The sequence below is a fragment of the Erpetoichthys calabaricus genome, chromosome 8 (assembly GCF_900747795.2).
Source record: "Erpetoichthys calabaricus chromosome 8, fErpCal1.3, whole genome shotgun sequence".
Classification (NCBI taxonomy): Eukaryota; Metazoa; Chordata; class Cladistia; order Polypteriformes; family Polypteridae; genus Erpetoichthys; species Erpetoichthys calabaricus.
The window spans coordinates 144790080-144934258 of NC_041401.2; the positions used below are offsets into that span (position 1 = coordinate 144790080).

Below are 144179 nucleotides of genomic sequence, written 5' to 3' on the forward strand. Positions count from 1 at the left end.
GCACACAGCCTTGAGGGGCTCCAGTCCTCAGTGTGGTGGTTCTGGAGATGTTGTTTCCAATCCTGACTGACTGAGGTCTCTCAGTCAGGAAGTCCAGAATCCAGTTACAGAGATAGGTGTTCAGTCCCAGCAGGCTCAGCTTTTCCATCAGCTGCTGAGGAATGATCGTGTTGAATGCTGAGCTGAAGTCGATAAACAGCATCCGAACGTATGTGTCTTTATTGTCCAGATGAGCGAGAGCCAGATGGAGAGTGGTGGCTATTGTATCATCTGTTGAATGGTTCTGGTGGTAAGCAAACTGCAGGGGGTCCAGTGAGTGGGGCAGCAGGTTTTTGATGTGCCTCATGACAAGCTTCTCGAAGTACTTCATAATGATGGGTGTGAGTGCAACGGGATGGTAGTCGTTGAGGTTGGACACTTGTGACTTTTTTTGCACGGGAACTATGGTGATGGTTTTTGAAGCAGGTTGGGACGATGGCGGTGCTCAGGGAGATGTTGAAGATGTCAGTAAAAATGTCTGCCAGCTGGTCTGCACATTCCCTTAGTCCTCTGCCAGGAATATTGTCTGGTCCTGCAGCCTTCCGTGGGTTGACTCTTCGTAGAGTATTTCTCACATCGGCCACAGTCAGATTTAATGCCTGGTTGCTAGGAGGAAAGGGTGGTCTACCTCATCACCACGTTGTTCTGTGCTTCAAACTGTGCATATAAGTTATTCAGCACATCTGGAAGGGAGGCGTCACTGTCACAGGTGGGTGGTGTTGTCCTGTAATTAGTGATAGCCTGGATGACTTTCCACATGCTCCGTGCGTCTTTGTCATTTAGGAAAAGTCCATGGATTCTCTGGGTGTGTGTGCGTCTTGCTGCTCTGATGGTGTGGGATAGTTTGGCCCTTGCTGTTCTCAGGGTGATTTCGTCACCTTCCCTGAAGGTAGCACACGCACTTCCTCTGTAAGCTACGGTTTCTAATTGGGGCGTGCAGTGATGTACTTGGAGACAGTGACATCATCAATGCACTTCTTGATGTAGCTGGTCACTGATGACGTGTACTCCTCCAAGTTGATACAGTCGCTGTTGTTTGCAGCCTCTCTAAACATGTCCCAGTCAGTGCACTCAAAACAGTCTTGAAGAGTAGAGATGGCTTCTGCAGGCCAGGTTCTCACCTGCTTCAGAACCGGTTTGATACATCTGACGAGCGGTCTGTATGCTGGAATTAACATGACAGGAATGTGATCTGAGTTGTCGAAGTGGGGGCGGGGCTCTGCCCGGTACGTGACAGGGATGTATGTATAAATAAGATCCAGCATATTCATCCCTCTCATTGCAAAGTCCACAAACTGATGAAATTTAGGGAGCACTGACTTGAGATTTTCATGATTGAAATCTCCAGCGAAAATAACCAGTTCATCCGGGTGTGTGTTCTGTACGTCTGTGATGGCTCTGTACAATGCCCAGAGCGCTTCCTTAGCATTAGTGCTGGGAGGTATGTAAACTCTGATTATGTGGATGGTGGTGAATTCTCGAGGCAAATAAAAAGGTCTACATTTAACAATCACAACCTCCACTAGTGGTGAGCAGTAGCTAGAAACAAGCACAGAGTTACTTCACCATTCCATGTTGATATAAACACACAGTCCACCACCACAAGTCTTACCGCACAGAGTAGCATTTCTGTCGGCTCGAGCAGCTAAGTACCACAATCAACTTTGAAGCGGCATGTGCACCCGTCTGGAGACTGCACGCTTTGGGACTCCTGATTATTTATTTAACATGCATCACGTCACAAACCTCACTCGTCACAATAACACAAAAAGGAAAGAGGTAGAGCCTGGGATGAGGCCTCAACAAGACTATGACACAAGACTTTTTTGTAAAACGCAATGTTGATATTACAGACCTGCCGTAGTGCATTAGGAACGGGCAAAGCAGTAGTCAAGACTGGATAAGAATAAGGCAAATCTTAGTAAGCTAGGGGAAAAAAGCTATAAGAGTATAATAAACTATGGGATATTGTAAATGAGTATGTCACAAGTCTTCACAAGTATTTAATGTCTTCATCAGTATCGTCGTCAAATAAAAATGGTCTTCAAACATATTAATGTATATTTGGCTGATGTCTTTATCCAGCTCAACTTATAAGCTGAGGATGTAGCACAAAATAATTTTTCTTTCCCTTCCTAGTAATAAGTGTTTTTCATTCCTATGGAACTATATTTTGCAATTTCCTATATCATTCAAGAAATAGTTTTCTACACACAGGCCAGCAAGGTATTAAACGTGAGAGTGAAAGGCTCTGCATCTCGTTGGATAAGCAGCACTAGATAAAGTAAATGCTGTGTCAACATTGACATCAATCTAAAATGAAGAGAGCTGTAGTCAAATTTTTACGTATAAGCCAAAAAAAAAAGAAAACAAATCTTTGCTTTTAAAGTAATTGACTGCCATGGTAATGGTAATTGAAAGTAAAATATTGGAGCAGAAAATTAGCTAAGAGATGGCTAAGCCAAATAAAAGTTTACAAAACGATTGGATAAGTGAGTTTTGAAAGTTCTACTACAATTTAGAAGGCAAAATATCTTTAACAAATTACTCAGATGCATTTAAATTTAGGTACAAAACTCAAAATAGTTGTGCAGACACTGAAAAGCCCCAAACCCTACTTCTCCTGATGGCATGTTTTCTACAATAGTTGTAAAAGCCACTTTAAAAAAGAAAAACTGATTGATGTAATAATGCAGACATTTTCACCAGTAGGTCCTAATATTATTTGATGTTTATCATTCAGATTTGTTATAGTGTGTTGTATCTATCTACTACAGTATATAATAAAATACTAAGGTCTGTGTGTCCAGTCCCTCTGAGCAATCTGATTTATCAGTTTAGCTTTGTTGTGATTGGTCAGTTTGACTTTGTTGTGATTGGTCAGTTTAGCTTTGGTGATGTGACGAATGAGGAAGTGCAAGTGTGAAACACATAAGGAGGAGTAAAGTTACATGAGGCATGCTGGGAGAATCACCTTCAAAGACAGAAAGTATAAAACCAGACAGCACATAAGAAAGGTACCTTGAAAATAATGAGAGAGTCTAAGAAGAAGGCTTTACGGGAACAAACTTGGGGTCGGGAGGTGAATCAGGACGAACGAAAGTTAGTAAGGGTGAAGTGTGTTTTGGTGGTATTTTTAGATGTGCAAATATAAAAGACACCCCACCAAGGAGAAAGATCCTATATTCTGCCCAGGAGGGTAACCAGAAAATTTGTCTCTGTTGGGTTGATACATTAGTACTCCTCATTTTGTTCCATCCCTTTTGCTCATTATTCTAGTTACTAAACATCCTTTTCCATAACCTGGTGCCTCTTGACACTTATCACCTGAAATACTCTGGGGTTTATTCTGAGACAAAGTCTCAAAGTTCTAACAATAACACTACTGTATACCCCATAGCACGGGTGGGGGGCACTAAATGTGATATTTTAGGGGGTGTAGCCTGGTTAAATGACCCCCTGGAACCAGGCCTAGTGAGCACCCCATATTGTTTATATCTTACTCATAGATTTTCTGTGCACAGGGAATTTATGGCATACATGAATTGATCATAATTGAAGTGCAGGCAGTGGAGAATTTTGTCATATAAAGCAAGAGTAGCCACCTGCAACTGAACAGAATTTAGACAAAGGAACTGGAGGTGGATATTACGAGTATGTTAGAGAAGACATCAGTCTTTATCATTGAGGTGGTGGTGGGTGTTGCAGTTCTGTCAAAATCTTTGGGTTCATCCGAACAGCAAACTGGACTGGGCAGACAGCATGGACCTGGTGTACAAAAAATGGCAGAGTAGGCTCTGTCTGCTGAGGTTTAGATCCCTTACTGTTTGCAATTAGATGCTGAGGATGTTCTTCATCTGTACAGGGGATAAAATACTGTAGGGTAGCCACAAATGTTTATTTTGTGAACAATTAGTCTATAGACTGTTATATTGATTAATCAATTAATCTAATGACTAACTTTGTCCAAATAATTCAAGCAGGCATATAAATGTGTGATGTATTTGTATATTTATTAAATAATTTGATATACATGATTTGAAAACATCAGAATATAAAAAACACAGCTAAAATAACTCCAACAAGAACCCAAACAGCACATTACTGTTATCAATAAAATATTTAAGTGAAAAAAGCTTAAAAGTAAAATTTTATTCACAATACATTGGTGTCAGCAGTACAAATAATAAGGCCTTTGGATTTTTTTAGGCCTAAGTGTTACAATGGATCCACTCTGACTTATTTCACAAGTATTTTTTTAAAAAAAATCCATTTTAAATTGAGATAGAAGTTATGTAGCTGCTGGAACATAAGAATAACGTAAGAAGTTTGACAAACGGGAAGAGTCCATTCAGTCCATCCAACTTGTTTGATTATATGAAAGCAAAGTTGTACCAATATGTCATCCAGTTATCTTCTTAAAGGTTGTCAAAGTTTCTGCTTCAACTACATGTCTCAGTAGTTTGTTCCAGAGTCTCACAAATATTTCCATAATGAAGTGCTTCCTGGCTTCAGTTTTAAATGCACTTCCCCTTAATTTCCACTGATGTCCTTGAGTACCTGATCCACCCTTAAACTGAAAGAATTCGGCTAGATCTACTTTATCGATGCCTTTGAGAATTTTAAATACCTGGATTAGGTCCCCACGCAGTCTCCTCTGTTCGAGACTAAACAGGTTTAGTTCTCGGTGTCTGTCAGAGTAGGACATGTCCTTACCTCCCAGGATGCACCAGGCTGATCTCCACTGCACAAATGTTTCTATGACTTTTTTATAGTGTGGTCACCAGAACTGCCCACAACACTCCAGATGTGGTCTCACTAAGTCTAAGCATAACGCCCCTTGATTTATATTCAAATTTTTGTGATATAACCTAACTTTTCATGTGTCTTTTTAATCACTTCTGCGCATTGCTTAGATGATGAAAATGTTGCATCAACATAAACTCATAAGTCCTTTTTAGGAGTTTTTCCCATTAGGATATTGTCTCCCATCTTGTACTTATATTTTTAATAATGTTTGTAAAGAATAAGTAATACCAACTTAAATCATACTGCAGTAGATGGGCAACTCATATCTCTTGGAAGAGAAGACCGACGTACATCCATATTCCCTACTTTACAGCAACAGAGTATTAAAATTGTTATAAGTTAAACTTTTCAGTAGCAGTTCTTTTTGCTCTTCTTACTGTGGTACAGCTTCTAGCTTTGTTCTGAATAGGCTATAACTGCACATTCTCGTTGCTTGTTATCAGGATCATCATAGTTAAACATTTATTTATAATTTATAAAAACAGTGATGAGAAGGTCTGACAACAGACACATAGATCTATACATTCATTTTAAATTCTTGATGATAAGCGTGTTGAGCATGGGAAAGGTGCTATAATAAATAAAATGTATATTATGTCAATCTGCAATATTTTGCTTTTTTAAAAGCAACCTATTAGATTTCTTATTAAGCAGATTACCAAATAAGTGTGCATTAATAATCCAAAATATTGTGCAAATGGTTCTGCAAAACCCACAATTGAATTCACTTGGAACGTTTTGTTACTAAAAAAAATGTTCTTTGTTTCAGACATAGGAAGCGAAGTGAAGAAATGGGAGAAAATCTTTCCCTAGCACAACACATTTAGTATAAGTTGTATGTTGCTCCTCCAGAGCATTTATTTCTGGTGAGATTAGGGCAGTGGGACAGACATCAGCCTGTCCACAGTGACTTAAGAGAGAATGCTGGAAGAGCCCAGAACTTATTTTCGTAACATTTTAACATTAAAACCAGGATTTTGCTGAGCTGTATGGTCTGCTCATTTGGTAAACTGCAGCAGAAGTAGTGTTTCGTCTCAAAAAATGTACTTCACAGCAGCAGCGCAAGTGGACAGCTACGTGTTTCTGTGCTGCAAACTATCTTTCAGTATGTTTCAACTGTGTCAACTGTGCTGGATTAAAAAATTGATTTATGTACAATTTAATGATTGGAGAAAATATCTAAAAATAACTTTATAAAGCTGACCAATGTTTATACAGGATGTTATTGCTGCTCAGTTTTGACAACTGCTGATAAATAGTTTTATTTCTGATCTGCTCAAAGAGGGCTCAAGAATTACAAGTCGCCAGCCCTGGCATAAATATCTGTCAAAAGGTAAAAGTGCAACTCTGTTTGAAATAAAGCTAGCAAGTGCATTTAACAGACTAGTCTCTCATATTTATATAGGTATTCACTGAAACATTATTTTACCTATTTACCTATTATTTTACATTTATTTTAAAAAGTCATTAACAATGTTGGCATCTGGCAAGTGCAAATAGTTTATCTGTTGTGTCTGATATAAGACCGTGGCTCTAACTTTCATCCCAATTCTAGTCACTGACATAAATTTCTCAAGTTAACCAGCTCCTCAACACTAAGAAAACTAATGTTGATACAGCTACATACTGTAAGTGGAACTGGGTTACTTATGGTATTTTTGTCTTTGTCCTGTACTGTACTTATAGCGTGGTTCCTCTTCAGGTGATCATGTATTAAGCTATTAGGAAACATCCACTTTCTCAGATTTTTGAGTGAAATACTCCCACACAGATAATTTTGCCCAATATTTGGGGAGATCTTCTTCCGTTGAATGTGGTGTAGCTGCCACCATGATTAGCCAACTCCAGGACAGTACATAAAGAGGCAGAATGCGGTGCACAACATGGTTGAGAGGCAAGGACGATTCACCTCAGGGCATGCCATACAGCTGGTTAGAATGGCTTGAATCATTACAGGAATGCCTCTGGACTCATTAAGGGAGGATGATGATGGAGCATGTGAGTTTCCTCTCAAAGATCTAATGAAGTCTATCTATCTATCTATCTATCTATCTATCTATCTATCTATCTATCTATCTATCTATCTATCTATCTATCTATCTATCTATCTATCTATCTATCTATCTACACTTAAAAGTGGTACTCCTATATACCTGGAAGACATGTCAAGATATCAAAGTTATGACCAAAGTCATGTGCAACCACTTTTGCTGAGGCAAATAAACATAACCAAAATATTATACGGCTCCCTGACCTCATTTATTTTAAATGGCAGTACAGCATAAAAAGTAGAGGCTTCTCAGAGACTCAAACAGAGGAGATCAAAGGAGAACTTCAATATTTTTTAAACCCGACTAGCAGGGTGTAAGTTATTTTTTTATATCGTATCTGAAAGTGAGGAAAGGATTTCTTGGATATCTGTGTAAAGGTTCACACAGCAGTCCTGCTCTTTACTGCTTTCTGCTGCGACAGTCAGAGCCATGTTTAGCCATGTGGGATGACAGCCCACAAACGTTCATTATTATATTCCTTTACAATCAAGCTCTGAAGCAATTGGCCCTATTAAATACGTCTAATCTTAGCTGAGGTTTTTGAGTGACTAAGCTGCTGACTCATTTTTTTTTTCAACTCTGATGTAGAGCAGGCTCTTGTGAGTCATCTTTTCAAGATAAGGTATAAACTAAGTAGATATAGGGGAAGATAAGGTATAAACTAAGTAGATATGGGGATAACTTTGACTTCCAGCCTACCACCTGTATTGTCCCTTTATTCTCTTTATTTTATAAGTTTATCTGCCCGGCTATTGAAGGTCCACCTCTTGTGCTGGTTGCCCTAACTTCTCGGTAGCACCTGTATATCTAGACTGTTTGGCAGCAGTAGCTCATCTGTAATGTCCCCCTGCCTTTGAGCCAGTGGATGACAGCTTGCTGTAATCTTCATCTGACCACTAAATGTACTTTACTTCGCTCAGTATTTTCTAATGAATGCGATTCTATGACAAGTTCAGAACAGTTGACTACTTTTACAATCACAGTCTCAGACCTACAGGACATGAAGTTAAAAGATGGATGGATGGATGGATGGAATGGCATGACAGCAGATGACTTGTGCAAGATCTCACACTGATATTAGAATAGGAGAGTTCTTTATAGCCTGAAGCTTTGGCTATTAAGTCAGACCTAAGGTAGGAGTACATTTCAAACATACAAAGTGTTCTCTGGTTATACAAGTCCTCTGCCTGCACTGGTACCACAATTTGCAGTTTTTCCACCCTCTGTTTCCAACATGGGTACATCCAACCATTAGGCATGTCTGGCATCCTTGAGGTAATAACTGCCTGTCCTTACATTTAAGTCTAGGTAAGTAAACTCTCTTACCAAACCTTCTTCACTGTTTCCAGACATGTAACTCTGCCTATTGTCTCTCACTTACAGCTAGCTGTTCTGTGAAACAGTCCCCCTCTGCCATGCCCAGTCAAACCCTTGAGAATTCTGGAGCACATTGCTTTCCACAGGCAGAAGTACAACTTTACCGTCAGTCAGTTGAGGCATGCTGTCCACTTACCAGGCGGAAATGCAGCCTCATGTGCAATTTGCCCTCCTTCTCTGTAGTTGAACATGCCACTTCATTGTTTTTCACTTGTGGAATGTTGCCCTTTGGCCTTGCTAGAAGCACAGCTTCGAGCTCTGCTCACTCTTCTCTTTCCAGGAGTATGTTTTCTTGCTCAGCTACTTAAAGAGCTTTGATTGCTTCATCCTTATTGGCATTTGGCCTCTGACCATTAGAAATTCCCCAGTTCAATATACAACATCACTGCATATTTCTACTGGATACGACTTATTTCTTTTCAGAGGTGTATATGGCTTATTTGCTTCCTATGATGCATAGTTTCTTTAATGTGGACTTTTTCCAGATGATGACTGAAGGCAATTTAGTCTTCTTCAGGTCTGGAGTCAAGCTATAGAATTCCCTGGCAGAAAGTCAACTGAGACTGGCTATACTTTTGGCAATACTTGTGAAACTGGGCTTCCAATTTGGGTTTGATATGTATGATGCCATCTATAGAGTGATATGTTCTCCGTGAATGTTAGGAGGACATTGAACCTATTGAATAACCGGGTTGGCCTTTAATTAAAAATCCCAGAATATGCACATCAAGGTTAACCTAAGATGGAAAGATGATGCAGAGTGTGTCCTATAGGGCAGTAGTTTCCTCAGTCTTAAAAGGCGGTGGTAGGATAGTTCTGTGTGTTATATATGGCCACCTCCTACTCATTGAAATGATGAAGTGGCCAGAGGTTTGCTCAGCCCTTTATTTGAGATCTGGGGAGACCTAGAACCTCAACGGGGGAATGATAGAGAGACAACCTTAGGAGTTCCCAAAGGCATCCCTAGTTATCCAATTTATACTTAGAAATAGTTCCTGACATAGGTTTAAAAGTCCATGCTATAAGGAATACGTGCCAGGAAAACATTATGAATCATTGTGTAGTGCTCATGTTTGGGGTTTATTTAATATCTTATTTATTATTTCACCATTTTCTTTGTTTTCACCCAAATGTGGCCATATTGCTTATGGCAATGACACCTGCTGCTGGTCATGTGGCTGTGGTGTGTGACATCACAAGGTATGGTTTAAGATGTTATCTTGCCAGTCCCATAAAAGATGGTGGCACACATTGAGATTGAGAGTACAATAAAAAGGATCAGTAAATTATAGTGGAGTTGGAAAAGAATTTCTAGACTAGGTTCAGGACCTTTTTTTTTTTTTTTTTTGCTCTTTGGCTACAAATTTTCTCTCCCATTTTTATGATTACACAATTTCTCCCCAGACTTTTTCCTATTTGATTTGAGGCTGTTTTCTGATGCTTCACACAGATTGCCTACAGAGAAAGTCCTCTAATTCTGGATTTATTTTTTGTTTTACAAACAATATGACCCAATGGCCAGCCTCTTGATGTTATTTAGGTTTGACGCTACCTCCAGTGTGCACCCTACTAGCCTCAGTATTCTACCCTGAACAATGTCAAATGAAGTTCTCATAGCCTTCTGGAAAGCATATTAAGAGTATCATGATCATTTTTCCTCGGACTCCGGCCTTTGTGCAAGCAGCTGGCAGCACTGCATGACCATTTGTTGCTTGTATGAGGAATTTACATTGTAATGAAGACTGTCCTGTTTGTTTGTTAAATATTGCACAAACATTAGGACATTTTTCTTTATATAGAGAACTGCAGACACTTGGAATAAGTTACAAAGTAGCATGGTAGACAGTAGCACTTTAGGAACTTTCAAGACTAGACTTGATGTTTTTTAAGAAGAATTAAGTGGATAGGACTGGCAATCTTTGTTAGGCTGAATGGACTGTTCTCATCTAGATTGCTCTAATTCTTCTAATCCCATACAGAGAGTGCTCCCCTTTTCTGTCTTATCCAGATTCCATATATGGACCAAACAATGTCACACAAGGCCAAACTAAAGATGGAAATCAACCTAACATGCACATGTTTGGAGTGGGGAAAGGAACCACAGTGCCTGGAGTAAATTCACAGCCATATGGAGAGGTGGTGGCATTGTTGGATAAGGGAGTTCATGCAAACTCCACACAGGCAGTGATTAGGCAAAGAAGCAGCCTGAGCTCACTGGAGGTGTAAGGCATCAAAACTACAAACTTGTCACAGTTAAATAACAATTATTACATGAACTGAATATTTTATAGTTTTAAATGTAATGGCTTATGCATATTATACAAAAAAAATCATAGGGAGAATTATTAGGTGATCCCTTAGGGTACCAAAATTGAGTAGGGGGGCCCATTTTACAAATCATTATAAACCCTAACCTATAAATACTATGACTCACTATAACTGCCCAACTCCCATTAACCCTATTGTATTGTTTTAGATTATTTTTGGTCTTATCATATGATGACATAGACAGGCCCGGTCTCCTGAATCCCTAGATGCCACTTCACAGAGGCTCTCATGAATTTGAATGTCATTATTTGTTTATTTTCTTCAGGTGTTCACAATTCTACTTTTGTTTTACTATTGTTTCCCTTTCAGTTGGTGTGCTCTCTATTTTATTTTCAGTCCTATTTTGACATTTGGTTGATGCAGATTCCGGATATACAGTATGCTGTCACACATGTGTGCCTGAGGGTCACTTTGCTGGTTCTGATTGGGTGTGCGATACCAACCCCGGGCAAGAGGTGGCACTATTGCTAACTATCTTGTTTCTTTACTCAGTAGCACAGAAAAGGCAACACAGTAAACCGACTGACTATACCTCCATCACATCCTCAAATCATGCCCCTTCTGTTCTGAAACATGTTAAAGGAGCCAGTCCCTGGAAAGCGGCGTTTCACCTCAACCCAAACTCACAGCAGGACGGAGCTCCCAGTTAGACAAAGCAGAAGGATATTTTGTATTCTAGTCCCCCTGTTTCACCTATTTATTTAAGTGCAGCTTTTTGATTTTGAAAGAAATATTAAATGGGGTGGCCCAGTTGGCACCCTAACTGTTTTTGTGACTTGGCAATTTCACTCGTTCACCACAACATATGTATCTTTCTTTCAGTTTCTTTCTTTATTTTGCAAGTACAGTGCATTGCTATTCCAAGAAGTTTTAGATGTTATTGTACCTGATATGAATCTTGACACTATTACTCTTACCAGGTGTCTCATTTTGCATGGATGTCAGTGTGAAATTATGTGTAATACAAAAAAAATAACTTAATACGCACATTTGTGTGCAATTTACCCTTTATAAATCACAATCGTCTTGTAAATGTGCATACATGAACACACCTTGAACGTCACCCAGTTGCCACCCTGAAGCAACCCTATATGGACTATGCTGATCAACCTCATACACAGGCAATTACGATGCTGCAGGCCTTCATTGGCTGGCATCCAGTAGTGTGAAATAGAAGTTCTCAGCTCTAAATTAGAGCCACACAAAGAACCTTTATTTGGTGGCCTAAGCGTGGGTATCACCAACAAGTGCAAATATGGAAATGGCAACATGTTACTGCTGCTGTGAATGTCTTGAGCTCTACTGGATACACCATATCTGAAATAAAAAAGGTCCAACCTCAGGCAACGAAGTGGATTACTCATCACAGGCAGAGTGTGCATCAAAACGCCAGAATCAAAAACCACATCTAATGTACGATCTCTGATTTTGATCTGCAGACGTCATCTGTAATTGGAGATGCCTTATTATGTGGCATTATGCCAGAGTAGTGCTGACGTTTACAGTTAACAAAGGCAGATTTGTTCTTGCTAGGTGTACTTATCTCAATATGTAATACTACTTTAGGAGAACACTGCTGCAAATTGCCTTTTTATGTTGGCCTGTACACCCACACCATGCCGAAAAAGAACATAGCAGCATGATGGAGCTGAAGCTTGGCTGAAATATTCTTTACCGGTTTGCTAGTTCCCTCTGGTAGGTACCTATTGCCAGAAAACCAACTACTGTTTAAACCTACATATGAAGGGTAGAGCCTGAGGCAGTCTACCTTTCTAATACCATAGCCAACTTAGTAGACAGTTCTAAGAGAATGGCTCTAGAAGGTCAAAATCAGCTCATAAGCCAGTCATCATCATGGGCAAAATATCCTGTCATTCTGTGCAAGCTTGTTCCCTTCATATATGACAATTTGCATAGTCTTCAAGTAGCACCAAACAGGTTATGATTTTCAAACCATTAGGCTATAAAAAGGCTATAGTGCATGAGATTTAGAGCTCTCTATGCACAGGGAAGTGAGTCATATGTGTGTGTTTTACTTAATGCAATTTTTCACAAAAAGTGATTGCTTTGGTTTCTAATCCTGAGAAGAGACAAGTATATAAGCTGACAAAAATCCCAAGTACGAAGGGTGAATCAAAGAGTAAAGGGAATTTGAAAATTAGATGGCAACCACAATGGATATAAGCTGAAGCAATACACCCCTTTGGCTTATGGGTAGTTAGAACATGTACAGCACAGTGCCCTACTGTTAGTCTAGCTGAAGCCAAGGTCATAAGAACATGGACATTCGGCTGTGGGCTTGCACTAAAGGAAGGAAGTTGCCTCTCCAGCCAACTTCACTCTGGTTAACTGCACGGTCTCTTCACATCCACTAGTCAAACAACGATATTGATTGACATTCTCAAATGACGTAATTAGTGTGCGACGATGTAAGCAGCCCGGCTCTTGTGACCGGCGAAAGGCGGATCGTTCAGGTGCTGATGTCCAATCCCTGATGAGGATACTGCTGCTGCCAGTGTGGTTAATGAGCCACCTGCAGAGACTGTTTCCTTCATGGACGTGCTGAAGTTCCTACGCACGCTGCATTGTTATCCGGAGATAAACAGCTGTCAGGACAATGGACAGTTTTACAGCCGCAGTAATCAGACACAGCCTGAATCGTTCGAACAGCGTGCAGAAAACAATGACTGATTATTTTCGTAAAATGTAGGCCCGATTGATTGATACTTGGACACCAGCAACTACATGTATTATGAATTGCCAGTACAGTACAGTACAGGTACAGTACATGTATATCTGAACAGTTAATGTGTATGTATGTATTATACATGTATCCACTATGTTCTTCACCGTAGTCTGTTTTAATGAATGTTTTATTGCGTTTGACTAGGCTAGTAGGTCTGCGGTGGGTTGGCACCCTGCCCGGGATTGGTTCCTGCCTTGTGCCCTGTGTTGGCTGGGATTGGCTCCAGCAGACCCCCGTGACCCTGTGTTCGGATTCAGCGGGTTGGAAAATGGATGGATGGATGGATAGGCTAGTAGGTGGGGTAACTGAATGATCAACCTTTAGGACTGACATGTTGCACTCCTATTAATAGCAGCTCCACTGAAGCACAGCATGGTGATCTCGTTCGGAGGCTGTGCACTTAAATGGAGTTGACTGTACTACAATTATCATCATTGTGGCAGCCAGCAGACTCAAACACTTCTCAATCACGTGAGGCCTTGTCCCACAGGGAGGAATGGTTGGACTGAAGCATCCTGTTGTTCCATCACTTTTATGATATGAGTTATATAATGGGAGGATCATGAGGGTCAAAGGGTTCAGCATTTCCAGCAACTGGAGGTTATGGCAAGGGGGACCACCTAGTGGATGATAGGATTTGGCTGGAGGAAACAAGGTACTTGCATATAGCAGTGTAAATAAGGAGGTAGGAGCCAGCAGCCATGATGATTTATGTACAGCAAAGGGATGGCAAAGAGTTAGTGACTGGAGCACGATGGTCAACAGTTAGTAATCATCCCGAGTGAGTGTTCATGGAGTGAAGACAATTCCAGGTGATGCACGACCTCTCCCTGGGTATAGCAGCATGTTTTTTGTTTCATTATGAAGTGGAAAGAGTATGATATAGCTGTAAATCTTACTAGAGTACATCAATAAAAACTGAGTGATCATGCAAGAAGAAGACCAGCAAGAGGCCTATGACATCACTGAAGGAGTTTCAAGCTACAATGGATAAGACTGGAGCGACTGTGCATACAGTAACTGTTGCTTGCATGCTTCACCAGTTACAGCTTTATGGAAGAGTAGCAAAGAGAAAGTCACTGAATGCATATGACATCTCAGCTACTGCTTGCCACAACACATATTGGAGACTCTGAAGTCAGCTGAAGGAAGATCATGTGGTCTGATGGGACCAAAAATTGAGCTTTTGACCATCAAACTAAATGTTTTATTTGTCAGCCAAACACTGCATATTATCAAGATGGAGGTCTAGCTCTCTATGTCAATACATGGTGGTGTAACTCTGGACATGTTAACGTCAAAGTCTCCACTTGCTGCAGGGACATCGAACTGTTGGCCGTAAGTTTGCGTCCCTATTACTTGCCCAGAGAGTTTGGACACGTCATTGTTGTTATTGTTTACATCCCTCCTCAGGCGGACGTGGAGACAGCGAGTGACATCATCCATTCTGCTGTTGCTAAGTTACAAACACAGCACCCTGAGGCGTTTGTGGTACTCGCTGGAGATTTTAACCATGTGACGCTGGACAAAACATTACCTGCCTTCTCCCAGTATGTGGACTGTAACACTGACTTACTGTATGCAAACGTTAAAGACGCATACAGTGCCACCCTGCTGCCTGCGCTTGAGAAAGCAGATCATAACCTGGTTCTGCTTCAGCCTCACTACAAACCAAGAGTGAGGGTCCTACCTACAACCACACGCTCATTCAGGAAGTGGTCCCCTGAGGCAGAGAAGGCTCTGAGAGAATGCTTTGGAACTACAGACTGGGATATCCTGCAGGGATCACATAGTGAGAACATTGAGGAAGTTGTTGACTGCACTACTGACTACATCAACTTCTGTATGGACATTGTAGTTCCAGTAAGAACTGTACGCTGCTATGCTAACAACAAGCCATGGATTACAAGTGACATCAAGGGCCTTTTGAACCAGAAGAAAAGGGCTTTTAAAGGCGGTGATCAGCATGAGCTCAAGCGCATGCAGAAGGAACTTAGAATCCAGCTCAGGGCGGAGAAGGAGCAGTACAGGAGAAAGTTGGAGCAGAAGTTGAAGAATAACAGCATGAAGGAAGTGTGGGATGGGATGAAGATCATCACTGGCTGCAGCTCAAAGCGCGTGTGCCACTATCGAGAGAGAAATGAAGAGAACAAACCAAATGAACAACTTCTTTAACAGGTTTGACCACCCTAACCCACTCTCACTCTCACCTCGGAGTACTGCACCCTCCACACATCCTTTTGCTGATACCAGCATAGGAGAGACATCCCCACCCACAATTACAACAGCGCAGTTGAGCAGAGAGCTGAGGAGACTTCGTGCCAGCAAAGCAGCGGGTCCAGATGGAGTATCGCCACGACTGCTGAAGGTCTGTGCATCGGAGCTGGGGGGTCCTCTACAGCACATCTTCAACCTGAGCCTGGAACAGGGGAGAGTCCCAAGGCTTTGGAAAACATCTTGCATCACCCCAGTCCCAAAGGTATCACGTCCTAGTGAGTTGAATGACTTCCAGCCTGTTGCTCTGACGTCACATGTGATGAAGACCATGGAGAGGCTGCTGCTTCACTACCTGAGGCCACAGGTTCAACACGCCCTCGACCCTTTGCAGTTCGCATATCAGAAGAAGGTGGGAGCGGAGGATGCCATCATTTATAGATAGATAGATAGATAGATAGATAGATAGATAGATAGATAGATAGATAGATAGATAGATAGATAGATACTTTATTAATCCCAAGGGGAAATTCACATACTCCAGTAGCAAAAAATATTAAATTAAAGAGTAATAAAAAATGCAGGTAAAAAACAGACAATAACTTGAATAATGTTCAACGTTTACCCCCTCTGGTGGAATTGAAGAGTCGCATAGTTTGGGGGAGGAATGATCTTCTCAGTCTGTCAGTGGAGCAGGACAGTGACAGCAGTCTTATATTATATGCTACACTGATCCCTCTCCCACTTGGACAGAGGCAGTGGTGCTGTAAGAATTATGTTTCTAGACTTCTCTAGCGCCTTCAGCACAATCCAACCTCTGCTCCTTAGGAACAAGCTGACAGAGATGGGAGTAGATTCATACTTGGTGGCTTGGATCGTGGACTATCTTACAGACAGACCTCAGTATGTGTGTCTCGGGAACTGCACGTCTGACATTGTGGTCAGCAACACAGGAGCGCCACAGGGGACTGTACTTTCTCCGGTCCTGTTCAGCCTATATACATCGGACTTCCAATACAACTCGGAGTCCTGCCACGTGCAAAAGTTCGCTGACGACACTGCTATCATGGGCTGCATCAGGAGTGGGCAGGAGGAGGAGTATAGGAACCTAATCAAGGACTTTGTTAAATGGTGTGACTCAAACCACCTACACCTGAACACCAGCAAAACCAAGGAGCTGGTGGTAGATTTTAGGAGGCCCAAACCCCTCATGGACCCTGTGATCATCAGAGGTGACTGTGTACAGAGGGTGCAGACCTATAAATACCTGGGAGTGCAACTGGATGATACAGTAAATTAGACTGGACTGCCAATACTGATGCTCTGTGTAAGAAAGGACAGAGCCGGTTATACTTCCTTAGAAGGCTGGCGTCCTTCAACATCTGCAATAAGATGCTGCAGGTGTTCTATCAGACGGTTGTGGCGAGCGCCCTCTTCTACGCAGTGGTGTGCTGGGGAGGCAGCATAAAGAAGAAGGATGCTTCACGCCTGGACAAACTGGTGAGGAAGGCAGGCTCTATTGTTGGCATGGAGCTGGACAGCTTCACATCTGTGGCAGAGTGACGGGCACTGAGCAGGCTCCTGTCAATAATGGAGAATCCACTGCATCCACTAAACAATGCCATCTCCAGACAGAGGAGCAGCTTCAGCGACAGATTGCTGTCACTGTCCTGCTCCACTGACAGACTGAGGAGATCGTTCCTCCCCCAAACTATGCGACTCTTCAATTCTACCCGTGGTCGGGGGGGGGGGGGGGGGGGGGGTCGGGGGGGGGTGTAAACGTTAACATTATTCAAAGTTATTGTCTGTTTTTACTTGCATTTTTATTACTCTTTAATTTAATTTTTTTTTTTGTATCAGTATGCTGCTGCTGGAGTATGTGAATTTCCCCTTGGGATTAATAAAGTATCTATCTATCTATCTATCTATCTATCTATCTATCTATCTATCTATCTATCTGTCTGTCTGTCTGTCTGTCTGTCTGTCTGTCTGTCTGTCTGTCTGTCTGTCTGTCTCTCTCTTATCAAAAACTCACCATTCCCATTGTAAAACATGTTGGTGGTGACATCTTGTTGTGGAGGAGCTTCTCTGTAGAAGGCCCTGGAAAACTTGTGAGATTAGAGGGTAAAATGAATGCAGGATAATACACAGAAATCCTGGAGGAAAACCTGAGGCATCTGCAAGAAATGTTTGCCTTGGAAAAAGACTTGTTTTTTAGCAAGACAACTCTGATGACTGCACAAGGCAGCAGCACATTTATGTAGGATGGAATGAGAAGGAATGTAATAATAATAATAGCCATAATGAGCCAAAGTCAAAACAGGGAGCATGTAATTAAAACAAACAATGGCCAGGATGTGAGACAAAATCATAAATCAAGATGTAGTCCAGCGGTTCTCAAACTGTGGGGTGCACCCCCTAACAAAAAAGGGGGCGTGAATATTGCCATACGTCGTGTAATTTCGCTATTCATAGGGAAATTTTAAACTTGCAGCGGTGTATTGGCAGCAAAAAATATAGGAATAAATTTTATTAAGGTTTCAAAAAAACGTTAGGGGGGCACGATTAAAACTGTTATGAAAACTTGGGTCGCAAATACTTAAAGGTTGAGAAACGCTGATGTAGTGAGAGTAAAAGAACAGAATATTTCACGTAGAATAAGCCAAAATACAAGAAGTAAAACAAGTCAAGGAACAGGAAGCAATTCATAGCTGGGGATACCTTTGATAACAATGACACTAGAATTTTGAATTAGTCACAAATTTGGATGATTAAAGAGTGTATAACCCTGACCTTTATACATTTATTACGCCATGCGTTGCACACTCCAGGACATTTTGCCTAGCAACCACCTGGCAACCCTGCTTTAGATTAAGACCCTAAAGTTTCATTGTACCCTGACAATTTTAAGCAATAATGGACCCAATCTTATTTATTCTGATTAGTTCTTCAATTTTGATTTTATGCAAGTCTTATACCCCCCTCTTCCTCATTCAGTGTGACAGATATGAGGTGCCACTGAGCCCCAAACCCTGGACACAACCAACACAAATATAGTTACACATTCAAAAAGAGATTTTAAGTATAAAAATACCTCACAAAGGTTTTTACAATGTGTGAACAAGCACACTTATAAGCAGTGTCTTCTTCCTCCTCTTCTTTCTCCATCTACCTCCCTCCACGGAGTTTTGCCATCCTTCCTTTGTTCCTTCCTACTAACTCTGACTCTACTGGACTTTTACGTTGGGAGTACTTCTGGTGGCCAATGGAAGCAGTCAAATGGATGCCCAAAAAACAGGGAACATGAATCCTCCCAGCACACCCTGGCAGCATCCATGGGATGCAGCCGAGTTGACTCATTGAGCTACAACTCCCATCATGCCCTGTAGGTATCCACATGGTTACCGAGGTCCTGGGATGCTGCCATCTATTGGATTGGGGGTAAACATATTCCGAAACTGGAGCCATCCCCCACTGCGCCTTTGTTTTGTTCTCCCATCCAGGTAAGGGCATCCTAATGGGATGCCACTCTGTTGCTGTCCTTCTTACTCCTGCTTCCCTTCTCGACAAGGGTGCCCCTTTTGTCTTGCGCAGGATGTCAGATAATCCTGCCTGGCACTTACAATGTGTTTAATCCACTTTTCCCATAGAAACAGAATTTTTGATCAATGTGTTTACATCAAAAATCCTGATGAGCAGCTCTTGTTGCATAACCTTGATTTGTTACGTTTATCAGTGTGATTCATTTCTGTTTTACTGAGTTTTTACATTAATGTGCATAAATGTTTTATCATTTACTATTAGCTTTGTAAATATTTTTAAGTGCTCTTTCAATAAAGAACAAAATTAATGAAATATGATTGCGAGTGTGGGTGTGTTCATAAGGGGTGCCTGCAGTGGGCTGGCGCTCTGTTCCTGCGTTTTCAATGAATGAAGTACCATTGACTTTGACCCCAAGCACCCCTGATTTCAGTTAAGTGGGTTTGAGAATGTTATGTTTTGGATGTCTTTTAACATTAAAAGCAACATTGTATTTCAAGTGGTCCAGTAATAAGTTTGATGTACCAATGAATTAAACTGGTGAATGACTTTATATTGCTGTTCTGTTTTTATTTTCCTATGTTCTTACTTATCAGCAACAATTAGTTTGCTTTTCTGTAACTTAGTAATTTGTCCCCAGAGTCTAAATTAGAAATGTGTCCTTGTTAATTGTCTAATTTTGGCACAGCTCAGGACACTTCAACAGAAGTGCAGCTTCACAACCCACTGATCTCAGAAATCAAAAAATTAGGTGGCCTCTCACTATACCTCATATTTAAGTGTAGTCACAATAATTTGCTGTAGCTCATTAAGTACAGTAATTAAAATTTCCTCATTTTGCTTCAGTGCATGGTGTCACATACGTGCGAGTAGGAGGCAGCTAAAGGGCTTAAGTAACAGTAATACCACATCCGACCAGGGTGTGGCGGGGTGCACCGACTGTCTTTCAGTTCAGTTCCCTGCAGACCTTCTCCAAGAAATCCTGCCAGTTTCCGGCACCTCAGAAGATGTCACTTACAGTTCTGGGGCCTTCGATGATGTCACTTTCCGGTGCAGAAGATGTCACTTCTGGGTCCGGACTCTTCAATGACACCACTTCTGGGTCTGGGCCCTTTGATGATGTCACTTCTCGTACAGATGACGTCACTTCCAGTTCCGGCCCCTTCAATGACGTTACTTCCCATATGGACCTTTAAAGCCGCCATCTTAACCTCAATGAGTCAGTTCTATCTTGGACTCAGTCGAAGGAATAACTCTGTTCTACTCTTAAAGCCTTTTGAAGCCAGGGAAATTATACGGTGGCTGCCCCAAACCTTTTTCACAATGTCTGGTCTCAGTTATTATCACAGTGGCATAGCCGACAGGATTTCATCCCAGAAGAAACCGGGAAGGGACCAAAACATGAACAAGGTAGGAAAGTATCGGGGCCGAGTTTCTGGGTGGGAAGTTCATCCAGTGGTCAGGAAAGACACGGTGCAGGCTCTGCTCCTTAAGTATAACCCCGGGCTAAAATCTTACCAGAAGGAGAGTGTAGAGGAGACATACAGACGTAGGATGGTTTCTGGGGGAGAAACGAAAAGGGCTTATTATGTTTTCTCGGAAGAGAGAGCTGAGCCACCCATTGGGACTAAGGACCCAGATAAAATGGGTTATCCCCAGACCAGCAGGCAAGGGGAATAAAAACCTGGAGGTTCAATCCTAAGGAATCCATTTGGGACCAAGATATGGCCCTCTGGGAGCAGGTGGCATTATGGTTACAACCATTTGAATTAACTCCCTGCCAGATAGTGCAGCAAGTAGCTTGCTTTTTTTTTTTTTTGTAACGGCTTCCGCAACACTTTGCCCAGCCGGTCTGGGGAGATTTCCATTCCATGGAAGAGCTATTACAGCGTGAGAAAAGACCTAAGCCAGCCTCAAAATCTGGGAGAGCAAAATGGTCCTCTAGTGGATTCCCTAGAGATTATGTCCTACACCATAAGTCTCTTCCGTATAAACTGGAGCCTGTTCCAAAATCCCCGGGCCGCTTGGCAGATAACCTATCCGGCAGGTGGAAGGGGGAGGACGGTTTGTGTGCCCTTACTAATCCCCTGTCGGTTTCTCATAAGGGAAAGGTGGTCATAAATGGTTACAAACTCGAAGCGTTGTTTGTCTCCGGCAGCAACATTTCCATTGTTTATGGCTAATATTTCTTATTGCGACAGTGGATGAAAGTAAAGTCCAGCATTAAATGTATTCACGGAGAAGTCCGTAAATATAAATCCACCCTAGTTTTCATTTCTCAGGGTGGATCTCTAAAAAAATTCCCCATGGTGGTCCTCCCTAATCCACCTTTTCCAGTGATTCTGGGGTGGGACTGGTCTGATAATAAATGTGGTGAGCTATTGACTACCCCGATCCACACTTGGGCCTAGTTATAGAGGAGGAAGACTCATCTCAAGCTGTCTCCACGCCATGTATTCAGCCAGCAGGAAGAGGTATGGAAGCCCAAGAAGAGGACGGAGAGACTCCGGGACCTTCACAGATTTAACAAAGAAAAGAGATCCTAACAATGTGGTATGGAATGATAAGACGAAAGCTGCATTCTGTGACTTAAAACAGGCTCTAACTTCTGCATCGGTATTAATAGCTCCTAATTTTTCTCTCCATTTCATTCTCTAAACAAATGCTTCGGACACAGGCCTGGGTGCCGTGTTGAGCCAAAGCGTCAATGGTGATGAACACCCCATCGTGTACCTGAACTGGAAACTGCTGGATCGGGAGACCAGGTATGCGGCAGTGGAAAGGGAAGCCCTGGTGATTAAATGGGCGATTACGCAGTTTAGGTACTACCTCTTGGGCTGACAGTTCACTCTAGTTCATGCTCCTTTACAGTGGATGGCCCTTCACAAAGAGTCGAATTCACGGGTCACTAGGTGGTTTCTTGACCTTCAACCTTATAAGTTTTCACTCATCGTAAGGGCTCTCTCTATGCCAATGCCAATGGACTCTCTCGTGCCCATGACCTCTCGGTTCAAGTCGCCTAACCCAGTGGGTCTGGGCTAAGGGTGGGGGCCTTGTCACACATGTGCGAGTAGGAGGCAGCTAAAGGGCTTAAGTAACAGGTGCACTGACTGTCTTTTTCAGTTCCCTGCAGACCTTCCCTGAGAAATCCTGCCTGTTTCCGGTGCCTCAGAAGATCTCACGTGTGGGTCCGGGTGCTTCAATGACATCTATCTATCTATCTCTTCCGGGTCCGGGCCCTTCAATGACGTCACTTCCCATACAGGCCTTTAAAGCCGCCATCTTAACATCAATGAGTCAGTTCTATCTTGGACTCAGTCGAAGGAATAACTCTGTTCTACTGTAAAAGCCTTTTGCAGCCAGGGAGATTATATGGGTGGCTGCCCCAAACCTTTTTCACAATATCTGGTTTCAATTATTATCACAATGGTATCACAGTTATGTACTTTTCTTTGCATATACTACATGCTACCTAATGCAAAGAGAAACTGCACATAAATTTGACGCATGCCATAAGCCTTCTGTGTTCTCTTTCAGTAGCCTTAAACAGACATGAACTCTAATGTGTGCACACACATTTTAACCCTACATGTGCACTCAAAGTGCTGGAGTCAACCATCTTTACTGTGAGAGTTGGACTGGCATCCTGGCTGGGATGGAGGATGATTTCTTACCAGGCCAGGAAGACATACTAGAAGGACGGCAGGAATGGAGACTTAAAACGGCTGGAACACCTAACAGTCGTCATCCCAAATGGGTCAAAAGAATAATGGATGGACTGAGTGCACATGGGTGCCAGGAGCAGTTCATTACCCCACAGGGCATGTAGGGTTGAACCCAGTTAGGACATGTAGGTTGCCATGGGAATTGTAGTCCAGAATCGCATCCCTGTCAGAGTCCTTGGGTGCTGCCAGAGGGAAGACTGTCGCTGGTTTCCACATGACTCAGAAGTGCTTTGAACAACCTATGTTGTGACACCAGAAGCAGTCCCAGGTCCAGTTTAAAAGAAGCCTGCAGCCTAACCTTAGGGATTCAGAGTCAGGAGGCGGGTGGGTGACACTAACTTGGAGGAAGGATGGAGGGAAGAAATTGCTTGTTTAATTCTAGTGTTAATTGTGTCTGGTGATTATTTGGAATGTGTTGGTAACAAATAAATACCCTTGATTTAAACCAGAAATTGTGATGGGTGACATTGTGTCTGTGGTTTGGGGTTCAGTGGCACCACCTTGAGTTTACAGGGTTCATAGAATTTTAATTAAATGTTTTAATCCATGCACAGTAGCTTTTACAATTTAATACAAGTGTATATTTAACACTAGAATTACCAAAGCCTACGAATAAACGTATAAATCCAGCCCACCTTAAATCCCTTTGCACCTCTCCATTAGCGTCTTTTGTCTTGTAAATGTGCCAATCAAGACAAGCAGCAAGCAGCCTACTATTCCATCCTCTCACCACCTGCTGAAGGGGAACAAAGTTCTTCCAGTTCCAGCCTTGATTATCTGGGAGTGAAGTGCTGGAGTTTTAGAATGGAAATAGATTGTTATTTGGAACACATGCATTTCATGTGTGTTCCATTTCTACAATAATCTGTGTAAACACATCGTTAAAACAGAAACATTTTCATATTTTAGTAATAAATGACAAAATGTAGACATAAACTATGTAATATGTGTAGCTGGAAGTCCAAAGATCAAATAAACACTTTCACAAAAAGTGGTGCAGTGATAAGAATTGCTGATTTGTAATCAAGAGTCCCCCGGTTCGATCCTGACTGCCTTGTATATTTACCGTTTTGAGTAGTGAGCTGCTCTTATTATTAACATTATACAATAAAAACATACATTTGATTGCATCTGTAACAGCCGCTGTAAATTTACAGTACTTGTAAAAGTTCACGTTTTTTTTTCACTTTTATTCTCTCACTCACGATCACGATACATACTACCCATGCCCCCTCACCCATGGGATCTGACGCTGTTAGTTTTTATTTGAAACTGGGAATAACTGTAGATGTGAGTGGTGTTTTGAGACAATGGAACTGGAAATTCTCTGATCTGGATGGATAACAGCTGACACACAAACGCTGGTCTGCCTTCTTCCTATCTCATTGTCACCTGAATTTTTGTATTCAATTTTATTGAGTGTTCCTGCTCATGCTGAATTAGTATGCACCTTATGGTCCATATGTCAAAGCCGCACTGACAAAAAACAGAGACATTGGTATATATGATATTTGGAATTATTCATTTTATGACCTGTATAGTACATTTCGGAAAACATTGTGGCACTGATGCAACATTATTCATATTATTCATATTCATTTACATGCCTTCTTGTGGTTGTAATCAGTGACAGCGTGTTTTTGTATTTTTTGTTCTGATCTTGCCCAGTCTCCACATGTTGCTGTATGGTGGTTTTCTTTTGTACTCCGGGACATGCAGAGGAAAGAATAGTACAGAGAGGTCAGTTCCGCACTATATACAATCATCAAATTCAAATGTTAACAGTTCCCACACACCCAAGCACCGTCCTTCCTACATTTATGACATGTGTTACCTGTTGCAATGTACACACTTCTCTCTATCTATGCTGTCATTCCTATTACTGACACTGACTGAGTTTGCTTTCCTGTGGGAAGGAAAAAAAAAACAAGACAGAGACAGTTGAAGAAGGCTTTACCCGACATTACTCAGTCGGATGGCATTGTATCATACCTTAGACTAATTGTAGCTCATCAAATGTGACATCCCCTAACTCATTCTGCCTTTGTAATACTGTGGAAAATTGAATAACTACCTGGCCTTGTGCCATTTTGAAAGTACCTAAGATACAATTCTGCATGGTGGGTCACTACATGAATGAAAAATCTCACAATTCTGTTTTCTTATCCTTAGTTCAATTGTTCTGAGTATTTTATGGCTTGATATATTTTGGTCCTTTGATTTTTGAAAATTACCCATCCATCCACTTTTGAATGTGCTTCTTCTATAAAAGATTTGTTATGAAATGGAGGCTATCTTGATAGTACCATCACAATGTTCAGTCATCTCATTTGACGGATTTAGAATTTGTCCTGCCTGATTTATTTGATTTTTTGTCTTAATAGATTTTTTTATAATCATATTCTCTTTTTTTAATGTGTCTTTGGTGGCCTAATTGTTTATATTTTATCAATGGTGATATCTTAATTTAATTTATTGTCTTTATTTTGTTTTTTTTTATGAACACCTTTTTATTATAATAGTAATGTCTATTCATTTTTTTAAATTTTTTTTTGGCTCACAAGTGCTTTTCTTTTTCCTAATTGTAATTCATTCAAAACATTAAAGTACATGGCAGCATCCAGCAATTATACCTATTATCCCCTGTGTATTGTATTCTGAAATAAGTGCCAGGGTACTATTGTCTATATCCTTCTTTTTCCATAATTTTTGTTTTATTTCATTATTGTCTCCTGATCACTTTGTTGATTTCTATGCCTTGTCTTTTTTATTAATTAAGTACTGTCATTCAGGGTGGACTCACTTGAACTAAAAAGTCTTTTTGAATCAGAAATCAACAGAATAGTTTCCAGCAATGAGATTAAATTGGAATTCTTTAGATTTTTCTGACTTCACTCTTTGCCTCATTTGTCAATTAAGTATTTGTATGGTTAAACTTCTTTTTATCAGCGCATCTCCCCATCATATTTCTTTGCCATGCAGAATTCATTTCAGAACTGGCCTTACAGTGTCAAGACATACTCATTCATTCATCAATAGTCTTTTTCTTTTAACCATACTTAATTCTAATTTATGGGTATGTGGGGGTCTGTCCCAAGAGCCTCTGAAAGGGGAGCAAATGCATTTTACAGCATCAAGGGTACTGCCTACATTAAACGTACGTGTGCAGTAAATGTAAAGTTCCTGTCATTATGCTGGGTCTTTCTTATGAGTAATAATAATTAAAGGAGCAGATTATTGTTTCACAAAAGATCTATTTCAATCAAAAAATGGTGATAATGTTAATTAGCCCAGAAATATAAAAACATATTGTATATACAATAAATGTGAGAATGTACAAAGATGTAAATCAAAATGTTACAAATAATAAATTCTTGTGGGTTAAAGGCCCACCCGCATCCTAGGAGAGGTGATTCCAATAATTGATTATTATGACGTGAACATTTTTGGATTTAAACTTGACTCGTATAATGGTTCCGAAGTGAATGAGTTAAATGATTTGGGGTGCTTTCTTTAAATGCACACCCTAGTGAAGCCAGCAGTTTGCCCAATCCATCTGTCATTTGTATTTATCAGGGTTGATGTAGGATGCTCTCTAAGTTGTGCTTTAGGTCATTTTTATTATCATCTTTTTCTATCCATTCCTGATTCTTATTTTCCTTGCATGATTAATTGCTTCCCCCCCTTCTTTCACAGTGCCCTTTATTGACTGCTGTATACTTCTTGTATATTTCTTTGTGTACCGTGTGCCTCAACAAGGTGGTCCTTTGTTTACCCTTTTTGCCCTTGTTTTCATTATAATCATGGCTTACTGGTGATCAACGTTAGATGGCATCTTTATTAACTTTAATAGTCTTCAAGATGTTGTTAGCTTTTCATTTTGTGCTAATCAGTGATGTACTGTACATCTTTACACAAGGTAATTATCCTTTTTATCTGTTATTCTTTTGTTTGAATATGTTTATGCTGTATCTATTAGCTTTGATCATTGCCATTATATGCATTATCTTTTTCATCCATCCATCCATCCATTTTCCAACCCGCTGAATCCGAACACAGGGTCACGGGGGTCTGCTGGAGCCAATCCCAGCCAACACAGGGCACAAGGCAGGAAACAATCCTGGGCAGGGTGCCAACCCACCGCAGGACACACACAAACACACCCACACACCAAGCACACACTAGGGCCAATTTAGAATCGCCAATCCACCTAACCTGCATGTCTTTGGACTGTGGGAGGAAACCGGAGCGCCCGGAGGAAACCCACGCAGACACGGGGAGAACATGCAAACTCCACGCAGGGAGGACCCGGGAATCGAACCCAGGTCCCCAGATCTCCCAACTGCGAGGCAGCAGCGCTACCCACTGCGCCACCGTGCCGCCCGCATTATCTTTTTTGTATACGTTATTCAGCAAATATCGGTGGGTTGTATATGTTTTATTCCCAGCTGCTGGACTTGGCTTTGAAGAAAGGATGATTTCCCAAAATGCATCAGCCAGATTGCTCAGTATTGCTAATTAGATGGAGCTCATTTTACTGTCTGGATACCACATTTCAATCTTGAGACACATGGATATTGGCTTATTGGGCCTTTAGCCCGGAGAATTTATTATTTGTAACATTTTGATTTACATCTATCACTACCAATTTACATTTACATCAAACTACCAATGTTCTCACATTTGGTGTTTGTGCATATTATTATATTTCTGAGCTAATTAACACTATCACCATTTTTTGGTTGAAATACATAGATCTTTTGTGAAATATTAACATGCTCCTTTAATTATTATTATTAAGTCACACCGCAGGTTACATATTATATGAAAGGGAAGCGATTCCTTTGTCTTTCTTATGAGTGTCTTGAAAGCCTTTAGAACATTTATCTGGTTTACCAAACTGAGACTAATGTTGTGCTAAAGTTACAAGTAGAAAAGCATTTCCATGAAATCCTGACCACTGTCTGAACATATTCATCAAAGGACCTTCAGCATACACTGGCAATATGGAAAGATATGGGACAGGAACATTGTACTGATATCTTTGTTTTTCCATTTTATTTGTATTACAGCTTTGCTGGGCACAGATAGGATTCAGGCAACCCAGACAGCTGCGTCACAAGCAGTGTGGGCAGCACCCAAATATCTTCAAAACGTTGGACAGCATTGTTCAGATAAGGAACCATTTGTATTGATAATAAACCAAATGTTTTTAAGACATCCCAAATCATCATGATAGAAAACCACATCAAACTTCTGGGGTCACTGACGTCTGTGAAGTTGGAGCTCAGATTACCAAAGCCTTGAAACAAAGCAGTGATTGGTAAACTGTGAGTAAGTAAAAATCTGACAAAATATACTGTAGATTAGAAGCACAGTTAATTTTAAAAAAGCAAGCAAATGAATTAGGATTCAACAAAGAGGGTCTTAATTTGGATATCAGAGGTATTCTGGCTAACACTTTAATCATTTGGAAAGCTTTGCTGCAAAAGCGTATTCGAAACACACAATTTTTTTTCATGATGTGGTTTACTGCAACTCTTCTGCTTGTTACTGTTCAGAGCCCACTGAGAACCAATGCTTGTGAGGATACAGACTTGTCTAGGAATGCAGTCCTTCATTTCTTCAAGGAGGAAGTGCTGGATAGCCTGGGGTTGACGGAGCCACCCATTAAACAACCCAGTCAAAGAGAATATCCAGGGCACCCGGCTTATAAACGAGTGCGACGGGATACCAAGGCAGAAGAGAGAAGCCTGCAGATGGACACCTCGCAAGTCATTCTGCTCCCCAGCACAGGTGAGGAGGAATTTAAAAATTCAAGCAAAACCAAAGGCCTTACACTCTTGCTTGTAGAGAGTCTTTGAACCTGGCATGTGAAATTAAAAAAAAATATTATTATTATATAGCGTGAGGTTTGCACATTGTTTTCTTTGTCTTTGTTCTTGTGGGCTTTCCTCCCACATCCCCATAAAGTTTAATAGGAGCCTCTAAATATGTCCTTTGTGGCGGTGTGTGAGTAGAAACTGTGATGGACTGGGCCTCCAGCCTTGTGCCAACTGCTGCTGGGATTGGCTAATCATGCATAAGAATGGTAAAAGATAGATAGATAGATAGATAGATAGATAGATAGATAGATAGATAGATAGATAGATAGATAGATAGATAGATAGATAGATAGATAGATAGATAGATACTTTATTAATCCTAAGGGGAAATTCACATACTCCAGCAGCAATATAATATAATATAATATAATATAATATAATATAATATAATATAATATAATATAATATAATATAATATAATATAATATAATATAGGGGGGAACAGTGGAGCTTCACTGCTCCATGGAAATAATTTCAATGTTGAATAAATTTTGATAATTATTTAATTATATAATGCTTATAAAAAGTATTCACCAAATGGAAGTTTACAAATGTTATTGCTATACAACATTGAATCACAGTGGACTTAATTTGTTTTCTTTTGATATTGATTAATAAAAAAAGACTATTGTCAAAAGGGAAAACAGATTTCTGCAAAGTAGTGTAAATTAATTACAAATACAAAATACAAAATAATTCACATATATATATTGTGATGGACGACCGGCTATGGACTCCGGTCGCCACCCCCAGGCCGCTAGGAGGAGCCCTCTGGGCAGCATATTCGTGCCCCGAGTTCCAGCAGGGCCTCATGGACTTTGTAGTGTTGTGACACAGCCCTCCTGGATACCTTGGGGGCCTCCAGGAGTCGCTGTAGGGGGGCTAGTGGGCTCTTGCATGCCCTATAACCTGGGAGTGCGTGTCAGTCATGTGACTGGAGGAAGCGACGTGCTCCCGGGATGAAGAAGAGGACTGTTTGCCCTGACCCGGAAGGAAATGGACTTGTGGGTTGTGCTTAGAACCACTTCCGGGTCATGAGCTATAAAAGGACTATGGGTAAGCCCAGACATTTGAGCTGAGCTGGGAGGTAGGAGGGCGAAGTGTCTGGGAATGGAGGATTGTGTTTATAGAGAGAGAATTATTGTAGTATATGAGTGGGGTGTGTGGAGTGCTTTGTGCACTGTATAATAATAAAAATAATAGTTATTGTACTTTCACCTGGTCTCAAGAGTGGTACCTGAGGGTTCAAGAGGTGGACAAACGCTACATCTGCTACTATATATATATATATATATATATATATATATATATATATATATATATATATATATATATATATATATATATACACATATATCTAAATACATCTATATATATATAAAATCCCTATGTGCGTCCAGGTGTCCGTGTGTGGGTGTCTTCTGGTGAAGTGCGCATGTGCGGGGCATGGTGCTATGCACGATATTACTGTCAGAGAAAGTTAGAGGCGTTTTACGGAAATACAAACCAGTATTACTGCAAGAGGAAATTAAAGGTACACAATACAGTGACACATATTACAGCCACATACAAGCCAGTATTACTGTCAGAGGAGATTAAAGGCATATTACCGACGCACACGCCTGTATTACCGCCAGAGAAAATTAAAGGTATATTATGGACGTACGGACGTATATTACGGACGTACAAGCCAGCGGATGTACAAGACGGTATCCTTCAATAAGGGTGCACACAAAAAGGCAAGCCTCAAAAGGACGACCTCAATTGGGCGCAGTGAATAAAGACGCACGTAAATAAAGATCTGCGCCTGTTGCTCTTCACATATTCCAGAGCCATTTGAACTAAATTATCTACGTGCCCTTATTGAATAGAGCCGTACAAGACAGTATTACTGTCACAGAAAATTAAAGACACATAATACACGGCGGCAGCCCACGAAGAACGGTCAGCTCAGCAAGTAAACATCAACAAAAGAAAGGCTGAAAGAAAGAAAAATACGACCGACAAAAAGAATGAGGTCAAAGTCCCTTGCCATTTAATATAGACTGTTCCTACTAATGTTTAAGCACTACTGTTCTAGCGGCCGTTATTGTAACGGGCTAAATGACTAGTTTATATATAAATACCTTAATAAAAGGATAAGTGTCCGTGTTTCTGTCTATGTGTCTGTCCAAGCACTAATAAAAGACATTACATTTGTCATTTCAGCAGATGGTACAGCACAAATATTAGCACTGCTTTTACAAATTCCATACCAAACAGCACTGCAAATGTTAACACTGAGGTCCATATTGATATCTTATATTTCCACCTGTCCTAGATGGGTAGTAGTCTTATATATGTATAATATGTATGTAAAATATGTAATACAGTATATAATATCTATCTATCTATCTATCTATCTATCTATCTATCTATCTATCTATCTATCTATCTATCTATCTATCTATCTATCTCAAGAAAATCTTGAGACAAGACCATTGCCAAGAGATTTTTTCAAGTCCCGCCCTCCTCTCAACCATTTTCAACCACGCCCACGTTCCTCTCACCTCTCATTTGTGTGAATGCTTTTGTCTTACACAGTTCCTGCGCTCTCAGTTCTTATAAATTTTTACGTTTTCCTCACTTTAAGTTCCTAATAAAAGAAGACTTATTATGTACAAATCTTATTGAAGAATTTCATCCCGAAGGTTTATCAACAGAAGAAATGAGTACACAGGCAATCCTAGCACCAAGAAATTATGAAGTCAAACGAATTAAATTGTTGAAACAGTTGGTGGTGATGTTATGGAAGATGAAAACATCAACTTTCAATATCCTGTAGAATATCTATGACTGTTAACACTGTCCGGTCTTCCACTGGCAGAATTACTGTTGAAAGAAGAATGTATCGTAATGTTATTGCGTAATTTATGTATGAGTGATGGTCTTTGCCATAGGACAAGATTAGTTGTATTCAAAATTGGTCGAACAATTCTGACATGTAAAATTTAACAGTCGACAAAAAAGGTAATGTATACATCTTCTGCAGATAACATTAGACACCAAAGGAGATCTTGATATGGCATTCGTATTAAAACTTTTACAGTTTCCCGTTAGAATAGCTTTTGCTATGACAATTAACAAATCACAAGGACAAACATTTGAAAAAGTCGGTTTATTTATTAGAGAGAAAGAAACAATATTCACTCACGGGTAGTTATACGTTGCGTTGTCACAATGTAAGTCCAAACATGGAATCAAAATTCAATGCGATATTGATGAAAAGTTAATTTAAAAAAATTTTTTTCCTGACGTTTTACAGTAAAAGTGTAAGTTTAAAAAGTATTTGAGTGTTAATTTCAAAGCCAAACAGAAAGAAAATGTATAACGCAATGAATACCTCTAACGCAACAAGAAACATAATTTTCTTTCAATTTATTACGTTTTACTATTTTTTACTATGGTTAATTACTCGCTGTAATGTAAAACAGTTAGTTCTATTATGAATATGTAACAATTCCCATGAAAATAACAATCTGTTTAAATTGTACATCCGCTTCCCCATACGCGAGTGGCAGAGCCGCAAAGTGGCTAGCGCAGGTCTGGGGGCTGGCGAGCAAAGCGAGCAGGAGACAGAGCCCACTAGTGTATATATGTTTATAGATAGATAGATAGATAGATAGTGACAGACATAAACACATAGAGACCAACAGCAACAAAAGAGGAATGATTGGGCAGCAACTGGGACACCTCTTTTAATAAGTTCATAAAATAAATCAAAACAAAAGAGCTCTTCTAACATTGCTCTCTTCAATAATAATAATTATTATTATAATAATTATTATTATTACTATTATTATTATTATTTACATTTATATAGCACTTTTCATAAACAAGGCTTCATTGGGAACTGACACATCACATCTCCCAGGTTCAAATGAACATTTTATATCTTTATAAATACCTTTAAACAGGTTGCTTCTCCAAAATTTTACAAATCCATAAGGCTCTTTCTCGTCCTTCTCTTCTCTCTCTTTTTCATCCTCCACTTCTCCTAAGTCAGTTTTGTCCTTCCTCCACACCTGACTCCAGCTTGCCTTGGTGAGGTGGAGCAGCTTCTTTAATGCCAGACCCAGGAGTACTTCAGGTGCAACCACAGTGCATGCAGAAAGCATATCTGGGCCAGGCAGATCCTCTCTAAAACAAGGAGTGTTCCTTCCTGCAGCTCCTCCTGGAGGCTCCCAAGGAAGCCAGCAGGGTTGGTCATTAGGAATATAATTCCCATGCAGCCCTGCAGGTGTACAGACAGGAGATCCACTAGAAGATATGCTGTCACCTACTGTATCACACTGAGGGAGCACCAAGGGCACTACTTCCCTCCAACCATCCATTATAAAAGCTTCCCAGCCAGGCAAAGAGCAACACATCTTAGCAAGGATGCCATCCAACCTGTGCCTCTATGACAGTATACAGTAATCCCTCCTCCATCGCGGGGGTTGCGTTCCAGAGCCACCCGCGAAATAAGAAAATCCGCGAAGTAGAAACCATATGTTTATATGGTTATTTTTATATTGTCATGCTTGGGTCACAGATTTGCGCAGAAACACAGGAGGTTGTAGAGAGACAGGAACGTTATTCAAACACTGCAAACAAACATTTGTCTCTTTTTCAAAAGTTTAAACTGTGCTCCATGACAAGACAGAGATGACAGTTCTGTCTCACAATTAAAAGAATGCAAACATATCTTCCTCTTCAAAGCAAACAAATCAATAGGGCTGTTTGGCTTTTAAGTATGCGAAGCACCGCGGCACAAAGCTGTTGAAGGCAGCAGCTCACACCCCCTCCGTCAGGAGCAGGGAGAGAGAGAGAGAGAGAGAGAGGGAGAGAGAGAGACAGAGAAAAACAAAGTCAAAAATCAATACGTGCCCTTCGAGCTTTTAAGTATGCGAAGCACCGTGCAGCATGTCGCTTCACTAAGCAGCTGCACAGAAGGTAGCAACGTGAAGATAATCTTTCAGCATTTTTAGATGAGCGTCCTTATCGTCTAGGTGTGCGAACAGCCCCCCTGCTCACACCCCCTACGTCAGGATCAGAGAAAGGCAGCGCGAGAGAGAGAGAGAGAAAGTAAGTTGGGTTTCTTCTCAGCCATCTGCCAATAGCGTCCCTTGTATGAAATCAACTGGGCAAACCAACTGAGGAAGCATGTACCAGAAATTAAAAGACCCATTGTCCTCAGAAATCCGCTAACCAGCAAAAAATCCACGATATATATTTAAATATGCTTACATATTAAATCCGCGATAGAGTGAAGCCGCGAAAGGCGAAGCGCGATATAGCGAGGGATCACTGTATATACTATATATATATATATATATTATAAAAAATAAGATTTTGTCTGTATAATAATATCAAAGAAAAAAATCAGAATGCTTCTATTGTAAAGTAAAATGAAGGTGGGAAATAATAATTTGGCTGTTTAACCTTAATGTTTCGCTTAGATAAACCTGATTTAAAAAACCAGTGTTGTTTGGTTTGTTTGTTTTGTTTTTGTAGTGTGGAATTCAATTGCAGCAATGTTTCTTATTTGTAGATGTGTGCTGACACAGCCCTACCCTGCAAAATTAATATTTGACTTTCATTTGAGAATCTCAGATACAGGGTTTTATATCAAAAAATTGATTATTCTATGCATTTTCACATGGAACCTGAACTTCTTTAGTTTAACCCCATATGTTTTTCTGAGTCAAACAAAATAACTATTCAGTTTAAAAATTATCAATATTGTTGACTGTTGTTACTTTTATTTATATGATATGTGGATATTAGCAAGAGCAGAGTGGTTAAACACGCATTATACGAGAAGGCAAACCATTTCAAGATTCTGCATGTTGTGTCACATATGAACATCTAGATCATTGCTCATCAGCTCAGGCCATGGAAAGCTGCAGTAGTCTAAGGTTTCCTTTCTCACTTGTCTCTTAGAAAGCACATATTGTTAGTGGGACGTTTGCTTTTCTAATTCTACCCCTCACCTGTATATCAGGTGCATTAACCCCTTTAAAGGTCCACAAAACATTTTGTTGCTCTTACTATTTATATACTGTTTTCAGTTTGCAGAACAGGCCCAGGTGCGAGTGACCATAAATCTGTGACTTCTTTTCAGGGTTACCACAATAACAAAAGAATTCAAGAACAAATTTCATCAGGCTGCGGTGGGTTGGCACCCTGCCCAGGATTGGTTCCTGCCTTGTGCCCTGTGTTGGCTGGGATTGGCTCCAGCAGACCCCCGTGACCCTGTAGTTAGGAATATAGTGGGTTGGAAAATGGATGGATGGAAATTTCATCAGGTCAGCCCAGTCTGCCCAAAATAGCCTGTCACCATGTTCCATGAATCTGAATCTAATTTCCATCAGAATTCTGAACACGTCTATTATGTTTCCTCTTAATCTCTTTTTGCTTAAACTGAAGATTCAACACATTATATTTCTCCACTTAGCTCATACATTGCTGGAATCAGAAACATTGCTTTTCTCTAAATTTTCTTCTTCACTTTTAGATTGTTTTATTTGTCAATACAGAGACCAAAACTAGTCCTGCATCTCCAGGTAACATAAGTCTGTTGTATAGCTTAAAGGATGACTTCAATATCTTGTTGCTGATAAATCATAATTCCTATTATTAGACAACTAATTGTTGATAATATCTGCTATTTTTAAGTTATTTAGAGCATAACTCATATATACATGTATATCATATAGAATACTTCTTCTTCTTCTTTCGGCTGCTCCCGTTAGCGGATCATCTTCTTCCATATCCTTGTGTCCTCTGCATCTTGTTCTGTTACACCCATCACCTGCATGTCCTTTCTTACCACATTCATAAACCTTCGCTTAGGCCTTCCTCTTTTTCTTTTGCCTGGCAGCTCTATCCTTAGCATCCTTCTCCCAATATACCCAGCATCTCTCCTCTGCACATGTCCAAACCAACGCAATTTCGCCTCTCTGACTTTGTCTCCCAACTGTCCAACTTGAGCTGACCCTCTAATGTACTCATTTCTAATCCTATCCATCCTCATCACACTCAATGCAAATCTGAACATCTTTAACTCTTCTACCTCCAACTCTATCGCCTGCTTTCTGGTCAGCCGTCTCCAACCCATATAACATAGCTGGTCTCACTATCGTCCTATAGACCTTCGCTTTCACTCTTGCTCATATCCGTCTGTCACAAATCACTCCTGACACTCTTCTCTACCCATTCCACTCTGCCTGCACTCTCTTTTTCACCTCTCTTCCACAATACCCGTTACTCTGTACTGTTGATCCCAAGTATCATATAAAATACATAGTATATAATACACAGTATTAGTATACACTATATAATATATAGCATTATACATACTATATAAAACATAATATATAACACAGGGTACATAGTACACAATATACTATCCTTTTAAACAAATTTGGGTTTGTGGGAGTTGGACTGGCCACAATGCCAAAAACAACTCCAGATGGGAGGTCAATTCAGAGCATAACTGTTAAATCAAAAAGACAGAATATAATTCTTCAAAAGAACTTCAGACTCATGAAACAACAAGTTTAATAAGCCCAATAAAGGAGACTTTCATTTAGAGGATACCTTCAATTAAACCTGGCACCCACAGTGGCCCCCCAAGAGCCAAAAGGGAGGCATAGCAAATGAGCAGTCAAGTTGTGATCCTCACCAATAACATCAATAAGAGGAGGGACATGCATATCGCTTTTTATGCCTGAAAGATTTTGCCATGAACAGCTAATCTTGTTTAATTCACTGAAAGACATATACTTATACTGCAAACCGAGAACTACTATTGCTTTTCTCACTTAACACCACTTGGTTAATGGTAAAAGCGTTGATTAAAGAAAAAAGGAGGGAATATTAAATAGATGCAGGTACCAAGAAAAGGACGTTTGGAAAAAACGCAAAACAGCAACTGTATTTTCTGCTTAGTTGTATTATTAAGTCTGCACTTTTTGGGGAAATTACTTAGTAGTCAATGTCTAAAAATAAATGCAATCTGAAGCGTTCAACTGTTGCTGCTTCTTGCTCTTTGAACTCTGGCACTTTATATAGAGCTTTGAATGACAGGCTTGTTGTAAAGCAAACAATAAAGGCTTTATAGGTAACAGCTAGACCATGTTTTGATATCTGTTCAAAGCAATCATGATTAAGTATACTTAACAATTTTAAATTAAATACTAAGGAAAGAATATAAATAAATATGAAGATTTCCTCATTCTTTAATGCCAACTGAGATACCCATTCATTAGCACGCTTGCTGAATCCAGCTTAGTGTCACAGGAGCTGGAGGACTGTCCCAGTAGCATTAGCTAGGAACAACCCATGCCAGGGTACTAGTCCATCTCAGGAGGAGGGCTAATTTAGAGACATGAGGAAATTATATAAATTCCACGTAGGCCCTGTCCAGGCACAAGGACTCAAGAGGTTTCAAGCAGCAGTGCCAGCCACTGTGCTATCTCTTATCAAGATATCCTTTACTAATACAAACTGATAGTTGGGGTTTAGCAAAAACTGATAACTACTAATATTAAACGGCAAAAGTTTTCCCAGTACTTTGGTTCATTCTTCATCCCAAAGGCATTTAGATTAGGTTTGTTTGTAGCTCTGCATTAGTCCAGCGTGCATACTGTATGTCTGATCTATCTATCTATCTATCTATCTATCTATCTATCTATCTATCTATCTATCTATCTATCTATCTATCTATCTATCTATCTATCTATCTATCTATCTATCTATCTATCTATCTATCTATCTATCTATCTATCTATCTGTGTTTGCATGTTTATGAAATAATGGCTTGTACCTTAATTATTTAAAAGGTGAAAATTCTGGGCCAGTAAAGATTTGGATTTATGTGCACTGGCAGAAAAGTCAAAACACTTCTTCCTGCTGTTCTTTTAACTATTTTGTGCAATGGAGGGAATGTAGCAGAAGCCTTAGAACAGCAGTTTTAAACCCTTGGATTATTTAAGGCCAACCCCTCCAGGGTTGCTAACTAAAACCCCACCACCACCCATTGTTTCCTTAGTCATTCTTTTCTATTCATCGAATACTTTTATAAATTGAAGTCATTTTGACATGTTGCACAAAATTAAATTCATATATAAAGAGGACAGGAAGAATCCTCATGCTAAAATACTTATCAATAAATAGAATCACAACTGTACAATAATGACACAAGTAAATCAAAGTAAGTTTGGTTATTATAAAACAAGTGAAGGAGAAATTTAAAACAACAGATAAAAGAGAGACACTACAGCAGAATCCAATCCACTGTGTTCACCATGTTTGTGTGTCCGCTTTCATTCTGAAGTTATCTTTGAGAGATTTCAAATTTCTAGAACATCTGTGTAATCCTGTGACAGTAGAACCAAATGCACTCCCCTATGTCTATGCTCACATAACTATTTGTTCAAAGTTAAGATGGAATCCCCTGCTGATGACTTCTTGGCAGTGCCACAGTTTGGTGGCTATGATTTTTTTTAGCTCTAGAAGAAGGCTTTTGTACATTGTCAAGCATGTGCGCCCTAGGTAAACACTATACCACTCCAGGACACCAGGGGGTGTGATTGCTAACTTTTGTATTTCTGTTATCACCCATAGCTCAGAGGAGACACCCACCGAGGGCAACTGACCACAGCCCTTCGAGCCTGAGAGCTATTAAAGCGAGGTGCTCCCAAAAGGTAGCTGCTCATTCAGGAGATGAGTGTGCCACCTTACAGAGCTCCAACCATGTGACTGGGCCATTTTGAAGCCAAAAGCTAAACTTTGCTTTTGTTATCATGCACCTGTTATTTTCAGCTCCCTTTTTGTTTAAAGTAAACAGGGTGGTCCAGTTGGCACCCGATATTCCTTACGAGTCTTGTCCTTCCATTGACTGATGACAACATAAACCTCCAAACACGCTGTACAAAAAAAGCCACAACAAGTTTGTCTTGCTCTGGAAGCTGAACAGTGTTTTACCTGTCCATTTTAATTGGTGTACCGTTAAATAGATGCAGAATGAAAGATGAAGGCAAAATTAAGGGTCAGCATAAATAATTCTGCCTATTGTCTTGATAGAGCACTTTTACTCTGTGAGTTTTGGGACGCCCGGGGAGACAGGAGGAGGTCTCATGCCTCCTCCAGACCACGAGGGGACGACCGCCCTGGTTGTATTGGGGGCCACGGGTACAGGGCTTAGAAGCTCAACCCTGTAGGGGCCCGTGCCTGATGGACACTGGAACCCAGCACTTCCGCCACACCAGGAAGTGCAGGGGGGAAGAAGAGAGGGAACACCCGGAGTGCCTCCGGGGCGACAGCCGGCACTTCCGCCACACTGGGGCGTGTCGGGTGGAAGATTGCCGGTGCACACCTGGAGCACATCCGGGTATGGATAAAAGGGGCCGCCTCCCTTCATTCGAGGCTGGAGTCGGGTGGAAGCAGGACGAGGTTGGAGAAAGAGAGAAGGAGGTGGTCCGAAGAAGGCAAAGTGTGGTTGGCCTGGACTTTGGGGGAGATTGGGGTTTGTGTGGCACAAGACTTTGTAAATAGTAGTGTAAATAAACGTGTGGTGGTGCAAATTAACATGTCTGCCTGTCTGTGTCCAGGGCTAGTTCCACAGCAATTATATTATTGCGACTTGGCTTGCACTTTGTGGTTATTGTTTTGGACTATTTCTGTGAATGAGTGAGGCTTTCTGTAAATATTCATTTGTCAAATGGTCCTATACTAAAAAGAAATGTGACAATCTTATGAGGCACTCCATTTTGTCTGATTGTGCTTTTAAGATGGAGCTTGTTATAGATAGATAGATAGATAGATAGATAGATAGATAGATAGATAGATAGATAGATAGATAGATAGATAGATAGATAGATAGATAGATAGATAGATAGATAGATAGATAGATAGATAGATAGATAGATAGATAGATAGATAGATAGATAGATACTTTATTAATCCCCAAGGGGAAATTCACACACTCCAGCAGCAGCATACTGATAAAAACAATACTAATTAAAGAGCAATAAAAGCGCAGTGCAAGTTAAAAAATGCAAGGTGGAGAGTGCAAGGCAGGTATAATAGACAATAATCTTGTATAGTGTTAACGTTTACCCCCCCCCCCCCCCGGATGGGATTGAAGAGTCGCATAGTGTGGGGGAGGAACGATCTCCTCAGTCTGTCAGTGGAGCAGGACAGTGACAGCAGTCTCTCGCTGAAGCTGCTCCATTGTCTGGAGATGACACTGTTTAGTGGATGCAGTGGATTGTGGATGCAGCCTGCTCAGTGCCCGTCGCTCCGCCACAGATGTCAAACTGTCCAGCTCCGTGCTTACAATAGAGCCTGCCTTCCTCACCAGTTTGTCCAGGCATGAGGCATCCCTCTTCTTTATGCCGCCACCCCAGCACACCACCACGTAGAAGAGGGCGCTTGCCACAACTGTCTGACAGAACATCTGCAGCATCTTATTGCAGATGTTGAAGGATGCCAGCCTTCTAAGTAAGTGGTGATGGATAATTGGATTAAAATATAATTATAATTGGATCCTACGGTATTTTGTGCTACTGCTCAAAGCTATCTATCTATCTATCTATCTATCTATCTATCTATCTATCTATCTATCTATCTATCTATCTATCTATCTATCTATCTATCTATCATACACGTTGAATACTTGCATGAATACATAGGCTTGTAAAGTATATTTATATATGTACATACAATATACCGATGTTAAAAAGAATACAGTTCTCACTGCTGGACTGAAGGTTTGACCATCATTGCTGAAATACCAATAAACCAATAAAAATAAAACAGCACAACAACAAAAACAATGGGAAATCATTAATAACTATGAATACTAACAACAGTCATCTTCGGCACTTCTTCAATATCTTGTGTGACCTTTTGCAGCCAACACTTCTGGTGCATTGAGAGCTTCTGAATCTGCAGTTCTCAGAAGTTATCCCCTTTGTTCCAAACTGGCCTGATGAAGTTGCCGGCCATTAGAAGGGGGAGGGCCATCTCAGGATGTTCTCCCACAGGTTATTCCAGCAGGGCTCTATGGGGCTAACGCTAGGAGAGAAAAAAGGCCAAGGCGGTACCTGCACACATTCTTAAGGACAGTTGGGGCCATTTGGCCTAAAATTATCCTGCCATAGTGGCAGGCATTTAGCTGTGAATGAAAGACCTCTAACAGGTTGCCTTGCTCAAAAACCAGCAGCATGGAGTTTATCCCTACCTATTCTGTCCTTGATGTGGACATTAATCTGTCGCTGTTATAGTAGAAGTGTAGATAACAGATCCAAAATGACTACACAAATGAACCAATCTGATGTGTCAGTCCTACTCTGGTCTGGTCACTCAAAAGTGAATAGATCTTGGATGGTCAGCTGTCCTGTTAGTCTGCTGAAACTTTCAGCACAATTGGGACACAGTAAAGCAGGTGAAGATGAAAAGGTCGGGCAGTAAATGCGCACACCTGAGCAAAGGTGTGGGGAGAACACAGTCTGATCTAAAGGGCCTGCTCAAGCAGCCTAGAAACAGGCCAGTAGTGCCAGACACAAAGAAAATTCCACATACTCCAAAAAAGACAATTGTTTTCTAGAGAAGAAATTACATTGAGTGTATCATGGAAAATTGGAAATAGAATAGGGCACAAGACAGAAACAAACCCTGGACAGAGTGCCAGTCCATGACAAGGTAAAAACACACAAATACACACCCCAGCCACACACTAGTGCCAATTCAGTATCACCAATCCACCTAACCTGTAAGTCTTTGGAGTGTGGGAGGAAACCAGAAACCCATGCAGACACAGGGAGAACATGCAGAGAGGACCTGAGACGAGAACCCTGGTCTTCTTACTGTGAGGCAGCAGTGCTACCACTGCACCACCTGTGACAACTAAATTGAGTTTGCTATAAACATTTTAACAATACAGTATGTTAAAATGTTTAGGCAAGTATACTACTTATTTAATTTTTACACAACAGCACCATCTGCTGAGGAGTTGGAGGGCAGATACCACTGCTTATACCATATTATAGTATCACTGTATCATTCAGCTGACCTTTAGTCTACTGGCTTTAAAAAAATTTCAGGCCTCAAAATTGGAGGACAGCTATCCATAATGGTTTTATTATTTCATCCAGTCATTTGATTAACTAATCTGCCCATCTTTTAATCCACTTTTGGACAAAGCTGGTGCCTATCCCAAGATAGCAGGCACAAGGTAAAAGCTATTCTTGGGTCGTCTCAAGGCAAATTCAGTTACAGTATACCAGGAAAACCAGAAGGAAAACAGACATGGCCATAAGAAAAACAAGCAAACTCCACAGGCAATAAATAGGTCAGGATTCAAACCCAAAAATAAATTATCTGAACAAGAATGTAATCAATAAGCTGATTAGGTTTGCATGATATCAAAATTCAGAGGACCACATACAGGCTTAGGTAAATTTGTGGCAGGTGAAATTTAATGTAAGTGTAAAGTATTACACATAGGAAGTACAAATGTTAGATGTGAATACATAATATGACGTCTGAAACATAAGAGTACTAGGGGGCTCCGCCCCCTGCTCGCTTCGCTCGCCAACCCCTGGCGTTGGGGCATGACAAAGAGTGAGATGTATGAATTAGATATAGAATAGTGAGCAGGTGTGGATGATGCATATAGAAAGCCAAAAATACAGTGTTTGGCACAGAGTAATGGTTTATTGGAATATTTCTTTGTACACAACATTAGTAGTAAAGATGGTGTCCTGTCCTTGAATGAGTCTTCCTTGTGATTTGTTGATGGTCATGGCAAATGCAGGTTTAATGGGGAACTGTCGGCGTTTCAATGTAAAAGGTAATTCTAGGTCAGAACTCGTAAGGTCAATTCTAGGAATGAGAACAGTATTGTTAGAATGTGATCCTGTAAGAACTGTTGCTTGAATAACATTGTGTGTCATGGTGTTGACGACTAAACGTGTGCCATTGCATAAACCCTGTTTAGTGTTAAGGTTTCTTAATAGCATGATTATTGTTCCGTTTTTAAGGCTAAGATTGTGTTGTGTTAATCCGGCTGGGTTAATAGTGTTCAAATATTCTAAGGGGAAATTCAGATGTTCATTGTCGTCATCAGAGTCAACTTTGTCAGAGCTTTTTGGACATAATATAGTGCGTTGTGTTAAAAGGGGCATTTGGTCTAATGAGACCGCTGTTCCAAATATCTCCGTAAGTAAGTCGTCGCAGATGAAGGGTTGAGGAATTGTAATAATATCTGGGTGAAGTCCATCTGTATTGGTGAGTGTACAATGTTCTAGTTGTAATAACCAATTGTTATATTCGGGATCTGGAAATCGCATGTTTTGTACCAAGTGTATCTTTAGAAAGCAAAGCCAATTGTTCGCGTAACATTTTTTGTTCCGCGGTTTTAGAAGCGCGCCGAGGTGAATTTTTTTGTTTGATGCGGGTTCGTGTTTGTGGTCCCGTTACTCGAGCCGTATAGTTTTGTATCCGTGATCGTGAATTGATGACTTGTTTGATCTTTATCGTGAGGAATATGGATAAGTAATAAGTAGGATCGAACTCACTGTTAATATGCGGACTGTTCGTTTCTTCGTATTATCACCAATCAGGTCTCGCGCCTGTATATGTATTGTAGTTCGGTCTCGTGTTGTTTATATGACGTCGTCGCGTATTTTAAGGTTGACTGAATAATAGCTGAGCGCATGGTATGTGGAGCAATAGGCACTGTCTTAAATCTACTCCTAATAAAAGTACCTTTACTCCAAAGGGAATATTATTATTCATCAACGCAATGCCAATTGTCCGCGTATTTTAAGGTGGACTGAACAATAGCTGAGCGCATTGTAAGTGGAGTAATAGTTAAGCACTGTCTAAAATCTCCTCCTAATAAAAGTACCTTTCCCGCAAAGGGAATATTCTTATTCATCAACGTTTGTAGAAGTTTATCAATGGTGTTGAGTAAGTGACTGGATGCCATTGTACATTCATCTATAATTAATAGTGTGGTAAGACGGATGTCACGTGCATTGTTACTGTGAATTGTCATAGTGGATACCGATGTTTCTGTGATTGGGACCGGTATTTGGAATAAGGAGTGACATGTGTTTTTGGAGCCGAGACATTTTTTCTTCCGCGGTTTCAGAATCGCTTTGTAGGTGCCGACGTGATTTGTGCATATTTGCGTTCTTGATTTGTTTCAGGGTGCACTGTTCCAATGCGATGTAATATTTGTCCACATACGCGAAAGCAGTATGGGTCATTGCCTTTTGGTGACATGATATTTACTCCGGTAGATGCAAAATCAAATGAACTATTGTAGGATGTAATGCAGATGCGCCGCCGTGTATTTTGTTGTTTCATGCGGGTTCGTGTGTTTGGTCCCGTTATCCTTGCCGAATCGTTTTGTACCCGTGAGCGTGTATTCATGACTTGTTTGTTCCTCAGCATGCGAAATATGGATAAGTAATAAGGAGGATCGCACTCACTGTTAATATGGAGCCTTTTCTGCAGTTGAACGGTTAATAGTGCTTTATTGTAAGGAGATCCACCAATGCTGACACCTATGCTGCCTAGTGTGAAGGTGTTGAGATGACGTATGTTTAATATGGACGGTTCCTTTAGAAATGGGGCTTTGGGTGTCACTTCTTATTGATGTTAGTGTGTTTGTGTGTCTGATTCATCGTTGTTGTGAACGTTTCGTGTGCCATGTCTCGTCTCTAATGGGCCTGGCGTGGCGGTCACAGCTTCTTTTTTTTGTTGTGTTAGGAGCTTGTTAAATCCTCCTGTTTGTGTGGGTCCCGTTTCGTGTGCAATGGGATTCGCGCTTCGCCGTGAGCTTTTTCGGTGTGTTAGCAGGGGGCGGGGGGGGGGGGGGGGTGTTTGGGGGATTGGTGGTGCGCGAGCGTCTTCTTTCTTTTTGTGTGCCAGGGGCTTGTTGAATCCTCCTCTTTGTGTGTGTCCCGTCCGTTGCTTGTAGGGTGGGTGGGGTGGTTTTGGGTTTCTTTTTTTTTTTGTGTGCCAGGGGCTTGTTGAATCGTCCTCTTTGTGTGTGTCCTGTCCGGTGCCTGTGTTTGCAGGTGGGCGCGAGTGGCTTCTTTTTTTTTGTGTGCTAGTTTCGTGTGCAATGGGTTTTGTGCGGCGCCTGCGTTTGACTCCTTTTTTCTGTGCTGACTCCTTTTTTCTGTGGTCGCGGGGCCTCATTTCTTTGACTCCTTTTTTCTGTGCTCACTCCTTTTTTTTGTGGTCGCGTCCGCCTCTTGCGGAGCCTCATTTCTTGGGGCGCCTGCGCAGTACGTCTTTTTGCGGCTACGGCCCATGGCCGGATGTCCCTGCGTCCATCCGGTTTAGCATTCCTTTTTCTGTGCTCACTCCTTTTTTCTGTGGTCGCGTCCGCCTCTCGCGGAGCCTCATTTCTTGGGGCGCCTGCGCAGTACGTCTTTTTGCGGCTACGGCCCATGGCCGGATGTCCCTGCGTCCATCCGGTTTAGCATTCTCTGTTAGTAATATGGATACATTATGAGTTGAACCTAGCAGTTCATAGTGGAATCGCTGCTTTCTACATCATGTCAGTGAAGAGAAACAAGAGTGCAAATCGAATGTTAGGTTATATATCACAATGTATGGTGTGCAAGTCAAGGGAGGTTATAGTTATGTTATATAACACACTAGTGAGGCCACATCTGAAGTACGGTGTTCAGTTTTGGTCTCCATATTACAAAAGACATAAGAGCACTAGAGAAAGTCCTGGGGAGAGCTACTAGGATGATTCTGGGATTGAGAGGTATGAGCTATGAGGAGAGATTTAAGGAGGTTAGCCTTTTCAGTTTAAGTGGAGTTTAAGAGGTGATATGATCAAAATGTTGAAAATTAGTACAGTGGAAGCAGGCTGCTTCTTTAAGATGAGGTCAACAAGAACACAGGGACACGGTGGGAAACATCTTAAGGTCAGATTTCACACAATTGTTGGACATTTTTTTTTCAGCCAAAGAACTACAGACGCATTGAAAAAAATGATCAAATAGTGTGGTAAAATCTCAACTTGATGTTATTTTGGACAATTAAATCATTCAAAAAGTTTCTGCACTTTCGTATTTTCGTTGAAAACAGTGAAGGCGGGAGTAGTAGTAATTGGTCGTGTCTGAGAGTGTCATGTGACTAGTTCTGTTGGGTAAGCTGGCTGCCTTTGCGGTTTTGTATAAGAGTTGTCACCCTGTGGTGAAGATGGCTGCGAAACTTATAAATTCCACCAAAGAGGAACAGCGTTCTCTCATACGCTTTTTGAGGGCAGACGGTGTATTGGGAGCACAAATTCATCTTTGCATGTGTGCTCAGTATGGGGATAAAGTTCTCTCTCATAGAGTCGTCTATGAGTGGATTGAAATGTTCAAAAATGGTTGTACTATTGTGACGGATGCAGAGCGCTCCGGACGTCCAGCTACAGCCATGAACATGAGGAATGAAGAAAGAACCCTGATGTGAAGGCAGTGGTGCATCACTCAACCAAAAACTTTTTTTGCTGATGACATTAAAAAGTTGGTACAACGCTGGGAAAATTGTATCGCAAAGGAAGGTGAGTATGTAGAAAAGTGATGTAATTTGTTTTTGAAATTCTTAATAAATAGGGTTAAAAAAAGTGTGAAAACTTTTTGAGTGTCCCTTGTAGGATTAACAACCTTGTTAGGCTGAGTGGTCTATTCTGGTCACAATTGTTCAAATTGAAGCAGTAAGGAAGCAGTGCTATTTGCTGATCCACAAGGAGTCCCCAGATTTGATTATATGGTGTATTTTTACATTAGATGTAGTCTGTGTTGATGTTAGGTGCTGTATATCATTATCACCAAAGACAGAATTGGCATTTTGTTATTTTTGTATGTGCTATGAATGACCCACAACATAACGTAGTATACATGTACAAGCCTTTAAATTGTCATCAGTAATTTCTTCTCAGACTGTTTTGGTCTTTTGTTTTCACATCTACTACACATCCTATGATTAAGAAAAATGAAAATATCTCAAAAAATAGTGAAATCTTCATCAGTGGCACACAGGAATTGTATAATATTTAGAAAGTTTGGCTGATAGGATTTTTTGTATTTGTAGAAAATATTGTAAGGTAATACAGATGATTAGTGAACGTGACAATGGCCAGATGTGCTGCTAAGATTGCTCAGTGCTGCTCTCTGCTACAAAGAACTATATATACTATATCCAGGGACAGGCTCCTACGTAACAGTAGGAACACCTAGACACTTAGTTTTACATTTGTACTAGTCTTCATATTCTGGATTGTAAACTGACCAACGTCTACAATGCAGAAGGGATGAAAGGAATCATGGGCTCTCTCTCTGCACTAATGTTTGAAAAATATACAGTATATTTGACACTTCATAGGATCTGGTGACAGGTGGGACGATTCTTGCACCACATCTTCTGCCTTAAGGTATAGAACCTAAGGAATTCTCAAATGATGACACATCTGCCTTCTTATTATTAACAATTAATATTCTGGTCACTTCATTTGTTTAGTATTCTCTAAAGTATTTTGCAATAGTGGTTAGCATGAAAGGTAAGAAAACAAATTCATTTTAATCTTAAATAGTTTTGTACATAATTCTCCTAAGCTGGCCAATGACCATCAGCAACTCATCTGATGAGTTTTTCCAAATAGGCTGGCATCACACTACAGGATTCAGCACGTCTTCTAACTGGACAACATGTCATATTTAATGATTGCAGTTGACTCAGAGGGCGTCAAATCATATAAAATGGAATTGCAGGAGTGCCTGATTACGGTTCCAAATCTCAAATTGTACCTCTAGGTCTCTTTATCTTGACAGTGAATCAACTTGCCGAAACCGCAAGGAGAAAACAAGCACTGCACAAAAGTAAATAGAAAAGGTCAAACAGGCATATGTGCCAAATCTTAATTTCTCAAAGAAACAAGAGCCCAACCCTACACCTTACAGCTCGCTTTGAGAAAATCAAATTGGCTTGATTTGCCGTAGTCAGTTGCAGAGAGTTGTAAGACCTGTTAAGAGGGCTATGACTGAGTCTTTGGGGAAGGGGTTTCATTACACCACTGATAGCAAGTTGATGTAACTTTTGTAAAGTAATGTACGTGAAGGCTATGGGTGAAAAATCATGAAAAAATGCATGTGGTTTGAAGCCGGCTTTAGGGGTTGGCACACTGTTGTCTTACAGCTCCATGGACCAGAGTTTAACTCCTAGCAGAGTTTGCATCTTTTCAGAATTTTCTTCCACAACAAATTAAGAATTACATTTATTAGGTTTATTGACTACTCGATGTGCTACCCATCTAAGATGGGTTGAAATTTAATTAATCAATGTAGAGCGTGGAGTTAACGCTTGCTATGCACTGTATATTGAATGGAATAACAGTAACAGAGCACCTAGGTAGACACACAGACACTTATTCTTTTACTAGCCATGGTACCTGTCAAAGACAGTAATAGAATAATTTTAAAAAAAAAGTTATCGCTTTCTTTCACTACATGTACCTTCAGTGCCTTTCCTCTGTATTTGTGTGTGAACGCCTCTTAACTTACACTCTCTCTCTCAAACCAGTTCCCATAAAGCCTGCTTCTCTGACTCTGTAATTGTTTTCAAGGCGCCTTTCTCACCTCCTGTCTGGTTTTATAGTTGCAGTCTTTGAAAATAAATCTCAGCGTGCCTCCTACACCTTTGCTCCTCCTCAAACATTTCACACTTGCACGTCCTCTTTCTTCACATCACAAAAGCCAAAGTGACCAATCACACCAAATCCAAACTGACCAATCAGATTGCTCTGAGGGACTGGACACACAGACTTAAGTGTTTTAGTACAGGGGTTTTCAAACTGGGCTCCACTCTGGCTACAAGTTTTTGTTCCAGTCAGATTCATAATCAGTCACAACTGATAACACTGATCTCATTTAATTAGCTGGTATTTTTCCCTCTTCTTTTAATCTACATTCAGAAAAGCACTGCAGCATGATTTTTACATTTACAAGACATTTACAAATATTTTCATTTCTGCTATATATTTAAATGCTTAACATTCTTTTGTTAATTTTTTTATATTTTGCTCTTTCTCTGTGCAGTTTGCTCCCTTCGTTGTGTCTTAATAATGACAATTAAAAACTAGCAGAGCAGACACCTGCAGTCAGACAACACTGAATCGTGAAAGGCTGCAACTACTTTAGCACCAGACTTACTAATTAGTAAATAATGGATTAATTAAACAATTACAACACCCAGAAAAGTAGAATGAAAATCAAGAAGAAAATATTGTTGAAAAGAAAAAAAAAATTATTCCCATATAACTGCTTAGTACATTTTAATTTTTTTTTTTTTTTTTTACAAAACTTATTTTTCTAATTCCTCTATTGATCCCAATAACAGTCCACCTAATTAGCCCAGGATTCCAATTAAAAACAGAAACTGGCTGGAACAAAATCCTGCATCCGCAGTGGGTCCTCAGGACTGAGTTTGAAAACCTCTGTTTTAGTATATAGTAGATTTAAAAAGACAACTGTAACAGCATTGCAGTTGTTTTACCATTAGATCAAAAAATAACTTCTAATCTATATTTATTTGAATATTTAACTGCCTCTGTCAGCATCAATATATTGTACATTAAGGTGAAGGCTAAAATTATGAATGAGTGTGGGTGTTCTCTGCAAAGGGTTGGTTGCTGTTTTTCTCTCACTGCTGCCGAGATAGGCTCTTACTCATCAGGTCCATTTAATGAAGAAATTAGGCAGACAAAATGGATGGATTTTTTTTAATATAAATTTGGAATTGGCATGTAGTATTGACATCCTTAAAACCATATCTAAGATGAATTATAATGTCTCACACTAATGTACAAGAAAGATTTTTTTTTTTCTTTTAAGCTGGCTTTGAAACTTTCTGAGAAGGCAAAAATGAATAGCAGAACCGTTCTCTGATGCGAATTAGAAGGTCTCTAGCACACTCAAGTGGTGAGTCTAAATACTGAGCCATGGTTTGCTGATTGATGAGATTATAGGCTTCTGCAGACTGGAAGTGAAACTTTACTTTACACCCGTTGTGACAAGAATGGCATACAATACACCAAATAATCGTACAACACCAGCAGGAGAACATTTGAAAGTTTGGAAATCTGTGATTTGCTCCAAAATGAATGTATTGAATTAAATTGGAAAATATAAAGCACAGAGACATATAGAAGGGATGTTACACTCAGCTTCTGATGACTTTTGGTGACTCTAAATGCACTTGATGAACAAGACTCGACTCGTCTGCCTTTGTTCACATTAGCTTGCAAAAGTTGATTTACCAGATGAGTATGTTAGCTATTTTATATTCACAGTAGTGCTGTACAATATGCAAATTTCCTTACAATTTTTATGTCATAATAAATATCATTACTTTTATTGCACTAAATGTTATGGTCTAAGGACTGGAAACTGGGAGAATCTCTTACAAATGACAGCACATCTGCCTTTTTATTATTAACCATTAACATTTTATTTTTATAGCATATACTGTATTTTTTTACCTCTGTAATGCGTGTGCCAAAAATGGTTTGGGAGAGGCTATAAATATATTTATTGTTGTTTTCATTGTGCTACAGCCAGGGTTTTTCATTTATTCCCTGCAATATACTTATTCTCCATTTTATTGCTGCTTTTGTTAATTTTTGAGTTGTTACTTTTCATATTTGATATTATTTTTGTCATTTACGTTTATCATTTATTCTTTTAGTTTTATTTTTTTTTTAACGTGCTGCCATTTCGTGCGATTTGTGGGCGTCACTGCTGCTGAGTCATCCATCTGGTTCGTTGAGTTAGTATTAGAGCCTTTTTTTGTGAGTGTTATTATTTCTTGTTTTGCTGGAATTTCGTACCCTTTTTATTGGATTTACTTATGGAATTTGTGTTGGGATCTGAGTGTTGGATTGCCCTTTAGGCAAATTCTCTTTAGGCAAATTTTTGCCTTGTTTTCTCTTTTATGTTAGTTAAATTCTTCATTTATAAAATGCTACATCACCCTTTAAATTAAAAGCCATCCCCTGTAAGAAGTTTCTGTGCAATGTGGGAATGTATTGCATTTTTTTTACTTTTAAAGACAGCTTATAGGCCCATTTATAGGCCTGTCTATGCCTAAGACTTGCAGGTAGCAGTTGGGGGACTTGCTGGCTTATATAAGCCTCTTCTGGGCTGGCCACTGAAGACCACAGCCTGTTTATGGTTATTTTGGAGGTCTCAGACCCCCTTTTGCCATGTTTATGACTCAGGATCACAACAGCTTTACTCCAAATATACTTAAGACATTAAAGAAATTAAAGGTGTGGAGGTATGTGGATCATTAAACATGGCCAAACTCTATATAATAGATATATTTATTTTATTAGTTTTGATCAGATTATTTCAAAAGTGTTTATAAAGTGATGCAAATAGATGCAATATAGAGGAACATTTGGCAGTTTTCAGAGCTTTGAGCAACCTTTGGTTGTACATTACCATCCATTTTTAAAATATTAAACAGTGCTCTGATCAAGTAATATGCTATTTTTGACTCGCTTCTAAAATTTAATTAGTTTTTGCATTTTAAAAGTTGACACATACTGCATTCTATATCAACAACTACAGAAGTCAGTCAATTTAGCCAGTGAATAAAAAATGAGGCCACTTTATGCTGGACAATATCCTACAGTGATGTACATATCCACATTTAGGTTATTATCAAAATAAAAAAGTCCAAGAAGTTTGCAGTCAGGTAGGCTATGTAGTCAGATGTGCTTATAACATTTTGGAATGCAGCCGGGCTTACTGTAGTGTGTCTGCTTGTCATGTATTACTGCAGTATGGAGCAGAAACTGCACCTTTGGTGGTCTTGTTAAAGTAGGAGTAAGTGACTAATAGATGCACTGTAGGTCGGCCATATTCAAATGTATTATCATCGGTGTTTCTAAGTCTTGTTAAAAGCAGATGAAGCACTTGCTAAGATCTTCTTACGGGGCACCTATAGGTAGCTCCTATTTGAAAGTATTGCCAACATATAGTATTTAGTGAAGAGAAGATTTGTCAGTGAGTCACACATTGTAACCGCTAGTAAGCTGAAATTAACATGGACCGTGTACTTCACTAAACAACTGGAATGATTTCAGTCAGTAGTAATTTGTTTCATGTTGCAAATTATTTGTATGTTTGATCCTGTTTTGTAATCATGTTTGCTTTGTGCAGCACCTTATTACAAAAATACTTTATTTACTTTATTAACTGTAATGGACGACCGGCAGTTCAACCCGGCTGGGATGCCCAAAGAATGGAAGGATGGGGGAAGGCAGCTACTTTGGGACACTGCACCTTCTCCATGTGAAATTTTAGAATGGTTCTAATCTTAGCAAATCTATCGTGTAATTGTGTGATATATTAAAGTATATTTATAGAGGGTAGGGCCTCCTCCTAACCGCACGTATGTGACATAATGGAAGTGCATAAAAATACACATTAAGTATTGGTTGTTTTTTCTTTAATAAAATGTGTGCATTTTTTCAAAACTCTCTTTAAGGTGTGTTTGCATATAAGGTTGTCAGCAGTAGCTGTTTGTAATGTGGGCACTTGGGCGCTGCCCCCCCAAATATTTGAAAAACATACATACTTAAATTAATTAGGAAATGTGAAATAATAATGAAGTAAATGATTTGCACAATTAAAAATTGGTTCAGACTTGCATTTGTTTAATTTCTGTGTCACTAAAAAAACGGAATCTTTTTGAATACCTGTATTTCCGGAATGAAGCGCGTCAGCCAAATGAAAGTCCATGTAAGTCCTTGATCTGTTTGGCAAGCAGGTGACCTGAGGCTGCCCTTTAATTGGTTGCTTTCAGATTTTTTTCTCTGTGCCCCAGACACTCCCACATTTATTGGCAGTGAATTAGTATTGTTTTAGATTTTTGGACAACCATCAACACACTATGTCATGTTGACTTCAATGTTTCACTGTTTACACCCACATTTAATGTTACGTAACTACAGATGAGCGAGCACGACTTTAGAGATGACAACTAAAAGCAGAACTTCAGAAATGAAAGAAAATTCAGTTATTTCTTTAATGAAACACCCCTTCATAAATTGTTCACTGGAAGAAAAAAAGAAGATAAAGGAGCGTGGCCAGCACCCACCTTACTTAAGAATTCAAGGATGAGCTTACACACTGACTTTTTCAAGCTCTTGTTATGACTAATGGAGTTGGCTAACTGGGTGTGGTGGAAGTAATGTCTTTTTTTTTGCTTTCCCTGTTTGCTATTTCAAAGTGCTGGAACCAAAGCATTGAGGACAACGGCAGGGTTACAGTATCTTAAACATCTTACGAAAATGCAAGCAGCCTGAAAGTAACCACAGTCATCTAGACAACAGCATAAGGCTAAATATTTTGGCAGGCTTAGTATTGCTGAACAGCTAGATGAAGGCTACAGGATTGGCATTAGAAGACACAGTGAAGAGGTGACCAAAAATCGACAAATTCTGTCAAAAATAATATATGAGCTAGTAGAAAAGTGGTGTGCCTTGGGATAGTTTTGGTTACAAAAAGTGTGCCATTAAAGGAAAAAAGGTTGGGAAACACTGCTCTAGACAATAGTATGCCCGAATGAAAGGAGGGCAAAATGTATGTTCAAAGTAGAATAAGATTTAGGTTGGACTTGTCCTGTGGTTATAGTACAAGACAGGTCGAGTTATGTTTTAAGATGTGGGGGTCTGTGGATCATACAATGTGAATTTGTCCCAGGTGAGGTAAGCATGGTAAGTGTAGAATAAAATTATTGTGGGAATGACTTTGTGGGTGTGGTAAATGATAAACTGGGATTAAGGATTATATATACAAGACGTATATATACAAAACTAAACCTGAAGATAAACTCAGGTAACTAGAAGGATAGCCAAACAAACATAGGTATAAACCAATTCCTCAAATTTAACACCAAGGCTTTCACAGGCTTATAAGGCCTATGGGTGTTTTCATATACGCAGCATCAGGGGACCCTGCCTTCTTAGGCTCAAAGTACAAAGTATAAGAAACATAAGATTATACAAAGAAATACATAATTTACATATTAAAGTAATTAAAGTAAGAAATAAATTAAACAATATTTATTGAGAAGTAATCAAATAGAAATAGGAACAACACAAGAATAGTTTGTAATGTAAAATTTAAAAGCCAAATAAAGAGCAAATTAAAAAAGACACTTAAGGCAGGGATGAAACCCTGATCATTGCATAACACTGCCGTTCCTATGTGGCTATTCCCTGGCTACTTTAACTTTATGCCAAAGACATTCATGTGCCAGCTCTAAATTTGCCTGGGATGGTGGACTGATGTGTGGTCCAGGTTTGGTTTTCATCCAGTACTTGCTGTGATATGAGCTTTTAATGGAAAAAGCAGGAAAAGGTTTGCCAACAATTCCCATCCTGTGCTGCTGTCCCCAGTTACCCCCCCACCCCACACACACACACACACCAAGCCCATATTGTGTCAAGATCTCTGTTTCCTGGTTATCCTTGCTTATGCTTTTCTTGCAGGAAAGGTTAAGGTTAGGACCCAGGTCTGTCTTGCAATGTTGGTGCTTGACTTTCTCGGGGTATGACCAAACCACCTCCACGTTCACCTTTGGATCTGTTCTTCTATGGGGTATTGCTGAGTTCTCTGCCACAGCTCCAGATTATGATGGTCTCTAATCAGTGAATCTGCAGAATGCAGCATAAGGCAGTATTAGATGAAAGTCTGGATTTACCTCAGGGTGGCTTTTGTTATTCTCCACGTCTCTGCTCCATATAACAGCACAGACTTGATGTTTGTACTAAATTAACATAGCTTGGTGGCTTGGTCAAACTCCTTAAAATTCCAGATGTTGCTGAGTTGGAAAAAACTGCTGATCCATGTCTTTACATTTATTTGCATCTGTTACTCCTTGTTTGTCCACTATACTGCCCAGGTAAATGAAGGAGTCCACTTCTTCTAGGGATTCTCCCTAAAGGCAGATTGGCTCTTCATAGTAAATGTTGATATTGTGGATGGTGAGCTCTGCTTTAGCTGGGACAGTAAATAGATCTGTCAATAGCTACATGAAAGGATTTCAATATCATTAATAAAGTCCAGGTTGTCAAGTTGACTCCACAGTATCCACTGGATACCATGTCTTTTTTCATGTGCCTTCATCTTCATGATCCAGTCAATAGCAAACAAATATATAAGCAGTGTTAGAAAGCAGCTCTGTCTCACTCCTGTCTTAACCTCAAAAATTTCTGTCAAAAGTTTCCTTCATGCACAACTTGGCATATCCATCCATTACAGTACAACCAACTGTAGCATATTAACTTTGTGTTATAAGCACATCTCATAATACTCACCCCTGTGAACCTCAACAGTGATAGGCTGCAGGCTTTTGTGGCTACAGCTTACAGTCATTCACCTTTTCTTTGGCTTCGCTCAATTTTCCACTACTGTGAGGACTACACAAAGGTGTCTGTTATGTCCCTGAAGAACCAAGACCCCTAACTCCATGGCAACTGATAATGGCAGTGAACACGAGGTCGTTTCACAGAGGTGAAAACAAACTTTATTTCATCTTAACCTGTCCATTTATCAGAGAGATTTTTACAGATGTGTAAACACTTGGAGTGAAGTGAATGAAATTAGGTAACCTGAATCATTTAAATCACATTAGCAAGCCTTGTGGTAGGTGGTTTGCCTCGAATAGTTACATGATTTTATAGCCTTTTCTTCTTAAGCCAACTGAGCCATTCATTATTGTTGGGACAGTTGTAAGTGGCAAGCTCAGAAACAATATCAAAAGATTTATACAGTGCCTGGATAAGGCAATTCTGTATGAAATTCTATTGGGTTGACACAGCAAGTCACATTGCTTATACTGTATAAAGCAAGAGTTATATCATGTTAAAATATGAAAAATGATAATCTGTCAATGGACATGTTACTTGTGAGTGAGACCAAGCTGATCACTACCACGTAGTTAAATACAATGTAGGTTATAGTCATACTAACAAGAAAAAATCCCAGTCATTTATCTCCTTACAAGCACACAATGGTTATTTTATCTGTAAAATCTATAGGAACAGCACTATATAAGCTTTTGCTTTTGCATTTGCATAACTCCCATCAGCCTTCAGACTGCTCCTTAGCAGAGTAATATGAACACTGCTAACATTGTGCCTAAAAACTCAGTCATGTCAAACTCTGGTCAAACAAAACATCAATCACAAAGTTAGTCTTTCCATTATGAGCTCTACATTCTTGCTTACATATTGCATTCACTAAAAGGCTGCATTTCATCTTAATAATCCTATCCCTATATTACCACACTGCACAAATTCAATAAGTCTTATTGCCACAGAACACAAAGAACATTTTTAACCCCTTTACAGTGCTGCAGCAATTCTCTTCTCCAGGAGCCACTGGAATGTGCAGAGATTTGGAGGATGAAGGGGTATGAATGGCCTGGGTTGAGTAAGTCAGTGGTTCTGGTATCCCAGTGATTGAAGGATTTTCAAGTGCCAGGGTGTGGTAACACTTTTTTTGAATTTAAGCTTTAAGATAATATCATTTTGGTAAAGTAAACCAGTGTCTTAACTATGAGCCTCACTGACATTCACTGACTGACATTTGCTAGAAATACCTGGAAACAAAGAACCTAATCAGCGTTTTTCCTGGCAGCCCAAGAAATACATTCTCAGACTAATATGGCACAATGAAAACATCATAGGCAAACGTTTGTGGATACCTGACCATCACACCTTGTAGCGGTGCTTGAAACTTCAACTCCCAGCAGTCCTTGCAGTGGCTCTGATTGGTCACCTGCTGAGGGTGCAGGGGCTGTTGGGTACAAAGAGGCCAGCACGACATTTAAAAGGGGGCTAGTGTTACCAACAGAAAAAGAAGTATTTTGTGTTTCGTGCCTAAAGTTCTTGTCTGTCTACCTTCTGTTGTGATACCTGTGCCTTCTCATTTTGTCCTGGATCATTTTTGGTTGGGGTCTGGATTGTCTGCTGTCTGCCTTGTATGTAAGGACTGTATGTGGATTCATGGCCATCCTGTGAAGAAAGGAGCGCTCCTGAACCCATTCACCTGTCTTCACCATTTCAGAAAATACCGGTAGGACTATCTTTACATTCCCCTTCAACGTACAGATCTCTGGACTATTTACCTTCATCTTTACATTACACCAATTGCCATTTTTCATGGACTGTGATTATTGTTGTGGTTTGTTTTCGTGTTGATTGTATATCGTCGTAAGGGGAACTGGGGTGGGATCGTTGTTTTCATTATTATTGTTGCTTTATTTGCTGTTTTATTTCTGTTGGCTTTTTGTCTCTGTTTGTGAGTGCGTGAGGGTTGGACCAAGGCTGGGTGCATCCCTGGAATCTCCACTAAAAAATAAATAAATCGCTGTCTCTTCGACGGTGTGAATCTTAGTGGCACCGGAACGTTACAACCTATTTGATCTTGTTTGATATCTCAATTAATATGGCGATATTAAAGGGATTGGGTGATTAATATGGATTTGCCCATTCCCTTGTGGCTATGACAGCTTCTACTCTTCTGGGAAGATTTTTTGGAGGGGAATTTGTGCCCATAAAGCAAAAAGAGTATTTGTGAGATCAGGGACTAATGTTGGACAAGAAGACTTCATTCACAATCAGCATTCCAATTCATCCCAGAAGTGTTGAGTAGGGTTGGGGTCAGGGTTCTGTCTAGGCCACTCAAGTTCCTCCATGTCTTTATGGAACTAGCTTTGTTTACTGGTACGGAAAAGGGCTTTCCCCAAACTGTTGCTATGTCTTTGTATGCTGTAGTGTCAACAGTACCCATCAGTGGAACTAAGGGGCCTAGCCCATATCTTGAAAAACTTCCCAAGACCATTATCTCTCTCATTGGCAATATGCAGTTCACAGGGTATTGTTGGCATCTGCCAAACCCAGATTCATCCATCATACTGCTAGATAGTGAAGTGTGATTCATCACTTCAAAGAACACATTTCCACAACTCATGAAGCTCTCAGTGCACAGTTTATGTGTTGATGTTGATTGCAGAGGCAGACTGGAACTCTGTTGTGAGTGATGCAACAGGCGATAGGTGATTTTTAGCCGCTATGCTGTTCAGCACTCTGTGAGTTTGCGTGATCTATCACATTGTAGCTGAGCTGTTGGTGCTCCTAGACACTTCCACCTCACACTAATAGCACTTACAGCTGGCCAGGGCAGATCTAGCAGAGCAGAAATTTCATGTACTGACTTGTGGTAAATGCGCCATCCTATGACATGTCAAAAGTCACTGAGCCTGTCGTTATGACCCACTCTACTCTGCTGCCAGTGTTTGTCAATGGAGATTCGCATGGCTATGTGCTCAAATATTATACACCTGTTTACAATAAAACACCTGAACTCAATAAAATGGAGCGGTGTCCACAAACATTTGGACATGTAGTGTACAGTGATGTGAAAAAGAAAGTACACTCTATTTCAATTCTAAGGTTTTACGTATCAGGACATGATAAAAAAATCATCTGGGTCCTCATGCATAATGTCATGCATAGAATTCGCACTATAACATGACGTAAGCACAAAAGCAGAAATGTGCTTACGCACAAAAAAAATCCAGATGCATAAATCTGTGCGAACGCCAGCTTCCACGTTCTTTCGCTACATAAATCCCGGTCAGCATGAAAATTAACGCACGTGCATGCGCCTGCTGTCCCACCCCAACTCCTCCCAGAATTACGCCTCTTTGAATATGCAAATCAATATAAACAGCCCTTAAGATCAGCCTCATGTGAAAAGACAATGGCAAAAGTACAAGGGAAAATAGAAGAATTTCAGCAAATACCAAGTGGAGGCAAGGAAAAACGTACTATTTGTTGATTTAAACAGTGATATAAACAACAAAAGGAAGTTGATCGAGTGACATAGCGTGTCGGAGAAACTCGAAAGCTCAAGTTCACAAAGTCGCACAGTGCCCGAAATAAAAAGTTGTCAGATATCAAAGTCGCTATGAAAAGGCAAGTCGTAGCCCACTGTCTGAGTGTCATTTGAAAGCTTATTAGGGTACAGAGAAACAAAAAAGGCACACAGTGTGAAAAAAGCACAAAATGTCAACTTTAATCTCGAAATTTTTCCACTTTAATCACGTAGTTTATTTTGTCATTAAAGTAGTACATCATAAACTTCATCTTAAAATCGTTTAATTTACTAGTTTCTCAAATCCCATCGTAACTAAAGTAGCACGTTAAATGTTTTGTATTATATTTGATCTTCTATGTGGGTGAATTACTACGTGCTTCCGGGCTTTCTCTTCTCCGACAGGACACAGAATCCATTTACATTTGTAATATTACAGCTCTCTAAATAATTAAAATACTGACAAGTATACATGATATCATTTTCATGATGATAGGAGTTAAAGCATGTTATTAAACATGGGAACACGGTGGCGCAGTGATTGTTCATCTCTCACGCAAGATGCTTGCTGCGCCATGCGCGACCTTCGATGAAATACTTTATTACAGAAGTACTGTCTCTTTCAAACGTATTAACCCCCAATTCCTGTCCTTACTTTTCTTCCTCCAAATACCCAATCGCCACACAATCAGCTCTGTAATAGACATTAAGCCATCTGTAAGCTTAGAACGCAGATTCTTCAAAACCTTTAAGGAACATTGAAATATCTTGATAATGCTTAATTATTCTATCCATCTATCCTTCCAGTGTCGCGCCAGTCACAGCAAGAATACAGCGCAAGGCAGGAACAATCCGTGAACGAAGCTCCAGCTCCTCACTAAGTGCTGCGGTACAGTGTAGTTAAAGTTAAAGTTTTATCTGTATAATATAATAAACATTTTTTGCTGCATTTCATGTTAAAAATGATATCGTCATCATATGTAAATACGTGCTTTATAAAGTGGCTCAGGTTGTGCAATATTATAACTGTATCGCAAGTTTACAGTGAGGTAATTGTACTTATAGGTACAAACAGTTCTACAAGGAGCACTTGATGGACTGATTGAGTGCGTTTAGAGTTCTTGGGATGAAACTGTTTGTGAACTGCGAGGTCCGAACAGGAAAGATTCTGAAGCATTTGTCGGATGAGAGCAGTTCAAATAGCGAATGGCTGAGGCAGCGTGTGCTAGATGCTGTATACCGATAATTCTCTTTCTGATCAGCTGCTGTACAGCTGTGATTCACACTCAGATACAGTGATATAAATACTCCGAGTGATGAAGTGAGAGTAATATGGAAAATGATGATCCAATGTGGCAACCCCTAACGGGAGCAGCTGAAAGAAGAAGAAGGTGCAGTGAGAGTAACAACGCTAAAGCAGTTATGGTATTTAGAACAGTTTGACCATTCTGTGGACCATTATATTGTTACAGGGTAATTACAATCAGATGCATTAAACTAATAAACGATATGCGGTTAATTTCAGTGTACAGTAATCCCTCGCTACTTCGCGGTTCACTTTTCGCGGATTCACGACTTCGCGGGTTTTTAAATACAAGTGATTGCCCGCCTATCGCGGGAGTTATGTTCCAGACCCATCAGCAACAGGAGAAAATCCGCGATATAGAAAGACCATATAAATAAACATTTTTATAGTTTAAGCCTTAAAATACCCATCCCACATGCTTTAAACACATGTAAACTTATAAAACACACTTTGTTAACACATATGATATGTGGATGTCGGGCTAAGGATATGAGTAACATCTCACTATTATAAAACATTTTAACTTCACGCAAGACAAGACAGTGAGACAGGAAAATTGGTGATGTACAGGCTTTTAAATTATTGACAGGTAGAGCGACAAGCAGCACAAAGCCAGCACAAAGTCCACTTCTCCTTAGCGTTCATTCAGCTCCCCACCCCCTTGACAATGCGAACTGCGCCTCTGGGGGGGTGGGGGGGGGGTTGGGGGAAATGGGGGTCTTGAGCGAATGTGTCTTCACACGCAGAGTGACAAGCAGGCATTTTGGCAGAAGCAGCACAAAGTCCATTTCTGCTCAGCGTGAGTTCAGCTGCCCCCCTTCACAAAGCGAGTGCAGACACATTGACGTCTGATCGCTGCGTGCAGTGTGCAGTGTTGGTCTGCGGTGTTTAAGAATGTACAAAGTGTTTAAGAGCATAGTAAGTGTTTATAGGAGTGTGGGAAAGGTTAACAAGAGAGTGAGAAAGGTTTATAAGAGTGTGGGAAGGGTTTATAAAGCCTTAAAATATGTATAAATAATAAAATAAATATAGGTCGCTACTTCGCGGATTTTCACCTATCGCGGGGGGCTCTGGAACGTAACCCCCACGATAGGTGAGGGATTACTGTATTTATAAAGCCACATCAGGGATGTGGATCTGAAAAAGAAAGGATAACCACACAGGAACAGTAGCACTGCTTTGACGCTGGGTGCTGCCAGTCTGCAAAACCGAGCAGAGAACTTGCGTACGACAGGGTATGAGCTACCATGGAAATGTGCATGGCTTTACGCCATGTTTAGGTTTTATACATCGCGATTTGAACGTGGAAACTTTCTTACGCAACATTTTTGTGTGTACACACCGTTTATACATGAGGCCCCTGGTCCTTAGCAGGTATTAAAATTAGATACATACAACGTCAAGATGAATAATAACAAATTATGCTGTGACATTATTTACTTAAAATCATCTAAACCAAAATGCAGAAGTTTTATGTAAAAAATTAAGTACACTCTTACAGCTTCCATAGGAATTAAGAGGGTACATAGCAGCCGGTTGGGCTAATCAAATGTGCTTGATTGATTATCAGCAAATGTGACCACCTCAATAAAAGCAGAATTTTTGGTATTTTGCTGGTCTGGAGCATTCAGATCTGTGTTAATACAATGTCAAGGAGGAATTACATCAGCAACAATCCTAGAGAATCAATTGTTGTTGACCATAAGTCTGGGAAGGGTTATAAGACCATTTCCAAACAACTTGAAGTCCATCATTCTACAGTGAGAAAGATTATTCACAAGTGGAAAACATTCAAGACAGTTGGTAATCCTCCTAGGAGTGGATGTCCCAGAAAATTCACCCAAAGGTCAGATTGTGCAGTGTTCAGAGAAATTGGAAAAAATCCCATGAACTCTCGGACTCTACAGGCTCAGTTAGCATTTTAAATGTTAAAGTTCATGACAGTACAATTAGAAAAAGACTGAACAAGTATGGCTTGTTTGGAAGGGTTGCCAGGAGTAAGCCTGTCCTCTCTAAAAAGAACATAGCAGCACAGCTTTGGTTTGCTGAGTTGAATCTGAACAAACCACAAGACTTCTGGAACAACATCCTATAGACCAGGGGTCGGGAACCTATGGCTCGCGAGCCAGATGTGGCTCTTTTGATGGCTGCATCTGGCTCGCAGACAAATCTTTAATAAAAAAATAATAATGTTAAAAATATAAAACATTCTCATGTATTTCAATCCATTCATTTCCTACCGCTCATATTCATGGTTGCGGGTGGCTGGAGCCAATCACAGCTGTCCTCCGGGACAACACCAAATTTTTATTGGATAATGCGTAACGTACACGGGTCGTTGTGAGGTCAGGAAGTAAACTTCCCTCCTTTTAATCAAGTAGTCAGCTAGCTAATTGCAGAAACCCTTTTATCGAAGAAGATGGCTAAAAGAAAAAAAGATGAGGAGTTTCGTACTTTTCAGCAGGAATGGACAGAGGAATTCGCCTTTGTGGAGAGAGCAGGTTCTGCAGTGTGTCTAATATGCAATGATAAAATTGCATCGATGAAACGGTCAAATATAAAGCGACACTTCGACACACGCTATACTACATTTGCATCGAAATATCCTGCGGGGGACAGCAGGAAGAAAGCATGTCAAGAGCCACTGTGCAGAGTGCAAGCTAGTCAGCAGCAACTCCGGGTTTGGACCCAACAAGGCGACTGGAATTCGGCTAGCTTTGCTGGTGCTTTAGCAATTGTGAGAAATGGAAAGCCATTCACAGATGGGGAGTATGCCAAAACATTCATGCTTGATGTTGCCAATGAACTTTTTGACGACTTTTCGGATAAAGACGGGATAATCAAACGAATAAAAGACATGCCTCTGTCACAGGTGTCTGGTCACACTTATAAGTAATCTAACTTAGACACCATTAAAATATCCGACTACGCCCCCCAGTTTTATTAAGAGACTGGGAACTCCTGAAATTTACCAATAATAGCACACAGGTTTCTTTAAATTGGGCGGTGAGTAAACACACAATGAACGACACAACAGTAATTTCTGGAAAGGCAACAGTAAGTTCTATTGTACAAGACAATATAAGGTACATTAAAAAGATAAACGAACATAACAGAACCTAAACATATCAGGAATTATTTTCCTTTTTTGTAAAAGGACAATACACAGTCCACACTCTAAAAGTCCGAAAAAACAAGAATTGGTGGATATAACCTTTAGTGGTGCAGAGTCAGTTTGGGCACTGTGTTACCCCAACACTAAATTGTTCATGGATGCACTCTGTTCCCCGGCAGAAGTTGTGTCAAATGGTTGACTCCCTGTCAGCGTCTCTTCGTTGTTCCTTTTTCTTCCACTCTGGGCTCCTTGTGTTGCTGGGACCTAGGCACGCCTCATTCCTCGTCTGTCAGCTTCGCGTGGTCCTCTCATGCGGCTTCCCTCTTTCGCTGGACCCACAACTGGCATCTCTTTGTGGAGCTGTCTCTTCCTCCCTGGAAGTGTTGCCGTCCTTGTGCCTCACGTTGTGCCAGCCAGATACCCTTGTCTGCCTGCGAGCCCCTGTGCCCTGTCCGAGTGTCTTGGCAGTGTTTCCTGTGGGTTCTCCCTCCTGCCTTTTGCTGGCCAGCAGTTTATATTTACTTCACCCCTCTGTTGTCAGTCCTGGACAACAGTTAATCAATTGCACATCTAAATTGCCTGGGTTTAACAATTAATAAAAACACAAACAAAATGTATGGTTACCAAACATTAATAAGTACAGATATGCTGATTCGGCACCAATATTTCCAAGCCAGGTAAATACAGACATTCTACCAAGGCCAGACTTCAAAGCAGTGATTCTCTTGCAGGACAGCAAATACCATTAATAAGTACAGATAGCCTTTTAACTTCTCACCCCCCAGTCCCAACAGTGGGTGCCTAATGGAGCCACCCAGTGCACAAAAAAAAAATGTAAAAGTATCCCCCTCTGACACCTCTGTTGGCAAGAACTGTTCACGATCGTACCATCATGATGGCAAATCAAATCGAGGCAACACAAGTGAAGGACATAAATGCAGCACAATTCTTTTCTCTCGCTTTGGATGAGTCAAGAGACGTAAACCATTTATCCCAGTTCAGCGTGATTGCAAGGTATGCTGTCGGTGACACACTACGTGAGGAAAGTCTTGCTGTTTTGCCTATGAAAGTGACAACAAGAGGGGAGGATTTATTCAAGTCTTTCACTGAGCTCGCTAAAGAAAAAAATCTACCGATGGATAAACTTATTTCGGTGTGTACTGATGGTGCTCCGTGCATGGTGGGGAAAAACAGAGGATTCGTAGGGCTTCTTCGTGAACATGAAAAGAGACCCATCCTACGTTTTCACTGCATCCTACATCAGGAGGCGCTTTGTGCTCAGATGTGTGGCGAGCAGCTTGGTGAGGTGATGTCGCTTTATTGTTGCCCGAGTTTTAAATGATCACCAGTTTAAAACACTGCTGGATGAAGTTGGGAATAATTATCCTGGTCTGCTTTTGCACAGCAATGTGCGTTGGTTGTCAAGAGGGAAGGTGTTCAGCCGTTTCGCGGCTTGTCTGAGCGAAATCCGGACTTTTCTTGAAATGAAAAACGTCGAGCATCCTGAGTTAGCTAACACTGAGTGTCTCCTGAAGTTCTACTATCTCGTGGACATGACTGAACATCTGAACCAGCTCAATGTGAAAATGCAAGGCGTTGGAAATACAGTCTTATTCCTTCAACAAGCAGTGTTTGCATTTGAAAACAAGCTAGAACTCTTCATCGCCGACATTGACACAGGTCATTTACTACACTTTGAAAAACTGGGAGAGTTTAAAGATGCATGCACAGCAAGTGACCCTGCTCAACATCTTGATCTTCAGCAGCTAGCGGGCTTCACATCTAATCTCCTGAAGTCATTCAAAGCGCGCTTTGGAGAATTTCGTGAGCGCACTCGTCTTTTTAAGTTCATCACCCATCCACACGAGTGTGCAGTGGACAGCGCCGACCTGAGTTACATCCCCGGTGTCTCCGTCAGAGATTTTGAGCTACAAGCTGCTGACCTGAAGGCCTCAGACATGTGGGTGAATAAGTTCAAGTCACTGAATTAAGATTTGGAAATACTTGCACGACAGCAAGCAGAGTTGGCGAGCAAACACAAGTGGGGAGAAATGAAAAAACTTCAACCCGCGGACCAGCTGATTGTCAAAACTTGGAACGCGCTTCCCGTCACATACCACACACTGCAGCGTGTGAGTATTGCTGTACTGACAATGTTTGGCTCTACGTATGCATGTGAGCAGTCTTTCTCACATCTAAAGAACATTAAGACCAACCTACGATCACGTTTAACGGATGGAAGTCTCAACGCCTGCATGAAGCTTAACCTCACCACGTATCAACCAGACTACAAAGCATCAGCAAAACCATGCAGCACGCTCTGCATGCTCTGAAATTCTTCTTTATTCCATGTGCTTTTGCCATTGTCTTTTAACAAAACACAGCACGGAAAGTGATATTTATATTGATCTGCATATTGAAATACGCAAAATTATGTGAGGAATTAGGGAGTGTCTGTAAGCACGTGCATGTGTGTTAAATTTCACGTTCATAGGAATTTATAAAGGGGAAGTGCATGGAACTTGGCGTGTGCACAGTTATATGCATCAGGATTGTTTTGTGTGTACACAATTTCCAGTTTTGTCCGTACACCATGTTTCATTGTGAATTCTACGCCCAGTGTTATACATGAGGCCGCAGATGTTTTTTATGTCCTGATACATACAAGCATAGAACTGTAAGAGTGTACTTTCTTTTAAATACATGACTGTCTTTTAAAAAACAAAAGCAAGACATTTAATGCAATAATAATATAAAGTAGAAGTATATATCTTATATGAAATAATATTTCATAACCAGGTGATTAATAATATGAAGATGAAGCTTACTAATACACAGACCACAGTGATGTACTGATTGAATTTTACTGCAGCCTACAGACTCAAATGGGCAGAGTGGTGGCTCTGAGGCTATGAATCTCTGCTAGCAATAGGAGGGATGCCAGTTCGAGGCCTGGAAATAGCAGAAGTGACTCTACTCTTTTGAGCCTCCGAGCAAGGCCCTTAACGTCCAATTGCTTCATCCTGGGTAATGATGTTAATCTGCAAGCAGGTCCTCCAATTTACAGGGAAAACTCGGGGGTTGGTGGCAGGATTGGCACTCCAGCCACTGTCATAAACCTCACACTGTTCCAGTGTGGTGCTGAGGTGTCACCTGCTATACTTGGGTCTCAATCCAGGGGGTTCGTGGTGTGGTGGGTGTGGCAACACACTTATCAGTGCATGCTTCCAACCCCTCTCTTTACAGAATCATATTGAAGAAGTTAAATTGAAGTCCTTTAGTTTCTATCATGTTTATTATCTGTTCTCTGGTGATGCACCGACACTACATACAGTATTGGTCCTACCCTTTGACCCAGTGCTCCCAGGATAGGTTTCAGAATCCTGTGACATACAAACCGCATAGTAAGGATCAGTAAGAAATGAAGGTCTGTCTGTGTTGTGAAACTAATTATGTTTTCTTTTCTCAACTGACAGATTGTTCCTGTGCATCCTCTGAAGGTCATGGGGCACCAAAGGACTCCCGTCACTTGACCTACTCTTTCCATCCTTCTGAAAACACAGTGAAACAAGCAGTAATATCAGCCCACTTCTGGTTTTTCAAAGGGAAGGACTTAGCCGATCAGCAGACAACAAATGGATCTGATGTGATCTTTATAATCAGTGGTGATCAGCAACCGCTTGAAGCAGCAGAAAGACCAGAATGGTGGTCAGATGATGGGTGGGCAGTGTATCAGTTTAACAAACATATCCAACATCAGCTGACACGAGGGCCCTTCATTGTTGACATACATTGCCAGAGCTGCAGTTGCCACTCCAACCCTGACAAAATCCCATTTCTCCAGTTACAAACACGAGCAAAACGCTCAGACCGATCCCGAAGATCGATGATTCCTTGGTCACCCACTGCCATTGATCTACTTCAGCGACCATCTCCGGACAAAGTCTTAAACAATTGCCACCTGACAGAAGTGAACATCTCGTTTCAAGAGCTTGGCTGGGATAATTGGATTGTCCATCCAAAATCTTTTACATTCCAGTATTGTCATGGTAACTGTTCCACCTTGGACCAAATGGCCACCATTCTAGGCCTCAAACAGTGTTGCGTTCCTGTTCCGGGGACCATGAAATCACTCCGATTTCGAACAACATCGGACGGTGGCTATTCTTTCAAATATGAAACACTACCTAACATCATTGCAGAAGAGTGCACTTGTTTGTAGAGAGGGACGAGTGTTCTGATATCAATTGATGGTGCTCAATAAAGCCAATATCACAGATATAGTGAGAAATCATACAACTCTTAGATCTAATTAGGCAATAAGCTTGAGCAACATTAAAACTTCAAGTTGAGCATATTTCCTTTCCAGCTTTGCTATGATTTTAACTCAGTTTATAGCTAATTATTTACTTTAAAACTAAAATATGTTTAAAATGTTTAAATCAAATAAAGTGTGTGTTTTGTACTAATAGAAATTGAAATATAGTTCATTCATGTTATTTCTGATTTAGTGCTGTTCTCAGAACCCGAGTAAATGTATTGATCTGCAACTTTAAACCAGTAACAGAAGAACACACCACACAGCATACACAGACATAGGCACCAGGCTAAGAAAGAGCTGCACCGAAGGTTGGGATTGGAGGTCAGCATGGAAAAATAACAACCGCTCAGATGTGGTGCTTCTTACAAGATGTATGAAAGGGTATTCTACACACGTGAAAAGTTACCCACCCAATTAGATTAATTCAGTTAAGCAGATAATTGAAATAATTTTCTGTACTTATTAGACAGGTATATTTAAAGCTCAACCATACAATTTCAGAGTGATATTGTCCAAATAGTGAAAGTATAGCAAAATAGTCTTTTAGCAGTAGCAGTTTAGTCAGCGCTTCTGTCCATAAAGCATACAAATATCTGTATTTACAAAGCACCTTGAAGCTACAAAATCTGCAGTCCTCTCATTTCCTGCAACACATCAGTTACAATGGTCTTTCATGGCAGAGTAGCAAGATGGACATCAGTGCTCACAAATATGAGCACAAGTACCCATCTCAGGTTTATCTAAATAGATCTGGTTGATCCTTAAGAATTCTGAAATTCCATTCTCTGGCTAGATTAGTCAAATGTGAAACTTTTCAGCCATGCATTTCACAGGGATGGTTTACTTGACAAGGACTGGGGTATGATGTCAGTGAAGGGACCATAAACTTTTTTTTTTTTTTTAGTCAGAGGAAATGCGATGTTATTTGCAAATTCACCAAATTACACTTGTGTGAAATACTGAAGCGAGTTTACTCAGAATTGATTTGGAAAATACTTTAGTCATATACTAAAATGCGACTGCTACATTATGGCAGGCACTGTAAAGAGCACTTTATTCTCCAAATCCAACTATTGTTAAGTTGAATCATTCACACTAAGATAGTTGAGCCAGAATTGCTGTTGACAGATCAATCAAAATATTTAACTGCAATTATTGGTGCCAAGAGTGGCATAACCAGTCACTGACTCTCATCCAAGTGCATGAAGAAGTCATTTCAGTGGGAAAAGTCATTTATAAATTATTCAACTTGTGCAGCATAAAAACCAACTCTCAAGATGCTGCAACAATCTCAGCAGACACTCAATGAAGGAAATACATAGGAAATGGAGACCTAAGGTAATAAGGAGCACATTAAAAAACAAAAGTTTTTGGCCATCTGTATACTATTAACACAATTGATTTTTATGTATTATAAAAAGGTCCAAACCCTTTTTAGAGCCTAAATGTAAGCGTGGACACCAGACAAGATTCTCTGTCTAGCTGTCTGCTTAAGCTTTATTTAAAGTTCAAAAATGGCACAAGTGTATAACAGCTACAGTAGTTACAAACTAATGCATTCTTTATTGCCTTTCATTGCACAAATCCACCCTTTCAACCTGGATATAAAGAGAGACAAGAACACTATCTGGTGGTATAGAAGTAAATATAAATTTTGGTAAGAAAGAGGTAAAGCCAGCACAGCCTCAAGCTACACCAGCTCCTTGATGTAAGTTTTGATATAAAAGGAATCCTTCATTTACACAGATGCAGCATAATTGTGGTTTTGCTACCACAAGCACATGACCTCAAAACCCTGTCTAAATTAAATAGCTCCTTAGTTAACGTAGTAACATTCCTTTGAGAAGCTGAAATTGTTTTGCTTTACTCTTACAGCTAAAAACTAGAAAACAAACATTTTACAGTAAATCAGTGTCAAAGTGACAATAGCTAAGTGATGAAAAAAGTGACAAAATATTTAAGTTTAAACATTAGCATTCAAAACAGAAAAAAATAAAACCGCTATACAGGTTAGGTTTAGTGAGACATCAAGTACTTGGAATATATATGTATTTTACACATACACTGGTCACTTTATTAGGTACTGTTCAACTGCTTGTTAACACAACTATCTCATCAGCAAATCAATGGAGTTTAGGCCTGCAGGCATTGTCAAAATGACCTGCTGCTGTTCAAACCGAGCATCAGAATGGGGAAGGAAGGTAATTCAAGTGATTTTTCATGTGGCATGGTTGTTGGTGACCAGACGGGCTGGTCTGAGTATTTCAGAAACTGCTGATCTGCTGGAATTTTCACAACTATCTCCATCTAGAGGATTTACAGAGAATGGTCCAAAAAAAAAGGGGAAAGTATCCAGTGCGCATCAGTTCTCTGGGCGAAATTGCTTTGCTGATTCCAGAGGAGAAAAGCCAGACTGGTTTGAGCTTATAGAACAGTAACTCAAACCACCCATTATAACCAAGGTATGCAGAAGAGCATCTCTGAACACACAACACGTTGCTCCTTGATGCAGATGGGCTACAGCAGCAGGTGACCATGTTGGGTACCACTCCTGTCAACGGAGGTTACAATTCACGCAGGCTCACCAAAATTGGACAATAGAAGATTGGAAAAAATGTTGCTTAGTCTGAGGAGTCTCTATTTCTGCCGCAACATTTAGATAGTAGTGTCAAAAACTGGCAACAACATGAAAGCATGGATTCATCCTGCCTTATATGAACGGTTCTGGCTGGTGGTGGTGATGGGAGGGATATTTTCTTGGAACTCTGTTGGTGCTAAGGGCTCAAAGTATATCATTTAAATGCCACAGCCTACCTGAGTATTGTTGCTGAACAGGTCCATCCCTATATGACCACAGCGTACCCATCTTCTCATAGCTACTTCCAGCAGGATCATGCAACACATCACAAAGCTCAGATCATCGCACACTGGTTTCTTGAACATGACAAGGAGTTCACTGCATTCAAATTGGCCTCCACATTCACCAGATCTCAATCCAATACAGCACCTTTAGGATGTGGTGCAACGGAAGATTTGCATCATGGCTGTGCAGTCAACAATCAGCAACAGTGTGATGCTATCATGTCTATATGGACCAAAAACCCAGAGGAATGTTTACAGCACCTTGTTGAATCTATGCCAACATCAAGCTAAATAATCAAATAGACAATATAGAATAGTTATGAAAACAAAGTTTAATTGACTACAAAAATCCAGTAATATAAAAACTACTGTATAAATCTAATCTATTGGAATGCTATCTTGAAAATATTTCTAAGTACAAAAATATTAGCAAGAATACACTATAAACAAAAACTTAAATGTGGAAATCACTATTTTCAGACAACTTGTAGAGTACCATACAACCTTTTGAAATTTGAACTTGATTGTTTCAGCATATTAAAAAAAAAAAAAAGACCACCATACAGAATGTTCACAGTCAGGCCACAAACATTCAAAACGAATTCTGTACTGTTGACAGAAATGAAATTCATAGTCATCCATCAATATTTACTGTAAATAACCCTCTTCACATTCCATAAAGAATGGAGGAGAAGGTGGTTCCACTGCCCAGACTTTTATTCTAACCTTTTCACATTAAAGGTTTATCTTGAACTTTTAACTTTATTCCTTTCTTTTCTGATAGGTATAACATTGCTTGAAACAGTTTTCAAAGATCCTGCTCTTACAGTTCAGCAGCTCACTTCTAAAATCAGACAAGAGTTCAAATTCCTATTAAATGTTGACACATTCTCCCCCAGTTATGTTAGAGGTACAGGGAGCAATTTAACTGCAGGCAGGAGGAACTTAAGACAAAAGTGCAAGCAGCAGTAGCTGTTTGTGTAAGTCTTCATTACACACTGGAGAAGTGAGAGAATCCAATGGCAGAACTGATTATAATCCGTTTAACCTGGCTTCTCCTACATCTGCAGTTCACACAAATATATTATTTAGCATTATTAGCTACCTAACTTCATTCATGTACCAATGGTGTGTTGGTATTGCTTTTACAGCTACTATGAACTGCATATTCTCAGTGTAAAAATGCTTTCCGCATCAACTAAATGGATTCCATCCACATGCACAAAACTGTGTTCTTGTCAAAATGTGTCAACATACGATTAACATTTCTTAATACAAAACATACAAAATATAGAAAGCTCAAAGAACAGCTTTTCCAGCTTATATCTTTTATGAAGTTACAAAAATACACCATTGTAAATGTAAAGTGATCATACTACTACAACCCCCACCCCCAGTAAGATGGAAGACTTCAAGTAGTAAAAAATAAAAAAGCTCAACAACACACACACAAAAGAACAAATGCTAAGAATGAAACCTATGAAATTGTTCAAGCATTTTCCAGTTTTGAAATATTCAACAAGGCACAATAACATTTGTGCTGACCTTTTATATTTCAGAGGTACAGCAAAAAAAAAAAAAAAAAAAGCTTATGTTTCTCAAGTAACAACTTCAATTTCTTGACTTGAATTTATTGGGGAGTAGGGTGTTATTGAACTCATATTCAAAGGACATCCTTGCACAGATAATACCTCACTTGAACACCTCTGTAATTACCTAGTAAGTGTATAAGCATAAAACAAACAAAAATACACAAAAAGAGGTGCATATGAACTACAAATATTTTTACCTCAAGTAAATCCATTCATTCCATTTTTATTTTGGTAAACTTCAATGTCCAGTTTATATGAGCTACTTAAGATGGTTTGTGATCTTATCAATTCAAAACTCATATAGCTACATTATTGTACCATTTTACAAGCCTACACAATATTAGGCTCTAAGCATATTGATCCAAGGATAGAAAACTAGCCATTTCAGGTGGTTTCTCTTGTCTAGTAAAGCCCAGGTGTCATTTTAGATTGCAAATCTCCCCTTTTCAAATACATTTTAAGGCAGAAAATTGTACAAATATATACAAAAATGTAACCTAGATTAACAGTTGCTTTTATCTTAGGCATGACAACCACATTTTTTGGAATGGAGAAAAAAAATGTAAACAGAAACACAGTGCCTTAAACTAAGGAATATATAAATTGAACAGCACTTCAGGCAACCCTGAGTTGAAACAGTCAGAACTTTCCTGTTAAACTCTGGACAAATCTTTGCACAGATGGCTCAGAAAGCATTCAGTCCAAGTTGCATGGTCCATGACAGACCCTTCAGTGTGCAGGCCACTTCAAACTTTGACTTCACCTCAGATCTTCAAGATGGTGCTGCCAAACATTTTACTTCTTGTGCACATTTGAGGTTTTACTCCAGAAATACAAGCAGCATTTCACTTAATATTCTGGTTAAAAAATATGCACATTATTCTCTTTAAAAAGTTTAAACATAATGTTTCCAGCGACTTAAAAGTTCTGCTTCCTTGACGATGGTCATGCAAGTATTCTATTGCCCAAGAAGAATTATGCTCTGATTCCTAAAAAGTAATAAAACACATGTCACTACTGTGAATTTAACTCTTCTTTTCCAGTTTAAACAAATAGTGCACCAATACCATCATGCTTTAAAATAAATATTAAAATGAACAATCCAAATGCAAAGCTACTTTTGACAGATTCAGATTTAAGGGAACAAGGAGATCATGTAAAGTTACCAAACTGGACAGATACACTTATTAAATGAGAGCTACAAAACCAATATTACTCTCACCTTCTTTCTCATATAGAAATTTTATGAATTAACTTCAAAATATTATAGAAGCATTGTATTTCAATATATTGGTAAAGTGATAAATCAAGAATACAATTCAAATGATTCTCATGTTGAAAGTAAAATAACTTGAGGGCTACAAAATTGTTCCCCTATCAGTACTGTGCATTTCACTTTTCATGTTGGGTTACAATCATCTGGTTTTATTACAGGAAATTAATACCTTATGTAATCTTAACTAATCCTATCAAATACAGTTATATGAAAGTTTGGGAAACCCTCTCAGCCTGCATAATAATTTGCTCTACTTTCAACAAAAGGATAACAGTGATATGCCTTTCATTTCCTAGGAACATTGGAGTAGTGGAGTGTTTTCTGAACAAAGATTTTTAGTGAAGCAGTATTTAGTTGTATGAAATTAAATCAAATGTGAAAAACTGGCTGTGCAAAAATGTGGGTCCCCTGGTAATTTTGCTGATTTGAATGCATGTAACTGCTCAATACAGATTACTTGCAACACCAAATTGGTTGGATTAGCTCATTAAGCCTTGAACTTCATACTGTAGGTGTGTCCAATCACGAGAAAAGGTATTTAAGGTGGTCATTTGCAAATTGTGCTTCCCTTTGACTCTCCTCTGAAGAGTGACAGCATGGGATCCTCAAAGCAACTCTCAAAAGATCTGAAAACAAAGATTGTTCAGTATCATGGTTTAGGGGAAGGCTACAAAAAGCTCTCTCAGGAGGTTTAAAGTGTCAGTTTCGACTGTAAGGAACGTAATCAGGAAATGGAAAGCCACAGGCACAGTTGGTGTTAAACTCAGGTCTGACAGACCAAGAAAAATACAGGAGCGGCATATGCGCAGGATTGTGAGAATGGTTACAGACAACCCACAGATCACTTCCAAAGACCTGCAAGAACACGTTGCTGCAGATGGTGTATCTGAACATCGTTCTACAATTCTGCGCGCAATTTGCACAAAGAACATCTGTATGGCAGGGTGATGAGAAAGAAGCCCTTTCTGCGCTCACACCACAAACAGAGTCGCTTGTTGTATGCAAATGCTCATTTAGACAAGCCAGATTAATTTTGGAACAACGTGCTTTGGACTGAGGAGACAAAAATTGAGTTATTTGGTCATAACAAAAAGCACTTTGCATGGCGGAAGAAGAAGAACAGCGCATTCCAAGAAAAACACCTGCTACCTACTGTCAAATTTGGTGGGAGGTTCCATCATGCTGTGGGGCTGTGTGGCTAGTTCAGAGACTGGGGCCCTTGTTAAAGTCGAGGGTCGGATGAATTCAACCCAATATCAACAAATTCTTCAGGATAATGTTCAAGCATCAGTCACAAAGTTGAAGTTACGCAGGGGTTGGATATTCCAACAAGGTAATGACCCAAAACACAGTTCGAAATCTACAAAGGCATTCATGCAGAGGGAGAAGTACAATGTTCTGGAATGGCCGTCACAATCCTGACTTGGATGATATTGAAAATCAATGGGATGATTTGAAGCAGGCTGCTCTGCAGCCATCAAAGTTAACTGAAGTAATAAGTAGTAATGGGTTCACCTGTTTTGTAGTAATGGGTTCACCTGTTCTGACACTTTAATGCTCAAAGACGCATCAATTTTTCCTTTTAATTCTACTGCATTAACCACATTATGATTTACCACATAAAAACAAAGTGAATACTATCTTACACTGCAATGTAGACTCAAAACTTCTATAAAAAAGGTACCTCAAAGCATATTGTTCCCCAATTATCAGATCTTTCTGAGCTTCAAATCAGAAATTGTGTCACTATAATCCTGTTTCATGTTCTAGATTGATTAAATTGGCTGTATTCTACTGGTGAGACAGAATGTAAAGTAGGGGTAACAATTTTAACAAATACAACAAAATCATGAAAATTGAAGTAAAAACCTTACCAGAATACCATATTTCATTGATTCACACCCACCTTTTTCACAAGATGCTCCCTCTTTCTCCTGAGCAAAGTTTAAACGATTCTGTTCTACTGCAGTACCATTTGACTCTGGACTGCTGCTACGAGATGGACTGCTAATTTCCAGCTGGAAAGCCATATCCAAGTGTTCCTGGGCCATTTTTAGGTGTTTGCGTAACCTGTCCAGCTCTCTTGAAGCAGTTTCATCCGCAAATGATTCACGACCAGAATCCCCAAGATTATCAGCAAACTCGGACTTGCGTCCACCTGATAATTTAGCCTTGGGCATCTTTTTGAGAGTTGTGTGGTAACCTGGAGGTGCAGATGGTAGCTGTCTAGACACAGATGATCGCATATTAGTCCCAGGTGGAGGTCTTCTAGATTTGCTATGAAGTGCATCACGAATGCCACCGATTCCTAGGTGAATCATTTCACAGATATCCATCAGTAGACAAAGTCCACTCACAACATACATAATAAGAAGAAATATAGTTTTCTCTGTTGGCCTTGAGACAAAGCAATCAATAATATGAGGACAGGGGCTGCGGCTACAGATATAAGATGGAGGTACTTCAAATCCATACAATATATATTGGCCAAAAAGGAAAGCCACCTCAAATACTGAACGAGACAAAAGCTGTAGGACATAAATTTTCATTAGCCCATCTTGCTTTATCCTGCGACGCCCATCATGCTTTTTTTCAGTTGCTTTTGAAGTTTTATCATCTTTTTCAGGCTCAATTTCTTCAAATATCATTGGATCTTCTTCATCATTGTCCTCTGCTTCCTCATAATCTCTACTTGCTCCTCGCTGGATCACTGGCATCCGCTTCTTGACTTTGCTCTGTTCTACATCTCCTGTTCTGGCAATTTTGTGCATTGCAAAGCCAAGGTACATGATTGATGGTGTGGATACCATAATTATTTGGAATACCCAAAAACGCACATGAGAAAGGGGTGCAAAGGCATCATAACAGACATTCTCGCAACCAGGTTGATGCGTGTTACAAACAAACTTGCTCTGTTCATCATAGTAGATAGACTCTCCTCCAACGGCTGTCAATACAATGCGAAAAACAATAAGTATGGTTAGCCATAGCTTCCCCACAAAAGTGGAATGGTTATGAATTTCTTCCAATAAGCGGGTTAAGAAGCTCCAGCTCATTGTTTTGCTATAGCATCAGGTGCTAAAACAGAAGGGAAACAAAAATATAAAAAAAATACCACATAAGTAGTCATATAGCACATCAGATTTAGGAGCTTCACCTATAAGTTCTACAAACACATGCAGAGAAATTTACATGTAGACATTCATTCTTACAACCTGGAATCCTAATCATTGGTTATAATCTAATCATGCTCTTTTATACAGAGGTCTAACAGAGCAATGCATCAACCAACTTGAAAATACAGTATGCAGTCTTCAGACTCCCAACATCTTTAGAAGTAAAACAGCTTCTAAAATAAAACATAAACCCAACAAAACACCCTTAAGTAGTGATGCTTTAATCAATGGGCTGCTGATCTAAAAATCAGCAGTTTCATTAGAAAATACTAGATCTGTCTTATTCAAACAGCAGCCCGTTGTGCTCTCTATGAGGTTTGCCTTTTCTTTTAAACGAGAACTAACTGCATATCGAGATCATTTTACTTCTGAAAGAGACAGGTTTGTTTGAAGTGTTTGAATAAAGTTCCTGTCTCTACAATCTCCTGTGTTTCTGTGTAATTCTGTGACCCAAGCATGACAATATGCAATTTTGTTTTTTGTGACGGTACATGCTGGTACCTTGTACTGGGCACCACTGCCGAAACAGCTGGTCACGGTATTGACTATGTATTAAAGGATTCAAAAAATCAACTGAGGAGTCATAGGTGTATTCCAGTTTAATCAAGTGAATGTAAACGTGGGTTTTCACAACTGAATCTGTTAGTCCAATGAGAACCTCGTTCCCAACAAGCACAGATTCTTCAATTTCAGAAATTCTGTATTTGGAATTTTAAACTATCAAGCACATTATTATGCAGTACAGTACACATACAGTGCATCCGGAAAGTATTCACAGTGCATCACTTTTACCACATTTTGTTATGTTACAGCCTTATTCCAAAATGGATTAAATTCATTTTTTTCCTCAGAATACTACACACAACACCCCATAATGACAACCTGAAAAAAGTTTACTTGAGGTTTTTGCAAATTTATTAAAAATAAAAAAATTGAGAAATCACATGTAATTAAGTATTCACAGCCTTTGCCATGAAGCTCAAAATTGAGCTCAGGTGCATCCTGTTTCCCCTGATCATCCTCGAGACATTTCTGCAGCTTAATTGGAGTCCACCTGTGGTAAATTCAGTTGATTGGACATGATTTGGAAAGGCACACACCTGTCTATATAAGGTCTCACAGGTGACAGTTCATGTCAGAGCACAAACTGAGCATGAAGTCAAAGGAATTGTCTGTAGACCTCCAAGACAGGATTGTCTCGAGGCACAAATCTGGGGAAGGTTACAGAAAAATTTCTGCTGCTTTGAAGGTCCCAATGAGCACAGTGGCCTCCATCATCCGTAAGTGGAAGAAGTTCTAAACCACCAGGACTCTTCCTAGAGCTGGCCGGCCATCTAAACTGAGCGAACGGGGGAGAAGGGCCTTAGTCAGGAAGGTGACCAAGAACCCGATGGTCACTCTGTCAGAGCTCCAGAGGTCCTCTGTGGAGAGAGGAGAACCTTCCAGAAGGACAACCATCTCTGCAGCAATCCACCAATCAGGCCTGTATGGTAGAGTGGCCAGACGGAAGCCACTCCTTAGTAAAAGGCACATGGCAGCCCGCCTGGAGTTTGCCAAAAGGCACCTGAAGGACTCTCAGACCATGAGAAAAAAAAAATCTCTGGTCTGATGAGACAAAGATCGAACTCTTTGGTGTGAATGCCAGGCGTCACGTTTGGAGGAAACCAGGCACCGCTCATCACCAGGCCAATACCTACAGTGAAGCATGGTGGTGGCAGCCTCATGCTGTGGGGATGTTTTTCAGCGGCAGGGACTGAGAGACTAGTCAGGATAAATGGAAAGATGACTGCAGCAATGTACACAGACATCCTGGATGAAAACCTGCTCCAGAGCGCTCTTGACCTCAGACTGGGGCGACGGTTCATCTTTCAGCAGGACAACGACCCTAAGCACACAGCCAAGATATCAAAGGAGTGGCTTCAGGACAACTCTGTGAATGTCCTTGAGTGGCCCAGCCAGAGCCCAGACTTGAATCCGATTGAACATCTCTGGAGAGATCTTAAAATGGCTGTGCACCGACGCTTCCCATCCAACCTGATGTTGCTTGAGAGGTGCTGCAAAGAGGAATGGGCGAAACTGGCCAAGGATAGGTGTGCCAAGCTTGTGGCATCATATTCAAAAAGACTTGAGGCTGTAATTGCTGCCATTGTTGCATCGACAAAGTATTGAGCAAAGGTTGTGAATACTTATGTACATGTGATTTCTCAGTTTTTTTATTTTTAATAAATTTGCAAAAATCTCAACTAAACTTTTTTCATGTTGTCATTATGGGGTGTTGTGTGTAGAATTCTAAGGAAAAAAATTAATTTAATTTAATCCATTTTGGAATAAGGCTGTAATGTAACAAAATGTGGAAAAAGTGATGCGCTGTGAATACTTTCCGAATGCACTGTACTTAGGTGGTGTGATAGTAGCACCCTGCCTTGCAATAAGGAGATTATGGGCTTGCTTCCTGGGTTCTCCCAGCATGGAGTTCACAAAGCACCGAGTAGTGAGTAAAGCGCTAAATAAATGTAAACTATTATACTTGACAATTTTTAAATTTCAAATTTTAAAATGTAGCATTTTTTTCACCAAATAAACAAAGCAGCATTAGGACTCTCTAGCTCTATATATTTTCACAGGACCTCAAATCTGATTCAAATGTAACCTATGTGTATCGCCACTTTGTTTACAAAAAAGGCACCACGAGTCACATATGTGGGAACTTAAAATAAACCGGTTTCCTCAGTGCGCAGTAGACATCGTATTCATGTTTGATAGCGGATAGTTCTATACAGTGGAACCTCGGTTCACGAACGTCTCAGTACACGTACAACTCTGTTTACGACCAAAAAGTTCACCAAACTTTTGCCTCGGCTCACGACCACACACTCGGTATACGAACAAGCCAGTTTCCCTTTCAGTTTGTACATGTTCAGTCTCTCCCTGTGCAGAGAGCGAGCGAGAGAGAGAGCGCGTGACACACACACACACACTCACACTCACAGAGGCAGCACGGCAAGAGAGACACACAGACACACAGAGGCAGCGCGAGAGAGAGAGCTGGACGCACACACACAGGCAACTCGAGAGAGAGAGCTGGACGCATTAAGGTAGGAAGGCAGTTGAAGAATGCACTGGGCTTGATTTTGTTTTCACTTCTGTTTCCAGCGATCGGTTCGTAGCGTGCATTGTTGCAATGTTACTTTTCTTGGTGGTTTATTAAAATTACAGATTTTTCAAATGTTCCTTTTTTCCCCCTGTGCTTAAAACTCATTAAAAAAAGTGTTTATACAGCGATCGGGTTGCAAGGCTATAGCGCAAACTGCTGCAATATTACTTTCTTGGTTGCTTGTGGTTGTTTTTTAAAAAAAGTTCGGATTTGTTCAAATGTTCCTTTTTTTCCCCACTGTGCTTAAAACTCATTTCAAAAAAAGTGTTTATACAGCGATCCGGTTGTAAGGCTATAGCGCGAACTGCTGCAATGTTACACAGAGAGAGAGAGAGAGAGAGAGAGAGAGAGAGAGAGAGAGAGAGAGAGAGAGAGAGAGAGAGAGAGAGAGAGAGCGCGCGCGCGGGCAGCTGAGCAGTGAGCCTGGGTGTTTGTGTCAGTGTTATTCAATGTTTTTACATTAGTTTACTATTACACTGTGCATTCTATGGTGTAATTAACTATATTTGTGCTTAAAAATCTTTAAAAAAATATTTATTTACATACAGATCGTACGGTCTGGAACGGATTAATTGTATTTACATACAATCCTATGGGGGAAATTGCTTCGGTTCACGACCACAGGTTTGGAACGAATTATGGTCGTGAACCGAGGTTCCACTGTATTCTGTTAAATGCACTTTGTGATGCGACTGGATGATACGACCAAAATATTTACTTTAATTCAAAAGGAAAACAAATTTTATAGGTAATACGGTGCATTATTTTGTTTTTATGCACTTTTGGGATGTACCTAGGTCAGATATAACCAAAATTTTTTTTTTTTTTTTTTTATATATTTCAAAAGTGAAAAAAGATATTGCTTCTACCTCAGATTATGTTCATTTATATAATTTTTATTACTTTTTATGCACTTTTGAAGTGCCTTTGTCGGATGTGACCACATTTAAAAGGGAAACAATGAATAAGCATCGTTTTTCAATACATACATGTTGGTTTAAAATTCATTACCACCTGCTGCTTACCGGTCCCTGAAAGTGACTGGCCCAGCTAAATTTCTTAGTCTGAAAATCTAGCCCAACTGAATTTGTAACTGAATATCCCTGGACTAGATCAATGATCGCTAAGTTGGCACGGAACATGCGCCAATACAGCACGTTGCCACACCCACCACAGGATCCCAAATTAGGACCCAAGGGTAGCCATGCAATGGATGACACCTTGGCACCACACTAGTTCAGATGGAATGAAACAGTGTGAGGTTTATGGTGGATGGAGTGCCAATTCTGCCACCAACCCCCAGGTGTTTCCCTGCCAGTTGGAGGGCCTACATACAGGGGTGAATGCCAGGACAGAGCAGCTGCAGGTTAAGGGCCTTGCTCAAGGGCCCAACGAAGTCACTTTGGAGTTTACGGGATTTGAACCAGCAGCCTTCTGATTGATTACCAGTGCAGATCCCTAGCCTCAAAGCCACCACTCTGCCCAAGTTGGCAGATCATAAAACAGATTTTTCAGCATATGGTTTTGTAAGCTTTACAGTAATTTGTTTTTACTGCTCCTTTATGCAAGGTACGTATTAAGTATTTCAGCCAGCACGTCTTTTTTTGCAGAAAACTTCCTGAAACCAGAGTAGACATTGCCAGAGAGAGAGAGAGAGAGAGAGAGAGAGAGAGAGAGAGAGAGAGAGAGAGAGAGAGAGAGAGAGAGAGAGAGAGAGAGAGAGAGAGAGAGAGAGAGAGAGAGAGAGAGAGAGAGAGAGAGAGAGAGAGAGAGAGAGAGAGAGAGAGAGAGAGAGAGAGAGAGAGAGAGAGAGAGAGAGAGAGAGAGAGAGAGAGAGAGAGAGAGAGAGAGAGAGAGAGAGAGACCAGATTAGCCTTTATATTATAGTAAACTGTTACTTTAGATGGTGTAACAAACTAAAACAAATGAATGAGTCGTTACCATTTGTCTATTTGCACAGAATAAGAAAAGCTAATTTATTGAATTCTGTTCTTTTTATTTTGTCCTTTAATAAAGCAGACTCTACTTTGTCTAGTTTACCTGATAACCTGTTAAGTGTGTTAGCCTAACATCTTCCCTAAAAGACTGTATGAACATCGGATAGATTTTCAGATTATGGGGTTGAAATGTGTTTATTTGCTTGTGTGTTTCACACAGAAGTAGCTTTAGTAAGAAAATAGTACAATTACAGTAAAATGGTAATCCACTTATAATTACACCTCAAGAATTAGAAATGTCAAGTTGCTACACTTAATAAAAAAAAACCCCGTGTAAATGTACATTAACAGCAACAACAGCTAAAGTACATTATTAAAAAGGATTCAAAACTGTAAGTGCATGTATTTTTACATTTAAGCAGTTTTTAACTGCAAATATCAATTAATTGAATCAATGTGTGATAATATATATTTGTGTAGACAAATGGTGAAACCTACCTTTTTTTAAATAAAACTTTGGTTCAGTAAATACAGTACATTACAGGAGAAATGCAACAATAGAACAGCTTGTTATTCTGAGAAACACTGTTTTATGTCATATGTATTATTGATAATTATTTTCTTTATTATAAAATGTATTTTAAGAGAATTGTGTTTACCTTAGTATTCTTATGGTTACTGAACAATATGCCTACAGAATTACGTTGTCAAAATTGAACAAGTAACACCCGTGAGTCTATAATCAAAAATATCAAAGTTAACACATTTATATAGAACGCAAGTCTTCTATGCATCTGGTTATGCAGGAGCTTCATGTAAGAAGTTTTTAAAGGGAATAATAAGAACAGAAAAAAAAAACCCTATCAGAGCAACCCTAAGCTTAAATATTGTAATAAATATAACCATTACAGAAAGGTTTATCAAATGTATGTCTCAATTGCATAAACACTGTACACATATTAAAGCTTTTCAAATGTGACAAGGTTATCAAACACTGGCAATACAATGTTGTGTTACTTGTAAAATTCCTTTCCAAGCATTTTTTTAGGACCCTCAAAATGCAGATCTTGTGTCAATCAGCACTATGGCACCAAACATGTATAATCAAGATCTAAATTTCAACAAACTGGGAGGGGACTCATTCTTGCTTGCCATGATCAATAGGAATTTTGACACCAAAATCCGTATTGCTGTCACAACACTGCTTTGTCGTGTGTCAGTTCCTAGATGTAGGCTTATTCTTGACAATCCCAATTTGGTGGCTTCAAATACATTTTAAAGAGTTCTGGCAAAAGCATTTTGAATGATTAGTTTGTACTGTATGGTCATTAGCAAAATGGACAGCATTTTGCTTCTTAAACATTCAACCCAATGCATTTAGGGCTGAAGGTTCTCTCTTTATTACTGTTCTTTACCTTGTAGATACACGGTTGTACTAAGAACAGATTTTGAACTCTTCTCCTGTACCTTTAATGTATACTTTTTCTTCCGATTCCATTCCATTTCACTTTAAAATCCGAGACTTTGCTTGCCGCAATTCATAAATAACAGTACTAGCATAAAATAGTAAGCAGAAAAATGTTTTCCATACTAATTAATCACAATGAAAAGAAACTGCAAATTGTATTTTCCTACTACATAATAGCTTAAAAAAAAAAATTAATTCACCATTTAAAAGCACCTTTTCAGTGTCAGCAATGCTCATTTACTACCTCAGCTAACAAATGGCTTCATAAGTAGCCTGCATATTAGTTAGCTGTTGACTTGACACACAATCAAAGACAATGATCAATAATTTAAAAAAATATATTTCTCTCTCAGGTCTTCTATATTACATTTTTGCTACAACTGTAAAGGGAAGAGGAAAAAGAAAACAATTGGTGCCTTATGTTATTTCTTGTTCACCTGCACAAATCAACTGATGTCACACGCACCAAGAACACTGAACTGTTAATCAAAACAGAGTAAAATGCCTCATGTTCTTAAGTTCAGTCTTTCAGGTTGAAACTATTTTTTACAACAATGATGTATTTACCATAAGTTGAGTTCAGTGAAGAATCTTTAAATATCATGATTTAAAATATACCAAATACATTCAAGTCTAGAATGTTCACCAGTTTTGACCCACATCATGAGAATTAACCATGTAATTTAAAATAAGGTATTCATGTCATTTTTAGGAGAACACAATTTGTGAGATTAAGACATTAAAAGGAAAAAAAAAAAAAAAACACTTTGCTTTTGCCTCAGTGCTCCCCTACCTTCATGGCAACCTCTCGCCTACAAGACTGTTTCCATGATCTAATTTTGTTAAAACTGCTGCTGCTGTTTTGGGAAAGATTCAGGCACTTTGGGCAAGATCAGGATTTGACAAGCTTTGGTTTCATACCAACGATATGTCCAACTAAGTTTATAAGGATACAACCTAGCTTCATTGCTGAACCATATGGTTATAATCAGAGATCTTAATTTTGCACTTTTTGTGAATTTATTGAATGTATACAGGTATGTACTCCACGAACTACTATAGTCATGACAGTGATGTCAATAAAGTGCTGTCTTTTTGTTTCTTTTACTTGTGGTCACTTGTATTTTGTGCTAGTTTTGCATGAAACTTTCCACGTTGTTTAATGCCGATGACATTAGTTGCTTCTCTTATGATTGGGCATGTAATGTTGTAATATAATGTTTTGAGTTTGTTTAGCACTCCATATTTTAAAAAAGGCATGGCAAGAACTTCACTTATGTTTTGGATTCATATAGAAAGCAAAAACATCTTTTGGAGTTTAGTTACAAGAAAATTAATCTAGACAGTATAAGGACTTCTTTGTTTGCTCTCTTTACACATTGACCTCTCTCTGGTATTTTGACCTTTTTGCTTGTTCCTGAACTTATCTTTGCCATTCTGCCTTTTGACACTACCTTTATTCTTAGGACTCCTGCCTCTTTCATTCAGTATAGCTTAAATGCATGTTTCTAGATAGTTAGGTCTTGTTCTCCAGGCTCCCAGGATAGGACAACTGTCTGTCTCTCTGACTTAGGCTACTGTCTGACCCATTTGGTCCCATCTTTTTTTTTTTTTTTTTTTTTGTTCTTTATTTCGCCTTATACAATATCTTGTATTACGAATTTGTTAGTTTTTGCATACCCTTTGGGGTCAGAACGCAGGGTCAGTCATTGTACAGCGCCCCTGGAGAAATTACTGGTTAAGGGTCTTGCTCAAGGGCCCAGCAGAGTAGGATCTCTTTTGGCAGTGACAGGGATTCGAACTGGCAACCTTCGGGATACCAGCACAGATCCTTAGCCTCAGAGCCACCACTCCGCCCCTAAATTGCTGTGAGGAAACAAGTAAACAAGAATGTATCCTTTACTCAGGGGAAAAAAATGGGACCTTTGACAAAATTATTACTTCCTGCATTTCTTTTGTAGTTCTCAAAAATTAAGATGTTTTCTGAAATCAAAAACGTCGCTGGAAGTTATAAGGTACTTATTTTTACGTTTAGACTGATGTTGCATAGACATTTTAAACCAGTATAAAAATATTTCAATTAAAAACACAAATTTTCTATGACAAAATAATGGGGGGGGGGGGGTTAAATCAGACAGAGAACTAGGAAAAGATTCTAAATCAAAACTGATTTGTCAAATCCCCGAAACACTCAAGTAGTTGTATCAAATTTATCAATACAAAATGTGGACTTGTACTGCTGTCAAATTAGCCAAAAAAAGGGAATATATATGAAAATTTAAACTTGGGTTAAACTTAGGTTAGCAGTTCTGGGTGTTATACATGTACTTTTTAAAAAAAAAAAAAAAAACTTCTTGCTGTGTGGTCATTACTATAATAAACACCAGCAGAAATAAAAAAACACCTGCAGTACTTGGGCAACTGTTATTTAAATACATGTCACAGTACATCTGCAGCACACAGCTCAGTGCTACAAGACCCATGAAACATTGTCATATGAATTTAGTAATTTGCTCAGTTGCACCACAAGTAAATAAATAATAATGTAGCAGATCGCAGTGCCTGCACATATGGCTAGCAAGGGTTTAAGCTCCCTTTTCGTGCCTGCTTTTATGGTTTGTTGTCCTAACAATGATCACGAAGAATACAGGTCAGTTAGGAAGACTGTGACAGGGTGAAAATAACAAGCTAAGTAAAACAGCAAGCAAGAGGCAAGCAGGTTGAAGGTGGGCTTGTTTTATTATTTTGGAGGGGTCCGATTGGCAGTAGCAGGATATAGTTAATGTCAGTATCAAGACAGAGTCTGCGCAATCTACAATTTTTTCTTCTTTACAGATGCAACAATATTTAAATAAATTAATATTTTAAAATGGGTGGCCTGAAAATGTTAATTTCACTTCATTTTTACGAATTATGTTTCAAACTGGCAGCCATGTAAGAAGGAGACTAATTGTAGGACACAGCGTGTTGGCTCTTTAAAGCCAGGATTTTAAAGTATTGTAATAAAAGGTAAAAATCAGAATAATGAAAGCTATTTTCCATTTGCTTTAATGAGAAGGTCTTAGCATTACAGTCAGGGATCTACATCAGGGTGCTGTGTGAGCAACAGCCTTTTTACAGAAGCACCTTCTTTCTCCCACTGTTTTTCTTTCTTTCTGATCTTACTTATTAGTTTCAGTTAAAATTAGAACTGATCTGGTTTCAGGCTTGTCACATATAGTTGCAACTAGAAATTGGATAAATGTATCTTAAAATTTACCAATAAACTGCAATGCCCGCAAACCCAGGTGTCAGCTTATCAAGACTACTTCAAACAGGCTGCGAACTGCGATGGAGTCATGAAAAGCACCTGAAGGCTGCCTTATGTCTGAAACACCTGAAATAGCAAGAGACATTGAGAAAATGAAAGCAGGATATATTAAATACTCCTGTAATCTGCTACTTGGACTGCACTCACAGGCCAATAAGCTGCCGAGTTACACTTTACCACAGGAGCTGTTTGTCCACAGATGGAGAGAGAGATGTGCAGGCGCAAGAGTAAAAGCCAAGCGTAAAGGTTTTAGAACTGGTTTACCATCTATTGTAATGGGCAATGATTGATAACTGTCAATAAAATGGATGATCTATCTGTGCTTAGCAGACCATTGAGCATACAAGTATAGTGGTACTTTGTGCTTTACAGAGAGCTGGCTTCAACCTGATATATCGGACACTGTTTTAATGCTGCATGGATTTCATCTTATAAAAGCAGACAGAGACCCAGCGCAGGTTAGAAAAAAAGGCAGAAGGGGGACAGGTGATTTATGTGAATGCGCAATTATGTAAAACGGAGCATTACAGTTAAAACTACAGTTTGCAATTCAGTCATTAAAATTCTTGCTATCAGAATTCACATTTGCCCAGAGAGATAAATTGCATCATCCTTAACGTTTATATTTCTCTCTCCACAAATAGGGAACCTAGCAACAGAAATGATTAATACTGCCACCAACACTTTAATGATGACACACTCAGACCCTGCAGATATATAGTATGTGGCGACTTCAATCATGTGATTTTGGAACAAATAATGACAAATTTCTATTAGTTCGTGACCTGTTCCACTCAAAGAAATAACAAGCTGGAGTCAGTCCTCAAGTTCTTAAGGCTAATGCTGACCAACTTTGTGGTGCCTCACTGTGATTCTGTGTCAGAACTTCTTTATTTTTTTAATTTTCTTGTTTTATAGTAATTCCTGTGTGTGTTCAGACCAAAGTATGCATGTATATGTATTTATCAACGTACTTCTCTACCTATTTAAAGAGTTTATGTAAAAAGCCAAATTTCCTCTTGGGGACAAATTTCATTCTATCTATTTCAGGTTAAGCGAGACAGAATCAAATCCAAAAAATTATACTTTTAGGGCACTAAATATGTTCAGAAATTCTGCTTCAAGTACATGTGTGTGATCAAAAAGAAAGAAACAAACACTGAAGCTCTGGCTGTAAGTTTCACAAATAAACATGGGCTAACATTTTGTAAAATTACAAAATGGTGCACCATTACAAAAAGTAGTGTAATTAAAGCATGAGGTTCATTTATTGAAATAACATTCTGAAGGCCTTTCATGAGTTAGTGTGAGCCTGCTATACATAAATACAGTGTACAAACAAAATTATTTAATGTCTGTTTGCAAAAACTTTAAAATACTTATTTTAAACTACAGTACACTTAAAATATACACAATGAAAAGTCAGAACATAATACTAGAATAGGCAACATTGATTTTATTATAAAGAAACAGAAGCATTGGATAACCAAACCACTTTTGTAAACATGACTATTCATAGATCAAATACTAAGACTTCAGATTAAGTCAAACATGAATAATACAATCCTAAAGAAGTCATGAGGTAGTAATTAGCTTCCCAAGAAAAGCTTTTGTATTGCCTGCTAATCCATCCCTAAACAGTAAGTCCAAATCGTTTGCTTTTCCAAAAAAAATAAAATAAAATAAACTAAGCCTCAGGAATTTAAAAAAAAAAAAAAAAAAAAAAAACTAATTCTATTTAAGAATTAGTCTCAAAATCCCCTGATTTTCACTAAATTAGATTGCTAATAAAAAAAGTTGAATTCTTTGTTGCACAACTAGCTTGAGTTTGGCTCTAAAATGATTGCTAATCCTAACACTAAATAGAGAGTAATGCATCCTCAATTTAGTAATGAGTGTTTGAAGGTATACTGAAATATTTAATAGCCAAAAAAAAAAGTTTGGAAGTCTAACTGAAATCTACTGTTAAAAGCACCTCCTTGAGTAAATATCACAAAGCAAAGTTCATGGTGCAATGTATTGAAGTTCTAGACAAATACAAAAGACTGATTATAAACTTTAACTCAAAGGTTTATAATTTGCAGCATTATTTAAGGAAGACAGCACCATATACAGCATTGAGTATTAAACATTTGAACTACACTGTGTACGAGCCAAACTATTTTCATTTACGTTTAAAACTTCATAAACATGAATTCTGATGCTTTCTACCAACACATTATTTAGATGTAGAAGAATCAAACCTTCTTGACAGTTGTGAAAGGAAAACTGAAATATTAGAAACATGCCCTCTTTTTTTTTAATATATAAAAACAGCCAAAGAGTATACATTTGCCTATTCTGAAGTTACCACCAACATCACTAAATTCTCTTTTGCAATGCAATGAATTCTATGAACATTACAGAAGAATTATGCTGCCAATACCCTTAACAAAGGCGTAATTCAACAATGCGAGTCGGAGGGAAGAAAAAAAAAAAATTACGCTCTAGTTGAGAAATAAGATACGGTTGAAGACAATGTTTTTCAAGTTATGGCAAGACTGAAGGAAAAGAATAATTTCCTTTAAATAAAAACCATGAAGGATTTTAAGATGGTATTAAAAATTTGGAAATGAAGAACAAGGTGACTCAAGCAGAGAAAAGCAACTTGTTTCAAACTCCTATGTGCAATTCCAGAACCTTTTTTTTTTTTTTTTTTTATAAATAAGATATACCTATGTGTTGTAACATCACCCCAACACAACAGTGATCAGGCTATCAAGTTTATAATGTCCTTGAAATCTCACCTGTAAAAATGTGAAGATATAAAGTGGATTTGAGAAAGCAAAACTCAATATTGAAAAGAATTCCTTTACATTAATAAAGAAGCCCCCACAGTCACAATTTCTGTCTCCTGCATTTCATGTTCTGTCGTCATTTCTTTTCGAATTGACTGCATTTCATACAAGTGTTGGCTACCGAGCCTTTAAGAGAGTTTGGAATGCGTTGTGGTAATTCACCTCTAACATACAAGGGTTTAAAATCAACCCCAGTAAATGGCATGACTAGGATTAAGCATAACATACATATACACACACCCCTATATACCTTTCTAGATCATTTAAATACGATAATTTCTGTTTTCATAGTATGTATACACACAAACGCACACATTAAATACAGTGTTAAATGGCTGCCTTGCAGCTAGAGGGCCTTGAGCGATTTATTATCAGGCAGACTGTGAGAAGTTTGCATTTCTCTCTGTGAGCCTGTAGGATCAAAGATAAACATGTAAATTGTCAAGTAACAGTTGTAATATGAGCAAGCTTCATGTCCAGGGTTCGTTTCAGCCTTTCACATGCTGCTGCAGGGTTAGGTTCCTTCATTCAGTAATCGTATAATTGAGAACATACGTTTTATGAACCCGATTATTCCAACTCGGGGAGGTCCAGAAACGTTGGCGGAAGAAAAACTTGACAAACAAAATAAAAAGTATATCAGGATGGGGTGCCAATCCATTTCCAAATACACTCAGTCATCCAAAATCGACAAATTTAGAGCACGTTTTACTAAAATACACCTCTTTGGGATGGGATGAAAACCCTCACAAATCCTGGAAGAATGTCCAACTCACTACAAATGAGAAGTGCCTGCGTTACGGATGCCATGCAAAACACGTTGTAACAGAGTTAAAACAACATTAATACGAAGTTCCATGTGCTCGCTGTTGTATGAAAAGCCAGACGTATCAAAGAAGGGAGTTTGACTCCAATATGAAAAGTTACAATGCTAAGCTAACTGAATTTCCCATCGGGATTAATAAAGTATCTATCTATCTATCTATCTAACTGAGGCAATACGACTTGAGCAAAAAGGGGAACGGTACACAGATACTTCCGCTTTTGTGTAACAGTATACTTGGGCATTTATGACAAAAAATTACACACTATTTAAACTGACAGCGAGTGTTATTAAATTAGAGCCGTAAGTGAACAAAACCACCATTCAAACTGGTGCGTCCATGTAACGACAGAGACAGACCGATCAATCCGTCCACGTGTGAAGAAGGCGCGTAAAAGCCTGAGGATTCAAAAGAAAACGAATATCCGGAGTTAACGGGGCTCCTTACTTGTGACCGACCGTAACCTGAAGTGAGTACTGAGGGGCAGCTTGAACAGCAAACACACGCCAGCTAACACCACAAATACCCACGCCGCCCCGTGAGCACGCGCGCGCTACTCGCATTATTTTACATTGTTTTCAAAGTGGCCGTTGGTTTTTTTGGGTAAACAGGCTTACACGTGCTAAACAGTATTTCACTACGCTTAGACCATTAAACCTAAAACTAAGTTGCCACTGTGAAAGGGCTGCAAACTCGACAATTTAATAAACAACTGAGGCTGCATCCTGACAGATTAGACAGGGGATGCTCGGCGTTTATCGTCCCCGTTCGCGGCTACGTTTACTCACCGTTTTTATCTTCTCTTCAAACTAGATCATGTTTTCATTTATTTTTTTCCCCTTTCCCTTTCGCCACGGGTGCTTTATTCCGCCTGAAACTCAACTCCTCTCAAGAGTTTACCGTTTTCTACGGGAAGCTGACATTGCCCAACTGACACATCCAGACAGACGCAAATGCGAGGAAAATATCAAAGAGAGTAGTGTGACGTGTCTTACCTTTCAGACTGACTCAACACGACTCACGTCTTCTGGCAATATGCCTGGCGCCCAAAGACCCCGCGTACCAAAATGTTCCGAACCCGCCAACCTTACTCCTGTTTTCCTAATAACAAAAGAGCCCTCCTGAGGATTTTATGCCGCCCATGTGACCTCTCCAATCCCACTCTGGTATCCAGAAGAGACAAAGAAATCTCCCAAAATCCCTCTCCCTCCTCCCCTTTCTCACTGCCCACACCGCTCCCCATTAAAGGGGCCCAGAAGCTGAAATCTGAGACCTACCCGCACCCCTCTTGCTTTTCGCCTTAGGCTTCCTCTTAAATTCCAATTTCAACTAGCGCACCAATTTTCTACTACTAAAGAAATGTAGATATGGTGATCATCAATTATTAATATTTGATGCGGGCACATTGTTCTCCCTGCCTAGCCCATTATAAGATCCGTTTTATTAATTTGTAGGATGTGTAAATAAGGAAAGTTAAAACACAGAATTCTCGCAATTTAACATGTGTTACAAAATAACTGATGTGTTTGCAAGCACATAGGCAAAGGTGATCGATTGAAATAATTATTTATGGAAATAAATATTTATAGATCCACCGATAAATACTTTTTAATACATGGTATTGCTGTAAATGGGGAATAAGTTATTTCTCTTTTATAGTGATAACAATACAGCCCAGATGATCTTACCCAGTGTTTTCAGTCTTAAAGAGTTTTATTTTGTAAGTGTGTAACCCAAAACTCTAATGAGCTACCTTTCAGTATTAGAGATCCCTGCTGAGTTATTAAATCTGCATGAACACTGATGGCTTATTATTTTAACATAGCACACTCTTTAATTAGAGTTGCTGCCAAGGCTGTTCATGTTGCTTTTATCATTATAGTAATAGTTTTGAATGACACTTACTATAGCTTTCTCACTGTCTTTCGTTTTTTGGTATCCTGTGATGGCACTTGGTGTTAGTGCCATTTTTAATTTTTTTTTTTGTTACTCATCTTGATTTGGGACTGTGTAGTGACTGTGTTATGGCCAATGACGGATCCATTGTTAGAACCGTGTGGTGCTCTTTCAGAAGTGTAGTAATTGGTCTGCGTGGGGGTACATTGCAGAATGCCTGTAGTACAGATGGATGGCCAGTTAATACCAGTAGTCTGGAATTTGATTTTCTGATGTTTTAATAAGTATTAAAAAAATCAGTAGACATACTGTGTATTTATGTGTAGGTCATTACATGGTTAATTTTTGTTCAGGGTTATGTAATTTTGTGTTTTAATAAAACGGAACATTGTCAAGTGAACCTAATACAATTTAGGATTTGGCATCCACTTATGTACACACCCACACTCACCATATTTTTAAAGAAACATTAAGCCCCATTGTGGGTGCAGACATTATTCATTTCCTGAACTTGCTTTTCCTTGTCAGGTTTGATGGAGTAAGTAGCTGGTAACTCATTAGCATTGAGCACAAGACATGACTTCACCCTGAAAAGGATGCTGGTCAATTGCAAAGCTCACACTAGAACAACTTAAAAGTGCATAATAAATTAACACATGTCTTTGTAATGTGGGTGGAAGCCAGAGTATGCTAGGGAAACTCAGATGGATAAGGGGATGAAAGAAAAACTGTGCAAGACAGTGACAGCCTATAGGTATAGAACCCAAGTTCCTTAGAAGGGTGAGACAGTAGTATTAGCCACAGTGCCATCCTTAGTGTAGAAAATAAAACTGGAAATACACTTGATCAAAACTCAGTAGTAGAACCTAGCACTCTCATCCTCTGCTGCCTTTGTTCATTACACCTTTAGTTGCAGTCGCCTGCTGGGTGTGCATTCTTTCTTTGATGAAGTGATATTGTTTTCAAGTAGATAGCCCCTAAGAAGTCAATACCTCAGGGCAGCATTTGTGCTTGTGACTTATTTTCCCATACTGTCCATGGTACAATGTCTGTTAAACCTATGCAATATACACCCTCAGTATCCCAGTGAGCATGAAGATGAGTGAAAAAATCTCAAATGATGGAGCATTAGAATATAAATAAGTAGTTTGTATTAGATTTGTTTTGCTTTCCAAGCAAATAGTAAAAATGTACATAGGGTCATACCTTTAATATCCAAATATAAAGTAAAAAAATCTAGGAGGTGCAATAAATTAACATGTGAACATTGCATGCATCTAGCATTTGTTGTCATATTGCATTTAATTCTATCATTAAATTTTAATTAAAAATTAATTTAATTTTAATGGTTTTAATGCTGTAAATGTATTGCTTCATGCATGTTTGACCTTAATTAGGGGTAAGCCAAATTGAAAATTATATAAACTCAGAAGTTATTCAGACATAAATATAGAAGAAGAATGGGTTCCACAGTTACAGAATAAACCAAAACATGTTTTGCAATAGAGGGGAATGGGAAAAACAGTGAAAAGAGTGCAGTTATTTAACATTATATGACATGCAATATTATTTTTGAGAAGGCCATTAACTATAAATGCAGACACAATTTTAGTAGTGTGTTGTTTTTATTTACCTGTTTTCCATTCCACCAATTAGTAGCTTAATAAAGTTTAGGTCTATTTCATTAAGTAGTTCACACCTGTGAGTTTTGATTGCCATGAAAAATGTTAAGAAATTTATTAAGATGAAAGTTTCTCAGTGATATACATTTCCTGTTGAGTTTATCATTGATTAATGAGCAGAAAATATTTTTTTAATTCTAAAAGAACTACACTTTACACAACATTCTTTCTGTGTCATGTACCAAACCAAAAACTGTACCAGTTCCTACAATGAGACTGAGTATTATATGTTTTGTTTAGTAAAAATGAGCAACCTTTCAATATATTTTTCACACATAATATGTCACAAAAAATCATTTTAAAGTGTGTATTCTTTATATTATAGTTTAGTTGATGGCCCTTAGACTATGAATAATGTGATCAAAATCGTGCAAGAAAAGAACGGTGCACTCAAAACAAGACAGTATAACATGCCACAAATCAGTCAGTCAGCCAGTCACGTCACAAATTACATGTACATATCAAAATATTATTAATATAGATTTTGGGGTACATGAGACAAGAGCCTCTCATAGTGGTCTAAAATCAGAAGGGTTCACAAAATCACAAGTGAGTTTTAATCTTTTTAAGTGTGTTTATATAGAATGTAAAAGAACCTAATGCCATGTCTGTCTTTCCTCATGAATCAACTTGTCTCCTATTTTGTTGAAATTTGAAACACTTACTCTTCTACAAAATGTGAGGAAAGTTCAGTTTATGCAAAGTCATTTAAAATACAGCCCACTGTCCAAATTTTTGAAATTTCAAAACCTCCCATTGAAAAAAAATTGGTGAATGTTCAAACTTGTTTACCTTAAAATAGATAAACATTCAGTTTAGCTTAAATTACAGATTAGTTTACTGTTTAAAATTTACCTTGATAGAGGTCAGTTGAAATTGCATATTTTCCTCTTTTACTCATCAAACAGTACGGCAAAATGGATTTGTTTCCTACAACTTTAGAAATAATAAAGTAAAAAGCTCAAAAATGGGTCTGGACTAATACTTGCTGTGCAAGGCATTTAAAAATAGTTAATTTGCATTCAGCATCATATTCAAACAATCTAAATGACAGCAGGTAATTCAGCCCAGCAAAGCTCGCCAGTCCTATCCACTTAATTCTTCCAAAATAACATCAAGTCTAGTTTTGAAAGTCCTACTTGGTAAATTATTCCAGGTGTCTATAGTTCTCTGTGTAAAGAAAAACATCCTAATGTTTTGCAAAATTTTACCCTTATCAAGATTCCAACTGTTTCCCCATGTTCTTAATGAACTCATTTTAAAGTAATAGTCTCAATCCACTGTACTAATTCCCTTCATAATTTTAAACACCTGTCATGTCTCCTCTTAATCTTCTTTTGCTTAAACTGAAAGGGCTCAGCTCTTTTAATCTTTCCTCATCCTTGTAGACCTAGAACCGGGCTAGTCACTCTTCTCTGGACATTTTCACTGCAGTTATGTCCTTTTTACAGCCTGGAGACCAAACATACACAGTACTCCAGATGAGGTCTACCAAGTGCATTTTAAAACTGTAATATATTCCACTATGATGCTGAGGTTAAGTTGATGATTATTCCTCGCAGCATCAACTGCAGGTCACAGATTTGATACTTGGAGAGTACTAACTAGAAGCAGGAGACATTCTGTTTTGAAAGAAATAATTTGTTATTGTCATGCCCAGTTCTCTTTCTGAGTGTGTTCTGTTTTGTTTATGGGCATATTATTAACACACTAAGTTCAATCTCCCACACCTTCTTGTTGATCTGCTGAAATAACTGGCTGATTCAGTGGTCAATATATGCTTACAATCAAAAAATTTGAATTAGTGATTTTTGCTTTTATTATACATAGAGATGATAATCTTTAACCAGCATGTATTAACTCAACAAAATGCATTATAAATGCATAATATCATAATTGCACTAATTCATTAAAAATGTTATCATGCCCATTTCAATTATTAAAAAGATGTTGTCATGATCCTGCTATATCCATGCGTATGTGATTGCTTCACTGTCATCTGAGGTCTTTGTGAATTTTATCATTAGTGTATTAAAGATGAATCCTTTAACTCAGCAAAATCATTGTTATTGAGTTGTTTAATTGGTTTCTAACATTTTTTGTCTTACCCTGTCATTGTATGTTTTATATTTAATTATTATTATATCATTTTTTAATTTCTAAAGTGATTTTTCTGTGCCTCAATTTTTTTATAAAATTGTTTCTGTATTTTAATTATGTCACCCATTATGAAGGTTTAGTTATGTCCATTTGCGTTTGTTTACATCTGCTTGGATAGCTTACATTATTTTTTTGATCATGTTTTCTTATAATCCCAAATATATCCCTAAATAACATTGCCAAATGAGAACCTGGGACAAGAACTTCGTTCTCCTAATTTCAAGGCAGCAGCACTACCACTGTGCCACCATGCTGCCCCAGAACGCATATATTACTTTCTAAATACAGTAAGTGAAAATTCAATTTGGTGCAGAGACTGTGTGAAATGCAATGTTAAAAAGTATGTGCGTTAATATATACGGCAGCTTTAAGGGACCAAATTGATTGATGCCGCTGCTTCACTGTCACAGAGACCTAAGTTTACTTTCCATCCTTTTTACTCTATACAGTTAGCATGTTCTCTCTTTGACTATATAAATTTTCTCCAAGTAATCCTCCTTGCTCCCACATCCATCAAAATTGTGTGTTAAATTATGTGACATCTCTAAATTTGCTCAGTATGAGTGCATTTGAGTTTGTATGCAATTTTACATAGAATTATATTCAGGTAATATTTAGTACTAGGTTCACAGCCAAAGGACAGGGAAAACTCTTTTTTCTTAGGAGACTGCATTCCATTAATGTGGGTACTGACATCCTTTACAAATTGTATAACTCTATAATAGCCAGTATGATTTCCTACTCTGGGCTAGTAACATATATTCAACTGAATTAAAAAGCTAATTAAGAAGACATGCTTGAAACACTAAATGCTGCAGTGCAGGAGTAACTGAAGGTAAAAGTGATGTCAATTATGAATAACGAATAATGTTTATTAAAGTGTTATAGTTTTCAGTATGTTTGTGCACTTTGAGCTTGTCAATTGAACAAGTGCTATGTAAAATAAATTAAGTTAAATATATAGACATTCTTTACTTAAAGTAATCAAAAATCCTAAAAATAAAAACTTTCTTCAATGGTGGATTGTAAATATTTTTGGAAAATGAGCTAAATCACTTGCTTTAATAAAAATATGTGTGAAGGGTTAAACCTATAGGGTTACCAGATGTCTTCATTGTTTATTTTTTTTGAAGAAATTCTGTTTTTTAAGTTTAAAAGGACATACTGACAGTCAACAGTCACCATGTGTGTGGCAGGATACTGAATTGACCTCTTTATTATTTTTTCTGCAGATGGAAGAAGGAAAATATTACTCATAAAACTTTCTTCAGATGTTGTTCTGAATGGAGTACACAATATTGGCCTAGTGCCACTAATGATCCTGGCAGCAGGTCTGTACTAAATAATATGTCTGTTTTGTAGTGTTCTTAAATCATTGCCACACTGAATCCTTAATAATTCAGTAATAATTGAAGCAGGCCTGTGCTGATGAATTTTCAAAGCCACCCTGTTTCATGTTAGCTTTTAAAGGGTTCTCTAATAAAAGAGGCACCACTGAATTCTCATTTACAAGAATTTATTATGGTTGCAAATGCTGTGCTAAGTAGCAACACTTATTTTATTAAACCAAGTGTTGTGTATTATTTTATACCTCCCTTTCCATTTTCTAACTTTAAGCCAACAAGCACAGCAAACTGTACATATGTACATATACTTATAAATGAAAACATGTTTTCAGAAACATTTGCCAATTTATTAAAAGCAAAAAACTGAAAATTCTCATTTATGTAAGTATTCAGTCCCTTTGGTGTGCACTCCAAATGGTGGTCTGTGCCACTTGTTTACTGTAATTATTATTTAACACTGCATGTCATGTCAAAAACCAAGCCACAAGGTCCAACTCTGTATAGACTTTCACGATCAATATGTGTGCAGAAATACACACAATAAACTACTGCAAAGTAAGTAAAGTACTGTATATATACAGTAATTCCTCAGATATTGAGATGTAAAACAAACGCCCACGTCGAATATTTAGCTATATTTGCAGTGTTCCTAGTTCACCTTATTTGTATGGTAATACAATAACGTGATTAACTTTAAGCCATTACCCTCCTATTCTACTATTTCTTATGATAGCTGTAATAATAACAGTGTTTTCTTCAGGTAAAATAACAAAAAATATAAAGATGTGCTGAAGGAATAAGCATTAACAATGATGATAGAGACCATGTTTTTATACAGTGAGTTCATTCATTTACAAAAATGCCTTATACATGTTCAAGGTTAGAGGGGAGCTGACTATAACAAATTCAAGGCAGGAACCCAGCTGGTAATCATCATGCCCTTGGAGTATAATAAGAAATCAGTGCACTCAGATAGTGTAAAAATATAAATATGCTTAAAGAGTAATGCATTCAATTAAATTTCCTGTTAAAACAAGCATGTTTTCCCATTTTTGCCTGCCCTCCAAAATTTGTCAGTAATAATGTCATTTATAATTAAAAATTTACTGACAAAGTTATGTCAAATTAATATTGTTTTTCTTTTACTCTTTATTCTAGGTCAGGAAGAGTAGGTTCTGTAGAAATTATTCATATACCAAGAGAAAAATATAGAGACCACCTTTGCTTATTTCTAATTTTATTTTGAAATTTTATTTGCCTTATTTTTTATATACCAAGAGAGAAATTATTTGCAATAATTTATATGCAGTCAGGTGTGTTTTGTACTCTTAGTGCACACACTAATGATAAACTACAGTATTATTGTTACCATGTTGGTCTATATTTTTTTAAGTGTAAAGCTTACAGTGTCCTTTTTTATTTTACATTGAGAAACCTATGACAACCTTCATCTGATTGCATTTCATAACAGATGTTCCTAAATTGTATAGTGAGTATCAATGCATAAGACACATTCAAACACACATTAATTTACCCAAGGACAATTTAGAGTTAGTATTCAACTATACAGAATGTCATTGTACTGTATTATGAAACTGGAAATCTATATAAACATGACCAGAAACGAGTGCCAAGAATATATCTAGGGACAGAGCTCTATAAATTATTGTGAAAATAAACACCACACTCCTTAACACCATTCCTCTACTGGACTACCAATTTCAAAACTGACAGAAACAAAGTCTCACATATTGTAATCTGAATAGCCCAAACCAGTTTCTATATGTTTGACCTAAGTCAAGTGATTTTGCATGTACAGCTAAATGGAAATTCCTATGTTGCAACCATCAATTCATCACTCTTCAAGAAATCCTGATTTTTTCAGTAAAAGCTGAGGTTATGCCAGCATCTTTGTTGAAAGGTGAGAAACAATGCTCAAGAGGCTGTATCACTGGGCATGCTCATACACATACCTACTTATTCATACTCATTGAATTTAGAGTTGCCTAGTGTTTACATCTGTGGAATGTGGACGAAAACATGGAAAGGCAGAAAAAAACACTGTATAGAATTAAATAATATGCAAGCTATACAGACAGTGAGGTGGCAAATGAATCAAGGACTCCTTAGAAATGAGACAGCAGTACTAAATATGTCACTCTCTAAAAGTCTAAATGGATCACAGAAGATACAGTAAATAACAAATTCAGATTCACTACTAAACATGTTGTTTAGTCATTTGAAGTGGAGCTGGCCTTAATATTCTTTAACTTGTTAGATTTGATGAACATTCCAAAATATAACACCAAAGTATCTTATAATTTTAATAAATAAGTGAGAGAATAGGCAGATAAAAATATAGGCACCTTCAATTAAGTAAAAGAGACAAAAGATGAAGTTGGGCAGTTTACAAAGTCACTTTTCAAATGCCATAGAATGTATGTGAGCATTCATGTTTATCCTCAGTACTGTGAATGATGATTGTCAAAAATAGGCTATAGTCAACAACGTCTCACTGCATAAAAATGAAAACTTTTGAGAGTTGCATTTATAGAGGGTTAAACATAACCAATAAAGGGTCTCAAATGGTCTCACTTACAAAACAAGTCAAGTCGAAAGAAATGTTTTTCTTCCAAGTCAATTGACTTATATTTCCTGATTTATTATGAGCATTTTCTTGTGTTCAGTCATTGAAAATAAAACTGAAAATTCATTTTTCTATCTGAAAAGTAATACTTCATCTTGAATATTTTAGGAGTTACTTGATTTTTAACTTTCATTCATTTGAAAAATCTATTAATACTCATCACTTGTATTTGTAAAATGGATTTAATGGATTATAGTTTATTTTTTGTTTTGTTTTTATTTTGTGCCTATATAAAAAGCATAGCAAATGACTTTGTAAAATGTTTTTACAATGGTAAGAAAATAAATTCATATGATTTATTCACTCAAAGATACTAAAAATATTAAAATGAATTAGAATTAGTTCAGCATATTAAATTAATTGAGGTCTTTGTGAGGTTTATTAAATAAGACTTCTTTAGTTTATTAATTTATCATAAATTCTTTTTGTTTTTCTTACCCATTTTTAGAATAAAAGTGATTGTTTAATGAATATTAATATCATGGGGTTTTTTTTCTAAAATATGGCATTCACAGTAACAATTAGTCCAATATCCTTGAGGTTGCATTTTTTCTTCTTTTTTTTTGGACCTTAGTAAAATCTTTACACTAATATAAATGATGCCCTTGTGAGTCAAAAAATGATCTGAGATGTATTAACATGGATTGCTTTAAGAATCAATATTCTTATCAAGAATGCTTTATTTGACTTCATTGAGCTAATATTGTGATTGAGACCCATGACATTCCAATCATTATAGTGAATCATCACATTCGTAAAGCCTTTTTACTTGTAGAATTTGAGTTCCCCATAAAGAAATACGTTGTCCTTTCATTTTACTGTTAAAAAATTTCACACACTAAGCAGTACAAACAGTAATTATGGTATAAAAAGGAAATAAGATATGAATAAGCCTGTACCTCATTGTACCTCCTCAAATGACCCTAAAATCCGTATTCCCAGTATTTAGTGATAATTAAGGATTGGCATATAACAAGAATAAAAGTAATGAAGTCAGGTAGGAATAACTCTTCAACTAATAACAGTCAAAATACACATAAAAGCTATCAGAAAAGCAATATTAAAGAGACAGTACAGATGAAATATTATAATATAATTCAATATTTCCTATATTTTTTGCAATCTTACAAGTCCATGTATATGCTTAAAACATTTGTATTGAACAGTGCTAAAAGTGTTAATATTGGTGCCATGTAATAATAAAATTGTAAATAATATTAGCAATATTATTTACTATAATATTGCTGAAATCTGCATAACTATCTATCCGGCGCCGCCGTGAGTGGCAGCCTTTTCAGCAGCTCCGTGTATGACTGTATATGTATGTGTACTTTGCTACTTTTATTTTTCTATTTTTATTTATTGATCACTCCTACCACTTTATTTTATGTGGATTCTTTCCCTGGACACACTTACTTTTACAACGTGGGCATGGATTTTAACACGCCGAGACTCGCCTATTCAAGTACTCAACTTCAGGCGCTGAGAACAAATGCCAGTGCCGGTGTGGTTCCATATTTACCCGACGAGGTAAGAAGGCGGTATCGTGGCAGCAGAGCCGGCACTAAGCTAAAAAAGAAGCGGCTTGCGAGAAAGTGGCGTTTCAAGCCTTCGGTGCCTTCTGTGATTCTGGGGAATGTAAACTCAATCTCAAATAAGATCGACGAACTGGCTGCGCTGGTGAAAAATGTAAGGACCTACAGAGAATGCAGTTTGTTGTGTTTCTGCGAAACGTGGCTAAATAACACCATCCCAGATGCCAACGTGGAGCTACCCGGGTTTAGCACAGTTAGAGCGGACAGAGATGCAAGTACCTGTGGTAAGCACAAAGGAGGAGGACTCGCTCTCTATGTTAATACACGGTGGTGTCACTCTGGACATGTTAACGTCAAAATCTCCACTTGCTGCAGGGATATCGAACTGTTGGCCGTAAGTTTACGTCCCTACTATTTGCCCAGAGAGTTTGGACACGTCATTGTTGTTATTGTATACATTCCTCCTCGGGCAGACGTGGAGTCAGCGAGTGACATCATCCATTCCGCTGTTGCTAAGTTACAAACGCAGCACCCTGAGGCGCTTGTGCTAATCGCTGGAGACTTTAACCATGTGACGCTAGACAAAACATTGCCTGCATTCTCCCAGTATGTGGACTGTAACACCCGGGGAAATAAGACTATTGATTTACTGTATGCAAACGTTAAAGACGCATACAGCGCCACCCCGCTGCCTGCGCTTGGGAAAGGAGATCATAACCTGGTTCAGCTTCAGCCTCACTATAAACCAAAAGTTAGAGTCCTACCTGTAACCACACGATCATTCAGGAAGTGGACCCCGGAGGCTGAGAATACTCTGAGAGAACTTTTTGGAACTACAGACTGGGATATCCTGCAGGGATCTCATAATGAGAACATTGAGGAAGTTGTTGACTGCACTACTGACTACATCAACTTGTGTATGGACATTGTAGTTCCAGTAAGAACAGTACGCTGCTATGCTAACAACAAGCCATGGATTACAAGTGACATCAAGGGCCTTTTGAATCAGAAGAAAAGGGCTTTTAAAGACGGTGATCAGCATGAGCTCAAGCGCGTGCAGAAGGAACTCCGAGTCCAACTCAGGGCGGCGAAGGAGCAGTACAGGAGAAAGCTGGAGCAGAAGTTGCAGAATAACAGCATGAAGGAAGTGTGGGATGGGATGAAGATCATCACTGGCTGCAGCTCGAAGCGGGGGTACCACCATTGAGAGAGACGTGAAGAGAGCAAACCAAATGAACAACTTTTTTAACAGGTTTGACCACCCTAACCCACTCTCACTCTCACCTCGGAGTACTGCACCCTCCACACATCCTTCTGCTGATACCAGCATAGGAAAAACATCCCCACCCATAATAACAACAGCGCAAGTGAGCAGAGAGCTGAGGAGACCTCGTGCCAGCAAAGCAGCGGGTCCAGATGGAGTATTGCCACGACTGCTGAAGGTCTGTGCATCGGAGCTGGGGGGTCCTCTACAGCGCATCTTCAACCTGAGCCTGGAACAGGGGAGAGTCCCGAGGCTTTGGAAAACATCTTGTATCACCCCAGTCCCAAAGGTATCACGTCCTAGTGAGCTGAATGACTTTCGGCCTGTTGCTCTGACATCACATGTGATGAAGACCATGGAGAGGCTGCTGCTTCACCACCTTAGGCCACAGGTTCAACACGCCCTTGACCCTCTGCAGTTTGCATATCAGGAGAAGGTGGGAGCGGAAGATGCCATCATCTATATGCTACACCGATCCCTCTCTCACTTGGACAGAGGCAGTGGTGCTGTAAGAATTATGTTTCTAGACTTCTCTAGCGCCTTCAACACAATCCAACCTCTGCTCCTTAGGGACAAGCTGACAGAGATGGGATTAGATTCATACCTAGTGGCATGGATCGTGGACTATCTTAAAGACAGACCTCAGTATGTGCGTCTTGGGAACTGTACGTCTGACATTGTGGTCAGCAACACAGGAGCGCCACAAGGGACTGTACTTTCTCCGGTCCTGTTCAGCCTATATACATCGGACTTCCAATACAACTCGGAGTCCTGCCATGTGCAAAAGTTCGCTGATGACACTGCTATCGTAGGCTGTATCAGGAATGGGCTGGAGGAGGAGTATAGGGACCTAATCAATGACTTTGTTAAATGGTCCGACTCAAACCACCTACACCTGAACACCAGCAAAACCAAGGAGCTGGTGGTGGATTTTAGGAGGCCCAGACCCCTCATAGACCCAGTGATCATCAAAGGTGACTGTGTGCAGATGGTGCAGACCTATAAATATCTGGGAGTGCAGCTGGATGATAAATTAGACTGGACTGCCAATACTGATGCGCTGTGCAAGAAAGGACAAAGCCGGTTATACTTCCTTAGAAGGCTGGCTTCCTTCAACATCTGCAATAAGATGCTGCAGATGTTCTATCAAACAGTTGTGGCGAGCGCCCTCTTCTACGCAGTGGTGTGCTGGGGAGGCAGCATTAAGAGGAAAGACGCCTCACGCCTGGACAAACTGGTGAGGAAGGCAGGCTCTATTGTTGGCATGGAGCTGGACAGTTTAACATCTGTGGCAGAGCGAAGGGCGCTCAGCAGGCTCCTATCAATTATGGAGAATCCACTGCATCCACTAAATAATGTCATCTCCAGACAGAAGAGCAGCTTCAGCGACAGACTGCTGTCACTGTCCTGCTCCACAGACAGATTGAGGAGATCGTTCCTCCCCCAAACTATGCGACTCTTTAATTCCACCAGGGGGGGGTAAACGTTAATATTTAACATTATACATAGTTATTGTCTGTTTTTTTTCACCTGTATTATTATCATTCTTTAATTTAATATTATTTATTGTATCAGTATGCTGCTGCTGAAGAATGTGAATTTCCCATTGGGATTAATAAAGTATCTATCTATCTATCTATCTATCTATCTATCTATCTATCTATCTATCTATCTATCTATCTATCTATCTATCTATCTATCTAGCTGGTTCCGATGGTATAATTTTCAACATTACAAATGAGGATTTTGCAGCATGAGACATTACTGCAACAGTGAAGCACAGAAAAAAAAACATGTATCATATCCATCCGAAATATCATTCTTATATTAATACTATGAATAGTACCAAATGAAATAGTGTCAGGTCAGGTCGGGGAGCAATCCACCACACGATGAAACAGCTCGGGTTGGGATCCAGGTTGGCAAACCCCCATCTATCTACCATTGCCAGGTGTTACGTGGGTGTCCCCTTGGCCTGTCCAGCCGCTTGAGTCCTTAACAATGAGGATCCTGTGAGCCGGATCAGCCTTGGGGAATTGCGTCACATGGCCATAGTGCTATAACTGATGCTCCTTCACAATACAGGTAATGTGCCACATTTGGGACTTCGTGAGCAACCGCTCATTTGACACAAAGTCAAACCAGTGGTACCCAAGGATTCTCCAAAATGACACACTACCGAAGGAATCCAATCTTTGTCTCAGGTCACTGGATAGTGTCCATGTCTTGCATCCATATAGCAAAACAGGAAGCACCAGGATTCTAAAGACATTTGTCCTTTTGCAAAGTTATTGGGAGCGCCACAGACCCCTTTCCAGTGACCTCATGACCTCCCCATGCTCTCCCAGTCCGTCTACTGACTTCATAGGAAGGGTCTGGATTTTTATCCAGGACACTCATAAGCCCAGACACTCAGACTCTCACTCATTCTCTCGAGAGCAACTATCAGAGCCTCCATTGACTCCGCAAATATTGCAGCTTCGTCAGCAAAGTCAAGATCAGTGAATCTTTCTTCACCAACAGATGCTCTACAGCCGCTGGACTCCACAACCCTGCCCAACACCCAGTCAATGCAAGCACTGAACAGAATAGGAGCAAAGACACACCCCTGATGAGCTCTAGAATCAACTGGAAAAAACGCAGAGTTCTGCACTCTGCACAGCACTCTCAGTACCAGTGTACAGGCTGGCCAAGATAGCCAGCAACTTTGGGGGGATCCCACAAAGTCTCAGGATGACCCACTGGGCAGCTTAATCAACTGAGTCGAATGCTTTATGAAAATCAACAAGGCTGCAATTCACATTGGCTTTCCATGAGAACGCTCAGTGCCAGTACAAGGTCGATATTAGACTTCTTAGGCATAAACCAGAATACTCTTTGCTGGTAGTGATCACGGATCCTATTGAAGATGACCCTAACAAGGACCTTAACCAGCAGTTGTTGCAGCAATTCAGGCGATCACCCTTCCCTTTCCTTGTCGTCCTGTTTTCCAGTCAGTTGGGTTGACATCCATCTCCCAAATGGAAGCAAAGATTGCTTGCAATGCAAGGAGGACAGCCTTGCCACGAGCCTGGAGAAGTTCACCCCGGATACCACAGATCTCTGCAACCTTCCCTACCCTCAGCTGATTCATCACCTGTGCAATCTTAGTGAGATGGGGTGTCAACCCTTAGAAAATTTTATAAAACAATGTTGATGTATACATCAACATACTAGTATACTGTTAATAAAGCACATTGTGCCAAATGAAATCGTGTTGTTGCTTAGCAGTCTGTGACAGTAATAGTATTTCACTAGACTGTGAAATTAAAAAGGAGGAAGTATTTAGATGCAGCATTTGGCCAGTAGGTTATCAAACAGACTCTAACTATTTAGCGTACAAACAAAACAAAATATAGCATGTGTTCCCTAATTCACTGTATTGTTCAATCAGAATAAAGTAGGACACTTAAATAAAGTTTATTGAAGCTATTCATAAAACCCAGCCACAGGGGATACAGAAACAAGTGTGTTTCTTCGTGCCGGTCCCAAGCCCGGATAAATGGGCATCTGGTGTAAAATTTTGCCCAATCAATATGCGGACAACAATAAAAATTTCCAAAAGTGGATCGGTCAAGCCCCGGGTTAACAATGACTGCCACCAATACTGTTAGCCAACAGGGAGCTGGCAGAAATTGGGCTACTGTTGGCCGAAGAAGGAGAAGAACAGGAGGGAGTGGTGTCTGGAGGCAGGAAGAGAGGAGGAAAGTAAAGAGAGTTGAAATGAGGGTAGGAACTTTGAATGTTGGCAGTATGACTGGTAAGGGGAGAGAGTTAGGAAGGTTGGTATATTGTGCGTTCAAGAGACTAAAGGGAAGGGGAGTGACGCCAGGTGGATTGGAGGTGGATTCAAATTGTTCTATCATGGTGTGAATGGGAGGAGAAATGGGGTAGGGATTATTCTAAAAGAGCGGTATGTCAAGAGTGTTTTGGAGGTGAAAAGAGTGTCAGACAGAGTAATGATTTGAAGCTGGAAATTGGAGATGTGATGATGAATGTTGTTAGTGTATATGCCCTGCAAGTTGGGTGTGCGATGGATGAGAAAGAAGATTTTTGGAGTGAGTTGGATGAAGAGATGAACAGTATACCCAAGGGACAGAAAGTGGTGATTGGAGCGGATTTCAATGGACATGTTGGTGAAGGGAACAGAGGAGACAAGGAGATGATGGGTAAGTATGGTGTCAAGGAAAGGAATGAAAAAGGTCAGATAATATGGACATGGAAGGATGGACATGGCTGTGGTGAATACATATTTTAAGAAGAGGGAGGAACATAAGGTGACGTACAAGAGTGGAGGAAGATGCACACAGGTAGATTACATCCTATGCAGAAGAGCTAATCTGAAGGAGATTGAAGACTTCAAAGTAGTAGCAGGGGAAACTGTAGTTAAGCAGCATAGGATGGTGGTCTGTAGGATGACGTTGGGGATCAAAAAGAGGAAGAGAGTGAGGGCAGAACAAAGATCAAATGGTGGAAGTTGAATAAGGAAGACTGCAAGGTTGAGTTTAGGGAGGAGGTGAGACAGGCACTGGGTGGCAGTGAAGAGTTACCAGACAGTTGGTCAACTACAGCAGATGTAGTAGGGGTGACAGCAAGAAGGGTGCTTGGTGTGACATCTGGACAAAGAAAGGAGGAAAAGAAAACCTGGTGGTGGAATGGGGAAGTACAGGAGAGTATACAGAGGAAGAGGATGGCGAAGAAGAAGTGGGATAGTCAGAGAGATACAGAAAGTAAACAAGATTACAAAGAGATAAGGTGCAAGGTGAAGAAAGAGGTGGCAAAGGCTAAAGAAAAGATGTATGATGTGTTGTATAAGAGGTTGGACACTAAGGAGGGAGAAAGGGACCACTACCAATTGGCTAGACAGAGGGACCGAGCTTTGAAAGATGTGTAGCAGGTTAGGGTGATAAAGGATAAAGATGGAAACATACTCACAAGTGAGGAGAGTGTGTTGAGCAGATGGAAAGAGTACTTTGAGAGGCTGATGAATGAAGAGAATGAGAGAGAGAGAAGGTTGGATGATGTGGAGATAGTGAATCAAGAAGTGCCACAGATTAGCAAGGAGGAAGTAAGGACAACTATGAAGAGGATGAAAAATGGAAAGGCCGTTGGTCCAGATGACATACATGTGGAAGCATGGAGGTGTTTAGGAGAGACGACAGTGGAGTTTTGAACCAGATTGTTTAATGGAATCTTGGAAAGTGAGAGGATGCCTGAGGAGTGGAGAAGAAGTGTAATGGTGGTGATAGTTAAGAATACAGGGGTTGTGCAGGACTGTAGTAACTACAGCGGGATAAAATTGATGAGCCACAGCATGAAGTTATGGGAAAGAGTAGTGGAAGCTAGGTTAAGAAGTGAGGTGCTGATTAGTGAGCAGCAGTATGGTTTCATGCCAAGAAAGAGCACCACAGATGCGATGTTTGTTCTGAGGATGTTGATGGAGAAGTACAAAGAAGGCCAGAAGGAGTTGCATTGCGTCTTTCTGGACCTGGAGAAAGCATATGACAGGGTGCCTCGAGAGGAGCTGTGTATGAGAAAGTCGGGAGTGACAGAGAAGTACGTAAGAGTTTTACAGGATATGTACGAGGGAAGTGTGACAGTAATAAGATCTGCGGTAGGAGTGACGGATACATTCAAGGTGGAGGTGGGATTGCATCAGGGATCAGCTCTACAACAACAACAACAACAACATTTATTTATACTGTATAGCACATTTTCATACAAAAAGTAGCTCAAAGTGCTTTATATAATATTGAAAAAAAAATAAAAGACAAAATAAGAAATTAAAGTAAGACAACATTAGTTAACATAAAAAAGGAGTAAGGTCCGATGGCCAGGGTGGACAGAAAAAAAAAAAAAAAAAAAACTCCAGAAGGCTGGAGAAAAAAATAAAATCTGTAGGGGTTCCAGGCCACGAGACTGCCCAGTCCCCTCTGGGCATTCTACCTAACATAAATGAAATAGTCCTCTTTGTAGTTAGGGTTCTCACGGAGTCACTTAATGCTGATGGTCATACAGACTTCTAAGCCCTTTCTTATTTGCAATGGTGATGGACAGGTTGACCGACGAGATTAGACAGGAGACCCATGGACTATGATGTTTGCTGATGACATTGTGATCTGTAGCGATAGTAGAGAGCAGGTTGAGGAGACCCTGGAGAGGTGGAGATATGCTCTGGAGAGGAGAGGAATGAAGGTCAGTAGGAACAAGACAGAATACATATGTGTAAATGAGAGGGAGGTCAGTGGAATGGTGAGGATGCAAGGAATAGAGTTGGCAAAGGTGGATGAGTTTAAATACTTGAAATCAACAGTATAGAATGATGGGAATTATGGAAGGGAGGTGAAAAAGAGAGTGCAGGCAGGGTGGAATGGGAGGAGAAGTGTCAGGAGGAATTTGTGACAGACGGGTATCAGCAAGAGTGAAAGGGAAGGTCTACAGGATGGTAGAGAGACCAGCTATGTTATGTGGGTTGGAGACGGTGGTGCTGACCAGAAAGCAGGAGACAGAGCTGGAGGTGGCACAGTTGAAGATGCTAAGATTTGCACTGGGTGTGACGAGGATGGATAGGATTAGAAATGAGTGCATTAGAGGGTCAGCTCAAGTTGGATAGTTGGCAGACAAAGGCAGAGATACAAGATTGCATTGGTTTAGATGTGCAGAGGAGAGATGATGAGCATATTGGGAGAAGGATGCTAAGGACAGAGCTGCCAGGAAAAAGGAAAAGAGGAAGACCTAAGAGGAGGCTTATGGATGTGGTGAGAGAGGACATGCAGGTGTTGGGTGTAACAGAGTAAGATACAGAGGACAGAAAAATATGGAAAAAGATGATCCTCTGTGGCAGCCCCTTGTGGGAGCAGCCAAAAGAAGAAGAAGAAGAAGCTATTCACAAAAAAGTAACATACAACAAGAAAATTGATGGTTGATGGTTGTGTCTTAGTGGATGGATACTGATCAAAGACTTGGGAGGTCACAGATTGCATTGTCTAACAGTGTAAGTGTAGTACTTCTCCACTGATTCTCTTTTTTTCCCACTGTCCAAAGACATGACTGGTTAAGTGGTGGCCATAAATTGCCCAGATATGCTTGGAAATATACTGCTGTATCATCCTGGGTTAGTTTCTATCTTGTGCTGTTTGTGAGATAATCTACTAGAGTACATGTATAGAAATTGTGGCACGCGGCTGGGGGTGGCACCCAGCCAGGACGCCCAGGAGGACAGGAGGAGGGCTCATGCCTCCTCCGGACCACGAGGGGGCGACCGCCCTGGTTCCTTTGGGGGCCACGGTTACAGAGCTGGGAAGCTCAACCCTGTAGGAGCCTGTGGTCACCGCCAGGGGGCGCCCCAGTGCCTGGAGAGCCCTGGACCTCACCACTTCCGCCACACCCGGAAGTGCTAGGGGGAAGAAGACTGGGGACACCTGGAGGGCTTCCGGGACCACAGCCAGCACTTCCGCCACACTGGGGAGTGTCGGGAAGCACCTGGAGCCCATCCGGGCATGTATAAAAGGGGCCGCCTCCCTACAAACGATGACTGGAGTCTGGTGGAAGTGGACAAGAGTCATGTTGGAGAGGAGTGGAGGCGGCCTGAAGGAAGTAGGCACTGTAGAGAGAGGCCTGGACTTTGGGAGATTGGTGCTGGAGGCACTGGGTTTGTGCATTCATAACTGTAAATATTGTATATAATAAACGTGTGTTGGGTGACATAACGTGTTCGTCTGTCTGTGTCCGGGCTGCTTCTCACAAAATGTAATGGATAAATACATGTCTAAAAAATAATACCTTCTGTAATGTGTATTTCGAAATATGAATTTTCTTATCTTATAGTATAAAACTATTATGGACCATTTTTAATTCTCTCTGCTTGCTTTACTTAAGTTTGATGCTGCATTGAACCCTATTGACATTCTTTGGATTCATCTATTGAATCAGGTTAGATTGAAAGTAATATTCTGTTCTTGAAAGTATTAAATTCTGCCTCTCTCTCCTCCTTCATAATATTTTGTTCATCAGTTATCCAATCTCCTTTCCTGATGGGGCCATCAAGACATTCTGCTTGTCCACCTTTATTTAACATTCCACTGCTGATATTTACCAGCAGTGCTTGAAGTTTTTTTCCAAGATAACTAAAATATGGATAAGCTTCCTATTTGTATTTATCTTGCATATGCTTGGAAAAGAGTAAGCATTTTACAGTTTATCTCAAATAAAATGAAATACTTTACTGAATAAAAACTGTTGGTGCTTGCCCTTTGCTGTTTGTACCTGCCGCTACCTTGTTCTACCGTATGACCTTCCTCAGACTCATCCTAAATTGTGTACTTTATTCCACACCTGGGGGACATTTCCTAACTATTCATCTAAGAGGCAGAAATATTTTCCTATACAAAATATTGCTTCATATATGATTTAATGAATATCTCTCCTCAGTAGTCTCCCTATAGAAAATTATTAACTAAGCATGCTCCTCATTTATAGGCCTGCTGTAGGTTGAAGCTGACAGGTGGTAGTTTAGAGACTTGTGTCTTGAAGTGAACAGGTCAATGAAGGTCCTGGCCTGCTTTTGTGGTCATTTGGAGGCCTCACACATCATTTTTGTACTATTTGGAACTCCAAATCATAATAGTATCACTGTTAAATGAATAAAGAAAGGTGACTCTTGGAATTGCAATAACTGAAGGGAATTTATACATCAATCACTCACCAGCAAGCTCTTCATTTCATACTTTAAAGAGTTACAGCAGCGGTGGAGAACATATTGCTCCCAGAACAAGCAGGCATCTGGAAAGGTAGTTCTTTTATTGACCGGATGTTTGTTTTAAAACATATTCTGGAACAATTAGTGTGTTTAACATCTATCACTTAGTCTACCTGTGAATGATCCTTCATCACAATGGCAAACCTCAGAAACAATTAAAATAATTATATGAAAACTCACACTCTAGGGTCATGAATAGCATTGGTCTAAAGTAGCATTCAAGATGGAAACTGGTGTCGACCAGGGCTGCATCCTCTGAGACACTCTTCTCAATGGTGATTGCCTGACTCATGCGCAACATCAGAGAGAAAAAAACAAGGTATACGCTGACCACAGCATTAGAGGATCTGGATTGGGCAGACAATACAGAGTTACTGTAAAGCAGGCATCAGAATATTCAATAGAAGACACAAAGCCTGATCTTTAGAGCTTGGGGTTAACACCTCAAAGACCCAGGTGACAAAGAAGAACACAAGAGTGGACTCCCTTATTACTGTGAACAATATGCCCCTAGAGAGATCAAGGAAGCAATGTCATAACAAATAGCAACTGTGCAAATGAGATTTATAGCAGAATAAACAAAGCAAATTAAACTTTCACAGTATTCAAATACAGCTTCTATGTTCATACTTGCAGTATTATATGCTTTTTATCTGTAAAAATAAACACATTTTGTACTTGTGATTTAATTAATTTTATTTTGGTGTTTTGCACATATATCCAATTTTTAAGACCTAACTTTCATTCTGACTTATTTTAGAAAATACACTATGATTCAATTATTGATTCAGTCATCTTATTTTTCAAAGTAGACCCTACCATTGGGAATGTTTTCTGGTTTCTGAACTTGTTTTGACTTCTTATTAACATCTTGCCTTTTATATTCTTGGTTGTCTGAATAATTTCAAGCTCCCAATTTGGCCCTTATCTGTCTCTCACTTCAGATTTCTTCTCCTGGGGCCTCATGTATAAATAGTGTGCACGCACAAAAATGTTGCGCACAAAAATGTTGCGCACAAACATTTCCACGCTCAAATCGCGATGTATAAAACCTAAACTTGACATAAAGCCACGCACATTTGCAAACTGGCGGCACCCAGCATCAAAGCAGTGCTACTGTTCCAGTGTGGTTTCCCTTTCTTTTTTAGATGCACATCCCTGACACGGCTTCATCATATACACTGAAACTAACCGCATATTGTTTATTAGTTTATGGCATCTGATTGTAATTAACCTGTAACAATATAATGGTCCAAGGAATAGGAAAAGTATTCCAAATACCATACCTGCTTTAGCATTGTTACTCTCACTGCACCTTCTTTTTCTTCTTTCAGCTGCTCCCGTTAGGGGTTGCCACAGCAGATCATCTTTTTCCATATTACTCACATTGCACCACTTGGAGTATATATATCACTATATCTGAGTGGGGAATCACAGATCTACAGCAGCTGATCGGAAAAAGAATTATCGGTAAACAGCATCAAGCACACGCTGCCTCAGCCATGCTGTCTATTGAACTGATCTCACATGGCAAATGCTTCAAAGCCTTTCCTGTATGGACCTTACAGTTCAGAAACAGTTTCATCCCAAGAACTATAAACGCACTCAATCAGTCCATCAAGTGCTCCTTGTAGAACTGTTTGTACTTATAAGTACAATTACCTCATTGTAAACTTGCACTACAGTTGTGATATTGCACAACCTGAGCCACTTTATAAAACGCATATTTACATATGATGACGATATCATTTTTAACATGAAATGCAGCAAAATATGTTTATTATATTATACAGATAAAACTTTAACTTCATTTAAATAATCTATAATGTTAATAATTAAATATGTGAGGACACAGTGCCGCAGCACTAGCGAGGAGTGCTCCGTTCATGGATTGTTCCTGCCTCGCTCTGTATTCTTGATGGGGCTGGCGCGACACTGGAAGGATAGATGGATAGAATAATTAAACACGTACTATGAAGATATTACAATCTTCCTTAAAAGTTTTGAAGAATCAGCGTTCTAAGCTTACAGATGGCTTAACGTTTATTACAGAGCTGATTGTGTGGCGATTGGGTATTTGGAGAAAGAAAAGTAAGGACAGGAATTGGGGGTTAATACGTTTGAAAGAGACAGTACTGCTACAATAAAGTATTTCATTGAGGCTCGCACATGGTGCAGCAAGCATCTTGCATGAGACATGAACAATCACTGCGCCACCGTGTTCCCATATTTAATAACATGCTTTAACTCCTATCATCATGAAAATGATATCACGTATACATTTCAGTATTTTAATTATTCAGAGAGCTGTAATATTACGAATGTAATGGATTCTGTGTCCTGTCGGAGGAAGAGAAAGCCTGGATGCACGTAGTGATTCACACACATTGAACACATAGAAGATCAAATACAAAACAGAACATTTAACATGCTACTTTAGTTATGATGGGATTTGAGAAACTAGTAAATTAAACGATTTTAAGATGACGTCTATGATGTTCTACTTTAATGACAAAATAAACTACGTGATTAAAGTAGAAATTTCGACATTAAAGTTGACATTTAGTGCTTTTCTCCCACTGTGTGCCTTTTTTTTTTCTCTGTACCGTAATAAGCTTTCAAATGACACTCAGACGGTGGGCTATGACTCGCCTTTTCACAGCGACTTTGATATGTGACAACTTCTTTTTTATTTCTGACACTGTGTGACTTTGTGAACTTGAGCTTTCGAGTTTCTCTGACACGCTATGTCATTCGATCAACTTCCTTTTGTTGTTTATACCACTGTTTAAACTAACAAATAGTACGTTTTTCCTTGCCTCCACTTGGTATTCGCTGAAATTCTTCTATTTTCCCTCATGCTTTTGCCATTGTCTTTTCACAGAAGGCTGAGCTTAAGGGCTATTTATATTGATTTGCATATTCAAAGAGGCGTAATTCTAGGAGGAGTTGGGGCGGGACAGCAGGCGCGTGTACGTGCGTTACTTTTCACGCTGACCAGAATTTATGTAGCGGAAGAACGTGGAAGCTGGCGTTCGTACAGATTTATGCATCTGGATTTTTTTGTATGTACGAACATTTCTGCTCTTGTGCTTACGCCATGTTATAGTGTGAGTTTTATGCACGGCGTTATACATGAGGCCCCTGGTCTTTTGGTTACTCACTACAATCCTAGAAACTCTAAGTGTCTCATAACAATTCTTAGATCAAGATTTCCAAGAGTGACATCCCGTGAACTTTTCTCAACAGTTCAGAGTGCTGGAAGACTGCAGCCATTCAATGAAAGCCTGAAGCATTTATAACTAAATACCTATAAAGGATTATTAAAATCTTCTAGTCAAACACAATCCTGAATGACAAGGTCATGTGCAAGACAAGAATGGCAATTGTCTTGGAATCTGTTTTGACCTGGAGATGGAGATAGCTTGGACATATATGCATAATACCCCTTAACTCACTACCCAGGATAACTCTAAAATGGTCACTGCAAATTTAAAGAAACCATAGCTGACCTAAAGAGAAGTGATGTAGAACGATAGACACAGAGTTAAAGAACCCGATCCTGCAAGCAGTCCCTATAGCACCAGCTGATAGACAAAAGTGGCACTTCCTTGCCCAAGTGGCAATGGCACAATGACAACTGAGGGAGAGAGAAAGAGAGAGAGAGAGAGAGAGAGAAAGAGAGAGACTCTGTGGTGCAATGCAAAACTACAGTGTGCAGAAGTTTAAAAATGTGTAAATGTTGCTTGACTACTAATGAGACTGATTGACCTTAATCTAATTTTTTAGTATTTTTACTATAACCACGTGTGCTTAAGAAGAAACATTTTAAAGATGAAAATACTTCTTTTCCAGTAGATATTTGAAAGAAACAAAGTCAAGGAGTGAAGAATGTTGCTTACATAAGGGTTAATGTCCTAATGGACCAGAGGCCCCCAGGCAAGTACCAGCAGTAAAGATTTTTAAAGGATAACAACAAGGCAGAGCAGATCTAGAAGAATAAGAGAGGGAAACTTGTTTTTGCAGTGGGAGTGCGTGTCAGCATAACAGTGTAGGAAGAAGTAAGCACTGTGAATGTACCAAGTGTCCAAGAAGTGCATTTGACAGGGGTATCAGTACAGTATAGTGTACAGTATCAGTGATGTCACTGCAAACGGAAGGAAATTAGGGCACTAGAAGGAAGGTGACCCAGCAAATGTCTGAGATGCCTGACCTAACATATGTTTTATTTACAATTGCTGTTTTTTAGAGCAGAATATATAGTTATGACATATATGTGTTTTGTACATGTAATATGAATCAGCAAATCCAATTCAGTTATGATGCAACTACCATTCTGTACATGAACAAAACAAAAGTTTACAATGAATTACTGCACAGTGCGTTAATCAAGTCTTTCCTTTTGGGTTTAAAATAATAAATTAAGACTACTTCATTTTACCATCACAGACTTACTAATCTAAATGTTCCCCAACAGTCAAGAAACAGGTTCTGCTTACTTCTATTGTTTAATTTTTTATCTTATCATATTGCAGAGCTAAAAAACAAGTTCAGTCAAATACTGACACATTTTTTTGTGAGCAATATGTTTGACAATACAAAGCTGTGTGTTATTCATAAATAAGCTGTATGTCTGGCTAAAAGAAAATTGTAGGTTATGATCTTGTCTCTAATGTTTAACTTACATAAATTAGACATTCTTTCCTCCGCTTTGGCCCTGACCTTGGCTAATGCCATTCAAGACTTCGCCTGCCTGTTTTTGTGAAAGTACTAGTCCTAGCTTGCCCTTCAGTCTAAGTAGAGTTTTCTTTTTGTTTTATTATTATAGTTTTATTTTTCAGTCCACTCCACTCCATAATCACCTCTTGTTTTTATGAGGACAAGCAGCATTATTATTATTTTTTTTAATTTGCAGTCTCATGTGTACTGTTTTACATGTAGTAGTCTAGTAGTCCAGTTTCCTCATCTCTTTAGTGCGATCTGTAGAAATGTACTGGCACCTTTGTGGCAGTACAGGAATCAACTCAGGACATCTTGCCAGTCCATCACAGGGCATACATTCATGCTCACTCTTTAAAAGTCTGAAAATATGGATGTGCCATTTTAGTATTCATGATCATTACAAACATTGATACTGAAAATGCCAGACAGATATGTTTCCGATATTTTAAAATATTCTGCCATAAATGTATATTTGTGTCTTTATGAATTATAACTTATTGGTAGGAGTAGAGCAGGCTGTCATATAATTAGACCAACACTAATTTTATGTCAAGAGATTTTGAACATAAGGATTTAAGGGGGACAGATATAGAGTGGGATTTTTTTTTAGCAAGAGTATGATTAGAAGGTGAACCAAGTTTAGTATTGGAAAGTGGGGAAACCTGTATCTAATGATTTTACTCTGTTGGCATTAATTTTTCAGAAATTCCACATTGTGGTACATTAAGAGAAGAGGATTCAAGCCAAGAGTCCATTACAGCTTGTCTGATTAATTATATGGGGTGATTTTGCTGAATGCTCAGCAGTACTGGCTCTGGAAAGTAGAATAGCCTCAGAATTTTCCAGCAGTTAGCTTGGATCCATGTGTCCCAGAACCGTTATACTGTAATGAATTATTATTATTATTATTATTATTATTATATATATCAAACTAAGAAATACATATATTTGGAAATGTGTCTAAAAGCCTCATGAATCAAGTTATTGTAGTCCGACTCTGAAGCTGTGGTTTATTCAAACTGGCGAAATTGTGACTCCGTTAACTTAGTGTGAGGCACTTACTATCTGTGGTCTATCCCCATTTCTCTTTGCTATCACTTTTAAATCACTAGCTATGTCTGTGCAACTAACTAGAAATGCATGGAATGTTTAGGTACAGACTTCAGCAAAACGTTTACAGTGATGACATACAACTTTATGTAGCCTTAATCATCACTTCAATGTGTGTTACATGATATGAATGCCAAAAACACATATTATTTTTATCAATTTCTCTGTAAATATGTCTAAACATAAACATTTCCCTTTTACTGCTGTATGGCATATGATTTTACATATCTAGAAGTCCTAATTTACAATGCTTTAAATACTTACTCAAAATAAATTTCAGCTTTCTTCCAGGCTTGAGAAAAAATAACCGTTTCAGCTATTATAATATTGATTTATCATACTTAGAAGCATGACATAATTACAAAGAAAATAAAATCCATATATTTACTCGGCTTTCTATAAGTATTTATTTAATAAACTACAGTCTCAACAAAAAAAACAAAAAGAAATCACTGTATTGGAGGCTAAATGCAGAAGATGGCTTTGCCTTAACTAATTTCTATTATTTATTGGACAGCAAATGTTTGGGCTCTGGGGGTCTGGAATGAATCAAATAGCTATAATACTAAATTGGCATGGGTCATCATTAGAAAAAGATCTACCATTTCTGCTCTCTTTCTTAGTTCTTATCTGTGCTTAATTCACTAATTACTGAAAATCAATCAAAAATTAAGTGTTAAGTTAAAAGTATCAATGTAAAGTATATCCTAAGTTAAAAAGCCACCATTAGGAACCAACCATGTATCACTTTCCTTACTAAAGTGTCCAGTATTTATTATTTGGCACTGCATGCCTTATACTATTGCACTATGATCTAATTATCACATTATAACTTTTGTTGCATATCTGGATCAGTGTCTTATCTTGATTAAATGGGAGAATTAACACATCTAACATATTACAACAGGAAAAAATGTTGCAACAGTTGGTTGGGACTTCTGCATAATTGACAGCCTTTTATCTCAGCTAACACACCTTGGATTTAGTGCTGATCATATTCTTAACTCTTAAAGATTTTTCACTAACTGGTAGCCATTTATAAATAATGCCTCAACCAACACACCTTAAATCAAGTGCTGATTACATTAAGTTGCTCTAAAGTCTATTGGTGCCTCACTAGTACAGGGGACTTCTCTAGCACTATCATGCTTCATTTTTATCTTTTTCATGTTTTTGATAGAAATATAGAAACTGAATGTGACCAATGTACTGTACCAAGTGTATTTGGGACATATGAAAAAATGAATGATTAAATGTTAAAGTGCACGCTATGGTGTTCTTCTTTTTGTTTTTCTGAAACTTAGTAAAATTTATTACAGATAAGAGCTGACACAGCCTCTCTTGATAATCTATCTAAGTGACTTATTCCTCCCCCATCCCATTAGGGAGTCACTGTTTAAGACTACTTGTAATGCAAAATGTCAGTCCTCCTCTGGATGTATGTATGTTGTTCTTTCTGTGAATGGATAACATCTTCTGTAAGTTTTTACTTTTTTAACTGTTGACACTTTATAAACAGTATATATAGTTATATACTGTGGACCACTGGGATGTGTTTAGCCACTCTAACCCAATAAAGACAGTAAGAGACACAAGTGCAGCAAACAACACACTTTATTTACAGCTGGGAAGTGCTTATTCCTCGCTCCCCAGAGAACAACACAGTACAAAGCACCAATAGTACACGATTCACTGTCCTTTTCTTCTCTTCTTCTCTTCGTCTCTCTCTCTCTCTCTCTGTCTCTGTCCTTCCATCTCCACTCCTCTTCTGACAAGCTTTGTCCTTCTTTCTCCCGACTCTGGCTCCCTGAATGGAGTGAGATGGCCCCTTTTATGTTGCATCTGGGAGTGTTCATTAGCATTACCTGGAATCACCCTTAGGTGTGAGGGCAGCCCCCATGGAACCTAACAGGGCTGCACCAAACTCCAATTCCCAGTGTGCCCTGCGGGAATCCGTAGTGCCACAGCCGCCCAGGATGGCTGTCCTCTAGGGTCCAAGGGGAGGGAGTTCCTCACAGATGCTCTGCCCCAGTCCTTCCATCCAGCTGGTGATCCAGCCGAGTAATGGCTGTGACCACCCGTCACTATATATATATACTAGCAAAATACCCGCGCTTCGCAGCGGAGAAGTAATGTGTTAAAGAGGTTATGAAAAAAAAAGGAAACATTTTAAAAATAACGTAACATGATTGTCAATGTAATTGTGTTGTCATTGTTATGAGTGTTGCTGTCTTTTATATATATAATATGCACACACACACACATAAACATATATATACATAAACATATATATATATACATATCTACATATACACATATCTACATATACATACGTATATACACATCCACATAAACATATATATATACATATACAAATTTACATATCTACATATATATATATATATAGACATAGATATATACATACATACATTCACATATATATATATATATACTGTATATATACATATCTACTTATTGGCTCCTGTATTTAGGATATGGCAGGTTGGATAATGGATGGATGGACATTTGTATGCATAGCCCTATTTGCCCATTTTCGTTTTTTTTCTTTCTTCAGTAATATTTCAGCAAACCCGGAGCTTGTCAGTTCAAATCCTGGTACTGACACCACTGTGTGACCCTGAGGAAGTCACTTCACCTGCCTGTGCTGCAAAAAACAAAAGTAATGTAACAAATTGTACCTCAGATGTTGTAAGTTGGTGGAATAAAGGCATAAGTCAAATAGATAAATATGTATTATACACATAGGAACTATTCATTTATTTTCAGTTAAGTCATCTGCAGCAAACTTTTATAAATGAGGGTTTCTCCTTTTTAGATAGTGCAAACTGTTTCTTCTTCATTGAAGTTTTCTCTTGGAGAGCTTTTTTCATTTCATTGAAAATGAAAGCAGCAGCTGCCAAAATATGTAGCTTTCTTATTAATTTTTCAACATTGTGTAAAATAAATGTATAAAGTAACATAAAAGGTTTAAATACTGGTTATTCTTTTACACTAAAATATTACTACACAGATACAAAAAAAGTAAAATGGATATGTTCTTTTTCTTTAAGGAGATTAAAAATTACTGAAGAAAGAAAAAAAAAATTAAACAGCCAAATGGGGCTATGCATATGAACTTAAAAGGTTTAAATAAAACAGAAATATATATTTTATTTTTACTTGGTTAACTTGTGGAGGGTGTATCCTGTAGCAAAGCCCTAACTGTTTTCGTGAAAGCCCGTTTCAGTCAATAAGTCTTATGTGTGTGTTTATGTATGTGTGTATATATATGTAGATATGTGTATATGTAGATATGTATATATATGTATATGTATATACAGTGGTGTGAAAAACTATTTGCCCCCTTCCTGATTTCTTATTCTTTTGCATGTTTGTCACACAAAATGTTTCTGATCATCAAACACATTTAACCATTAGTCAAATATAACACAAGTAAACACAAAATGCAGTTTGTAAATGGTGGTTTTTATTATTTAGGGAGAAAAAAAAATCCAAACCTACATGGCCCTGTGTGAAAAAGTAATTGCCCCCTGAACCTAATAACTGGTTGGGCCACCCTTAGCAGCAATAACTGCAATCAAGCGTTTGCGATAACTTGCAATGAGTCTTTTACAGCGCTCTGGAGGAATTTTGGCACACTCATCTTTGCAAAATTGTTGTAATTCAGCTTTATTTGAGGGTTTTCTAGCATGAACCGCCTTTTTAAGGTCATGCCATAGCATCTCAATTGGATTCAGGTCAGGACTTTGACTAGGCCACTCCAAAGTCTTCATTTTGTTTTTCTTCAGCCATTCAGAGGTGGATTTGCTGGTGTGTTTTGGGTCATTGTCCTGTTGCAGCACCCAAGATCGCTTCAGCTTGAGTTGACGAACAGATGGCCGGACATTCTCCTTCAGGATTTTTTGGTAGACAGTAGAATTCATGGTTCCATCTATCACAGCAAGCCTTCCAGGTCCTGAAGCAGCAAAACAACCCCAGACCATCACACTACCACCACCATATTTTACTGTTGGTATGATGTTCTTTTTCTGAAATGCTGTGTTCCTTTTACTCCAGAAGTAATGGGACATTTGCCTTCCAAAAAGTTCAACTTTTGACTCATCAGTCCACAAGGTATTTTCCCAAAAGTCTTGGCAATCATTGAGATGTTTCTTAGCAAAATTGAGACGAGCCCTAATGTTCTTTTTGCTTAACAGTGGTTTGCGTCTTGGAAATCTGCCATGCAGGCCATTTTTGCCCAGTCTCTTTCTTATGGTGGAGTCGTGAACACTGACCTTAATTGAGGCAAGTGAGGCCTGCAGTTCTTTAGACGTTGTCCTGGGGTCTTTTGTGACCTCTCGGATGAGTCGTCTCTGCGCTCTTGGGGTAATTTTGGTCGGCCGGCCACTCCTGGGAAGGTTCACCACTGTTCCATGTTTTTGCCATTTGTGGATAATGGCTCTCACTGTGGTTCGCTGGAGTCCCAAAGCTTTAGAAATGGCTTTATAACCTTTACCAGACTGATAGATCTCAATTACTTCTGTTCTCATTTGTTCCTGAATTTCTTTGGATCTTGGCATGATGTCTAGCTTTTGAGGTGCTTTTGGTCTACTTCTCTGTGTCAGGCAGCTCCTATTTAAGTGATTTCTTGATTGAAACAGGTGTGGCAGTAATCAGGCCTGGGGGTGGCTACAGAAATTGAACTCAGGTGTGATACACCACAGTTAGGTTATTGTTTAACAAGGGGGCAATTACTTTTTCACACAGGGCCATGTAGGTTTGGATTTTTTTTCTCCCTAAATAATAAACACCATCATTTAAAAACTGCATTTTGTGTTTACTTGTGTTATATTTGACTAATGGTTAAATGTGTTTGATGATCAGAAACATTTTGTGTGACAAACATGCAAAAGAATAAGAAATCAGGAAGGGGGCAAATAGTTTTTCACACCACTGTAAATGTTTATGTGTGTGTGTATATTATATATATAATATATATATATATATATATAAAAGACAGCAACACTTATAACAATGACAACACAATTACATTGACAATCATGTTACGTTATTTTTAAAATGTTTCCTTTTTTTTCATAACCTCTTTAACACACTACTTCTCCGCTGCGAAGCGTGGGTATTTTGCTAGTATATATATATATATATATATATATATATATATATATATATATATATATATACATACATATACACACATACATGCAGTTTCAATAACATAGAAATCAATATAAATATTAACATCATTATCATATGAGAATATGAAGTAATATATAAGAAGCACATTTCATATAAATATAAATTATTAAACAGTAAAATCTTCTTCTGTAATTTGCTACCGTGGCAATTTGTGTGTCTGTCCAGGATTTTAAATCACCTGTAGCTCACAAACCGTTTCACCTATTGACTTGAAATCTGGTACACATATAGTACGTCACGTCTACTATCCGCTTTATGGGTGATGATTGTATTACTCTTTTTATGTTTATTTTATTTTATTGTAGAATCAACTCCTATCTGCGCACACCAGGGCGGCCGTGGGCGGATGCGTATGGTGTATTCACTCCATGTTATCGTGCATTGCGCTGTCACTGGTATTTTGATAAAAGAATTTGAACAACATATAAGAAGCGTATAAATTATTAAACAGTAAAACATTAACATTTAAGAAGTAAAGTTAGATTAAGTACTACTGCAGTGCCCTCGGGTATACCTCATTTTTTGTTTGTCCATTACATGCTTAAATGTATACATTTTTTGGTGTACCTACCCGAGAACACGCGACATATAACCGAGCGTGGGAGAAGCATGGATTTTAAACACGCGTTGAGTTCATCTGCTGGTCTCCCTCGTGGAATAACTGGTAATGTTTGAATAAAATCTACAGCGAGTAAAACGACATTACCTCCTATTTTTTTTTTACGATCTCTGAGATGTTGCTTTTTTCGGTTCAAGGCTTCATAAGCTCTTTTATGTTGTATGGTGTACTTATCCCAAACCATCATCTTTGAATGTTGCAAGACTTTCGCCTTGTATGTAGATCGGGGTAATTACATTCATTGCATTCCTAGTCTGAATCACAATCTGATTGTATGGGTGGTTACCTGGCACTGTAGGGTTGCCACCCGTCCTTTAAAATACGGAATCGTGCCGCATTTGAGAATGAAATTGCGCGTCCCGTTTTGAATCAATACTGGACGGGATTTCTCCCGTATTTTTTTTATGATTTTTTTTAAAGCAGCGTCTCATGCAAATCATCCCACACGCATTTTATGAAGATGCCTCCTTTCCTACTTTTGATTGGGTAATACTTGATGTCATCGTTAGTTTGATTGGTCTTTTTAACTGTCCAGTGAGGAGGGCGTGTCTTTTAAGTAGAGTCTGGAAAGTGTTGGCACTGAGATGTGGCGTCAGCGCCAGAGTTGAAGCCCCTAATGTTGCGGTCAGCAAGTCGGCTAACATCCGCCATGTGCCGTCTTTCAGTTGCGAGAAGCAGATCATAGAATGGTTGAAACTGTTGCCCCTAACGTTGCGCCACGGTGTGTGGTTCGCTTATACCTCGTGTGTTCTCATTAAACTTTTATCTCGCGAATATGTTATTGCAATCCGCAGCGGGAGCGTTTCTATAAACTTAATTTAAACTTACGTTTTACACCGTGCTTTGTTTCCCTTATGAACATGCTTGAATGCTTCACTCGCTCCCTTCTCAATTGTTTAATTAATTTTTTGCTCTTCGCTGTTTGCGGCTCTTCCGTCATTTCCCCCTACTTCGTTCTTTTATCTCGCGAATATGTTATTGCAATCCTTAACGGGAGCGTTTCATTAAAGTGATTGAAAATAGTTTTGCATTTACCTTTTTAGTAAAAGGCGAGGTTTTAAGCCTGAGAAATCACCCCGTAAATGCACACGTTTAATTGCACATGTGTTAATATGTATGGTTACACAGTATTAAAAGACAGTGAACAATGTCAGTTACCTTTGTTCCCGCGTTTGATAAAAGGCGAGCTTTTAAGCCTGAGAAATCACCCCGTAAATGCACACGTTTAATTGCACATGTGTTAATATGTATGCTTACACAGTATTAAAAGACAGTCAAAAATTAACGTCATTTACCTTCGTTCCCGCGTTTGACTCGTGCTGTAAATCTCTTCCTTGTTTTTAGTTCACGTGATTACGTAGGAGGCGTGATGACGCGATACGTGACTCCGCCTCCTCCATTACAGTGTATGGACAAAAAATATGTTCCAGTTATGACCATTACGCTTTGAATTTCGAAATGAAACCTGCCTAACTTTTGTAAGTAAGCTGTAAGGAATGAGCCTGCCAAATTTCAGCCTTCCACCTACACGGGAAGTTGGAGAATTAGTGATGAGTGAGTCAGTCAGTCAGTGAGTGAGTCAGTCAGTCAGTCAGTCAGTCAGTGAGGGCTTTGCCTTTTATTAGTATATATATATATATATATATATATATATATATATATATATATATATATATATATTTGCAGCTGGAGATCCACGAAGGGAGAAAAAACGAATCACGTATCATAAAATAGTTTTTTTTATTCCTGAGCTTTCAACCCCTGTCAGGGGTCTTCATCAGAGGATAATGCTTAGACTTACAAGAATCAAAGGCAATATATAGCAACACATTCAGTGGGGGGGGGGGGGGGGGGGAGGTGATTGGAGGTGACTAAGTCAGTATGATCAAGGGGGGGGGGGGGGGGGTTGTATAGTTTAATTATTGTGTACATGTCCTTCTTAAGTTGGCATATGCTGGATTTATGTCCAAGTGTCTGTTGATGGCGTTTTCATCTGATAGCCAAGACTCGGCCAACTCTCTGGCACTTTTAGTACTGGCCTTAAATTTTACTTTTACGTCCACTGAATGTGTTGCTATATATTGCCTTTGATTCTTGTAAGTCTAAGCATTATCCTCTGATGAAGACCCCTGATAGGGGTTGAAAGCTCAGGAATAAAAAAACTATTTTATGATACGTGATTCGTTTTTTTCTCCCTTCGTGGATCTCCAGCTGCAAATATGCAAACCGTATCACAGACCTTCTCTTCCATATATATATATATATATATATATATATATATATATATATATATATATATATATATATATGTATGTACATTTAAAATTTACTTGTTATGAGAAATTTGTACCAAAAATATTGAAGTTAATCATATTTCCATAAATCTCTCCCACCTTTGTAGAGATCTTATCATTTTTGCTCAGGTTACTTTAATTCTAACAAATTTCATGGGTATGGACTGCCATCTTTCAGTCTCATCTTAGAGCTTCCCTTAGATACATGATGGAATTTTGATTGGGTTATTCAAGGACACTCACATTTTTCTTTTTACACTGTTCCAGTGCAAATTGGCTTTGTACATCTGCTTTGCGTCCTGCATCTTGCAGATAAGTGATTATTCAGATTTGTTTCCAGTTCTTAGCTAACTTAAGCACATTTTCGAAAGGAGATAATAGCAAGCTACCTCCACAGTCATTTACATATTTCTAAGAATCCTGATAAGTTTCTAGAAGTCTGCTGTTGAAAAACACCTTCCTTGTTCGAAGTTGGTAATAATATTTGTGGAAGTGGATATGATGCTGACTGAGTGAGTGACTTATACTGGGTGGACATCATGGTGAAATTTTATGACAAATTTCTCAGTTTTTGTTTTGTCATATGCCTTATGTCATATAACTGCTATGTGTTCATGGTTACAAATTAAACATAATTAAACATAACATTTTATAAAGGGATTTTTCAGTAATGTCACTTTTTCCTTCTGTTTACAGGCCAGTTTTGAAGTATGAACACTGACTATTTTCTGTAATACACTGTGTTATTTACAGATACTGTATCTCAGTTACTGTTTTTCTTCTTAGTGACACCCTTACCCAGTTTCTTCCTTCGTCTGCTTCAACGTAGATCACATTTCCTAAAGATTAACTCGCTAGTATATTCAGTGACATATAAAAATATTCTTAGAAACTTCATTACTCTGCAACGTTCAAACAATTTTTAAAATTACTGTTTAAGTATACCTATCATGTTGTACCTTAGTTTGGTGATAGAAACTTTTAGACAGACATGTTTACTCTATACTCATATTAGATCACTTGTCTTGGGAGAAGAGATGGGAGAAAAACCCACTTGTGCACAGACAGAATATTAAACCTCAACACAGACAATGGGATTATTTGTGTGGTAAACAGTGCTAACTGCTGGGAAACAATGTTACATGCTGCACAATCTAAGTAAGTTCAGTTTCTCTGATGATCTTTGTTTTCTGTAGTATTTATATATTATACTGTATAATACTAGCCATGGTACCTGTCAAAGACAAATAGAATATTTTAAAAGAATTTGCTCTCTTTTGTCCTACATGTAGTTTTAGCACCTTTCCTCTGTTTCCATGTCTGTCTGAACCTCTCTTCACCAGTGCTTCCTTTTCTGAGTGTGTTCTTACAAAGCCTGCTGCCCAGAGTCTGTCATTATCTTCAAGGTACCTTTCTCACCTCCTGTCCGGTTTTGCACTTTCTGACTCTTTCAGCATGCGCTATTAGTCCTTCTTGTGTGTTTCACACCAGCACTTTCACTTTCTTCATATCACCAAAGCCAAACTGAGCAAACACACCAGAGCCAGACTGACCAATCATATTCCTCTGAGGGGCTTAGTGTTTTATTTTATAGCAGATATGTGTCAGTGAATCCTTTCTTTAAGCTCTAAAAAAAATCAAACATTATGGTTTAAGGTATCTAATTATACAAAAAGATGTACACCTTTTTGTATAAATACATAAAACAAATAGTATGTTAATGTGGTAAGAATCGAGCGATGCAAAAACACATGTAGATAAAACATGAGAATTTCATTATACAATAGCCACAAATAGAACCTGTGTCTGAAGTTTTGAAATCCATATTAAACATCAAATAAACAAGTAAAATCCCATCCATCACTTTTTCTAATCCAGCTTGTCTGTTAACTGGAACCTATCATAATGAATTGATGCTTCTCCTAAACCTCGTTTGGGATGTTTACATTGTAGTACACACCATCATGAAAAATGTCTACCCAAGACATTGTGAATCAATTGTTGTAAACCACAGTGATAATTTTAAAAAATCCATAGAGACAACTATCAAAATGCACTTAGCAGAACAACTAGGTGAAATATTATTTAAAGAAAAAAGATTTAAACAATGTGACCTGTCTATTCTAGTGTGTATCCACTGGATTATGCAGAGTCAAAGTCTTACCTAGTAACATCAGCTGCAAAGCAGAAGTCAAATGCTGCTCTATTACCAGGCACACTCAAACACACACTTGGTGAGTTTAAAGACCTCTTCATGTTCATCTTTGGCATGTAGAAGGAAACTGGAATACCCAAAGATAATCTGGACACGTAGAACATACCAACTCCATTCAGACGGTGAGCAGCACTACCCTTCTTTATGACTGTTGTCTTGAGTTAGCCAAAGGTGGAAATCAGGGTTTTGTATTTTTCATATGTTTTCCCAGCTTTTCAAGAAATATGCATATTTGCTGTATTTAAGAAGTAGCTCAAACAGCATTCTACCTCAAAAATAGATATTCATCCCAAATTTGATGAACTACAAACTTCCTGGACCTCTTTATTTTCTGAATCCACAAGTGTCCATTGCAAACTTGAAAAAATGAGATAAATATAAAGACAATTTAAGGTAAAGAGAACAAGAGTTTTAAAGGAAAAGCAGGTTGAAGCAAGAAGCTTTCAGTTCTATTTTTTTGGGAAAGTGTAAATGGGGAAGTCTCAGGTATCTGGATTTCAGTGCTGATAAGGTAAGCACCTGCCTTATTTCAATTTTATTTCTATGAATGGAGCTGAAAGCTTTACTGTGTAGAGCTTTACTGTGTTCTAGCCTCTGCTTGTTCCCTTAATAACAGTGTTTTTGCCAGGAATATTTTATTCCAGTAAAGCAATAAAGTGTCCAGAACATGAAATTAGATTTGGGAATACTTCCTTTGTGGCAAAAACAGACTGTCTGTAAAAAGTTCTGGTAGCTGATAATTTTACATAGTTCCCAAAATTAAAGCAATTTTTCTCATATTGTCAAGGGGTACATAGCAGAATGATTTCCATCATGGACAGTGTTTAACGTTATACATTTTGATGAATGGAAGGACAACTAGAGTCCCAAAGAAAAGTTGGGGTGTCAACTGGGCCACCCATTTAATGCTAATGTTAAAAAAAAAAACAGAAACAAGCACTTGGTTTTGTAACAGAAAACTGGCTTCTTATATGCCTCCTTAAACATGTAGACTCTGTGGAAAAAGGGTCTTGTCTTTGGGAATGTCTCGGCTTTATAATCAGTCCATATGGGCAGGGCTTTTGGGATGCTGTGGGTAGAGTTCAGTTGCCCTAAAGGGGCATTTTCTTGACACTGCAGAAATAAAAAAAGATGACACCGTTAGCGACTGCACCCCCTTTCCCCCCAGGGTGGTGTTATATGGTCCGGAAGGTGATATTTAGACGCCCATCCATGACAACATCTTGTGTACATAAACATTTTCACTAGCATAAATTCAAAACTTTGCTTATTGATCCAATGATTAGTAAGGCTACTGCTTCCAAACTAACTGTTCATTTTCCTTGGGTCTGCTTGGGCTTCCTAGAGCTGCTTTGATTTTCCATCACATTCCCAATATGTATCTCATAGGATAACTGGAAACTAATAATTGGCTTGGTAATGAGCAATTCTGATTGAGCAAGTGTGTGTGAGATTGATCTTTATGTTGGACTGCCCTCACATCTGTGGTTCATTCTGCCTTGTGTTTCATGCTGACAGGATAAGCTCTCAACTACTCTTTTAAAGGAAAACTAACAAAAAAGATGGATAATTGAAGAAAAGTAAAAGGGGGGAGGATGAGCAGTGTGAAGTACATATTTCATAGATGTCATTTATTATCTAACGATCATTTAATTTCTGGGATCATAAATTAGTGAGTGTGAAGCAAGTAAGGTTATATGTTACAACAGCACTAAGATAAAAAATAATTCAAAACAATGATAGAGCTGGGAATTCTCCTCATGGGGAGACGTAGATTAAGAAAAAAAACATTTTTCAAGGGGATATCATTTAAAAAAGAGAAGAATTTACTAAATAGGAAGGAGACATCAGAGAGATAAACAAAAGTATTAGAGGAAGGGTGATATAGGGAGATATGATACAGGAAAATCTACAAAAAAGTGAAGGGGGTGCTAAATAAATAACTGAACACACTGGGGAGTTAATGAAGGAAAATGGTGTCGGGGGGGAAAAAAGTTCATCAAGCAAGAAATAGGATAATGAAGGCAGGCCTCATGGAAATTGAGGACAGAGATGCCTCCATCAAAGTAATTAGGAATAGAAAAGGACTGCTCATGTTTTGCTTTTCCTCATTTTTAAAATCTCTCTTTGTTTATTGTCAGGCTCTACACTGATGCAGCTCTCACTCATTTATTGAGTGCTTTCAGCAAAGGGAATTTTGGAGGGGAGACTTGAAGACATTTTGGAAGCACTGCAATGTGTTGGTGTTTGGAACTTTATTCTCAGCTGGGCTATCTTCTATATCTTCTGCATCTCAGGTACATTATGTATGTTAAAACGACTATTGTTTCCAAATGACTTTAGGGTGAATTGGTGTGTGTGTGTGTGCGTGTGTCAGTGTGTGTGTCTGTGGCTGTGCTCAAGTGTGATTTTCATTGTGCTGGTTTCCTGGCTTGCACTCAGTGTCACGGTTAGCCAGCAGCTTCCATGAGCTTGAATTGTGTTTTGTGAATTAGAATGTGGATGAGTGAATGGTAGGTATGTATAAATAAGACAGTCATTAAAATTGGGAGTAGGGGCATAGAAGAAGTCCTGCTGAGGACTAAGACACATCTGTTTTGTTTCTTTTCATTTATATCCCTGACACCCCCTGGGACACAATGAACGCCAGTGCTGCTTGGGTCTGTGGGGGTTCTCTGGTGATGGCTACTAGGTCTCGCTCATGTTTATTATTCTATGTGGTATTTTGTTTAATATAAACAGTGCTCTACAGTAGTGAGTTTTTTTCACTTGATTTACAGTATTTGTGTTTATGTGTAGTTTTTTTTGAAAGAGTTTCAGCTCACATGAGCAGTATGTGGCAGTTTTAATACTGAGATTGAATACATTTAAAAATAAAATAAAGGTAAGTAGGAGACCCAATATCCATTCATATGTTTATAAATATATTGATCATGTGTATTAAAATTACATTAAAAAACTGCCAAATTAGTTGCTATTTGTTTTTTCAGAAGGGCATGATGAAACATTGATCAAAGACCTAGAGTAAGTAAGTGTTTTAAAAACAGGCAGTGGTTAAGTCCTCTCACTAATTAGAGATGACAAAGACCTCTGTACAAAGGCCTTTTGGATGGAGATGTGATTGGGGGTGGCTTTGTAGCCTCAAAGTGCCCTCAAACTAATGCCTGTTAAACACATTCATTTATGGAAAACGTTCAGCATAGACATTTATAAAAAAGACTAAGACCCTTTGAAACTATGAATTTGATTTTATCTAAAAGTCAGATCTTCTTTTCTTTTATAATTTTCATGGGGGGAATTTATCAGTATAGAATGGAAATGAATCAAAGCTGCATTAAAAATACAATTACCATAAAATCATTCATAGATTTCTGAAGCTAATGATAATATTACCTGACAATGCCATAGAATCAGCATCATTTAGTTCCAACAGAAGCAATTATTGCTGACTAAAAGAAAAGGTGGATTTTCTGACTATTGATAGAGTGTCATGAACAGGCCAAGAAAGATTGTTTCAGAAAGTAGAAGTGGCAAAGCAGTGCATACGATAGCAACAGCAAATTAGAGAATCTCAAGAATTTACAATGCAAACATTGATTACAAGTAATCAATAGCAGAGTTTTTGAAATTTCACTTTCTAACTCGCTTAATCCAGACCAGGGTCGCGGCAGGATACTAGAGCCTATCCCAGCTAGCATAGGGTGTAAGGCAGGAACAAACCTTGGACAGGGCACCAGCATATTGCAGGGCAACCATGCACTCACACACACACACACACACACACATGCACGCACACACACACACCCACACACCAGATACACACTAGGGTCAATTTGGTGTCACCGATTCACATAACTTGCATGGCTTTGGACAGTGGGAGGAAACCGGAGCACCCAGAGGAAACCCACGCAAGCACAGGGAGAATAAGTAAACTCCATGCAGTGAGGACCCCCACATCTTACTGAGAGGCAGCAGTGCTACCATGCCGCTCCATTTTTGGTATGTAGTAACTCAATACAATATCATACAGCAAGCCAGTCAAGCTAGCTAAGGTGCAGTCAGTTTGCTATAAGTTAGAATTCTGGTGGCAGCATTTTGAACAGGTAATTTGTTTATATTACAAGGGAAAAAATGTACTAATCTTATTAGGAGGTAATGCTCGCTGTAAATAAGAAGGGGTTGGATTTTATAATGAATGGTAATCAATGGCATAGTCTGCTTCTCTTACAAATCCCAGGGTTGCCAGATAAGTCCAATGCCAGGTTCACTTACTGACTTTCTTTGTAAACATAAATATAATTGAACATACTGATGAACATATATTATTGGGGAGTTACTTCTGTGTCTATAAGCTCAGAAGATTGCATTATGTTTGGAGTACACAAACTGCTGGGGTTAACCACTGACCTTCATTGTCATGTGGAGAGTGGAAGCAAAATTGGAGGTGAAGAAAGAAATACTTTTGTGTATTTTGAAAAATGGAGGCTACACCAGTCGGAGAAGACAAAACCTGTATTTAGGCAGGCACTAGTTTAAACTCTAAGTATTCATTCATTCATCACTAAACTTTCTTAAATCTATTCAAGGCCATGGAAATACCAGTCCATCATAAGGCACATTCATGCAAACATAGCCATAGTCAGTCATGTAGGGCAAACTCAGAGTTAGTAATTTACCTAACCTGCAAATCTCTGGGATGTGGAGGAATCAGATGAGTATCTAATGATACAACAAGCATGGACAAAGGGAGAACATTCATTATTCACAAAAGGATTGTTCAGACCGGGATCCCAACCTTTGTTGCTGGAGCCATTAAGTACAGTAATAGCACTAAATAAACACTGTACCACCATGCCACCCTACCAAGTGGAATGTCAGGCTTTTATTTTCCTTTTCTGTATTTGTAAATGCCTTTCAAGAGAGAAATCCCAGAATGACTATTCATTCAAGAAAGAAGCTTACTTTTATTCTCTAGAACTAAAAACTACAGTAGTGCAAATGTAGACTAGATCATTAAAGAGTTGATTTTAAAATAAAGTATTTTTTATCTTTCACACATTTGCCAAGTTTTGGAACTGATGTCAAACAAAAAAAAATGTGTCGAGCACATTTTGGTTGTCAAAGCCAACAGCTGGTTAATCTTTATTAACCATTTTAAGAAATGTCTTCTGTGATTCTTGTACAAGGTGATCCTTTTAACTACACCACTTTTTTTACTTACTCTTAAACAGCTTCAGCCTTGCCTTTTGTGACAATAATGATTTTGCTACCTCTGACTATGATTCTTTTATTTTGGAACTCAAATCATTAAGATCCACAAATACAACCCGCAATTGGTTACTTATCCCATTAATAGCAGAGATAAAGATTTTAGCAAAATCATTTCAACACAAATTGACATTTTCTTGGAAACAGTCATATCTCTAGAGATATTTGCCGGATTATTCTGGGAAACACTTAAGCATATTTTAGGAGACAAATCATTTCATATGTTTCACATAAAAATAATTTATGAACTAGGAGGGCGTCACCATTTATTACTGAAACGTCTAAATTTGATCAAGAATATGCAAGATGATCCAGTGCTGTGTTTTTACAAAACAGGCTGTCATTACAATTAGAACTTTTTGATCATATTTTTATATGTTTCACCAGTCACATTATGAAAACAGAAAAAAGACGAATAAAATATTGTATCAACAAATACATAAGCATGAATGAAGTTCAGAATGCAATTTTAGAGATTAACAAATGCAGTTTGAACTTAAGTGAGTGAACACTAAGGAATAAGTAATATATGGTATTTAAAGAATAACAGTTTATACAAATCAGTGTGCAGTTTCTTGCTAATGATGCACTATGTACACTAGAGATAGATAAAACATTCAGTTTCTAAAAAAAGCCAGAGTGGTATAAATTCTTTACAAAGAAGAAAATTTGCAGGTCCAGATGACTATCCTGCATGTTCATGCTAGGTATGTTTAAAGAAGATAGAGAAGACAATATATGACCAAAAACACAATTATATCAAATAGAACGCATGTGTCTTGATTCTACAGACCAAATGCTCTCAAACTTTGATGATTGTGTAGTACATTATATTCTCCTGAAGCATTAGAGTTTCCAGTTGTCTTGCTTTCACTGGACAGAGAAAAAACTTTTTGATAGATCTGAATGGAAATATGTGTTCACTGTATTTTGTAAAATGTAGTTCTGTTCCATTATATGTGAATAGTTTAGGTGCCGAGGTGGATGGACATGCATCATGGCTGGTTGATAGTGCCTTTCCTGCACTGGAGGCCATGAACAAGAGTAGATTGTCTATCTCTAACTATTCCTCCCCAAGTACAATAGATAGCATTGCTCCTCTGGCATAGACCCAATATGGACATCCATAGGGGTCCATGGGATTTGTTGTCCTGAGGGACAACCCTGTCAGGGTTCTTGAGTGCTGCCAGAGGGCACTGCAGGAAGAAGAACTCCTCTGTTTAGTGGGGCTTCCACATCGCCCTGGAAGTCCTTCCAAAATTCAGACTTATGGCACTGGAAGTACTGATACAACATGAAGGAAGCTGCTTGACCTTATCCGGGTGAGTCAGAGTCAGGAGGCAGAAGGCAACACTCACTTGGAGGAATAGGAGGAAAGAAAAGAGCTGTAAATTATCTGTGGTTGTAAAAGTGGATCTTGATCATTTATGAAGGTACTGTGTTTAATAAACAAAAACCTTTATTTGACCCGTGACTGTATTGGTCTTTTGAACCCCTGGATATCTTCATTTGCAAATGAGAAAATATTAAGTGGAATAAAAGAGAAAATGTAAACAAGAAGTGTCTGCTTATGCTGGTGAAATGTACTTTATACTACTGATCCATTCTCATTCTGTAGAATTTATGGGTTCAGAATCTTGCATGTGAGATTAAACCGGATCACATTAATTTGATTGTCCCAGAATAGTTCACATACCCAATAGTTATAAATACAAAAAACTTAAAGGTCTATATTAAAACTACATTTTTGCAGTCTTTGTCCAGGATTTACCAGATATTATGCCAGGAAATACACTGCGGAGTGTGGTTCTGCTTACAGTGTGAAGTCATAGCCACACTGAATATCCACAACATCAATAAAAAACAATCAAGGCAGAATAAATAATTTTACAGTTGATTTTATTAAAGAAACATTCTGTATAATCCACTATCAGGCTCTGGCAATTAGAAACACAATAAAACTCAACAAAGATGAATGCAGCAATTAGCTGAGGTATTGTCAGTGCCCCAGCTGTTATCTTGTTGAGATGCAAAGGAGTATGCAGGAGTATGGAAGATGGAAGGTTACGAAGAGCTGAAATTCAAAAATATCTGGAATGATCAAGTCAGCAGCTGTGGTGTTCAGGTTGTGGGGTTTCAGATGCTAGTGTGTGGTAACACTTTTTGTAACTTTATATAATAGGGGTTAACTAGGATTTTGCTGTTTAATTTTTTTTTCTTTGTTAATATTTGGGTTATGGTATTATTTGCTAATAAGCATACAATGAATAACACTAAAACCAGTGCTGCCTTTTAGAATTCAGTGTCATTTGCACCCTTGCCCACTGTGCTGATCATTATTTATTAGTATTTTTACAGTATACAATTAAAAGAGCAAATGCCACTGGCAATAAGTGAATTAAAAGCATGCAGTTTAATAAAACAGAGTTAGGCATTTTAAACTATGTCAAAAAATACATTCTTGCAGATGTAAGTCTTGCATTACAGCACTTTTCTGAATGTAAAATAAGACAAGAAAAATCAGTCACTTAATTTAACCATGAGATCAATTAAAGGCAAAAATGACACACTTATCGTGAAACTGGATGTGATGAAAGCCTGCAAGCACCGGGGAGCCCTAGGCCTGAACTTGAAAACCCCTTTGCTATGTACGCCCATCTCATTAGGATGAATCCCCAGGATCATATACATTATTAGTTTCATAGATATCCACATTAAGCATTTTGTGTTCAAATACTTTGTTAAATTAGAACATTGGCAAATCTAGATAACCCCAGCCCAACAAAGCTTGTCAGTTCTATCCACTTAATTCTTCCAAAATAACATCAAGTCAAGTTTTAAAGATCCCAAAAGTCCTACTGTATACCACACTACTTATTTCATGTGTTGATGCTTCTCTAACTTCTTAATGTTTGTGCAAAGTTTACCCTTAACAAATTTTAAACACTTCCCCTGTGTACTTGTTGATGAACTCATTTTAAAGTAACGGTCTTGACCCACTGTCCTAATTTTAAACACTGAAATCATTTCTCCTCTTAATCTCCTTTTACTTAAACTGAACAGGCTCGGATCTTTTAATCTCCTCAGAGTGTAACTCAGAACTCATTTCCTGCAGTCCTGGAATCTACCCAGTCACTCTTCTCTGGACGTTTTTAAGTGCTGCCATGTGTTTTCTGTAGCCTGGACATCAAAACTGCACACAGAACTCCAGATGAGGCCTCACCAGTGAGTTATAAAACCTGAGTGTAACCTCCTTGGACTTGTACTCCACACATTCTGCTATATAACTTAACATTCTGTTAGCCTTTTAAATAGTTTCTGAACACTGTCTGTAAGCTTATAGTGTCCAAGTCCTTCTGTAATGATTCAACAGATTCCAGATTATCTATCAATCCACCAATCTTGGTATCATCTGCAAGCCTAACCAGCTTGTTACTTATATTGCTATCCAAATCACTTATATATGTCAAAAACAGCTGTAGCACCTAGCACTGACCCCTGAGGGACACCACTCTTAACATCACCCAATTCTGATAAGATTCTTTGCACCATAGCCCTCTGCTTCCTGTTTTTAGGCAATACTGCACCCATCTACACAGCACACCCTTATTTTCTTCTTTTAGTTTGACGCACAACCTCTCATGTGCCACCTTATCAAATATTTTCTGAAAGTCAAGATAAATAATATCACATGCTCCACTTTGATCACATCCTGTTGTTGTTTCCTCATAGAATTCCTGCATGTTAGTAAAATATGACCTCCCTCTTCTGGGTCCATGCTGACTGCTCAGTAAAGCTCCTGTTGTTGACATTTGTTGCTCAGTCTTTTCCATAATAATTCCTCTCATTAATGCACACTTCTCTTACTGGTCTATGGTTACTTGGATCTGCCAAATCACCCTTTTTATATAATATAATACAATATTTGCCATTTTCTATTCCTTCGAAATTTCCCCAATGTGCAGTGACTTCCTAAAAATATGTATCAAGACTTTATATTTTGTCCTGCGGTGGGTTGGCACCCTGCCTGGGATTGGTTCCTGCCTTGTGCCCTGTGTTGGCTGGGATTGGCTCCAGCAGACCCCCGTGACCCTGTGTTCGGATTCAGCGGGTTGGAAAATGGATGGATGGATGGATGGACTTTATATGTATTCATTAATATCCTTAAGCACTAGAGGATTAAAATTATCAGTCCTGGTGATTTGTTTGGTTTCAGCCTATTTACAGTTTTTCTTGATGTCTTACACACTACTACCAAACTTATTAACTATAAATCCCAAACCATACCGCCGTCTGCCAAAATACAAGCTCATTTCCTCAAACTATAGACACTATTCTCCTATTTTGACACATGATTCAGATTCATATCGCTTTTTGTGCAAAACTCTACACACAGATTCCTTCATGTATCATTGGCTTTACTATGTGCTCACTTAGAAAGCACTGGCTTCAATATCATTAACTAAAGTCTGCACAGCTGGAACACATTTAGCACACAACTCCCCAGCTGAAAACACTACAAGTCAAAATGGTTCACACATCAGTCATAGCCTTAGGATTGGTAGATAAAATAGCCATGGGTCAGTTCACTGGTTTTGGAACAATGAATCACTCACCAGAAAGAGGAAAGAGCAAGTGGAAGAAGACACAGGAGGAGCGGTTGTAGAGGGAGAGGAAGAATAAGAGCAAGAGCAAGGAGACAAATGGTTTCAAATGACATTCGTGGCACACTTGTTGACCATATCCTCACGCATGGGATGTCGATGGCAAAAGCTACTCAGAGAGTACAATCAGACTTGAGCCACTTCACAGTAGCTTCCATAATATGAACCTTCAGAGAGGAAAATAGGTAGGTGAATTACATACTGCTCTCTACTGTGTCTTTGGATTACTGTACACTGCTACATGTACTGTAGCTGTTTGCTCTGTTGGACTGTATGCTGTCCAAAATGCATTGAATTACTGCTCCATTTAAAATAGTTACTGTATGTTCCTATTGTTAAATGTATGGTTTTACATTTAGTACTTGTAGTACTTTGTTTTCCAGAACTGAGAGTCGACCACCTGGTGGAGGCAGAAGGACCCCATTTTCTGAAGATAGGATGATCAATATAGTTACAGCCAACAACATGATTTGCTTGTGGGTGATACAACAGAGAGTTATTAAGGATAAAGAAATCTTCTGAGGGATTGATGCAGTAAGCATTTTTACAATTGACTGCATTCTGCGAAAGAACAGGATGATGATGAAACAGGCCTATTGTGTTCTGCAGGTATAATTTTTTGTGAAGTATTTGAGTGTAGGTACATTATGTGTTACTGTATTCTACAGCACTATATAGTGTAGAACAAACTGTATTTATGGCCTCATCTTTTGTGAATGTCCCTGGCCAGCGCTGGGGGAATGTGACAGTGTGTGCCACCATGAGCCACCAAGGTGTCACCAGAGCTGCCATGCTTCATTGTAATTGAGGACAATGTCAGTGTCCACAAGGCTGTTCTGGTTCATCAAAAACCCCAGATTCAGCAACAGCTTTCTGCCTGTATATTCTCCTTTCCTAAACCCTATACAGGAGGCAATGGAAGTTCACCTACTCCAGGCCATATAGGAAGCTTATTTGAACATCGCAGTTGAGGCTTGTCAAGGATGGATAAGGGTTTTTTTTCCCCCTACTGCCTGGCCGGGGCTCATATTGCATGTGATGCTGATGAAGTTCTCAGGCCTGACCCTGACCAGAAAAGGGATGCTGCGGCTGAAAAGAATTTTCTTTATGTATTGTGTTGTACATTACAAGATAAACTTAAAAAAATTACATTTGTTGTTTATATAGTGTTCATAATGAAAAGAGTTAGTGTTTTTGGTGGACATAAGTAACAATACTCATTGCAGTAACTGGTTTATCCAGTAGTGTTTTGAATTGATCTCAGCATGGTATAAGGCCATGTTGTAGTGTATGTGTTTTTGAGGGCTTTTGTGTGATGTCTGAAGGCAAAGTTTGTTTTTAGTATAAGTTTACATGGTTTTGAGTAGAGAGTTTGGTTTTGACCTGGAAGTTTGAAATCTGGGGAGTTGAGTGTACAGTTATGAAATTGTGTTTAGAGTGTTTGGGAAATGGAGGTTATTTTCAAGAAATGCGGCTAAGCAATTGAGAAAAACTGTAATCTAAGGAGCACTTCTCCCTCTACAATTTCCAAATCACTCAGAACCTCCTTTGTAGCCCCTTTTACCACTGGAAGGTTCTCCACTTCCTCACTTGTGAAGACCTGAGAAAAATGCAAATTTAGGACATCTGCTATTTTTCTGTCTGCATATTTTAATTCCCCTTTACTATTCCTGATACACTTAACCACCTCCTTAATTGTTCTTTTACTACCAAAATACTGAAAGAATTTATTTGGTTCATATTTCACCTTTTCTGTGATATTCTACTCAAACAACCTTTTAGCTTCCCTAGTATATTTCTTAATGGTTGCCATCATGTTCTCATACGCCCTACAATTCATATTTGATTTCACCGTTGTCATAATAATGAGACATCACACTGATAAAGGGTTGGGACAGCCACCCGTATAATATGGTATCCTGGCTGCTAAGTTGTTTCTTCAAATAAAGAACACAGTTGTGCATAATACAGAGTCCAAAACAAGACTGACACATAGGGGAAACGGTTAGACTTTTAAAGGGGAAGACAGGAAGTGAGGTCATATGGGTCTGGCTCAGGATCATCTGCCATTAGTTCAAGCCCGGAGGTGACATCACAGGGGCTGGAGCCGGTAAGGTCTTCTTCCATTGGCTCGGTCCCGGAAGTAACGTCATGAGAGCCAGGTGAGATCTCCCGGGAATGGTCTACAGGCAAGGGAAAAAAAGAATCAGTGCACTCTGCCACCTCCCGGCATGCCTCAGAACTTCCTTCCCTTGAGCCCTTTAGCTGCCTCCCATGCGCACGTGTGTGACACCGTCTTAATGCTTTATACAGCTGTTTCTTCATTTGCAGCTTCTTTTTCAGCTCCTTATTAACCCACTGCTGAGTTTCCTTTTTAATTTCAAATTTTAGAATGCACCTGCACTTTTTCCACTGCTCCTGACTATCTCCACCTTTCAACACTTATCCCAGCCCATCTCCCTTATAGTTTGCCACATCCGTTCAAAATTTCCCTACCAAAGTTAAACTTAACAGTTGTAGTCTTTGCATCTGCACACTTCCAAAATGAGAATTGTATTATATTATATTCACCTGACCCTAGTGGTTCAATCACCTTTACACCCACAATTATATCCTGATAATTACAAAATATTACATCTAGACAGGTTTCTGCTGTGTTGGTGCTTTAAGATATTGTGTTAAAAAAAGTGACTGTTTACGTCTAACAATTCCGCCTCTTATATGCTGCTATTTGCAAGGCTAACCCAGTTAATAATTAGGTATTTAAAGTCCCCCATGGCTATAATATCCCCCTGTAAACTTGCCTTTTTAATATTAAAAAATACACATTGTAAATGCCTATCTACCTTTGTGGGTCTATAGCACACTCCTAAAATAAGGCGACTTTCTCAAATGCTTTACAGACAAATTCTGACATCCTAACTAAGATGTGGCACATAGATAGATAGATAGATAGATAGATAGATAGATAGATAGATAGATAGATAGATAGATAGATAGATAGATAGATAGATAGATAGATAGATAGATAGATAGATAGATAGATAGATAGATAGATAGATAGATAGATAGAACTACATTTGCCACCATTGGGGAATTTGGCTTTTTACAGAAGCTCTTTAAATAAATAAATACATAAAAAGATAAATAAATACACACACACACACTATGGTCTGAACACACACCAGAATGACTAAAAAGAAACAAATGAAAAATCTGACTTGGCTGTCACAGTCAGCACAGTAAGGCATTATGCAAGCATATTGCTACTAGTATAAAGGAGCCCCCATAACATTTCTGGATACACTTATGTTGAATAGTCCTCAATGTTAGTGTGTCAGAGAGAGGATGTGCGGAATTATTCATAATGTCACTCAATTTTGTTTTAATTGTTTCCAGGGGGTCATAGAGTGTGTCCAATAACTGAGCCTGCCCTTTTAATTAGCTTGCTAATTTGGTGGAACTCTCTTGAAGTGATGTTACCAGCCCAACACACCACTGGACATCACAGAGGCGTAGAAGATATGAAGGATGTCACTTCCCACATTAAAGGAATCTAGTCTCCTGATAAAAAAGAGCCTGCTCTCTCCTTTCTTATATAACCCCTCTCTGTTCTGAGACCAGTCCGACCTGTTATAAATGTCAATCCCCAGCTACTTTAGGAATGGACCACCTCTACATTCATTCCCTGAATAGTGAACAGACATAGAGGCCCTTTGGTACGGCGAAAGTCAATAACCAGTTGTTTAGTTTTGCTGATGTTAAGATGCAGACAATTCTTTTTGCATCAAGAAACAAACTTCCCCACCTGACTCCTGTACTCTGTCTCATTCCCTTTATCAATACACCCCATAAGTGAGAAATCATCTGAGAATTTCTGCAAGTGTCATGACTTGGTGTTACCGTATATTTATAGTCTAAGGTGTACAGAGTGAAGAGAAAAGGACACAGGACTATTCCTTGTGGTGCTCCAGTGTTGCTCACATCCGTATCAGAAACAGTGTCCTTGAATCTCACACAGATAGTCGATTATCCAGGACACCATAGGCTCATCCATTTAGATATCTCTGAGTTTACTCCGTAACAGGAATAACTCCATGTTACTGAAGGTACTGGAGAAATCAAAAAACATAATCCTCACAGTGCTGCCAGCTCTGCCCAGGTGAGAAATAAGTCTTGTGAAGTAGATAGATAATGGTATCCTCCATTCCAGTCTTTGTCTAATAGCAAAACTGCAAAGGGTCCAGGTAGACTATGACCTATAGTCCAAGACCAGTCTCTCAAAGGTTTTCATGATATGAGACGTTAGTGCCACTGATCTATTAGATGAAGAGGTGCCTGCCTTCTTTGAAAGAGGAACAATGCAGGATGTTTTCCACAGCAGTGGCAATTTCTGAAACCTTAGGGATAGATGGAAAGGATGACAGAGGACACCACAAAGCTTGTCAGCACATGCCTTTAGAACTCAAGGACCAGCTCCATTAGGTACCACAGCATTTCCTGTGTTAAGCTTCTTTAGTTGTCTCCTTATTTGTCTTCAGTTATAGACAGTCCACACTGATGGTTAGAGGTGGACTCCTCACTGGCCATTCCAGTTGACGTGATAGGATTTGTTGATGTAGTAGGGATGGTGTGGGGAGACTGGTCATTGGAAGATGGTGGCAGTGGGAGGGAAAATCTATTAAAATTTGGTTCAGGGTGTTATTTTTGCCCACATCCCCTTCTAGAGCCTGAGCTCTGGATTGTTTGAGTGAGTCCAGTGATTATGCCCAGTGCATTCCAGACATCTTTCATGTTATTCTGAGTAAGTTTGTTTTCTATTTTAGCTTTTAAAACATCTTTTCCTTCACTCATCTTTTTCTTTTTTATTAAGTCTTTTATTATTAGGTGCTGAAGACCATAAAAATGGTCATTGTAAAGTAGTTTTATTATGTTATACTGTATAATTGAAAATATTGTATTTATCCATGTGTTGAGTTTTCTAAGTCCAATTTTAAAGAGAAAGTGGGAGCCTAACTAGTACAGTAAATGAACTGGGAGTTGAACTCTGTCTCATGGGGCTGGTAGTAAGGTGGCAGCATTTAACCACTGCACACAATCCAAAAAAAACAATGTGCTAATAGTAATATTTTATATTGTAATATAACAGTAATATTTTAGATTTTTCATTTGGTATTTACATTTGAAATTTGTGAATCATTTTTACTTTTGTAGTTTGTTCACAGAGGAAACTGTTTCTCCCAGAATGTTTTGCATTCTAATACATTATGCACAAACTTAGACCTACTGACATACTTGGTAAGTAGAATAGGATTTATTTTTTCATTTATTTTGAATTAGTGTGTTTACATGGCCTTTGGCATAGGTATTTATGACAGTAACATAGTCTTTTCATTTTTGTAATAGACAAGATGTCTGTAGGTTTTATCAGTGACATTTTGATAAAACATGCAGTAAGGTCAAATTCACCAGGAAGCAGACAAAGAACCTTATAAATTTTAAGTTGTCAACTTACTTTTTCCCCAGGATAAAAGAAACAACTCACATGCTGGCCCCTCACATTAGACCATATGTTTAACGTTCAAAGTGCACAGGGTTTGGGGGGGAGGGAGGGATGAATAGAAGATGTGGTGTCTCTGACTAGTTTCTCTGTTCTCAGATTTCTCTAACAAGAGTCATTTGAAAACAGCAGCTTTTCACTCCTAATAAGTATAACAATTCACAGAAGCAAGCTTTGAGGTGCATATATATTATGAATTGTTGCTACAAACACCAGCATACTGGAGGCTGCAGCAGCCCCGTAAAACTGACAGAAGAAGAAATGTGGGAAGAGGAGACCTCCATGGTCACTGAATAAAGCCTCTTTTCAGTTTTATGTTTTTCTTTTGTGATGAAAAACAAGAGTTGTAAATGCCTCTGTCCAAGCCTCTGAGGCGACATCGAGGTATTTGCCACTTTACACCCCAGTTTTCTTAAGTCTACTCTGTGAATCAAATTCCTTTGATGATTACATGTCTCACACTGTGCTGTGACAAGTTTGCACAGGGCAGGAGCACACACCCTTCCTTTCCCAGAATGTAGACAGGATTTGGCTTGGCAATGGCTGCCACTCGCACCCACCTGTGAAAACAGATTGCCTTACTAATAAATACAGAGAAAAAATGAACAAGGCTCACCAAAACCAGCTGGCACGAAGCCCAGGAGAAATGCTTCTTTACCTTGGAGAGAGTTATCTCATGTAAATGGTAGGAATTCTTACTTTTGAACTACTCAGATGCTCCAGACCATAAGGTAAATGGGTATGCATTTCTTTTTTTACAGCAACACACAATGTTTTGGAAACAGGAAAAGGTCACCTTAGCCTTCAGCTCTATTAACATCAAATGCGTGCGCCACCCTGCTGCTTTTTTCCATTTGCTCACAGTTGCATTAATACTTGAGCTCCTCTGTTCATTGCTAAAACCCTTTTTTTTAATTTGCTTTTAGCCTGATTTATAAAGTAGTAAAGTAATTAAGTCCATCAAAGATCATTAGTTGCTTGTACTACAATTGATGTAAATGTCCTAACAAGTTTTAAAAAACTCTATAAACTACAGACATGGAGAATTAATCATCCATCAGTTGAGGGTGTAACATGAACCATGCCCTGTCAGCATAGTGCTTAACCTTCATTATTACACTCTTCCTAACTCTGGCTCTGAGCTGGAAGCTCAAATGACTCATTAGTATAAATGTGGGAAAGCCAAATGAATCTGTGTTAGTGTTCAGCTCATGAATAAGCAGGAAATAATGCTTTATTTTATATACCACCTAGTAAGGGACTTGATAACTCAACTAACTCTATCCAAA

At 39.0% G+C, this 144179-nt stretch overlaps 2 protein-coding genes across 3 annotated transcripts; one reads left to right on the forward strand and one right to left on the reverse strand.

The window, feature by feature from the left end:
* The first annotated feature begins 20975 nt into the window (after positions 1-20975).
* inha (inhibin subunit alpha) lies at positions 20976-67618 on the forward strand. Its single transcript, XM_051931267.1, has 4 exons — positions 20976-21168; positions 27902-28017; positions 28391-28625; positions 66614-67618. The coding sequence occupies exons 1-4, from the start codon at positions 20976-20978 to the stop codon at positions 67357-67359; spliced, it is 1290 nt and encodes a 429-aa protein (XP_051787227.1). The 3' UTR covers positions 67360-67618.
* Positions 67619-70637: 3019 nt separating this feature from the next.
* Positions 70638-91129, reverse strand: LOC114656141 (gap junction gamma-1 protein-like). 2 transcript variants are annotated; one of them, XM_028807565.2, is made up of 4 exons: positions 90890-91129; positions 86183-86299; positions 75095-76266; positions 70638-72901 (listed from the first exon to the last, which is right to left on the reverse strand). In XM_028807565.2, exons 3-4 carry the CDS (start codon positions 76242-76244, stop codon positions 72888-72890), a joined length of 1164 nt encoding a protein of 387 aa, XP_028663398.1. In that variant the 5' UTR covers positions 76245-76266; positions 86183-86299; positions 90890-91129; the 3' UTR covers positions 70638-72887. The 2 variants fall into 2 exon arrangements, with proteins under 2 accessions (XP_028663398.1, XP_028663400.1); XM_028807567.2 differs by lacking the exon at positions 86183-86299.
* Positions 91130-144179: the final 53050 nt, after the last annotated feature.

Excerpts from the sequence above, each read along its gene's own strand:
- inha (XM_051931267.1), top strand. The coding sequence starts at position 20,976 with ATGGAAGAGCTATTACAGCGTGAGAAAAGACCTAAGCCAGCCTCAAAA. Across the intron at positions 28,018-28,390 it reads GTTCAGATAAGGAACCATTT|AGCCCACTGAGAACCAATGC; the intron begins GTATTGATAATA and ends GTTACTGTTCAG. Across the intron at positions 28,626-66,613 it reads CATTCTGCTCCCCAGCACAG|ATTGTTCCTGTGCATCCTCT; the intron begins GTGAGGAGGAAT and ends CTCAACTGACAG.
- LOC114656141 (XM_028807567.2), bottom strand. The coding sequence starts at position 76,244 with ATGAGCTGGAGCTTCTTAACCCGCTTATTGGAAGAAATTCATAACCAT.